This window comes from Cheilinus undulatus, linkage group 6 (assembly GCF_018320785.1).
Source record: "Cheilinus undulatus linkage group 6, ASM1832078v1, whole genome shotgun sequence".
In the NCBI taxonomy this organism is placed as follows: domain Eukaryota; kingdom Metazoa; phylum Chordata; class Actinopteri; order Labriformes; family Labridae; genus Cheilinus; species Cheilinus undulatus.
The window spans coordinates 39,978,014-40,090,635 of NC_054870.1; the positions used below are offsets into that span (position 1 = coordinate 39,978,014).

At 38.8% G+C, this 112,622-nt stretch overlaps 6 protein-coding genes across 13 annotated transcripts; 3 read left to right on the forward strand and 3 right to left on the reverse strand.

Annotated features, from left to right (window-relative positions):
* The first annotated feature begins 1,775 nt into the window (after positions 1-1,775).
* Positions 1,776-15,872, forward strand: oga (O-GlcNAcase). 4 transcript variants are annotated; one of them, XM_041790362.1, is made up of 19 exons: positions 1,776-2,265; positions 2,956-3,007; positions 3,154-3,251; positions 3,399-3,529; positions 3,675-3,846; positions 3,949-4,047; positions 4,148-4,432; positions 4,534-4,692; positions 4,839-5,038; positions 5,220-5,498; positions 5,589-5,792; positions 6,241-6,415; positions 7,907-7,960; positions 9,371-9,456; positions 10,529-10,633; positions 10,968-11,059; positions 11,176-11,368; positions 11,461-11,620; positions 13,568-15,872. In XM_041790362.1, the coding sequence occupies exons 1-19, from the start codon at positions 2,100-2,102 to the stop codon at positions 13,702-13,704; spliced, it is 2,847 nt and encodes a 948-aa protein (XP_041646296.1). In that variant the 5' UTR covers positions 1,776-2,099; the 3' UTR covers positions 13,705-15,872. The 4 variants fall into 4 exon arrangements, with proteins under 4 accessions (XP_041646296.1, XP_041646297.1, XP_041646298.1 ...); XM_041790363.1 differs by having other exon boundaries at positions 5,220-5,483; XM_041790364.1 differs by lacking the exon at positions 7,907-7,960.
* A 1,790-nt stretch (positions 15,873-17,662) lies between these two features.
* On the forward strand, positions 17,663-24,815 carry npm3 (nucleophosmin/nucleoplasmin, 3). The gene is made up of 6 exons (XM_041788934.1): positions 17,663-17,832; positions 18,008-18,093; positions 20,513-20,587; positions 21,028-21,072; positions 21,868-21,961; positions 24,192-24,815. The coding sequence occupies exons 1-6, from the start codon at positions 17,760-17,762 to the stop codon at positions 24,308-24,310; spliced, it is 492 nt and encodes a 163-aa protein (XP_041644868.1). The 5' UTR covers positions 17,663-17,759; the 3' UTR covers positions 24,311-24,815.
* Positions 24,816-46,129: 21,314 nt separating this feature from the next.
* On the reverse strand, positions 46,130-68,424 carry LOC121511021 (E3 ubiquitin-protein ligase TRIM8-like). 3 transcript variants are annotated; one of them, XM_041789495.1, is made up of 7 exons: positions 68,168-68,424; positions 65,088-65,686; positions 54,016-54,111; positions 52,986-53,219; positions 52,792-52,823; positions 50,426-50,541; positions 46,130-50,339 (listed from the first exon to the last, which is right to left on the reverse strand). In XM_041789495.1, exons 2-7 carry the CDS (start codon positions 65,655-65,657, stop codon positions 49,678-49,680), a joined length of 1,710 nt encoding a protein of 569 aa, XP_041645429.1. In that variant the 5' UTR covers positions 65,658-65,686; positions 68,168-68,424; the 3' UTR covers positions 46,130-49,677. The 3 variants fall into 3 exon arrangements, with proteins under 3 accessions (XP_041645429.1, XP_041645430.1, XP_041645428.1); XM_041789496.1 differs by having other exon boundaries at positions 65,088-65,682; positions 68,164-68,424; XM_041789494.1 differs by having other exon boundaries at positions 68,164-68,424.
* Positions 68,425-70,079: 1,655 nt separating this feature from the next.
* Positions 70,080-84,339, reverse strand: sufu (suppressor of fused homolog (Drosophila)). Of its 2 annotated transcripts, none has more exons than XM_041789754.1 (12): positions 84,000-84,339; positions 83,479-83,613; positions 82,293-82,429; positions 80,726-80,868; positions 80,166-80,251; positions 79,094-79,166; positions 78,605-78,758; positions 78,341-78,443; positions 74,970-75,104; positions 72,270-72,408; positions 72,113-72,181; positions 70,080-72,023 (listed from the first exon to the last, which is right to left on the reverse strand). In XM_041789754.1, exons 1-12 carry the CDS (start codon positions 84,146-84,148, stop codon positions 71,934-71,936), a joined length of 1,413 nt encoding a protein of 470 aa, XP_041645688.1. In that variant the 5' UTR covers positions 84,149-84,339; the 3' UTR covers positions 70,080-71,933. The 2 variants fall into 2 exon arrangements, with proteins under 2 accessions (XP_041645688.1, XP_041645687.1); XM_041789753.1 differs by having other exon boundaries at positions 78,605-78,761.
* An 11,757-nt stretch (positions 84,340-96,096) lies between these two features.
* mettl18 (methyltransferase like 18) lies at positions 96,097-102,575 on the reverse strand. Its single transcript, XM_041789793.1, has 2 exons — positions 102,229-102,575; positions 96,097-97,278 (listed from the first exon to the last, which is right to left on the reverse strand). Exons 1-2 carry the CDS (start codon positions 102,331-102,333, stop codon positions 96,319-96,321), a joined length of 1,065 nt encoding a protein of 354 aa, XP_041645727.1. The 5' UTR covers positions 102,334-102,575; the 3' UTR covers positions 96,097-96,318.
* Positions 102,576-102,689: 114 nt separating this feature from the next.
* Positions 102,690-111,318, forward strand: zdhhc16a (zinc finger DHHC-type palmitoyltransferase 16a). Of its 2 annotated transcripts, XM_041788812.1 has the most exons (11): positions 102,690-102,828; positions 103,789-104,046; positions 104,127-104,321; positions 104,417-104,505; positions 106,551-106,579; positions 106,677-106,810; positions 107,005-107,088; positions 107,198-107,283; positions 110,240-110,363; positions 110,535-110,605; positions 110,714-111,318. In XM_041788812.1, exons 2-11 carry the CDS (start codon positions 103,813-103,815, stop codon positions 110,814-110,816), a joined length of 1,149 nt encoding a protein of 382 aa, XP_041644746.1. In that variant the 5' UTR covers positions 102,690-102,828; positions 103,789-103,812; the 3' UTR covers positions 110,817-111,318. The 2 variants fall into 2 exon arrangements, with proteins under 2 accessions (XP_041644746.1, XP_041644747.1); XM_041788813.1 differs by lacking the exon at positions 107,005-107,088.
* The last annotated feature ends 1,304 nt before the right edge of the window (positions 111,319-112,622 follow it).

Genomic DNA, 112,622 nt, shown 5'->3' on the forward strand with positions numbered 1-112,622 from the left:
TGTTAAAGTTTATTTTCCCTCCTGTGATTTACTTCTAAAAGCTAAACTTTTATAAATTCTAGATTAATCTCAGACAGTGAAATATTCCAAGATTTTTTGTTTTAATCTTGATGCCTACAGCTCACAAAAAATTTAATATCCACTATCTCAAAATATTTGAATATTGTGGATATTTGATTTGCAAGTGTTTCTTGCACCTTTATTCTCTCACTCTGGTTTAGTACACAACCACAATTATGGGGAAGACTGCTGACATGACTATTGTCCAGAAGGCAGTCATTGACACACTCCATAAGGGGCGTAAGCCACAGGAGGTCACTGCTGAAGGGCAGGCTGTTCTGAGTGCTGTAACAAAGCAAATTCATGCAACGTTAACAGGAAGAGAAAAGTGAGAAGGGGCACAAGCAACAGGGATGAGCTCAGCCTTCAGAGGGTTATATGGACTTCGGGGAGTTTCACAAAGAGCTGGAGTCAGTGAACCAAGAGCCACCACACTGTCATGTCCAGAAAATGGACTACAAGTGTTGCGTTCTTAGTGTCAAGCCATTTCTGAACCACAGACACCAGACTCAACAATACAGACAAGCTAAAAGCTGCTATCAGAGCAACCTGGGCTTCATAACACCCCAGCAGTGCCACAGACTGGTTGGCTCCATGCCACCTCGCATAGATGCAGTAATTTGTGGAAAAGGAGCCCCAACCAAGTACTGAGAGCAGCATGATTTTCCAGAAGGTCAACATGTCTGTGTTATAAATCCTTTGTTTGGACTGGTGTTTGGTGACAATGTTATATTTTGAGAATAGATAATGAGTGATGCCTCCTGGATGGTAAAATCAAATTTGGCTTATTTGTGTCAGGGCACTAGAGGGGATTTGTTAGAAAAAACATGTTGCAGCAGGGAAGAGCACCGGTGACCCATATATTATTTTCAAGGCTCATTTCCATAACACCATGTAAGTACATGCAAAATACTGTACTTGGCAAAGTGCACGCATAGGATGAATCTCTGTTTTAATCCATTAAAGCTCTAATTTGCTCGTGTATAAAGTCACAATGCTGTGTAACAGGATTATCAAATAAAGGAATAAGGCCACTTTTCAAGTGTAGTGTTATATAAATGATGCACACTTCATGGAGTTGGTGTAAGAAGGTTTAGGTTAGGAAATAACTTAGAGTATATCATGTGGATGTGGAACAAAGCTTGTGTGTTTTGCTGACACTAGAAACACTGGCTCAGGTCAAATCAGATGAGAGTAAGTACCTCCTATCTGAATGTAGAGTTGGAGCCCAGCTGCATTCCAAATATGGAGCAGATTCTCAAGATATCAAAAAGCCGTAGAGATATTCAACACCACCATTATTGAATAGCAGTTTCATGTGTTATTTAAGTTGCTGGGGTTTGACAAATGGAATTGTGCCTAAAGCTACATGCCCTTTTCTTGCGCATGTGGAAAGACTTCCAGTTCTCCTGAAAACTACTGTTTCATTTCACCAAGTTGTCTATCTGTGAAACTTTTTATAGTTGGGATGCAATTTCTATTTTTTACTTCAGTGTTTTATCTTAGTAAACGTACCGCACATAAAGGCCGTTAAATGTTTACCAAAATGAAGAAAATGCTTCGTGTAATCAATATTGCGTTGATGATTGGAGTTGCGCAGTAAAAAGAAATCGTCTATCTCTTAGGCATTTTGACATCTTTGCTGTGTTTTGTCACGCAGATCTAGCTTTGACTGGTTTTATCTGGTCCCATGAGCATGCGCATTTGGTGTAAACAGGAAGAACCGACTAAAAGTAGGGCGAAAAATGATCAGACAAAACGGAACGAACGTTTGCGATTTTCTTTTAAAAATCTCAGCTTAGATGTTGCCAGATACCACCTAATACCCATTTTGGTTACACCTGGTAGAAGCAGGTGCCTAATTTTTGACAGCGTTGATAGACTCGCTAATAGCTTAAGCAGGCTACCGTCCGTCTGTGACGGTTGGTTTCCTCCGTTTTTGCTTGACGAATTTGTCCGTTTGAATTCATTTTGCAGCGGCTCGGTACTCTTTTTGTGTTTACATTTGTTGACGTAAAAACAGAGAGAAATCTCGAAGAATGGTTCAAAAGGATAAGACGCTGGAGACTCCTCCAGTGGACGGAGTGCCGAGCCCCAGCCCAGTCTCCGGAGAGGCTTGTGCCGAGGCCCCTGGCCCAACTGAAGAGTCTGGCATCGTAGTCCAAGCCACGGGCCACCGAAAATTCATAAGTGGGGTCGTTGAAGGTAATACTGATCGTTTGACAGTACATTAAAATATTTTTCACCACATTTATCTTTTTTTAACCGCAACTGGGTCACGGAAAATACCGCAGCAATCCAGTCTTTCGGGTATAAGTCTGCTATCAATGCGAAATCAATCCTATGACTGGTTTCAAACAGGGTAGCAGTAATCAGAAATACAGTGTAAGTTGACGTTAAAAGTGGTGGTAAAGATTACGAAGTAATCTCGAAAAATATTAATGGAAATTGTACACCAGTACTGTCAGACGACGATCGATGTCATTCTTTCATTTATAAGCAAGATGGACTGATGTATATGGCAGTAAAATGGTGACATATGACTCATTTTGACTGGTCAAGTTAGGTTTGCCTTTGTCTGTGTTGTATTATACATTTGGAGTGACTGAAAGGTTGATGATTAATATTGCATTGGCCTCTTGGAAATTAACCCATGTTGGCAATGTTAGATGCTATTTGACAGAGTAAATTTAAATGATTGATTGGATATCAGGAAGGAAAAGAGCTAGCACATCTAATAGCATTTCTGGCCAAGCCCACACCTGAGGAAAATCTCCTGTGCTCAAGCAGCTCTGTGTACAAAGGGAGTGTTGTTGATCATTAGCACTGCACACGTCATGGAAACTAAAGGTTTTTTTGTTTTGTTTTGTTTTGTTTTTGTTTTTGCCGATGCAGGTTTTTATGGGCGACCATGGACAATGGAGCAGAGGAAGGAGTTATTCAGAAGGTAGGATAGGCTACATGAAATATTTAAGAAAACATGGTAACTAAATAACATTATTGCAACACATCTTGATGTTATGCTTCATTTGTATGATGTTAAATCATGACAATTTGGTCTTGTACTAGTTTTTATTATGTTTAATTATACAGGCAGCAGAAATGGGGTTTGAATACATACCTTTATGCACCCAAAGACGACTACAAGCACAGAATGTTCTGGAGAGAGCTGTACTCAGTGGAGGAAGCAGGTGACAATACAGATCTGAGTCTCTGTGACATGTTATGGGCAAAAAATAGATCAAATGCCTGTTTGTAATGTACATTTCTGATGGCTAAGATTATCAAATAAAAGCACAAGTGATCATTCAGTGATAGATTTCTCCTTTTTTTTCTAGAGCAACTGATGGCATTAATTAGCGCTGCCAAGGAGCATGGAATAGAGTTTATTTATGCCATTTCACCAGGGCTGGATATCACTTTCTCCAACCAGAAAGAGGTTTCTGCTCTCAAGAGGAAACTTGATCAGGTATTGCAACACTTTGTGTTACACTGGTCCATATTCCTTTAAATCTCTTGATAAATATATTCAACATTTTGTACATCTTTTGCTTTGTGTTATTCTGAATGGATTATTTTCTATTTTATTCACTATCCTTTCCTCACGCCATCAGGTTACTCACTTTGGCTGCAAATCATTTGCCTTACTTTTTGACGATATTGACCACAACATGTGCCCAGCAGACAAAGAGGTTTTCAGCTCATTTGCACATGCTCAGGTTTCAATTACAAATGAAATCTACCAGTACTTAGGAGAGCCAGAAACCTTCCTCTTTTGTCCCACAGGTACCTATTTTTCTTGCCTGAAATATTTTCATATATTTTATGTGTTTTATTTTTTTTTTATTTCAATAAACCTTTGGTTTATTTCCTTTCCTTACAACCCAGAGTACTGTGGAACATTCTGTTACCCAAATGTTGCTCAGTCCCCCTACCTCCACACAGTTGGAGAGAAGCTACTGCCTAGCATTGACGTGCTATGGACAGGTACGTCTGACATATTTCCCTATCAGCCGTTCCACTTTTAACCATACATGTCAGAGCAGAAGATAAATGAATACATTTGACTATGTTTTCTTATCTGCAGGACCAAAGGTGGTGTCCAAAGATATTTCAGTGGAGTCTATTGAGGAGGTTTCGAAAATCCTCAGGCGCGCCCCTGTGATTTGGGACAACATTCACGCTAATGATTATGACCAAAAGAGGCTTTTCCTAGGTCCTTACAAAGGCCGCTCCACAGAGCTCATCCCTAGACTGAAGGGAGTACTAACAAACCCCAACTGTGAGTTTGAGTCCAACTTCGTAGCAATCCACACTTTGGCCACGTGGTACAAGTCTAACATGAATGGGGTGCGCAAGGATGTAGTCATGAGTAAGTATGACCCACAACTTTCCTGACATGTATTTATTATTTTACTGTATGAGTTTATTTGTTTCTTGCCCTCTATAATATTTGTTGTCTGTGTTAAACAGCTGATGGTGAGGACAGCACAGTGTCCATCCAGATCAAATTAGAAAACGAGGGCAGTGATGAAGAGCTGGAGACAGACATGCTCTACAGTCCACAGCTCGCTCTTAAACTGGCTCTCTCAGAGTGGCTTGGGGAATTTTGTGTTCCTCATCAATACAACAGTAAGAGCTGCCTCACTATTATTTCATACTTCTTTGCTAAAGGTTTTCTAGCAGTAATTCTGTGCTCATAATTAGCATTGTTAAACTTTAAAGATAATTGCCTAATTGAGGATCATAATGAAGTGAGGCTCATCTCTGTCTTCTAGGCCGACAGGTGCCTCAGAGCGGTGCCAAAAGCACAGCCATCGATGTGTCATCTATGGCCGCTCCCTCTCTCTGCTCTTCCACAACAGTCACGACTGTGTTCCAGCAGCCTATCATGTCCCCCGCCATGCCGCCTCTTTGTCTGGATCCACTCTCACCACTCTCTCACCCCATGGCAAAAAGACCTCAGGAGGTAGAGGAGGTGAGGCTAAAAATAACTACAGCCCCTCAAGCACTCTCATGATTCTTTTTCTTTCTAGCCACGTCCTTGCCTTCATTTGATTTGTTATAAAACAGAAAAATATATATTTGAAGTTTGTTAGATGAAAGAAACCCCCTTTATTTAGTTCTACAAGAAGTAATGTCTTTACTGCTCCGTCCAGGTGGAGGTAGAGAAGAAAGATTCAGATGAGGAGCCCATGGAGATGGTGGTTGAGAAGATGGTAGATGAGCCTGAGCCGGAAGCAGAAGCTGACCCAGAGGAGAAGCAAGCTGGTCCTATCATAGCTGACAAAATGGCTGAGGACCTGAAGCCCATGGATACAGACAAGGAGAGTCTGGCAGAGTCAAAATCCCCAGAAGAGTCAATCCAGGAAGATTCTGGGAGTGATATCGCCCCCATGCAAACAGATGATCAGCTCAAGCAGGTGCTGCAAACATTTGTGAGTTTTTTCCCCTTAATATCAGAAATAAAAGCAAACATTAATCATCATTGCCTACAAAGTCTGGTCATTGCTAATTTATATCCTCAGGATGTGTTTGTGCCTGGGCCCAATGAGAAGCCTCTGTTCACAGCAGAGCCCCTCACTCTGGAGGACCTGAGCCTGCTGGCTGAGCTTTTCTACCTCCCTTATGAACATGGAAACAAGGCCGTGCAGATGTTGAGGGAGTTCAACTGGCTAAGAGCCAACAGCAGCGTCGTCAGTGTCAACTGCAAGAGAAAGGAAACTGAAAAGGTGGGCTGAATGATAAAAATAGATGTGTGAGAACTACAGGAAAGCAGTTTATCTGTGAAAACTAGATATTGATTAAACCGTTTTGGTTGTGAAAGTGTTGGTTGTTGAACACAAAATGGTGGCTGTGCATTACCTTGGCTGTCCACTGGGTGGTGTGGTTTTGGTAGGAAATGGGATGCACTTGCACCAAAGAGATTTAATCTAACTACACCTTTGAGTCATTGAGTCATTTGCTTTTTTAATGAAGACTCTTTGACTTTCCACAGAAAAGGTGTGATACTATAAGGAAGTTATCATAACTTACTGTGGAAATCTATTAAAAAGAAAGATTGCTGATTTTCTAAGTCATATGTTTTCATAAAAACGTCTGCTGTTAAAAAGTGAGTCTAAGAATCTGCATGATTCTGTTTTTATTTGCCCTCTTTTCTCTTCCCGGTTTTGCCCACAGGTAGAAGAATGGCATTCAAGGGCAGAGAAGTTTGAGGAGATGTGCTGCTCAGTCATCCAGATGTTCACGCGACTTTCCAATTCAGCCAACCGCACCATCCTCTACGACCTTTACCCTTACATCTGGGACATCAAGAGCATCATTTCTATGGTCAAGTCTTTTGTCCAGTGGCTCGGTATGTATGAGTGAAACCACAAGGCACCCATTCTCTGGGAGCAATAGCGTAGCAATAGTTTTTCCAAATTCTAGTTAGTCTCAAATAAGTTACTTTCACTCACAAATCACTCAGTCAACTTAAAATAATGTTAAGACATTTACACTTATTGATTAATTTTTGCTGCATGGATTATGCGGTTGCTTTGATCTTTAAATAGGCATATTATTTTTGTTTTACATAACTTTTACAAGTTGTCAGCTGGAGTTGTCTAACTGCTAAAAGAGCAACATGGCTTAAGATACCTTGGCCATCACCTGTAAACAGGTTGAAAACATCTACTGATTGTAGTTGATGAAAAGATCAGCTGTGCACAGATCAGACCAAAAGCATCACATCTAAGCAGTTAGTGTCCATATTCTTTGCTCTTGTGTCAAACATGTTAAATGTCTCTCTTTTTTAAATCGGACTCATTGCCGCTTGCACTGCTAGCATCCTACTGATAGATCCTCTAACAAGCTTCTCCATCTTGGTGATATCTAAACTGGGTCTCTGTGGAAACTCCCAGCAGGGTTACTGCTGCTTGCTGTGTATCCAGTAACATCACTGCTGCATTCCCACACAGACACACTTGCTTCCATCTCTCTGTCTGTGGGGATGGGAGCCAGGGGGAAGTCCCCATCCCCTGCGCCACCCCTCCTCCATGCCCTAGCGCGCACGCGAGCTTGGAGAGCAAGTTGACTGACTGCCTGTGGAAGGCCATTCTGGTGCATAAATTGAGCGAAATATATTGAATTAATTTCATCTGTATTTTGAAGTGTTGTATCTTGCTTCACGGAGTAATCTCCTAAAATGAGGCAGATTTGGTTGGCAGATTTTAGCCATTAGATATTTGCTCAATCTGTATCAGGGTGTGATCCACTGTCTTGTAAAAGAGAAGACATGCTGTCTCTCTCCTCTCTCTGTCTCTCTCTGGCTCTCTCACTCCCTCACCCTCACACTTTCTCTCCTTCTTTCAGATGGTCCACTGTGATGCAGTTTGAGTAACATTCAGCCTTGTGGTGATATGTACCTCTTTTTGGAGTGTCTTTTTTATATATGTAGAAAAGCACCAGCATGGCCTGTAGGTTGCCCCCCTGTAACCCAGTTTCATTCACAGGTTTCTGTCCCGTGCGGCTTTATGGTAAAGCTGAGAAGCCTGGCCCACAGTACACAGCAGGCAGCAACCCCACACTGGCAAAACCACATCAAAAATCCACACTCATGGTCTTATTCACCCATAAAGAACAAAAAAATCACTGTTACATCTCCAGCAACGTTGAGAAAATGTTATTCCTTGTAAAGAAAAGCCTCATGGCTGACTTCTGTTGTTGGATTTCTAAATCAGTCCCCGTATTTCCCCTGAATATGGAAGCTGTGCAGCCGGCACTTAGTCACAACCTCCCTGGTTATTGTACTGAGAACACCTACTAATAACTATTTTCTACTGTTTTCTCCCTTCACTATGTACAGATGGAAGAATCCACAGTACAAGTTTCTACTGCTATTGGATCGACAGTGGCCGATGTATGCACAGTGCTGGCGTTGTCTCTTTCTGTTTCATGTTTCATATGGATTTACGTAATTTTTTTCTTAAACTAGATTTATTTATGTAAAAGATTTATTTGGAGGAAAGGAAGCAGTCCTTCGGATGAAGTCACATTTCGCGCAGCGATTTAGCTTTGAATCCTAAAGTGTTAACTCCCCAATTTTTCTCTTTGGCAGCATCTCTCTAACTTGTTTTTTTGTTTCTGTCAGTAGGCTTATAGAAATGACTCACAACAGCCTGATGCACCTACTCAAGGGGATTTATACTTGGCTTTAAAATGTAACCAGATCATGTGTTCTGTTCATGTGCTCACAGATGCATATGCTAGACCCTGAAGAAACAAGAGTTTCATGCTTTCAGCATACCCATTAAAGCAATGCAGTCTCATGTGGAAGTAATCCACTAACTTTTTGTGGGTTTGGGATTTTTGATTTTGGTAAGCAGCAAGTTCAGAGTTCCTTCCCGTGGGTGCATCTGTGTGCTATGTCGTGTCATCTCGTCAGAGGAATTGTTTTAGGTGTCAAGATGAGGCTCAAATGTAAAGCAGTGTTAGGTGTCCTTCCCGCGCGCTGCGTTTGTCTGGTCACATGACAGGGCTTCTCATCAACCACGGTCAGACTTGGTTAGCATCAGCTCTGGTTTTCTAACGGCCCTGTGTGCCTGGATATAAATACTTAATGTGTGCTGTTCTGCGGTGTATTTTATCTATGGTCCGTCTGTTGCAGCTTTTAAAGCTAGTATGCCGAGAGGCCCTTTAACTCAGGGGACATTCATAAAACCTTGTTCTGTCGTCCTGGTTTGATGACACATGCTTCTGCATCATGTGACGAGGCAGATAAGAAGAGAATGTGACTTCAGACGGGGTGCTACGATTGGTGGGGTGACAGCAGCTGAAGCTTACGTCTGTAGCCTTTAGACAGTATAGGTTTTGTTTTGGGTGGTCAGTCTAATATTGCTGAAGCTGTCAGCTTTTTACATGACTGTTGTCCTTGCTGAGACACTGAGGGGGCAGAACTAGACCGAATTCTGTTCTTTCTTCTGTTTATGATGGTGTGCGTAACACTGCATTAATGCACTAATTTCTTTACATAATGTAGAGCACTTTGACATCATATTGACACAATTTGATATGTTTTATGATCGGACTCAATTTGTCCTTGCACACAAGTAAGCTTTAGTTGCTTGAGCCCCATTTTATCATAAAAATATTTCCTCCAAATGTAACATATTCATCAGAACTAGGTCCTTTATGTTTAATATTTAAAACAGAACTAAATTAATTATATGAGATACATATGACCCCTTCCTCCTCACCCTCCACTCCTTTCATCTGTGTCAGAGAGCCCCATCCTGTAGTAACGATGTCCACTTGGCTCTGCTCCTAACAGGGTGTCGTAGTCAGTCCTCAGCACAATTCCTTAGAGGAGACCAAGAGCCCTGGGCCTTTAGGGGAGGTCTAGCAGGAGAGTTCCAGGTATCTAATGCACCGAATTTCTGGAAATCAAATGAAAAAAAAAAAGAGTGTTGTTAGCAAAGAAGACAATGGATTGGAATACATGCGTAGGTATAAAGGGCTTTGGTCTGTCAAAGGTGAGCTGATTGTTATGGGTTGGGCTTCGTAACATCCCGGTTCCATCCCCTCCACTTGTATTCCAAAGAAGTTCATGTCCCTGTATTACTTAGGGATTTTATTAGTTCAAGGGAGGGGAACAGGTGACCTTCAACCTAAATCACCAAAGAGGTTGCAGCCAGTGTTTGGCATGGCATTTTGTGAGCGCCTTAATTTGAATTTCTTTCAGCAGCTGACCAAGGAGATGCTGCTTTTCCCTAGCGCACGCAGCGCAAGCGAGCACGGCTAGGTTTTATTTTCATGACGACTCATTTCTTTGCAGGGAAGTACAGCGCACAAATTACCAAGCCAGCTCTTTGCAAGCGCGCGCGCAAGCACTGCAGCGCCGGCGAGAACGCAAGCATGAATGCAATGGGAAAACTCCATGATAAAACACACCTGTTCTATCTAAATTGGTGGCTCCACACAAGGAAGGAGACTCATGAAGCCAAATGACATGTGATTGACTGTCTGACTTTATTTTGCAGGTTTGGTTTTGTCCTGGAGTTCTCTCTGTCTCTGCGCCAGCATCATTATTTTTCTCAACAGGAGGTTCCTGCGCAGCGAAACATTGTGATGTCTTTGAAAAGGGAAAGGAGCATCTCCTTCAGCCAGTAAAACCTTAGTCAGACCAAAATACAACCCTTGTTTATTTTACCTGAAAAGCAAATATGTTTCTTGCGCTATGCTCCTTTAGCAAAAAAAAGAAAAAAAAAGTTAAAGCTGTGATGTTTGCTCATGTTGCCCACTGTCAGATCAGCAAGAACTGCCAGTTTATATGTTATAGTTTGTTTCAGTATTTAAATTAGAGCATTTTGCTCTTTTCTGCCATTTCTTTTGGTTTGATAGTGGTCCAGCTGTAGTAAATACACAGAGGCAGTCAGCCAAAGCAGCCTTGTCTCAGTGAAACTGAACTTTTTTCTTCTGATACCCACAGAGATTGTTGCCAATAGATGGGGCAAACGATCTTTTCTACCAGCCTCCACCTTCAATGCCAACTTCCAAAATCTATTCCATAAGGCCATACTTTCCCAAAGATGAGGTAAGATTATATTTCTGTGTTTAGCCACAAGTTTTACTAACCATTTTTCCCAAATCTTAAAAATTTTAGTAACAGTTCACATACATTCATACTGTAATTTCCAATCAAATGTGATAAATGTTTGGTTTCAGAAATAATGATGGCCATTTTCTTGTAACCGCAGCAGATCTGTTTAGCACTTGTTGTGCAGATTTGAAAATCAGATTTGAAAAATTCTTGAGGCATGTCAGAGTTTTGGGTCATTTTAAGACTTTAAAATCCATAGTTAAAGGTTGTTATCAGTCTTTTGTTCAGGATGTCATAATAACAGATATTTCCCTTTGCTTATTTGCAGTCTGCAGTTTATAAAATCTGTAGGGAAATGTACTGTGAAGGACTGGGGGATTCCCCTTTCTCTGATGACGATCCTGACCTCATAGGAGACAGGTAACACACAGATGTAGTTATTTTTAAAAATATTCCCAGAGGAAGGCTTTGGCAGCAGTGTTTTACTAGTCAAAGCAAACCACCGTGCTGACAGAATCCTCACTGTTTGTTCACAGGTTAGTAGGTGGACTCCTGACGCTGAGCTCAGACTACGGCTTTGTGCTGGAGGATGATGAAGGGATCTGCGGTTATGCTCTTGGTACAGTGGACGTCAAGCCCTTCATCAAGAAATGCAAGTTGAGCTGGATTCCTTTCATGCAGGAGAAATACCACAAACCTGACTGCCAGAAGGACCTCACAGAGGCTGAGGTAAGATATTAATCCAAATCTCTGTCTTCACTATCTATAATTGAGCCTCCTAGTCCCGTATCTTAAACCATCTCTCTGTGTGGCCCTTGTAGAAAATGATGCTGAGTTTCCACGAAGAAGAGGAAGGTCTCCCAGACTCCTTCCTCTCCAACTTCCCCTCTCTCATCAAAGTCGACATTCACGGCAAGGTCACTGATCCCAGTGTGGCCAAAAGCATGATGGGATGTCTTCTATCTTCTCTTAAGGCCAACGGTAGGTGAAAGCCAGCCTAATTTTTGTTCTGTTTGTACCAACTAAACACAGAAATATCCTATTAATTGTCAAGTTGCTTACTCACTCTTGTGTCTGCTAGTTTTGTGTGCTTTTGCAGATCTTATAGTGGCATTAATGCTAATTTCATTACAAGTTAAAAACTTTCTCACATGGGTGTTTAATAAATGATTTTTTAAATCAGAAAGCAAACTATTTCAGCTCCCTTATCCTGATGTCGTGTTAAATAAGAGATGAAAACGTCAAACACACCTCCGAGTTATGGACAAATATAGTTTATTACTAACGTGGTCAAGTGTGACCCTTTAAGAATAAGACTGGTGTAAGAACACTTTGTCTTTATATTGTCCTCTGCCTTAAATCTCCAGCAAACAAAATTACAATATTAGTCTGTAAGTTAGCATTGTTGCACATCTCTGTCCGCACTATCTTTGGAGCACTTTTAGTCTAATCCAATCCACTTTCTCATTGATAGATTGATTCAATCGACAAAACCCAAGCCATTATTGCTTCTCTGTAATCCATTCCCCTTCTTCATCGAGAGAATCCGAAAAACTCCCAAGAGCTTTCACATTGAGGCAATGCAAGGGAGAAAGATGGAAAGAGGATAAAAAGAAAAAAAAGAAGAGAACAGATAATGTTATTACCTCCGCCAAGGAGGTTATGTGATCAGCAGGGTTTGTTTGTTTGTCAATTTGTTTGTTTGTTTGTTAGCAACATAACTTAAAAAGTTACGGACAGATTTTGATGAAATTTTCAGGAAATGGCATAAGGAAGAACTGATTAGATTTTGGGAGTGATCCGGATCACCATCTGGATCTAGGAATTTTTCAAAGGACTCTGTACTATTGAGAGATAGGGCTAATGGTGGAGGTTTGCGCTCTCCCGAGTGCTTTTCTAGTTTTCACATATGTAGCTTACAGCATAATTACTTTCAGTATTACTTTCAGGAAAATCGGAACCATTAGGAAATTCAATTTCCCTGCCAGTGTGAGGCAGTATGTAACCCCTGGGACTGATGCACTATATGGACAAAAGTGTTTGGCCAACTGACTGTTACACCAACAGGAACTGTAATGATATTGTATTCAAATATATGTTCTTAAATATGGTGTTGGCACCCCTTCTGCCGCTATAACAGCCCTGACACCAGACAGATAAGCGTGATTCTTCACTTCACAGAGCATGTTTCCACTGCTCCACAGTCCCGTGTTAGTATGTCTACACCACTCCATCCCACGCTTGGCACTGGACTTTGTGATGTGAGGCTTGCATGCAGCTGCTCAGCCATGGAAACCCATTCCACCCACAGCACAGTTTTTGTGCTTACATTAATGGTAGTGGAGGTTCAGAACTCTTCACCAATGGAATCAGCAGAGCGTTGGCGACTTTTACACACCACGCGTCTTAGCGGTTGTCGGCCCCACCCTGTGATTTTATGTGGTCCTCCACTTCATGGCTGAGTTGCTGTTGTTCCTAAACACTTAATAACATCACTTACTGTTGACTGTGGAAAATCCAATAGGGATGAAGTTTCACAAACCATCTTATTGCAAAGGTTTCATCTGTCACAGTACTAGACTTGAAGTCACTGAGCTCTTCAGAACGACACATTTAGTGTCATAAATGTTTGCAGATGGAGACTGCATGGCTAGGTTCTTGATTTTATACACCTGTGGCAGCAGGTCTGATTGAAACACTTGAATAAAATAATTCATGTGTGGTCAAATACTTTTATCCAGGGTTAGGGTACCTTAATACATTTTTTTAACTGTTTATCCCCCTTACCTGATCATAATGAATACGTTTGAGTAAACATAGATGTGTAAATAAATGATGAATAAAGATGACACAGGTTAAGACCTTATTTGGGCACTGAGTTGTGTAAACATATCCCACTAAATTTATTTGCTCTTGTCTCCCTTCCAGGCTCTCGTGGTGCGTTCTGTAAGGTCCGTCAGACTGACAAGAGAATGTTGGACTTCTATAGTAAACTGGGATGCTTTGAAGTGGCCAAAATGGAGGGCTTTCCCAAAGATGTCATCATTATGGGACGCAGCCTATGAAGAAACGCCCTGTTACAAAAACAGAGAAAACGAGTCGACGTGGCTTAAACATGTTTGCTACCTTCATGAGAAAAACCTTTGTGATGATTTTATACCACACTACCATCTGGGCAACCCCTGGAAACCTCTTTTTAGGATTTGTGTACAGAAGCACAGCAAGCGCACACCCAGATTTCCCGGGCTGCCCTTAGATGTTATGGCTCTGTTTGATTCAGCAGATGTGAAGCTAATAGGCTGAGGAGGGATCAGATGGTTGGAGCTGGAAGAGGAGCATTGATTTCTGGGGTCCCACTGCTCATATACCTCCAGGAGGCAAGACCTGATAACTCCATAAGCCCGTTTCTGATTGAATCCAGTAGCTATTACTCAGAAAATGCCTGCATGCCCTAACGTGAAGTGTCTGTATCTGAAATGGAGCAAGAGCTGTGAAATGAGGGCGACCTGTATCTCAGGTAGTGTATGACTACCCCTACGTCCTGCTTTCCCAGCTGTGACACCGCAGCTGTGGACAGAAATAGGACACCTTTAACAGGACGTGAAGTGCTACGTCAGAGTTTGCCTTTCATCATCACACTAGGGTTTTTCTCTTCAATAGACTTTAAGAAAGCGGCCTTTTCAGCGGCATGTTTCTAACTAAAGTGGTGAGTCTGTAGACATGAAGGGTGGAAAAATGTAGCTCTTGGGGCTGGTGAGACTCTATTACACCAGAAAAGGAGAGTTTGTTGAGACTTTAAAAGACTCAACCAGGAGGTCTTCTTAATTTCCATTCAAATAGAAATAGACATTTGGAAAGCAATAGAGAAGCTTCCACAAGTTTACAAACATTGTTCTCAGCCTGTTTTTGCTCAATGCTTCGCTTGTGGCCATTTTTTCCTTTTTTATATTCCAGCAATTTGTTTTTTCTTTTTTCTTATTCCCTCTTTTTAAGCTACTGCCTTTTGGTTCATTGCCTTTGGATTTAGATTTATATATCAGTCCCCAGTGTCTTCGGACTTTGTAACTTAAGTCCGTCAGATAAAGCTTGAGGTTAATTTTGGATGTTGGCCTTTTTGTTACTCAAATTCCAGAGATGTAGCCTGATATTGACTGTCACGTCTTCTTTCAGATCCCAACAGCAGCACTGAAAATCTTTAGTAGATCATCACAGTCATCCAAAGCTCACTGGTGATATAGATGGGTAAAAATGATTATAATGACACGCAAAGCATCTGAAAAGCTGCTCTGATTTTTCTAAACCAATGATTTCTTAACCTGGCTGAGCCCTAATCTCAGCCCTTATCTAAACATGTTCCATGCTAAAAAAATATTTTTGCTTGCTATTGTTAACAGAAAATCATCCAATTACATTTGTAGTCTTGCTTCCTTCCTTGCGTTGTGTACTGTTAAACGAATGTCTTTGCAGTTGAGCCTTGGTGAAGAGCATTTCAGAGGTTAAATTCTGTCACCAAAGTGGTACTGACTCCCACGTTTGTTGTTGTTGGGGGCTCTGAGCAACAATTCTTCTGCCTTTTCCCATCTGTCCATTGAATGTTTCATATTCTGATGCATTTCCCATTTGTTTTTGTACATGTGTAATTACTTAAAAATAAGTGTTTTGTTGGTTAAATGAGGATCAACAGTTGCTTTTCAGTAGCTGCCTGCCAATGTGATGTTTTGATACTGTGTACATTCACAATGTGCATGAGGTGTATTGGATTTGCCGTGGCGGTCATTAGAATAACCTCATCTTTGTGCTGCATAGAGAAAGAAGCATGCCTCTCACCTCTACGAGCACAATACTGTAGTACGCTGACAGTCTGTAAACACTGTCAATCATAAAGTGTTATTATTATTATTTTGTATATCCTTTTCAAACTGTGGCGAGTGTCCTTGAAGGAAAAGAAACACGGTGGATCCTGCCTGGCTGTGTTTCAGCACAGAGTGAATCTCATCTGACAGGCTGCAGGATCTTCATGCTCGTTTAAATGGTTCATTTTTCAGTTTGTCGAAGCTCAAGCTTTCTCCTCTGCCAACCGGCTTTGACAGAAACGGGTTGTGAGGGAGAGAAAGGGCTCCAATTGTATATTTTGGTTATCAGAGTTAAGGGGAGGGGTTGTCAAAAATGGACTGTTTCACCAATGTAAAATTTGTATGTAAGATACATAATATTAAAAATAAATAAACATTGATAAGTTACCTTGTTTTGTCATCTTTGCTGCTCTTTGAGCCAGCATATGTCCATGTTTTCATAAATAAAAATGAATTTGAAATACACACAAGATATTTTTACCATATTGAAAGTGCTATGAAAAAGTATTTGCAACATTTGATTGTTTCAGATCATCAAACAGATGTTAAAATTAGACAGATAACCTGAGTAAATACACAATCCTGTTTTAAAATGAAGATTTAATTTTCTAAGGGAAAAGCATCCAAACCTACCTGGCCCTATGTGAAAAAGTAAATGTAATAAAGTAATGCAAATAAGTGCATGAATATTCACCTTACAAGTCAATGTTAAGTAGATATACCTTTAGCTGCAATCACAGAACTGAGTCTGTGTGGATACGTCTCAATCAGGCTTGCACAACTGGACACTGCAATTTTATTCTTCTTTAACAAACTGCTCAAGCTCTGTCAGGTTGCATGGGTATTGGGTGTGAACAGCTCTTTTCAAGTCCAGCCACAAATTCTCTATTAGATTGAGGTCTGGGTTTTGACTCGGCCAGAACATTCACCTTGTTGACTTCAAACCATTTCTGTGTAGCTTTTGCTGTATACTTCAGGTTATTGTCTTGCTGGTAAATAAATCTTCTCCCAAGCCATAGTTCTCTTGCAGACTGAGCAAGAATGTCCACCAGGATTTTCCAATCCCCACAGTGTGATTGTGTGGAGATTTGACTGGTGAAAAACCCCATGGCAACAGTTGTTGCATGCAGTCTCTCCCATCGCAGCTGCTGGAGCTTGTAACTCCTTCAGGGTAGTCATAGGTGTCTTGGTGGCCTCTCTCACTAGTCTCCTTCTTGCACGGTCACTCAGTTTATAAGGATGGCCTTATCTAGGCAGATCTACACATGTGCCGTATTCCTTCCCTTTCTTGATGATGGATTTAACTGAACACTGGGGGATGTTCAGTGCCATGGATTTTTTTGTATCTATCCTCTGACTTATACTTTTCAATAACCTTTTCTAACAACCTTTTGGGTTGTTCCTATGGCTTTATGGTGTACTGGTAGCCAGGAATACTGATTAACCAGTGACTGGACCTTTCAGAGGTTTCTTCATACTACAATCACTTGAAACACATTCACTGCACTCAGGTGGTCCCACCTGAGTGCAGTGAATGTGTCTAATTGTGAGACTAGTAGCACCAACTGGCTGGACCTCTGCTGAATAAGGTCAGTCACTTTGAAAGGGGTGAATATTTATCTTACATAACATATTTTTGTTTAATTGACATTGCTTTGTAGGAATCTGTTTTCACTTTGACATTAGAGAGTTATTTTTGTTGTTTTTTTCGTCAAAAAAGCAAAATTATATTGACCATGAATGATGTATATAATCAATAAAAGTGTAAAAAAATCCAAGAAGGTGTATATTTTTATAGGCACTGTATGTTATTAGCTTCCTTCTGTGTGACAGAACTCTCACATGAAGATACAAGGGGAGACGTGTTCAGAATAGGCCTAAATTATGTAGACTTATGGGATTACCTGTCTACATCAGTATCGTCATTGATTCTTTTTAGAGCGATTTTGAGGGATAAAAACGATACTTAAAAACATTTATCTTGCAATGATCACACGCATCCGATTTTGTTCAAAGCTTGAAGGAATATTAAGAGAAATGTGAATAGGGAAGAATAGCTGGAACAGACTTTCTTTCATAAAAATCTAGGTTTAAAAAACATTACTGGTCTGTGGGAGGAAACAGAAAAAAAACATCACCAAGCAACCGTCGCACAGTGATGACGCATCAGGTATGCTCATAGTTCGCGACGCGCTTGTTATTTTTTGCAGTGGGTTCATTAAGCTTCGGAGTTTGACAATTAAAGCTGAATTTAACCCGTCGGCAAAATGTCTTTCAACGACGATGACACCTCTGACACGGGAATGACTGGTCAATCAAAGCTGGAGAGCTTCCTGTTCAGTAAGAAGCCTTTAAACCCGTTTTAGAGTCCAGCTCTGAGGGCTCACACGTGGGTCTGATCTGTGATTAACCCACGGAGAGCATGCTTTATATTTCTGAAATCAACCTGCTCTTTTTAACTGCGCTCTAACATTGATTAAAACTTTAGCTAAAAATTGTTCTGGTGTGTTTTTAGGTCAGGAGCTGTCGTCGAAAGTCCCTTTCTTCACTTTCCAGGGAGATGAGGATGAGGAGCTGGAGCACTTCCTTGAACTCAGAACAGTATGTACAGTTACAGCTCAGTTTGTTTGATGACACTCGGTGGACTTGAAAGTCTTTACCAAGCACAGTCTAACGCAGGGCTTACTGAAAAGTTTGAATCAGAGCTGTCAGCCATTGTTCATCACAGCCTCACGCACGAGCCTTTCCCCCAGGACAACCTAAAACCAGAGGTGGAAGTAGTACAGGACTTTTGTACTCAGGTAAAGGCACATTTACCTTAGGTAAAATTAACTTAAGTTGGAATAAAAGTACCGGGCAATAAATCTGTTTAAACATAACTAAAAAGAATTTAATTTAAAATTTACTTAAAGAACTAGAGAGTTGTAAAGTGAAATATAATCGCTCCTCATTTATAATGAAATGAGAAAATGGATCTCCTACTGGGCTATTTAGGTAAAGTAAAAACTTTAATGTAAAGTCCAGCTGTGTTGGGATGTGGTGTGGAATCATCATCATCATATGCGCAGGAACTTTACGGCCAGTTTCATGCCATCAACAGACATCTGGAACCACCTCTTAGTGTTTATCCTTTTTTTACTCAGTACTTAATGCTTTGTTAAAATGTAATAAAGTTCAATACCTAAGTAAAAGTACTGATTTTGAAATGTACTAAAGGGGCATAGATGGTCTTGTAATTATGCCACACCAGTTTGTCTCTGTCAGCCCTGCAATTGACTGGTGACCAGTCCAGGGTGTACTCCACCCAGAGGTGTCAAGTAACTAAGTACAAACAGTTTGTTACCTTACTTAAGTAGACATTTTGGGTATTTATACTTTAATGGAGTAATTGTTTTTCAGCCTACTTTTTACTTCTACTCCTTACATTTTCAAGCAATTATCTGTACTTTCTACTCGTTACATTTTAAAAATGGCCTCGTTACTCCTACTTCATTTCAGCTTCATTCCATCATTGTAAAAAAATAAACACGAATAAAGAACCCAAAAACGTATACAGATAAATCGCGCCATCTGGATAGAGTGAATTTAATTTTGGTTGGATGAGAAGTATAAACATAATACCATTCTGATACCCTATTGGTTTGTACGCGAACCATCCCACCTGCACACATGACAAATGACAAATCACGTCACACTCCAGCAAGGAAATAGCAGATGTATGTAGGCTAGTACGAAGATGTCTGTGGCAGAGACTCGAGAGAGCTGGAGTGAAATGTCCCAACCAAGCACCAGCGAGGAGGTTGGTAGTACACATATATGGTTCTTGAATGTATTTGCATTGTACTAAAATGCATTCATTTTCAATGGGCATAAATGCGGCTGAAACAGGTACATCCCAAATTTTTCAACGTTAACATTTTAATATAACATTATAGTCATTATGGCCCTTAGAAAAATGTTTTTTTTGGGTCGGTGGGGTAGTGCACTATAGGCCCCTGTGGTGTGGCGTAAACTTTTCTCCTTAATGGCCTTTTTTTCCCCCCACATTACTTTTACTTTTATACTTGAAGTAGTTTTGAAACCAGTACTTTTACACTTTTACTTGAGTAAAAAGCTTAAGTTGATACTTCAACTTCTACAAAAGTCTTTTTAAACCCTAGTATCTATACTTCTACCTGAGTAATGAATGTGAATACTTTTGACACCTCTGACTCCACCTCCCACACAATGACAGCTGGGATAGGCTCTAGACCCTAAATGGGATAAGCAGTGTAGAAAATGGATGGATGGATCAATGGGAGACAGGCCTTTCATTATTTTTAGATAAAGCTTGTTTACAACCCCCAAGAGGGGTAAGTCTGTTAGGTTTCAAATTTACACCAGAAAGAATCTTTAAGGCTTTATAAATGAGGATATCTATTACTAAATAATAATGAAAAAAATGTATTTGATCTTTCTTTGTTAAACAGCATTTGAAGTAAACTTAGAGAGACGCCTGCTAATATAATCAATGATGAGTCTGTAATGGAGCAGTGTAAACACATCAGAATGTCTACATGTTTATAGTAGTGCTGCACAATCTAATTGCAATTGTAATGTCAGTTTGTGTGGTTACATAAAAGGCTGGCATTATTTTTGAATTAGTTAGTACTTGAAAGTTTTACAATGATGCCTGTAGAAAAGCCCGTTAGTTTACCATACTGACACTGCGATTGCAATTTGTAAGAGTACCTTTGTTTTCTAAAAAGGAAAAACTTTAAGTTTGGACCAATCCAAGACCTTATGATTATCTGTGGGGTTTTTTTTGTTTTGTTTTCCTTTTTTTACTTTACTGTACCTGCAATTTTGTTTTATCTAAAAAGTATAAATAACCGTAAACAGTTTCAAACAAAAGGAAAAACTTTAAATTTTCGGAAAATATGAAATTGTTTTGAAACCAGTCCCGTAAAAACGTAAGGTTTTGTGTTTTCAGCTACTTAAGCAGACCGGTCACTTATTTAATTGTTTGCGATTCCTGCAGATTTGCCTGGGAGAGGGTGCCAAAGAGGAGAATAACGTGGTGGAAGTTACAGCCATGAACCACCAAGGAAAGAACATTTCAGTGCCCATTGCTTATTAAAGGAAGACTTTGTATAAAAACAGTGGAGCTCAAATGTGGGGCAATATTTTCAAAAAACAGACTACATAGCTACTATTTAGTTGCTTTGTAAGTTTTAGATTAAGCCATTAACCTTTGCTAGAGTCCAGTCACCCAGAGGCACCAATACTGGTACTTTACTGTACCTGCAATTTTGTTTTATCTAAAAAGTATAAATAAACAGTTTCAAACAAAAGGAAAAACTTTAAATTTTCGGAAAATATGAAATTGTTTTGAAACCAGTCCCGTAAAAACGTAAGGTTTTGTGTTTTCAGCTACTTAAGCAGACCGGTCACTTATTTAATTGTTTGCGATTCCTGCAGATTTGCCTGGGAGAGGGTGCCAAAGAGGAGAATAACGTGGTGGAAGTTACAGCCATGAACCACCAAGGAAAGAACATTTCAGTGCCCATTGCCAACCTTCACATCAGCTGTCTGCCCATGGTACACTGTTAATTTCTCTCTGAATGCAGGTTAATGTAGCACTTATGATAGAGATGTAACCAGTACAGTAGATGTATCTGCAAAATATGAGGTGAGTGTCTGTCACAGCTGCACAGACACAGGCAGTAAGCCTAGGGCGGTACTCCTCTGTAAAAAGAGCCGCTCTTTGTGATGAAAGTCTAAGTTCTTAGAATTGGTACATTTTCTGCGAATTTCCCCTTAAATTCAAGTCTAGATTCTTGTAAAGATAAAAGTTACTCACAAAGCATCTTAGCCCTAAGGAGAGGGTAAGTGAGAAGGAGGAGTGGGAAGAATGAAGAATGTTCTTATTGATTCGTAGTCGGGCTGATCAGACAAAACTTATTCATGCAGACATTTTAGTCCATTTTGGACTTCCCTCTGTATAAAGTGAGAGATGCATGGTGAGTCCCTCTAGATGTGGTTTACTCCACAGGTGCATCTCATCTCTGATTAAAGCCTCTTCACTGCCTATAGAACCATTAATGTGGTGCAGGCAGGCAGGTGTTCTCAAACATTTTGTAGGCTGTATAATTTAATCTATGGTGTACAATTTATTTAACAGAGGTTCTAATTTTTTAAAATATGTTCATGATAACACAATTTCTGACTAGATTGTATGATCAAAGATAGAATATGTAGAATTTTTTGCACTGAAATATCTATAATAATTGAAAAAGTGACCATTTCTATGTTATATTTTTGCTGAGGTCTTAGAGAATCTCAAATATTTCCAAATCTTTTCAAAGCCAAAGAAATTCTGAATTTTCCCCTCAGGTGAGTCTGGGAGAATTTGAGCTGAAAGCCCCAGTGACTTTCCGGCTCAAGGCCGGGACCGGCCCAGTAACTGTCAACGGGCTACATCTCATAGGTAAGAGCAGTCTAAGCCTACTAATAAGAAATTAATATGCATCGTAAATGAAAATGATAGTAATCATAATAGTTTGTTGTGTTTGGAGCAAAGATGTAAAAATAAGAGATGAAGCTGTTATTGAAACACCAGTAGTATCGCCATGGAGGTGAAGATTTCTCTTCTGTCTGATCAACAACAAACCAACAACAAGCAGAAATTACATCAGCAGTAAAACACCCACATACACAGGTCAGATGAGCCCTAATCTGGGTTTAAAATCTTCCAAACTAGAACAGTGCTCTAGTTTCAGAGTATGAAGCTCAGAGAGAAGGGTGTCTAGTTATGAACTGCAATGATGGAAATATTTTTGCTCTAAGCCAAGAGCCTCTCAAACATTTGTAAAATCTGGATTTTTTTTTTCCATTTTACAAACTGAAGCCCTAACTGCGCAGGATTAGTATTACTAATAGACCTCTAGTGATTTGTAATAACCACATGGGACGTCAGTGTTCTTCATCCTGCAGGCAGCAACAATGTATGTAATCTTGCAGAATACAAAATTCTGTCCTTTATCTGGTCAGAAGAAAACGAGGCTGCGTAGGGGAAAGTTTTGGCAAACGTTATTAATAATGCTTTTTCGTTTTATTAATTTCAGTTTGTTTGAAATGATTTTAATGTACTTTACGTAATTTAAACTCCACTGTCCAAGCATACATGTGCACGCACCACTGCACTGTTAATATGCACAGCGCTTCTGCTCTTCCTTCTACAGCCTCTGTGTCCTTTAAAAGTGCCTTGCTTTTATGTTAGTATTTAGCTGTTCATGTCACGTAATGCAGTTTATTTGGTAAAATGTTGCTCAACATTTAGTGATTAGGCTGCCACAGCTGATCTGCGAAAGGAGGGTTGTTGTGCATGTATGACGATCCCAAAAATACCAGAATAGTTCAGATTAACATCAACAGAACCAACCAGAATCAAAACTGTTAAAAATGCCAGAAGAGCTTCATATTTGATACGTGACATCTTATTCTCTCAAACATTTATAGGAGGGATTTAGAAGTGCTTGACTTCTTCTCTGTCTGATCAGCAGCAGATGCAAACAGGTGACAGACGTGACTTCAATGTCTAATAGAGGAGTTGAGGGAGATTGTTCACTAGTTTATTGGACATGAACAGTTTGCAAATGATCTAAGAAAAGTAAAAAAACACATTTATATGTGTAAATATATGTGGAGGGAAAAATACAAATTTAGTACCTCTGTTGGAAACTTTGATTAACAGGCTATGTAAAGGACGCATAAAGATGTCACCTGCAGATCACAATGTGCACAACTTTGCATTTTTTGTAGGAACTTTAGAAATAAAAAAATACCTTGTGCATTTTTATTGCTGCTATCAAGGAGCATCTCCATGTTTTTCTTTAGAAAGGTCTGTAAAGTCGAGTACATTACAGACTTTGCTTACCCTGTGCAAATGCACCGTCAGAAACAGTGACATCAGGAGATAATTCATAAATTCTCAGGTAATACTAATCCCATGCAAACAGTGCTTTAGTGTCAATGGGTTTCATTTAATGTGCTTGTGTGGTGGGTGGATTATGCATCCCATCTGACAGCTTTGGTTAGTTTTGGTCCTCGGTTTTTGCAACCTAAACACTTCTCTCGAAGGGAAAACTATGCTTATTAAAGGAAGACTTTGTATAAAAACAGTGGAGCTCAAATGTGGGGCAATATTTTCAAAAAACAGACTACATAGCTGCTATTTAGTTGCTTTGTGAGTTTTAGATTAAGCCATTAACCTTTGCTAGAGTCCAGTCACCCAGAGGCACCAATACTGGCTACAAACACTGAACAAATAAATTCATGAGGTTTAGAAATATACACTTTTTATTCTTTAAAATTTGACCCCACCACATAAAACTGTAATGTATCACTGGGCAATGAAATTCACATTTCTTCCTTCAAAAAGCCCAGGACCTTTGCCCCTTTAATATATTTTCAATTTTAACTTTTAAAAGTCAATTTTAAGTTATTCTTAAAAAACTGTGAAATGCAAATGTATCCAAATGGTAGAAACGGCAGCATGATCGGGATTAGCCTCCTTTTGCTTTCTTCAGCGGCTGTTTCTGTCTGTGCTGGAGGCCAGTCTGGAGGTCAGATTAAATAAAACCTTTCTGGCCTTTGTGAACAAATTCAATCCAAAGATTGAGATTGTGATTTTCACATCGTCTTCTGTTCTCGTGCAGCCTCACAGGTCGGAGAGTCTGACCTCTCCGAGGAGGATGAAGATGATTTTGATGAGGAGGAAGAGGACGACGAGGAGATCACCCCCATTAAACCAGCGAAGAAGAAACTGAAGCAGTAGGTGGAGAGGTCGCTGATGGCTTTTGGAGCAGCCTCAGTGGCGTTCTTTGAGAATTGAGGTTTTTGTACCGGATGGACACATGTTCTTCTAAAGCTGTCACTGCTTCACTCGTCAGTTTCTCACTGTTCTCTGCAGTTTATTTCACTGCAGCTTGGACTTTCACTTTAAGAGCTGTTTTTGCTTTTAGCGCGGATCAGCCTTTTATACTGTATCAGATACAGTCAAAACTTCCATGGATTTATCGCATCAGTGATGGGAAATGTGTCGTTTACTTCAGGATTCTTGAATTTTTTGACTATGATATAAACAAAACCAGTTGTGTGTTTGGGTACGTTATGTGTGTGTTGAATGAATGAAGCAGATTTAAACACATTTACGCAGCTAATTCAAGATACTTGGTTCCGTTTAAGAATCAAACTTTCACTTGTATGTAGTTCCAAAATACCGTTTTCTATGTGATATGTCTAAAATGTGAAGATTTTGTAATTAAAGCTGAACACATCAAGAAAAACACTTGTGAGAAATGTAATTTTGTAACCTGACACGCGTGTGAAACACATCCATCTGGTAAACCTCTGATAGCGTTTGTGAAAGGGCAGAGCCTTCGAAGGGTGATTGGATGAAAGTTCTGAAGTACCGAGGAATGAACTCCATATAAAACAGCATAACATGAACCATGGTGACTAAAGACATATCAGTACTCATTTTACAATAGAAAACAACTCAGTGCCGTTCTTTGTTCTTCTTTTAACAAAGAAATGTCATCAAGTTCTGATAAAACTGGCGCTAAAGCAGCATCCATCTCTTCCGCCATAACTGCACCAGCTTCTTGTTGCTGCTTACTGACGCCATGACTCCACCGCGCCTGAAAGTGCTGCCCCTCAACTCTGATTGGTCCTGTCACTTTCTAACCGGGCCCAAACGGTTCAGACGGGATCTTTGCAAGATGGATTCACCAGTGACAAACATGGAAACAGGCGGATCCATTTGCTTTGCAAGGTTACTAATTTCAGCCTTTTATATTAAATTATATGGAGTTATGCACACCTGAAATAGGAAAACTGCCTTATTTGAAGGACTAACAGCACTGATAGCAGTTTCTTAAATCAGAGATCAGCAGCAGAATGCAAACAAAACACAAATATCAATTAATTCAAGAGAATGCTGTCCAACATTTTCCATTATTTTACTCCCTCTTGTATGAAAACGATATTAAAAAAAAAAAGATTAAATCTTCATAAATTTAATGATTGATGTTGTGAAAAAGTACCTACCTAGGACAATGGATAAAATTGGGAAATGGGATGAGAGTGGGAAGGAGGGGGACATGTGGGAGAGGTGCTGCAGACGAGACTTAACCACTAAGCCATCAGCGTTCCATGCCTACACTTTCCAAAGTTTTATTTTCGGAGGGTTTTTTTTTTTGCCTTTATTTTGATGGGACAGTGGTTAGATTGGGAAAACAGGAAAGATAGTGGGGAGTGACCCATAGAAAATGAGCTACAGGTCAGTTTTAAAGTTGTTCGGATCCTGTCTTTCATCAGGCCAATCCATCTTGCAAAGCTACAGTCTAAAATGTGCAATAGACAGATTAATCGGCGTGGTTTTAAGAGAACTAAGCAGTAGCTAGGGACATGGTTTAGTTGTACTGCAAGCTGGTAAACAATGACTGCTACCAGAACAACTGTGACAGCAGTTTTATCCAGAGGTGGAAAAATACATGACTGTTGTATTACTGTTTAAAATTACTGGTCTAAAATATTCATTTCAAAGTTATCTGTAAATACTCAGCTGCTACACAGGAGTTGTACAGTAAAACATGACCTTTTGTTTGAAAAGCACAAGAGAATAGATCTCCCACCAGGTTGTTCAGGTAAAGACACACCTGTGTATATGCCTTGTGTCCTTTAGGAGCACCTGAAGTCACAAGTGGGTTCTCTAACTCAGTGGATAATTTCACTCATGGTGCAAATGTATCTCACATCAAAAACAACAATCCACCAGAAACATGAGCATCCCATCAGGAATTGCTGTTTAACAGGCAACATCCAAACACGTTTTGTTGGCATCATGGGGAAATCCTCCCAAACACCCCCCCAATGGCAGTTGGCAGAGCTTAGGTCAGCTGAATCTCAAATAATTCCAACACCGAAGACCATTTCACTCAGGAAAGAGCTCAAATCAACTCTGAAATGTTAAACCCTGAGGTATCAACACTCAGGTTTTTGCTGTGTACAACAGTGGCTTTGGATTGATGTAATTATTCTCTCTCTATGTGCTACTTTGTGGTCAGCAGAGATGAAAGAAGTACAAGAGTATAGTACTCAAGTAAGAGTACAGTTACTCTGGTTAAAGCTTTCTTTAGAAGTGAAAGTACTGATTTCAACACCAACAATAGACATTCTTTCAGAAGTAGAATCAGTTACAGCAGTATGGAGGGAGACGTGTTTGCTTTACAGACAATATAATCTCAACATACATATGCATCATAATCCCATCTGCACCCATCCTGGCATATCATTATCTTTACAAGAAGGCTTTAACAGTAAGTCACTGTAGTGGGATGTAATGTGTTCATGTGTACCTGTCAGAGCTATCAGTCTCATTAGGACCCATTGTTAAAGAGGAAACACTGCACTACAGCCACCTGCATGAAATCCTACCTGTCCTGTCTCTGCATAAAGAAGAGTAGCATGACTGTGATAAAGCAGGACAGAAGCCTGCGGAGAAAAATGCTGAATAAACCACACAAGTCCGTATGAGGGTAACAGCACCAGTATTTCTGTCACATCAGCCAAGTCATGCCAGGTGCTGCCATGGTAACATGAGAAATGAACACCTGTGTGATGTCTGTAACAGCTTTCTGTCAGCAAAGAGAAAAGATGGAGGGGGAAACAGAAAGAATGTTGAATGTCTTTGCTATCCAGGATCGGCTAAGTGTTAGTCTACATCGGTGATTTTTAACCTTTTTTTTGCCCAAGGCATACCTACAATCAAGCCAAAATTTCAAGGCACACCAAACCCATCTAGATAAAAAAACCTCTTACATGTTAAGATAAATTTAGCAGTCAAGCACTGCCATTTAGTTGACATTGCTGAACTCACGCAAGCCCTCCTCAGCTGATGGCTACACTATGTTGCTTTTTACAACCCTCCTCCACCCCAGCTCCTCCTCCATTCTGCCTCTGACTTTATCAATGTCATTGTGTTGTCACTGATGCCTTCTCTACTCTGGCCTTTTTGCTACTTTTCTCTCTGCCCTAGGCTTTCCTTGTAGGTACAGGAAAGGCAAGAACGTGCAGTGTGCCTGTTTGCTGCTTTCCATGTAGACATGTGGAAGACCAGGGGGAATCCCAGAACAGTCATATGATTAGCAGCAATGAGTGCAAATTTATAACTGCAAATAAAGAAAACCTATTTAGTAAAAAACTATTTATGACCACATTGATCAGGCTTTCTAACAGTCCAATTTTGAGTTTGTCCGCACATCACGTCCTGAGAAATTGGAAAAAGCCCTTATCCTAATTTTGAGAAATCTGATTTTGCTACCTGAAGAACTTCAAAAGTGGCACATAGACACCTTATCCCATGCTCCATCTTTCTTTCTTTGATTTAACCTGTGCTTTGTGCCTTTTTTGGAGGGATAGTGCGGTTGACATGCTGGAAAGGAGCCATGGGTAGGGTTCAAATCCAGGTTGAAAACTCAGTGTATTATGTCTTTCTAAAAAAGTGATTGGTTAAAATCAGGCATGGGCCCATAAATCTAGTAAATGGGTTGGGACTGGCGGCTTGGCTCTTCTTGATTTGACTTGGCAGCGTGTCAGGGGATTCGTTTTTCCACCATAACAGAGCTACGTGTTTGAGGGCGGGTCTAGAGCTGATGACATGGTGTTTTGGGTCGATGACGTTAAATAGCTGCTCTTCAGTAATCATTGTTTTGTTCAAGAGCTGTCTATTGTTTCTTCTTCAAAGTTTCCTCTTCTTCTTCTTCTACTGGTAATGTGGCAAGTAAATCAAAGTTTGGTGCTACTTAAACACAACTGCAAGGTGTCCCAGAATGATTACGAACTGCTGTGACACCACCATGGTGGGCTTGGAGGCCATGCTGGCATGCTTTGGTCCTGCCACAGAGCAGGACCATTCTGGGACATTCAACATAGCCCAGTGCGGCCAAACTGGTGATGGAAAAGTTAATCAGCATGGCTTGGTTTGGATCAACCTAAGGTGGAAAAATGTGCATGGGCTTGGGTAGGGTCAGGCTGGATTTTTTGGGGCCAAACTAAGCTCCTATAGAGATGATAAGCAGATTTTCCATTTTAATAAGTTGTGAGTTGCTTTCCTGAGATATCGACCAAATCAACAAAAAAAACTACAACTAAAAAATAACTCAGAATCTTGAGAAAACGAACAAAATACACTTGGTATCTTAGGAAAACTTAGTGGAATAAATGGACTAAGAGCTTTCTGTGGATTTGTTGATACAATGTTTATTCATGTGAAAATTTCTGGAAGCTTCATTCTTTGCTCTGACTCAGTCACAAAGCTTTCTAGTCTGGAAATGTGAAAAGGACTGTCAGGGACACTGTTCCTGCAGAATCTGCTGCAGGAGACTTTGAGTCTGGGGAGCTGGTCTCTTTTAATCTTCAAAAGCAGATTGAAGTTGTTGGAGGAAGATGCATCAGGTTGTAAATGTTTAAAGATTTTCTGTAAAGAATGTTTTTATGTTTTATGTCTACTGTTAAATGAAGCTTAGTGGAAGTTCAAGCAGGAAGACTGTTTCATTTCCATTCATCCTTTGATTTATTATCATTCATTCACACGTCTCTATTTTCCTGCTCTGGTAATCAGCTGGTATGAGTGTCTACTCACTTAAGCTCTAAACCAAACCCACTCTGCCACTACCTCCCTCGATCCAATCCTCCTGCTGCTGTCATATTTTAAAATCTGCTCTCCTCTCTTCTGCTGCTGCAACCCTCCTCCACCCCAGCTACCTCCATCACATCTCATCTGTACCCAGGTCCAGGTTTTCCACTCCACATTCCTTTCAAGCTCCTCAGAAGTCGCACCTCACCATCAGTGTCTGAACTCTGGGGGCGTATCCTATCCTGCTGTCAGCCTCACTACCTCTTCAGGTACATGAAGACATCATGATGGAGTCTATTCACCCAAGACATTTCTCATTTCCAAACCAGTAAAATAGCGTAATATTCACTTGTATTAAGTCTCTCCTGATTGAAATGTGCTACTGCCTGTCGTGGCCTTGACACACTTGATCTCAGAGAGGTTTTCCTGGTAAGATAAATTCAAATATTTGAAATATTCCTTTAATTCATTTTGATCAGCTTCAGTCTGATTACTTTGCAACATCTGGGCCCATGCTCTTAGCCTTGATTGTCCCAGGTGTTTGCTCTCTCTCTCTCTCTCTCTCTCTCTCTCTCTCTCTCTCTCTTTTTGTCGATGTAAGAAACAAGAAAAGAAATAACCTCAGCTGACATGACAGTGTCTGCTGGAGATTTAGCCAGTATAATAATTAATTACACATCACCAGAGTGAGAAAAAACCCTCAGCAGGTCATGTGACAGATCAAATCAATGTGCAACAACCCTTCTGCTAGTTAATGTCACCTTGACTCAGAGCAGGTGCTGCTTCTTCTTATTTTCTGACTCATAAACCACATCCGACCAGTGAACGCTGAGTGGGAGTTTTGTGAACCTTTACAGCAGTTTTATTGGGTATAAGGGTTTTATGGTGCAGCATCCGTGTGCTGCATTAAATCCTCACCTCTGAGTAGAGGTTAAAGCAGTGTCCAGGGGAGCGCCTCTAGAAGCATAAGTAGTGACAGTTTACCAGATATCAGTTGAGTATGTTCAGAGAAATTTACTGGAAAAGAGATATCACTAAAAGCCAAATATTATGTTAATGCTAACCTACAGAAAATACAATCATTCATCACCTTTCTTTAAGCATTGCATGTACTTTAGCTCAACATTTGAGTCCTTTTTCACTCAGACCAATCAGCCAAAACATTATGACCACACACATGGCTGGCTACACACTTTGTTCATATCGTAACTGTTTTTAAAAACCTGGAAGACCATCGACATAAGTGAAATTTCAGCAGATATTTATCATCAAAATCTTCTGAAAGTGTCACCAAACAGCAAGAAGGTTATTAGTTTGAATTGCGATCAGACAGGGCCTTTTCTGTGTTTGAGTGTTCTTCTCAGACTGTAGATTCTCTCCAGTCCAACGCCATGGTCTTTAGGCTGATTGGTGGATCTCAATTTCCCGTAGGTGTTTGTGTGACTGCTTCTTTTTGTCTTTATATTACAGCTCTGTTATTGACTGACGACCGGACCAGTCAAGGGTGTACCCCTGCTCTCCCTCAGCCTGGAATGGTTCCAGCCTCCGTGACCCTGAATGAGGTAAGTGGTTCAGATAATGGATAGATGGACGGATCGGAAAAGTTCAGCTGCCGTCTAACATAGCCCACCCACTAATAACACTCACTAAGAAGAGTTAACTGGTGTTTTCACTTTACCTTTTACTGTTCATAGTTTTATAGCTGGTCTGTTCATGGACTTAAATACTCACTTCCATTTAAAGTGCTAGAATTTTCTAGAGCTTCTTTTCCAGGCATTAAAGGGTTTCTCCAGCTCTGTTTTTCCTCTCTTTCAAGGTCACAGACCCCATAAAGACGAGGTTAAACTAGACTACTCATTTGGAAAAAGATACATTTATACTCCACCAATCAGAAAAGTTTATTGCTGCAAGACAGAACCGCTGTACTTCCCCCAAAGCAAGGATCTTTTCGGAGTAAAATAAAGATTCAGGGACTTCACTTAGGAAGCACACCGTCTTCTTTTAGAAGTCTCTGGGGAAAGTTTTAGCTTTGGAAACTCAGAAATATAGACTGATTTATCTTTTGTCTCCTTGTACTTTTGGAAGCAGTCATCAATCCACCTGTTTTTATTTTTCTTTATTTTGATGATAATAATAACCTTTATTTTTTTAGCACTCTCCAGAAAAAATATAAAGTGCTTTACAAGGATAGCAGTAACATAACTGGAATAGAACTATTGCCTGGCAGTTACATGCCTCCATGAGGTTTTCAGTTTCTGGACAGTTAAGAACACTGCTCGGTCAAAAGGAGGGACTGGGGTACTTTGTAAAAACTTGAGGGGGATCTGGCTGCAGATGACACATCTCAGATGCCCCCACTTGCAGACCACTACTGTGAGGCGTTTACTGTGTCAAAACAGAGGGTACATTATCGGTTGGTACGCTTTTAATTAAACTTTATTCATAAAAAAAGAAGTCTGGCAGTTATATTTATGAAATAATAACACTGCAAACATTTCATGAATAAAACAGTAAATAAGTCAGCCAATGCAGCTAAAGGCGATTTACTTTAGCTAAAGCTAACTTTGCCTCCCCAGCTACACAGTTAACATCATTATATAAGCCAATGAAGCTATAGGCTTTTAGCTTTAGCTAAAGCTAAAAATGCTAAATCAGGCTTCTGTTCTCATAACTACTTCTAAAACGGGTCTAGCTTTAGCAAACATAGCATAGGCTAATGTAGTTTTTTTTACTTTATCTTTTGCTCAGTCAGGTATGAAGTTATGTTACCTATGTAGCTAACATAACCAAAGTAGCTTATGTAGCAAATGTAGCTATATTAGCTTAACATTGCACTGTATGAGCTCATTAGATGCATATCTACTCTACTTATGTTGTCTAAAAAGCTAACAAACTTAACCAGCATTTGCCTTTGTTGTGTAGCTACATTACCTACGTACTGTGGCTACATTGCCTACAGAGCTTACGTAGTTCACATACTTTCATTAGCTTTAGATTAAGCTTTGTAACTACGTTGTCTACATAGCTACTGTAGCTTTGTTATCTCTAGATTTAGCTATGTTAGCTATGTAACTACACTATTTATCTAGCTAATGTAGCTTTGTTAGCTATGGCCCTAGCTACATTAGCAGGGTTGGAGTGTTTTAATGGAGGACTTTTCTCTGTAATCAGACTATTAATTCAGCTTATAAGTGTTTTGCAATCAGGTTTTGCAGGTCAGGTTTTTGACTTTTGTGCTTTGCTACCCTTACCCATACCTCAAGTTTACCACAAGTTTATATAGTTTTATTTAGAACGTCTTAGCATGTATTCCTGTCCCAACAGAGGAGGCATCACACAGTAGTGGACATGTAATAAAACCTTAAGTGAAGGAAAACTTAAGAAACACAACACATTTTGAGAGATCAAATTAATTTATAAGAACAGCTTGAGAAAACTCAACCATTCATGAACTGAACAGAATGAAAGCACAGTTGCCAAAGGTGAATCTTAAGAAGATATTTAGCAAATCATTTCAGTAGGAAAAGGGATGGCTTCACAACCTTCATACCTTAGGAGAGGCCTTTAAACTGATGATTTGTTGAATTATTAGAGATGAGCAAACGGTACATGGATCAGAGATGTAAACAAATAATTGACAGGGTTTTGATACAAATTGGAGAGTGCCACAAAGTGCAATGAGAGTGATTAAGTTTAACTTCAACAGAATCAAAGTTCAGCTTTGCTCAAGGTTTGCGAATCATAAATGGGGCTGAGTCACGTATTTATTGTTCATAAAGTAACATAAAAACTGCTGTCATGAGGGGAATACACCAGACAAAACGCAGCATTGTTACAACAGGTCAGCTAGAAGGGAAGGCAGGGGACAGCTGTGACGAGAGATAACTGTAAAAAGTCTTCTTCTTTCCTCTTCTGAATCCTCTCTTATTGATTGCCCCGCAACCACATAGCAGAAGAGAGACAGGCCCACCTACTCAGGGTCACTGTTTTTAGGGCATAATGATGGAGTGTTGCCATTAAAGAAAAGACCTTTAAAGGCCTGAGGAGTCAAGCAGACAATAACTGACTCAACTCTAAGATGCAGCGTTGCTTGCAGATGTATATCACCACTTGCCTGTCACTCTCTATCCCACTGGCACTTTCTGGTGAGCAGGGTGGGGCAGGAATGTTGAGGAGGACGGCCGTGAGAGGGAAGACAGGTGTGTGTTCAAAGAGAGTAATTGTTTTGGTCTAATTGTCTGCTCTGAAATTTGTCTTGTTCATATTAGTAACTCAGATAAATGTGTTCTAACAGCCCCCAGTCTCCCCTATTGTCCTTAAAACAGCATCATTAAGCTCAAGCACTAAATAACAGCCCTGTGCAGAGTGGATTGTATTTCTCACCTGAAATAACTTGCATTCATTGAGGTTCATAGTTCGTCAGAGGATCACACAGTCGCTTGGTTTCTCCGTGTAGAACAGCTGCTCTTCAGTGGTGCCGGGTGATAAACACACATTCTCGTTAACAACATAGCACAGCTCAAAACACTTCCTCTTCATAGCGAGCCACTGATTCCTTCTGCATATGTACCGTGGTTGTCAGGGGTGTGTTTTCAGTCTGTCTGCACCTGTCCTGCAGTTTTCTGACTGGGTGCAGGGCGGCATCAGGTGCTGGGACAGTTAAACTATGAGCAATATTAAAATAAGTTATTCAACACACACAACAGTCCAGGTTCATTGTTAGGTCTATAAGAGGCTAAACTACAGACAGCTTTATGTCTTTACTTCAACTGAGGACCAGAATAAGGGAAACATTTAAATGATGGCCCTACATAAAGATATATCTTCTATCTTCATTAATAAAATATTGTTGTAAATAAATTGTATTAATAAATATTATTATTCAGCTTCCCCTTCATTCTCTCTTTGAAGCCTCACCCATCATTGTCCACTCTGTCGTGTCCCAACACAGACTAGCTGACTTCTTTTTAGAGTGGACTAATGCAGTACTGCAGTATGCTAACCTGACATGCCAGATAGATAGTCTCACATATCCAAGCCATGGAAAATATTTCACATCAAGTACTGTGCAGAACTTTTAGGTATTGCTAGCTACACAGCTAACATCATTATGTAAGCCAATGAAGCTATAGGCTATTAGTTTAGCTAAAGCTAACTTAGTTTTGCTAGCGACGCAGTTAACGTCATCATGTAAGCCAATGAAGCTGTAGACTTTTAGCTTTAGTTAAAGCTAACTTAGCTTCACTAGCTACACAATTGATGTCATTACATAAAGCCAATGAAGCTATAACTATTAGCTTTAGCTAAAAATAACAATGCTAAATCAGACTTCTGTTTTCACAGCTTCTTCTAGCTTTAGCAAACATAGCATAGGCTAATGTAGCTTTGTTAACTTTATCTTTAGCTCATTTAGGCATGTAGTTATGTTACCTTTGTCGCTTAGATAACTCAAGTAACTGATTAAGCTATATTAGCTTAGCATTGCACTATATGATCTCATTATATACATAGCTACACTATGTTGTCTACAATGCTAATGAACTTCATTAGCGTTAGCTGTTATGTAGCTACATTACCTACATGCTGTGGTTACGTTACCTTCAGAGCTTACTTAGCTAACCTAGCTTAATTACCTTTGTAGCTTATGTAGCTTTGTTAGCTCTAGATTTAGCTATGTTAACTTTGTAGCTACACTATTTATGTAGTTAACATGGCTTTGTTAGCTATGGCCTTAGCTACATTAGCAGTGTTGGAATGTTGGAGGACAAGACTTTTTCCTGTAAGCAGACTAAGCTTAACCAAATGTTAGAGCCAGAAACGACAGCTGAAATAATGTGTAGATGCAACAAGTAAGCCGTCCGTGGGTACCACTGAGCGGGATGTCCTTGCATATGACCTGTGACATGGGAAATTAATCTGTTGAAAAATTTAACAAAGTCCCACCTTGGGTAGAGTAAGGGGTAGATGTTGCAATGATGCAAAGCATGGATGGAAAGAGATGCCGTTGAGCTTGACCTTGGCTGCTGAGTGGCACACGTGTGTCAACATGTATCAAGCTTGACTCTGGCTGCTCCTCCAGTCCTGGGTTGTAGCACATCGGGATCTGTGATGAATCCTTAGCGCCTTACAGGCATCAAACTATGCACATGACTGTATATCTGGTTAAAATCACATACATGATATTTAGGAAGGACAGGATCTTTAAAAACATCTTGGAGGGTGATTGGGCGAATATTCTGTCTGTCACATACAATACGGGCCAATCGGAGCAAGAAAAAACATGCCATGGTTTGCTCATCTGTCAATAAAAACCAGATGTGCAGTTCTGATAAAACTGCTGTTATAGCTTCACCCACATCAGCCTTTTCACCAACAGCCATTGTTTAAAGGGCTTTCAGTTGCTTCAACTAAACCATGCTTGTAGCTACTGCCTCCTTCAAAGACACTGATTGGGCCGTGTATTCTTTGGCCTGAACGAGTGCATCAGACTGAAAGTTTGCAGGATGGATCTGACTGGTGACTGACATAGAATAAGGCTGATTCATTGGCGGTGCACAGCGATTAGTACATTGGTAAAAAGCTACTGTTTTTATTTTTTAGGCTGATGTTTTTATTCTAATTAGGTTAAATTAAATCTCCTAAATTGGTGCAATTATCCTTTAGATTTACATGAATACTAAAAGTATATTTGAGAGGCTGTGATATTTCTATTTCAGTCTATTTTTTATCAGCATATTTTTAAAGTCAATTTTAAATTGATTCAAAGGTGAGATTATTTCCCACAGTATGACTATTTGTTCCAGTAAAGATGACTGTGGAAAGTACAGTTTTTTTAAACACGCTTCTAAACAGAAAGAAAAATCACTAAACTGGAATGAGGACTAGCAGGGGTTTTCCTTTGCCTGTGTGCTGTAAACAGTTGTTCGGAGATTTTAAACTGCCAAGACTACACTTCTTTGAGGTCTGTTTCAGTTTCACTTTTGCTTTTTTTCTCAGTTGTACTCTTTGAGCCTTTGGAGAATGAGGTGGTATAGAAAAAAATTCCCTGACTGTGATGCTGATGGCCGAGCTAGTGGCTAGGTCACAGCTCATGTACCGAGGTTGTAGTCTGCTGAGCAAATCCAGCCAGGGCATATCTCTGTAAAACTAAATAAAACTAAAACAGGGAAAGCACTGACCAGACTTCACCATGCAGTATTTTTTTATCAGGGCATAGTGTATATAATTTACTTCAAATTTAAACTTATAAATGTATATATAGAGCCATTTTATAAGTTCTCCCTGAAACTCCAGTCTGTCACTCCTGTGTAGTCAGAAGCATCTGGAGCTTGTCACTTCTTATTTTCATAAGAAGACTGTCAGAGCTACTGGTTCAGTCTGGAGGGACATGGGTTGGGTACCAGAGGGTCCCTGGTTCAAATCCTGGATGGGCTCAGTTTGGAATTAGACCTTGAAGTTGGAGAGATGCCAGTTAAGCTTCCAAGCACTGCTGAGGTGCCTTGGAGCAAACTCCACCCCCAACTGCTAGTCTAGGGTGCTTTCTCATGTGTCACATCACTCATCTCTCTATTTGTTCACATCCATAGAATCTGGTGTTTTACAGAGTTTTTATGTCAGCCTGTGTGTAGGGGGAGCATATTCCATCACAAATAGCAAGAAGTACTGGAATTATTATTATGAGATACTAATCTAATCATTTTGAGACCAGGGTGTGCATTTTGAATCTGAGTAAGATGCCAAAAGTGAATAAAACAGCAAAAAAATAGAGTTGGATTTTCCAAAACGTCCCTGAAGAGGACCCCTGCCCCCAGCAGAAACATTCAAACCCTTCAAAAAGCCCCCTAAAATGTCTTGATATCAAGCAAAGTCAGATAGATCCCCATTGACATACTAAAACATTAAATAAGTGGATGATAAAATGGCATGCAAATTTGTGGCAGAAGAGCAGGCATTGCCCCAGTGAGGTTGATGCTACAATTGTTTTAATTCAGTTTTTCTCTTATTAATATGCATTCAGTATCCAAACATAACGAAGAGAAACAGAGTTTTTTTTAAATTTATCAAAAAGAAATAAACAAATATCACATTGACATGCATGTTAAGGCCCTTTACTTAGCACTTCGCTTAAGCACCTTTAGCAGCATTTACAGCCTGAAGTCTTTCTGAGTGTGATGCAACAAGCTTAGCACACCTGGATTGGGGGATTTTCTGCCAATCTTCTTTGCAAATCCTCTCAAGCTCAGTCAGGTTGGATGGGGACCGTCTGTGGATGCCATTTTCCACTGCCTTTGCTCTGGCTGGGCCCCTCTAGGGCCCTAAGCCACCCCTGTGTTGTCCTAGCCGTGTGCTTAGGGTCGTTGTCGTGTTGGAAGATGAATCTTCAGCCCAGTCTGAGGTCCTGAGTGCTGCTGAACAGGTTTCATGAGGATATGTCTGTATTTTTCTCCATTCAGCTCTCCCTTAACCCTTGCTAATCCCCCAGTCCCTGCTGCTGAAAAACACCCCCACAGCATGATGCTGCCCCCACCATGATTCACTGTTGAGATGGTTTTGGGAACATGATGGGTGGACTTAACATTCAGAATTCAGGCCAAACAGTTCAGTCTTGGTTTCATCAGACTAGATAATCTTGTTTCTCGCAGTCTAAGAATCCTTCAGGTACTTTTTTACAAACTCCAAGCGGGCTTTCATGTGTTTTGTATTGAGGAGAGGTTTTCCATCCAGCCACACTGCCATAAACCTCCAGATCAGTGGAGGGCTGCAGTGATGTTTGTCCCTCTGGAACTTTGTTTCATCTCCACGCAGGATCTCTGGTACAAGTATTCTAACCCTTTGCAGCAACACCTGAAACTTTGCTAAGGTCCTCCCATTTCTCTGGATGTTTGCTGAGATGTTTTCTACACCTTGATCGGAGTCCACCTGTGGTAAATTAAATTGAGTGGACATGATTTGGAAAGCCACACACCTCTCTTTAGAAGGCCTCGATAATTCTCAAATGGAAGAAGTTTGGCACAAACAGAACTCTTCCAAGAGCTGGTCGCCTGTACAAACTGAGCAATTTGGGGAGATTGTAAATCAGACTGTGAGAAACAAGATTCTCTGGTCTGAAGAAATCAAGAAGGAACTTTTTAGCCTCAATTCTAAATGCAATTTCTGGAGGAAACCCGTCAATGACTCTGCAATGACTCTAAGCACACAGTTAAGACAAGAATGGCTTAGGGAAACTCGCTGAATATCCTAGAGTGGCCCAGCTAGAGCCCTGACTTAAACCCTATCAAATATATATGGAGAGACCTGAAAATGGCTGTCCACCGATGGTCCAGCAACTGTCCCCATCCACCCTGACAGAGCCTGTGAGGAACTGCAAAGAAGAATGGCAGAAAATACCCCAATCCAGGTTTTCTGACTAGTTATCTGGCTTTGCTAGTTGAAAAAAGATGCATCAAAATACTTTTGCTTTTATCCAAATGAGGAAGGACCTACTGTTGGTCTTTGCCTTGGGCCTCAAAATTTTTAAAAACACCCCTGCTTATGACCACTCCAACAGCCCTCTCTCTACTATAATGGTTTCCTTACTATACATCGTTTTACCCAGCTGAAACTCAGCATACAACTGGATTATGTTTCATTGGTTTCCACAAGCTAAAATAAACCAGGAGATCAATAAACACTGGCCTTGGTTGTGTCTTTGATGTGTGACTGTGTGAGTGTGTGCACATGTCTCTCCTGGACCGGATTTTTGGCACAGATTTCAAAGGCTTTATCAGATGAAGGTTAGCATTCTGCTTGAGTGATAAACAGCCGTTCTGTATGCATTATGCTGTATATGATCCTGTCAATGTGTAAGTGTGTGTATTCAGACCTACAGCACTAAAATCCACATATGTTTCACAGACCGTAATACTAATACTGCCATGTCAGCGCTGAACTGACAGGACAGTTATGTAAGCTATAAGCTGAGCAAATGTATCAGAACGACGTCAATAATATCCATCAAAAGCCCTGAGTTATAGTGGAAAACTCCACCATCAAATACTCTTCAGCTGGTATACATCATCAGTGAGAGACAGTCAACATACTCTAGGAGTCATAATGTGGTTTAATACACCTTTTTTCTTTGTGAATGGAGAGTTAACGTGGACCAAAGTCAACAATTTTTTTCAAAGTTGTTTTTTTCTCTTAACCATTTCAATAAAACGTGAGAAAAAATATTGGCATACTTCTGCTTATATTGCATTTTGTGAGGTCACCTGGACTTTAATCTTTATTTTAGCTTGGAGTGATGCCTTTTTGACCCACCACCTTACTTTTACTGTATGGTAATTTGATGCCCCATGGGAGCATATCATTGTAAGGCAGTAGTTGAAATTATTTTCTGACAAACCCCACTCTGCATTCTATGTTTACCGCCAGGCTCTGTTTCTACTATCTCAGTCTTTGGTCAGGTTCGAAATAAAAACGTCCCCCTTGTCCCTTTGCATCCCAGACATGAAGTTGTATCATAAAGTTTCTTTCTGATATGTTTTATTTCTGTTGAGACAAAAAAGTCTAAAAGAAACTCAAAACCCAAAACAGTTTTGTTTCAGGCCGTTCATGTCTGACGGCCACTCTCACAGACCGTTCATCTGAGATGCATTTTTTCCACAGAAATGCCATAAACTGATGGTTAAACCTTTTTCCATTTTTTAAATTCTACTTTATTCAAAATCAAAGCCTGGCAGCTACACTCATGAAATAACCACATTGCAAACATTACAGCAATTTAATAAGATGAATAGAGAAAAAGGATTAAATCTGTATAGACCTGTTTTGGAAGTTGTTACACAAATTGTAGCTCACTTTAGCTCTGTTGCTTTAGCTAAATCTAACATAGCTCAGCTAGCTACGTAATTAACGTTATGTCGTAAGCCAATGTAGCTATGCTAGCTTTAGCAATGAGAGCATTAGAAAATGTCGCTAAAGCCAATTTAGCTATGTAGATAACATAGCTTACATAACTGCTTTGTGCACTAGCTTTAGCTACTTAGCTATGTTATCTATGTAGCTTATGCAGCTAACACCGCTATGTAAGCTATGCTTGCTATGTTAGAATGTTTTCATTGAGGACAAACATTTTTCCTGTAATCAGACGGTTTACTGCACTTTATTAAACTTGCTTTAATAGGGTTTTTCAGGTCAAATATTTAACTTCTTAATCTCAATTAATCAAGTTACATTTTTTTTTAAATCGCATGATTCATTGTCCCTTTCAGCACATCAGCCTCTTCCTGCAGCCTCCGTGGTGCTAAATAAGTCCACCACTACTCCTTGATGTCTCATTTCAGTCACCTGCACTATGTGTTATTAAACATTTTACTTTATATTATTCCCATATTTCCTTCAAAATAACAAGTTCCTTTTTCTCTGGTCAAAAACCTTGGGCCTATCTATATAAAAGGTCTGTATTCAAACAGGAAGTCAACTACCCTTAGTTCAAAACTGTAGAAAAATCCAAAATGACACAAAAACAGGTCTAAGAGTGTGATTAATAGCAATTAACTCCAGAAATCTTGAGATTGATTGCAGTTTAAAAATGTAATCTTTTGACAGCCCTCCTCCTAAATTTAGCTATCCTAATCTTACCTTAACCCTTACAATACTTAAACGGAAGATTAATTTTATTTTGAAAGTCTTGGCCTGTATTTCTGTCCTGAGATATACGGCGTCTCAGATGTACGGTCTGTGAGAGTGGCTGCCAGGAATATGCAGCAAGACCCCTCTCCAAAATATGAGCTTTGTTTAATGTGCAAAAACATGAGAAAATGTTAAATTAAAAGCACACCTTAATAATAAAGTGAAATACAATGGCTGATTTTGGATTTAATGTGGAATCATGTGTAGCAAAATTCAAACTATGACACAGCTTTTCCTCTCTAAAGGGAGCTACTGTATATCTGCACAACTCAAATTGAGATCGACAAAAATCAAATCAAAATAGTTTATGTAGAGGGCTCAGTCATGTAGACATCTAGATTTTCTTCTTCTATGGTGTTCTGTTACAGTTTGTACGTCTTATCTTCCTGTCTGCCTGATGGTGGTTGGTTGTTGTAAATTACCTTCAACTTTCCATGCTGTCATGTCAGTTTTCATGCCACATATTTCTCTCTCTGTAGAAAAAAAAATCTAGAATAAGTTTTGAAAAATATGACTGATGCTTGGCGGGAAACACTGTCTGTGTGAAGAAAACTGAGAAACAGTGCCCACTGTAACTCCAACAGAACCTCCAGCCAGTGGCTAAAGCACACAAACAACAGCTGCACAACAGCTGCCAGCTCTCCATGCATAAGACAGAGAGAGAAAGAGAGAGAGAACGGCCCATGTCCTGTTGCAGGGAGGGCGTGTTGCACTCGTATATATACAGCTCCATCACACCTGCCACAACAGAGCACAGCTGTCGAGTGCATCACCCTTTACCCTATATGTAACCTCATTTCGCACTACTTTCACACATACACGAGGAAACACAGTAACTGACAGGCTGTGCGCTGACACCTTAGGCACACAGTCGTCCTGCAGCAGGGCTGGACTTGCACTAAACCTGCACACGAGGGACCACAGACCACAAACAGATACACAGCCTTTTTACTCGCACTGTCTCAGCCAATAAAGAGATCTATAAATGATGATGCTGTGAGATTGTATAACCATCTAAACATTTTGTCTGGGTGACATGCTATGAAAGTGGGTAACACAGCTGTTTTACGTGGGTTGGGATTTTGTGCCTGGAGAAAAATGACTGTAGCTAGGGACATCTAAATGGACATATATAACATGGACAAAGGTATTTTGCCACACCTGTTAATTATTGGAATCAAGTGTTTAAATCACTTGATTCAGTTTAAATCATATTGTATCACCTAGCCATGCAGTCTCCATTGCAAACGTTTGTGATATAGATGGGTTGTATTGAAGAGCTCAGTGACTTCAAGCGTGGTACTGTGATGGATACCACCTTTGCAACAAGACAGTTCATTAAATTTCATCCCTGCTGGATATTCCACAGTCAACTGTAAGTGACATTATTAGAATGTGGAAGCATTTAGGAACATCAGCCACAAAGCAGAAGACCACGCAAAATCAAAGAGCGGGGTCAACGACTGCTCAGGCCCATAGCTGAAGCACTTCCACTGCCATGAATGTAAGCACAGAGGGCACTCTGTGGAATAGGTTACAAACACGAACGCCTGCCAGACCACAAACAACAACGGCACATTCAAGCTAGTTAAATCACTTTTCTTCCTCATTCTGATTCTCGGTTTGACCTTCATGAGATTGTCTTGGCCATGACTACATCTGATTGTCAGTCTGGTTTTAGGAAAAAGCACAATACTCCAACAGCTGCTTTAAAAGTCATTAGTGATTTCACTGAGTCCTTGGACAATAAGGAACACTGTGCTGCTCTTTTTATTGACTTGCCGGAGGCCTTTAATGCTGTGTACCATGTCATTATAAAAGACATAATGTTCTCAATGCAAAAGTTCGTGTATATGCAGATGACACTGTCATTTATTGCTCCACTCCTACACAGCATCTGCTGCTTACAAGAGGCCTTTTTCTCTACAAGAAGCTCTGCATGAGTTAAAATTGGTTCTGAGTCCTGACAAAACCAAACATGTTTTCAAACTCAAAGAAAAGGTCGCTGAATCTTCCTACTATTTCTACATCTCAGGATGATGTGATTGAGTCTGTGCTGTCTTATAAATTCCTACACCTCTGATTACAGTAATGTTTTATAGTGTGCATGCATGCTTCAGTGTCTTAAATCTCTAGCCACTGTATACCACTGGGCGCTGAGGTTTATAATAAACTCTAAGTCTTTAACTCATTGTACTCTGCATGATCAAGTTGGTTGGCCTTCATTGACCATTGTAGACAAAGTCACTGACATATCCTTATCCTGCTTCCATCATACTTGTGTGATTTTAAGCTATAGTCTACACTGAGACTTAGTCACAAAATTTACTTAAATGATCTGTTCCCAAAGTCTGACTGGAAATGGGTTAAAGGAGCTTCAGGTACGCTGCTCCTGCAGCCTGGAATCTGCGACAGGAGACCTTTTGTCTTGAGGAGCTGGTCACTCTAAATCTTTCTTAAGAAAGATTGAGGGCATTGGAGGAAGATGCATTGGGTTCTAGATGTTTTGACAGATGACTTTCTGTTCTGTGACTCAGGATTTTATTTTTCTGTGATTTAAGTGCTCCTTTTTTATGTCTGTCTTTGTTGCCTGTCTTGGCGAGGACACTATTGTGAGATTCCTTATCTCAACGAGGCTTTCCTGGATAAATACTGATGAGAATTGTGAAAATTTAAGTTTTTCCCAAGTTTTTCCCAAGTGCTGTTTCACAGCTTTTCCAAACATCCTAGTTTTATTTCGGACGCTTACATTATTTCACTTTGCACACAGAGACAAAATAATATGACAAAAACCCAAAACTGTCTGGGTCTAGATTATTAGCCCCCTGATGCTAATAGTCAGCTGTGTCTGCTTTTTGTTGAATAACAGCCTGCAGATCTGTGTTATAGTTTTCAACAGTCTCAGACACGTCTTCTGAGGAATCCCAGCCCATTCTTCTTTGGCCAATCTCTAAAGCTCCTCCAAATTTGATGATCTTCTGCCATGGATTTTGGTCTTCAGTTCATCCCATAGATTTTTAATGAGATTCAAGTCAGGGCTCTGTGCAGGTCAGCCAGTGATGCTTACTTTGGTCTTGTGGAGGTAGTTCTTCACCAAGAGCCACGTATGTTTGGGGTCATTGTCATATTGGAAGACAAAGCAATGATCAAGACCCAGTTTTACTACTGACTGTTTTTGATGATTTCTTTCAAAATTTTCACATATCCGTTTTCTTCATGATTCCTTCTACCTTTATGAGATTCCCATTCCCAGATGCACTTAAGTGTCCCCACAGCATAATATTCCCACTGTCATGTTTCACTGTGAGGACCGTGTTCTTTGGGTTATACACTCTTCTTTCTCCAAACATAGGCAAAGTCTTTATGGCCAAAGAGCTCTGGTTTGGTCTCATCTGTCCAAAGGACAGAAAAAAACCCTTTATATGTCTTCCTGCTTTGTGAGCATCAACAATTCTTTTTCACAAGTTTAAACTGATTTATTTTGTTTTTGACATGTTTTCTCAGTGGCAGCTCAAACCCTAACTGAAGTTTTATAGTGTGTAAATTGGGGGGGGGTGAAAATTTTGTTTTTGTGTGCAAAGTAAAATAATGAAAGCATCCAAAATAAAACTAGGATCTTTGGAAAAGCTGTGTTTAAATAAAACCTTGCTCTGTTTAACAGCACTTGGGAAATACTGAAATTTTAATAGAAAGGCTAATAATTCTGTCCTCCTCTGTCCATTTACATGAATAAAATAATGCCTAAAGGATTGATTGCTGCCATGTGATTGGCTGATGAGATATTTACATTAATAAGCAGACAGAAGGGTATACCTAATAAAGTGATCGGTGATTGGTATATCTCAACAATGTGTGCCACAATCTCTGTCCTTTGTCTTCACGTATGGCCAAGAAGAAAAACAAAATATGCAAATAAGCAGTTTTGTATGTTGATGTGTATATTCAGATTAATTCATATGCTGTAGTTTCATTTAATCTGTTTTTCCCCTTTTTAAATGAATAAAATTGAACATAAATGAGCACAGACACTGACCACAACATTTTTATAATTTTAGAAAACTTGCTGATCATGCAAGTCCCTTACTTTTTAGTTTTAAATGTTTAAAATGACTTGGTTTATAATGAAAAACATGCAGCTATATTTGCAATCATTCATATGGATTAAATTAATGGTATGGCCTCCTTCAGGATATCTGCTGCATGTTTTATTAATAACACACACAGAAGGAACCAGGCTCAAGGGGAATGCTAATAGGCTTACACACACACACAATAAATGTCAGATTCATGCCACACTGTAACTAAACCTCCGCTCCTCCTCCTCCTCTGCCTCGTGTTCGATGCTAAAGGAGGCCGGCTCCTTTGAAAAGGATATCAGAAATTTCAGTGTCACCCTCTTGAATTTGAATTAAAATTTAAAAAAGCCTGCATGAGGGGACAGAACAGGAGGGCAGAACATTTTATAACCCATAAATAAATAAGTGATGTGCCTCTCCTGCCTCACCCTCTCTAACCATTCCCCTCCCTCTCCGCCCTTCTATCCGCCCCTCCGTCTATCTCACCGTCTCGCTGGGGGGGAGGGGAGCGATGAAAGGAGTATGAGTGACAGATAAGTAGATGACTCTGCTGTCCCAGCCCTCATTAAAACTCTGCGCTTATATCATCCGCTGCTCTCACCCTCCTCCTCTTCCTCCTCTGCATCCAGCCCCCGCAAATGATACCCCGAGAGAGGAAGAGAGGGAGGTGCTGCTCATCAGTTATTCCTGTTCTCTGACCTAACTCGACAACAAGCTCCAATAATGAGACAAAGAGGCATGAGACGGAGGTTTTGCCCGAGACCAGGATGTTGACAAGGAAGTGAACTGTCCTAAATTGGCAGATAATAAGGCCTGCTGTGGGCCCGTCTGCAGCGAATCATCGTCCAAACCTCCTCCACTCTGCTTGGAGATTCCTCTGAATACTGTAGATCTTAAACATGTGGTCACGCAGGGCGTTCTTTTTCCATTTACAAGCTTTAACCTATGAATAGACTGTGGGTGAGTCGCACTGCAATAATGGCTTTTCTCTCTTCACTGGAAGCTCTGACATTTCATTGTAACCCTGTGAGTCAAACTGTAAAACCTCTAAACCTAAACAAATCACACATTGTGCCTTTTGGTACGCACAGACCACAGCTATAATCAAACATGGAAAAACAAATGTGTAATCCACTTTAAAGATGCCAAAATCATGGATAAAAAACCAAAAGATCACATAAAATCTGATAAAACACAACAAAAAAGGTAAATTAATATGCGTTTTATTCATTATTTTTCCACTGGTTTTGGTTTATTCATAATCTTGTATAAAAATTCATGAAAAACCTGACAAACATTTGTAGTCCAGTGTTTTTTCTAAAGCCACGTGGACTTTTGGAGTGCATGGAGAGGCTCCCTGCATGCTTTCAGCTGCAAACAGGGAAGAAAAAAATCAAGAGCTAGGAACTTGCAAGTATACAAGAGAGAGTTAACAGTCGTTTTAGGCACTGAAAGTCTCTGGAGTCCCACGCCAGGACTCAGTTCTTTAGTTCTCTGCTTGAATGGATTTAAGACTATATGATTCACATTAGCACTTCCAGTTGATTTGAAAATAAAAGAAATTAGAGCATTACTTCTGTCACTGTGATTCAGGAGGTAAACAGAGCGTGGTTTCCTAAATCTGGGTCAGATAAATGTCAAATTAACATTAATATGAAGGCTAGAGAACAATAGACTGTATAATAAGATGGACAGAGTAACAGCCTCCTGGAAGTGAAGCCAAAATATTTAGAGCTCCCACTGCTCACTGCCTGAAGTTTAGATCATGTAGTAATAATAATATCCCGTTAGGACCATGAACTAAGACATTGTGAAGTCCCCCTCCCATAAAAAAACGCAACTGGATCACCAATGTGGAGGGACGTGCCCTCATTTCCAATCATGTTTACATATTCCCAAGGGTAGAGAGCAACATAACAAATTTACTCAAATTACTGTAATTGAGTGGCTTTTCTGGGTTGTACTTTTTTTTATTAGTTTTTAAAATCTTAAATCTTAATTCAACTTTTACTTAATTAAATTCTGGGGGAAGTATTGTACTTCACTACATTCTAAAAGCATCAACTATTAAGTAAAAATTTACTCTAACAGCCAAAAGAAGGAGGTCTAAGCCTTCTGTTAATGACATGAAACTGGCCTATAGTTTGGTTTTGATTACGCATGATGGTCAGTAGTACATAATGAGATATTGATTTTACATTTCACTCCAAAACAGCTGTTAGATTTTTTTTCTTTGGGTTAAGTCATTCCTTATAATAACCAACCTGGCTGGAGATTCTTATTATCTTCTTGTTGTTGCACATTAAGGAGACAGCATATTTTATTGTATAAACCCCTTAGGTAGCCAACAGTAACTAGCAGTACTCAGAACTTTTGAGTAAAGTTTAAATGGTCTACCTTACTTTAACTTGAGTAGATTTACAGACCAGTACTTTTACCTTTACTGAAGTCACTTTAAACAAAGTAACTATACATTTAATGGAATACAACAGTTTTGTACTTTTTTCATCTCTGCCTGTACCAGAGTGTAACTGTCTTTGTTTGTTCTATTCTCAAATGTTGTGTTTGTTTTTTAATGTTTTTTTTTCTGATACCGCTTAAATTGATCATTTTTATACAGTTCCAGTGCCTGAATCAATACTTTTATTTTTAAAAAAGTGTGTTGAAAGTCAGCGGACGAATAAAAGTTGTCTGAGTATCTTAAAATGATATGCAGAAATATCTTTATACCAGTTGAACATTGGATAAGAAAAGGAACTTCACATATAAATCACACAAATTCCAGTGTATTTCTTGCCTTTCATTTGGGGTAGCAGAGGGTCGCACTGGGGTGGCAGGTATCCAAATGAAGTATCGATATCTGTTGTAATTTGGTCTGGGAGGTATTGGATATGTTGGTACCAGATTTTAATACTCATCCCTAATGATTTGTGGATAAAAATATCATGATTTTATTGGTTTATGCAGTTTATTACCATTTTGTAGTTGCGTATACGAGCTATAATATCGGTGAGGGAACTGCTGTATTATGTAATACGTTACAACTGTCAAGCATTTACATTTTAATCATGATTAATCTCAGAATTTCTGCCGTTAGTCATAATTAATCTCATCTTTTTGTTGCATATTGATATTCCACTGATGCAGCTAAAACCGTTTTTGTTTCATTTTGGAATTTTGTACTGTCTTAAACTAAGGCTGCCTTTATTTTGAAAGGCAAGAACTTAGGGAAGAGCAAAAATTATAAAATGAGCTCAAAACTTGTCATGGATTTAAAAGGAAATAAGTAAACAGTAAAAAGTTAAATATTTGATAACACAGATGACTTCTGACTTGTCCACTGAGCTTTCTGAGTTTAACGGTGAAATGAGACATTAAGGGGCAATGTTCTTCTTACTTTACTTCACTGTGGCCTCACAAAGATGCAGCAGTGACTTAACTAAACTGTCTCAAATCAAACACTTCTGTAACTACACTGCATTACAGTACACTTAAAACAGTTCAAAAACGGTTCAAAGCAGTTACAGCTACTGTCTCAGTCCCACACTGCTGATTTGCACTAGAAGGAAGTGATGATGGTTAACAGCTTCTGTTTTCTTCTTCTGCTTCCTTTTAAAAAGTAGATGCATAATAGACAATAAGCAGCTAGAATCAAAATCTAACGTATATATTCACTCACTATTAATTCCATGTCACTTGTATGTTATGTTAACATTATTTGCTTCATTGTAAAAAACATCATGCCTTTAATATTTTTTTTTTGATTGATTTGCATAGCTTGATTGAATGTGCTGCAATTGCTAATGACACGATAGCTAGTACGCGTATGCTAACATTAGCTAGCGCGCTAGCATACTAACAGTACAACACCTGCTATATCACCGATATGAAAAGAGGGTGCGAAGTGTCCATCAATCAATTCTTGGACATTTTTGAGTGCATCAGAGTATACCTTGCACACATATGCACTCAAAGTATTTAGCATTTTGTACAGACGTATGCGATTTTGAACACACTGAAAGTGCCCTGAAAGGGACAATTAAGCATGGGATTAAAAGAAACGGAATGCACTAATTATGGGCCTTATTTTAGCGTAGTTAATTCATTAAAGCTTGCAGCCCTAATTACAACTCTCAAGCATGAGGGCCCCAGTTATTACATGCGCTGAAGCGTCATTGTTTACTTTAATAGCTGGGGCTTGGATTGAACGATCATGTCAAATACACACCCAAAGAAATATTTGTCAAATCCAAGCTCTGTTGAAAAATGTGGCTCCATACACCACTGTCAACTAGACTGAGTGAATAAAGGAGGAACGGCAAGAAAAAATATAACTAAAACTGACAATACAGTCATTCAGCTTTTCATAACTATGAGCGTCTACTCCAAACGGACACAACAGTTTGTTCTGCTGGCTTGAATCAACTAGAGGGATCTTGGAAGTTCTAACAGTTACGTTTAATGTGTGCTGCATTTAGCAAAATCGGCATGGTGCCAGTTCTGCAACTCCCTTTGAGCACATTTCTTAGCTTAAATCTACTTCCCCAGCAAAATATTGTCATCTCCTGTCACTGTGATATTTGGCTTCACTATGTTCAACGGAAGGAAGCGGAGACAAGCTGTCCATATTAATATACAGTCAAAAGCCAGAACCAACTACAAATCTCTGACCAACATGGAGAGAAACAAAAAGTAACAATGAAAATCCTAATGCGTATTCTGATTAAATGATGCAGAACAAATGCCGATTCTTTGTTACTTGGTCCCGTAATGCTTGTTTGAAGACTGGCCGTACAGCCCGTAGAAGTCAGGGTGCCGGGCTGTCTGTGAGGCCTCCATCAGCCCCCTCATTGGAAAATGCTGCAGGGACTGACTTGTAGGAAGAGATGCATGTGGGGTAAACTCCTGAGAGGTCATAGAAGGGAAGGAGTCTGACACCGGGTACGGAGGCCGTGCACGAGCTGCTGTGGGGGCCCTGGAGCAGCAGCAGTTATTCAGAGTGCACATGAGTACTTTCCTGCCTTCGTACATGGCTTGTTGTGAGGCACCTCCGCTGGGGAAATGTGAGGGGGAGAATATGGTCCCTGAGTGGTGGCTAGAGCTGGAGCCTAAACCCACCATGTGATGGGCTGAAGTGTCAAGGAGTCTGCTGTGTCCGGGGCCAGCGTGAGGATTCTGGGAGAGTCCATCAGAGGAATACATGGACGGCGCCCGATGGCTCTGCTCAGCCAGGAAGGGCTTCTTACTGCTGTAGAGCAAAGGTGGGGGATCCTGGGGGGTGGAGTTTGTTGTGTTACTCTCCAGGAAAGCCATGCTGTATTTTCTCTTCTGCAGTCCTGAACTCGTCTCTGTATGGGAGACGGCAGAGCTGCTGTGAGATGGGACTACCTCAAGAATGGATGCCTCATTGAACGGCTCTGAAGAGAGAAAGACACCATAGTGTATTTAGACAATACTAAAAAGCAATTTTCTTCATTTTTACCTATTCATGTTGTTTTCTTACCTTCTAAGACTTTACGAAGGTTTTTTTCCCTTGTTGAGAGTTCAGACAGTAAATGATGAGAGTTGAGTTGGCCCACTCTGAGTGGTGGGATGGCACTAGTCAGGTGTGAATTTGACCTACAAGAAGACACATACAGATCAAATACTCTTTCAAGATTCAACAAGCTTTTTGCACCCTTGGCTAAGACACAAATCTGCTTTAAAGATCTCTAACTGACAAAAAGCCTTTGCTTATCAACTGCTGTATTGCAACATGCCAACTCATTCATTCTTCCTTCTCTCCTCTGGTTTTTATTTATGTTCTCCAGCAAGCACTCTAATGGACTTAAATAAAATTCCACCACGAGTCTCTGTTGTTGGAGTCGGAAGATGCTGATTCATTTGTAGAGCTTTGCATTTTGTGGAAAATTTGCTCAAGTTGAGGGAATTTAGGCCCTTGGATGCGCACAACTCAACACAGATCCAGCCTGGTGCAGTGATCCTGACAGAACAGTATAGGTTTTTTGCAGATGACATCTCGCAGCAGCAGAGAACGCCCCCTGGGGAGCAAGAAGTGATGCTGGCATAGAGAAACACTGCTGAAAAGACCGTGTTTTAAATGGTTTACAACTATGTCAGGCATCCAAAATGCAAAAATATAAACATTTTTCATTATTAAGCTACTTTTGTGTCCCCAAAATCAGTGAAATATTTAGGCAAAAATAAAAACAAAAGGTAAAACATATGCAAGAATATATTTTAAATTTATCTGGGAAAACTTCCATGGAAAGCGTTAGGGAAGAGCAGGACTCTCCAAAAAATTCTCAGAAGGTGATTGGAGGAATGTTCCTGCTGTCATATTCATGACGGGCAAACCAGAGCAGCAACATCCGCGCTAATAGCTAGCCCAGCAGCAGCCACTGGATACAGCAGCAAACCCCCACCTGCAATGATCGCAAAGCCGTGCTGAAGCAGACCAGGAGAAGAGTGAAAACATTGTTTCTGTCATGAAAAGCTTTCAGTATTTCTCTATGCCCTTGTTTTAAGAAAGAAATGTCGCCCAGTTCTGACTACGGCTACGGCTACGTCCAAGCTAATCACTCCACTAGCAACCACTGTACACAACCACTCACACAACTAATCCAATCACAAACTCATGCCGAAGCAGGTTGGCAGAACAGCGAAAAACATCTTTAACATCATGAAAAGCTCTTGGTGTTGTTTTTATTCTGTATTTCATGCAGAAACGTAGTGAAGTTCTTGTAAAACTGATGCTATGCTAAAGCTACATCGGAGGTCAGCACCACAAGGAGGCAGCCAATGCAAACGGCTCTGAATACAACTAAACCCCGCATCGTTCTTCTCAACTGACGCTGATTGTTCTGAACAATGTTTGGTTCAATACCAATGTTGTGGATTGGAGCCTTTCAAGATGGGTTTGGTATGTGGAAATGTTCTGATATTAATTGCAGCGTAAATCCATTTAGAACTGTTAAGGACAAATTTTCCTCAGTTCCCATTTATTCCTGAAGACTGTCCCCCACTTCCTGACTCCCAATGGATATTTGGGCTCTCGTGATCGTAAACCACCTACGCAAACCAAGCCTAATGCAGCTTGGACTTGACTGATAGCTGACACTTGTTTGATTGACAGGTTGACCTCAGCTCCATTGGTGGTTATTTATCTTTTATAAACTGTCATAAGAGAAAAAACTGTGTGTATCATGTGTTGACATTTATAATTCTTTGATTCATTATTTTGACTTGTTGTGATTCCTTTTGTTTTATTACATTTGTTTGAGTTTAATACTTCTGCATCTTTTATGCTGTTTCTTAGTTATGGGGAGTGACTTAAAAGTGACAAATACACTGCATTTGCCTAGGTTTCCCCCTGGCTGGCAGACCATAAATAAAACTAAACTAAAACCAAAGTCTTAGCCACCAGCACTGTCACAGTACACCTTTTTTATGTAAAAGCAGAGTACAATGCTATTACTTGGGCATAAACATCTTGAAAAGCAATAAATGAATAAATAGTGACATAAAAACCGTTCTTTCTTTTAGAAGTGTTTGAAAACACAAAGGTTTTCTTGCCTGCTCATCTCTGGTTTAAAAAAAAGTGCAGACTTGCACAGATAAAGGAAACTAAACGGTTTCCAAGTGAAGAATCTTCTTGAAAAGAAGAACAGGTAAGATTTTTTAAGACTTTATAGTATACTAAAATATTATAGTAGTACCTCTAATGCATATGCAGTTATTGTTGGTCCAATAGGAAACTTCAAACTTGATGTTTAGCCTGTAAAAATTTAGGCCCTTAAGTATTTACACATATTTTTGATCCAGTGGTCTAACAGTTTAGAGCATTAGAAGGGAAGCAAGGATGCTTACCTGTCCATCAGCAGCTGGTAAGGTTTTGTATTCTGGGAAACATAAAAAGACACAAAAATCATTCAGACAGCGTAAAGGGATCAATGTTTGTTCTAAAATAGCCCTGTGTTTGATACTTGTTTTCAGTGAATATGTGATTTGTGCACCTGAATAGGTGTGAGTGCATGTGGTAGGGGAATTTCAAGATTTTGTACCTTCATGAAGTTGACATTGTCCGCTCTTTGGAATAACATTTGTACTGAGCTCAGGAGTTTTTCCGCTTCCTGGCGCTTCTCGTTGAGCTGCAAGACCTGCTGGGAATTTTTCCTCACGTATGCGGTGAAAGTGCTCTCCAGCATCTGCACCGTTTCAGCCTGATTCGCTTCCAGCAATGCATGCATCCTCTGATACTGAGCTCTCACACGCTCCTTCAGTTCAGACACCGCATCCTGTGGAGCGAGAAGAAGATAGGTTCATTTAAAAACATGCTCAGACACACACTCTCTGAGTTTTAAATGCATTTACACTAAAATTATTTGGGCACAGTACCCATTCAGCATGTCTGTATGTATTAACTTACAATTGTACAGCACTACTCAGTATGTGAAAATAGCTTTAAAATGTTCTTAGCAGCTCTGGAGGAAGTTTTGTCACACACAAGAAAATGTATGCAAGAGCAAGGATTTCTAATAGAGTAAAGTTTGACTTCTCTACTTTGAATACGTCTTCTGTGCTGCCACAAAGTGCAATATTAAACTGCTGGAGTTCCAGTTTTAACAAACAACTTTGCTATTTTAAATAACTTTGTGCATTTATTAGCATAAGCATTTCATCTGCATAAATTACCATTAACACCTTCCAGCAGAAAACAGATAAAAACCTGGGATAAAATATGCTGCAATACACAATAATGAATTGGTGTGTTCAGTTATGCATATTGAAGCACATTTTTCTTTCTTTACTTTGTGTATTCAAAGCTTTTTATATTCTGAGGTAAAGCAGGAAAGCCATTTGTAAATTGCATTTTCCAGGCTAATGCACTAGCCATTCAAACCTAGAGCTAAATGATATTTTCTTTTCATTTTCCAACAGTGAACAAAGGTGCAGCGACATTTCATTACAGCACAGTGGAGACTAAATTACAGCACAAAACCCCACACGATGACAAAGAACTGAGGGACAAGTGCTGATAATGTTCTGAATTGTGTTTGTGTTAACTCACACAATGTGTGTGTCGTACTGTACCTTCATGAGCGTCTTATCTGACTCCAGCTTGGTGAGCTGCTCATCGATGTTCTGAACACGGCCCTCCAGTCTGTCCTGCTGCCTCATTAGCATGGCCTGTGGAGAGATGACATATTGAGAGATGGATTAGACAGATGAACCTCAACAAGATACACTGAAAATAGAAATAATAAACACGCACATGCAGTCTGTCTTGATATTCAGGCCTCCACTGTGACCTCAGCAAACCTGGGTGCTATTCATTAGTCACTAAGACAACCTCCTCCACAATCCTGATGAGACGCAGGAAACAACAGCTGCCAGCAACAACCACATGCATTTATCCATTATGGCAAACATGACTGCACAAATCTATCTCTGATTGTTTCTAAGTTTATCAGGGACTCTGCTACATCAAGTAAAGTCCATTGTTGGGGCCAGCCTACTTCCTCTGCAGGCTGAATCAGAGAGCAAAAAGAGCCGCTGAACACAATCCTTCTCCATTTACTGCAGGAGACGGAAATCAATCTGCAGTCACAGGCTGACAGCTAACTAGGAGCAGGGGAGGGCAGGTAGGCTTTTTAATGAACTGTTTCTGCATGGGAAAGGCACCGTGCCCAAATAAGAGAACCGGCTGTCATGGCAACAAAGCCTTGTGTATGTATTTATATGTGAGAGCTAATGTGTATGTGAGGGAGCAAAAAGTGTGGAGGGAGGGAGTGAGTCTCACTACCCCTCTCTGCTTTCTCATTTTGCCACATGCATCACTCCTATTGTTTGCATTGGCCTCTGTGTCAGTGACAGATTGTCACGTCTGTGTGCACAACGCCGGGGTCTGCTCGCTCCCTCCGCATGAGTGTGCATGGGAGAAAAAGGGAACGGCAGGAAAGGCAAAGTGCTGTGGGGGCTCTGCTTGCACATGCCAAGAACGGACAGAAAGGAAGTGGACAAAAAGAGAGTGAAACCAACAGAGGAAAAGTTTGAAGCAAAAAAAAAAAAAAAAACAGAAAAAAGAAAAGAGGGAGATAGGGAGAAAGAGGACATTCCTGTGGTCTCTAGTGAGTGAGTTTCAGGGTAGCTACATTGTGGTATCACAGCAACAGGCCTCTTCAGCTGCTTACAACACTCATGGAGTCTTGTGTTGAACAACTGGCCGGCCACTAAACTACCCCACAATGAACACTTTCAAGAGTGCATTTTGTTCCTGTAACAAAACAGCAAAAAAGGGCGTCGAATGATGGAAAATACAGGGCCCATAAAAACTACATCAACTTTTGCTTTTATGAATATTAATAATGGACAAAGATTTAAGAGTTAGGCAATGAAAGCAGAAGCTAGGGAATGGCAACAAGATAAATTAAGCTTTTAAGCCATTAAAGCAGCATAAATTGATTCTTTTCGCCACTTAGAAACAGAAAAAAAACAAAATGGCACACCCAGCAGAACAGGTTCAACTCTAAAATCTGTTTGGAGTCATGTTTCTGGATAATTAAAGCTTTTGTCTAGCTGTCTGCTGCAGCAGATATTGTTAAAGGAGTGAAGTGGCGGCTAAACTAGTTCTGCACAGTTAACCGCACTGTCATAGTCACTGCAATTCAAACATGTAAAAAATACACTGCAAAAGAATCATCTGAAGTTGATGTTAAGAAAAAATGTATTAAGCTTAATTAGCCATGTATTTACATCCATCATTATAAAAATGGTCCTACAGATGGAACTCAGGCTAAATGGGTCACGCAGACACACCAGTTAGCCAATCAGTTGAAGGCCTACCCAGCTGCTCAAGGTATCCAACCTCAGATTAACTGGTGGTGGCTAATGCTAGCTTGGAAGATAGCTGAGGATAAGAAGTTAAAGGGAAATGTGGTTTGCACAGCTTCCATGATGAACATCCGTTCTTGACCTGAATAACAAGTGTGCAGAGGTCATGAGAAAAGCAGAAAGGCTGAGGAGTTTAAGTTGTAATACATGCTGAGTATAGGTTCACCAAAATTTTTAGCACATTGCAGATTTCTCTCATATCATGAAGGCTTAAATGAAGTCAAACCAATGATAATGACAATACTGCAGCAGTGTAACGGAATTCATTTCTTACTTGTACTTTAAAGATAATCAGTGAAACAACTGATGGCACTTTGGAGTAATGCTGTGACAAGCACTTCCTTGTTTCTATCACATGCTCAAACAAGTCATAAGGACAAGGGTGTACAAGGGAGTTGCACATAATGGCCAAAATACTTCTGATAAAAGATTCTTTATTGCAACATAGCATGCCAAGTTTTGCTTAGTACGCTCATAATATGGTCGCATGGAAAACTCCAAATGTCGACAGCAAGAATGTGGATGTACGATGTGTTTGGGAAAGTCTATACCTCCCCTCTGTTGCTAATGCTAGTATTAGAATGATCAGTTAATGTTCTTGTTCCCACAAATACCAAACACATATATTACATCTATTATCAGTATTATAAATGCTGAAGTGAATCTAAGCAATGCTCAACTACTACTACTATGATTACCAATATGAGGCCTCTCCATTTCATTATCATCTCAGTTTCTAATGCTAATATGAGAATGTCAAGTCTCCTGGCAAACATGGTTATCTCTGTTATTTCTTCTGTTTTTATTATTTCTGACTTTGTAGCTATAGATGAAAATAAGATCGAGATAGATTTATGGTCAGGACAGCCAAATATCTATCTTATTCATTCTTTTTGCTGTGTCTCTGCTCATCTTTCTTGTTCTATCCACTTTCACCAGGCCCAGCTTCAGCAGAGGGCTGTTAAACATGAGTCAGGTTTTTACTTGAGATTTCTGCCCATTTTCTTTGCCACTTTAATTTAGCAATATTCATGGTGTTATATAATAAAACATACAGTACAGTCTAGGCTTGCCTTTTATCTTGCAATAACATTGGTTATGAATTGGCATTACACCAGTAAAGGCTGATTGATTGATAGTTTGCCAATAATAGTGAAGGGAAGGTGGCCTGCAAAGGCTGGAAATAAGACACTCAAATCACTCATAGATTTTACCAGCCCTGGAAGATATACACAGGCTGACGTTTTAGTCAACTCACTAATGGTGCTTTTCCACTACACAGTTCCAGCCCCACTTGACTTGACTCGACTCTACTCTACTCAGCTCTACTCGGTTTGGGTACCTTTTCCACCAGCCCTGGTACCTGTTGTCATTTTCTAAAAATGGCGGGTTTGATTCCTGTGTCGGGCGTCGCGCTCATGACTCTTCGGTGACGACATTCTCTGACCAATCAGTGGCCGGCAGTCAGTTGACGTCACCTTTTAGTATCGGCTCAGCTCACTGGGAACCAGAGCAGAGCAGGTACTAAAAAAATAGTATCTGGTACAAGGTACCGCGCCCGTGCAAATGCAACACAAACCGAGTAGAGTCGAGTCAAGTTGAGTAGAGTAGGGCTAAGACGGGCCGTTGGAAAAGGGCCATAACTATTGCAGATGTTACAGGCATGTTAAAAGCAGAAAATATGTGCAGTGTATAATAACTATTCATTTTTTTTAAAGAGTATTCTCTTCTCTGTTTGTGATGAGACTTAGCAGATTTAGTTTCAGTCTTTGGAGGGTTCCTTTATCCAGACCTCCATTTTTTTATCCCATTTGGGCATTTTTATATGATTGTAACCATATATAATAGTGTGTTAATGCTGTTTTTGCAAATAAAGAACTACCATAAAATCCGTAACATAAACCACCCTGGTATATAAGCTGCAATTTGTTTTTTGGAAATCTCCCAAGGGGAGAAAAGCTTTAAACCGTCTTCCTGGGTGAAAATTTTTATTTTGTCCAGCGTAGTTTCTGTACAACTGTTTTGTCCTAGATGAGACAAACTTGCAACCCCTGATGGTGCTAGTTGTTGCTCTGCCCTTTCACTTGTCCCTTCTAAAGGGTGTTTTCAGTATAACTAGCACTCAAAATCACTTAATGGTAGTCCCTGTTTCCTTAAAATGCACGGTTATGACGAAACAAGGGCCAGGGCTGTTAAAAGATGGTACCAATCTCTGCCAGAGTGGCCTGTGTCATTAAGTATTCCAGCATGTGAGCAGTGAAGCTGAAGTTGCCAACTGCATTACACAATGAATGGAGTGAATTTATTAACTGCACTAGGTCTCATGCAGCATGTGACGGTGCGAATTGCACGCACTTGGGACATTGCACAATGACATTGCATGTCTTAGCACTTCATACAAGTATATATACTAGTGCTGCATGATTCGGCAATAATGTGGACTGTAGTTTACTGGACAATATTGCGATTGCAATTACGATACAGTAATACATAAATGATATCATGAGTCTTACTTGCTTGGCTATCGAGGAAAATACAGAGAATAATGATAATTATGATGTGTGTATTTCTCAGCTCAAACATATACTAAGTAGCTTAAAAGATACAAAACATGAAGTTTTTACAGTACTGCTTTCAAAATAACTTAAAATTTTCCAAAAATAAAAGGTTTTCCTTTTTAGAAAGTCAAGGTATTTCTACAAAGTGGAATAGTGGCACCATGTTAAACTTAAATGCCTTTCTGTAGGCTTTTTTTTGTAAACCTTTCAAGTAGTACTTAATACAAAAAAATCCTACCCTATCCTTTCATATTCTCTCATATAGGACTGACTTAAAGTCAACAGAGTTGGGGTGCTTGTGGCCTAGCAGTTAGTTTATGATTCCTGCACAGAGGACCAGGTTCCAATCTGGCCTGTGGCTCCCTTACTGCATTCCCCTGAGTTTTGACTCTATACACTATCCTGCCCATCAATGAAAGGCATAAAAGACAAAAAATAAATCTTAATGGAAAAAAACATCAACAAAATGGTCCTTAATTATCTTCTTAGAGCACATCCTACACCATTACCTCCGCTACACATCTTGATTACACTTGTAGTTTAAGCTACACAGTCTTCTCCAAACAATCTGATATGAACATTGGAAGGGATTCTTCCCTTTACTGAGTTAGCTTAGTCTAGAATCAAATGAACAGTGCAGGAAAAACTACAGACAGCACACTTGTATGTTATAGGACTGTGTGTTGGAGCTGTGTGGTTGCAAAAACCTTCTGTATGACTGCTGTAGTGACAAAAGACTGTTGGTTTATTGCTATTGTGATTGGTGCATGAACTGCTTTATGCTGACTGTTTTTCTGTGCCTGTCTACCTTCATGGCTCTCTCATTTTCTCTGTTTTCCTCTCATTCCCCTTTTGTCCTGTTATGTGCTTGAAATAGCATAAAGGGACAGGAGGGAACAGTCTGGTTGCAGATCTCTCTGCAGCAGCGTGAAAGCCTACCTTTATCAAGATTAAACCCCGCCAATGATCACTTTCCCCACTGTCCTATTTAGGCATCCAGACACCCGCGGGTTGCCAGGAAGCTCATGTTTAAATGAGGAGCCTCGGGCTCAATGAACAGAGAGCCTCTTTCACAATCAACTGACAACTATTCCCCACGACTGATGTCAATGGACTGCCCTCAGCATTCTGGGAGAACTGACTCACTGAAGCCCAGATACAAGAAACTGCAAACGGCTGAGCCTCCATAACGATGGTTTCCTGCTGAGATGCCTGAGAAAACCAAGGTGAGGTTGTGTGGGAGGGCTCCTCCTCCTCCTCCTGTCCCAGGGACCACATTACTATTATATTACCCTTCCTTTCTCGTCTTGAAATTACCAGCACGCCTGCAAAAGGTTACTGCAAAAGTCTCCTTGGAGGGCCAAAGATAACTAAAAGATATGAACATAGCTGCATTGGTTTTTCCCTCTTTGTTTATCCCAAAAGCAACAAAAGTGCTGCCAGGGGAATTTAAAAATCCTTTACCAAAATAGACCGCAGCTCTGTCAAAAAGAATGACCTCTCAGTAAGTAAAGCTGAGGAGCCGCTATAGCCTTGAATTAGAAGTTTTGGCTATTGCTACTTTTTCAACATCACAGTGCACAGTATTGTACGTCTAAAGGCTCAGGCATGGAGAGTGTTAATCTGAGAGAAGCCAGGACCTCTGACTCCTGGATAACTCCATTTACCCTGTGAACATACAGCTGTGAAAAAAGAAAGATGGCTGGGTGTGTGCAGCTGTGGAAAAGGCTGAACAGACATCTTTTGTCCCAATAATAGCTCTGAACCAGACCAACAGTTTGCAATGAATACTTCAACTGATTTGGAAGTTTGCGATCTACCCCCGTGAAAGGAAATGCATCTGTGACTTTTACAACTGGAATTATACGATAAGCTGAACTATCAACAAGGCACAACATGGCAGATGCTAAACCTAATGTGATTCTTACCCCTGCCCTTTTACAGAGAGAGAAGAAATGTGTATAAGGCAGTGTGGGCAGCTGTTTTTAACAGTTTGCCACTTATATTAGACTTGTGAAAAAAGAGGGAACTGTGATGAAGCATAAACTGAGGGAAAAGTCAACAGTGAACACAACCATGACATGCTAGTTCAGCCCTTCAAAGACTAGATTAGTGTTCACTTTTTCACAGACAGGAAAATATAATAGAGTTATATCGTTAAATGTCTCTTTGTTTTATTAAACAAATCTATCTATGGTTGTTATAGTTAATATTTGACTAAAATGTTGTTCAAACACTAGATTGTACCAGGGTTGAAGATGTCTCTTAAATTTCTTCTTCTGCAGTACTTTGGTCTTTTGTGTGATTCCACTAAAGAAGGGTTAGATGTCATTCCTTTCTGCAAATTCAACATCCTTATCTGTCCCTGTATCTTTCCTGAAATGACACTTAAAATGATTGCTTTAAGAAGGACTGCTCTCAACTTAAAATTGCAGTAAATTTCACTAACATTTGTATATTTTCTTTATTTGTCTAGGAAATGGACTACATACTAGAATTTACACAGAGAGTCTGTTATATTGTGCATATGATAATAAATCTCTGTTAAACATTAAGTGATACCACTGTCACCTCTTCCCTCTTTAATCACCATAACACAAAAATTCATTACTTTATACTTAGCCTGCTTCCTTATACTAGACAGTAGCTAAATTGAAGCTAAATTACATAAGATGTCATGCCTTATGTGTAAGAGGGACACAGTGGATGTCTCTCTTCCATGCATAGTTGGTGAAAAAAAAAAAAAGATAAAATGGTTAGCCAAATATACTTGTGTGGCTGTAAATATACCTGGGTGACACGCCCAAGTATTTGCAAAAAGTGGAAAACTGTGACTTTAAAATATTATTCAACACCCCTTCACTTTTACTTTAAAAGCCTGGTGCCTTATGTTGGAGAAAATGTGGAAATCATAATGCGAATCATTACCATGTATTCTGGGGCTGCAATGTCATCAAGTACTATTGGAAAAGAATACATAATGCTCTACAAGACATTTTTAAATGTGAAGTTACCTTTGACTGTAAGACCTTGTATCTTGGATGCATACCTTAGGACTGGCAGAAAAAAGGTAAAAACCTACTGAACATTCAGCTGGTGGCTGCCAAAAAGACTCACTAGGAAGTGGCTATCACAGGAAAGGCCAACTCTTAACACCTGGATGGAAATTACAATGGAAATTCACAAAATGGAAAGAATAACTGCATTTGTCAATCATAAACTTGAACAGTTCACTTCATTTTGGGAAAAATGGATTAACTACGCATCCCCTTGCAGGCCTGATTTTAATTTCAGAAAGTGATAGCTGTTGTGCATACATGATCACTCCCTATCTGTTAACCTCTTGTGGTTGCCTTTATTTATTTTGTTTTATGGCCGATTAGCCAATGCTTTATGTAAAAGTTTTTTTCTTCTTCCTCTTTTAAGTCTTACATAAATAACTCTGAGACTTGTGGCAGACATGTATGTTGGATATACAACTGAATAAGACACAGTTTGTCGTAATGTTTTACCAACTCTCAATAAAAAGATAATTACAAAAAAAAATGGTGCCTTGCTTGAATGTAGGCTTATAGTATCTGTTTTCATCATGTACATCAAGGCTGAAAAATAACTTACTCTTCTTCCTGCCAGAGTGGCTGGTGGATTAAAAAATTTCTACCAGTCACTCACATTTTTTACCAGCCACTTTATTTTAATGAGCAGCATAAGGTAGTGAGGTATAGAATAATCATCTAGCCTTAAGTATTGAAGTTACAGGCTGTTCAATAAAAGGAACATACTTCAACTATCAAAGAAAATACTGGTAAGCTCTCTGCCTTGTTCATAAACAGAAAACAAGTGTTTTATTATTATTATTATTATTATCATTATTATGTTGAGGCTGGTCAGTCTCCATTACAGACAGATCCTGACATGAAGATTTAACTGCAACTAAACCTAAGAGGCAGGATAATCAATTTATGGTCATTAGATTATATTTTGTTCCTGTTTGCTTCTGCACATGTCAAAGCACTTTGAAAATCCTTGTTTATAAATGTGCTGTACAAATAAATCCATATTAGATGAGTTATCACAATCAGGAAGGTTATGCTGGAAAGTGTGTGTGTTATTTTTGTGGTCACAAAACAGTGCTATTTCAACATGTCCTATGTTTAAAGACAACAGGATGTTTTTAGAACTACTCAGACCTGTAAAAGACAAGGTCAGCAAAAGAATAGATACGCCATTTTCTCAGGACTCACCAAAAAATAACAGAAATTAAAAGATTCTCACAGTAATGTTTACTATAGGTAGAATTTCAGTAGGAATAAGCAGAAAGTTCAGCTGTTTACAGTCACAAAAAGACCCTGTTACTTTTATTTACCTGCCCCAGTGACTGGTAGGTTAAGCAAATTCACCTGACACCACTCAAAAACGCCCATATTTGGCTGGTGGCAGGTGCCCATTTCCCACCCTCATGCGTGTTTTTGGTAGTTCCACATGCATGCAAAGATAAATTCATGCCCCTGCATGCAAAGGTAAACAAAGTATTTTCCATAAAATTCTTATTTAACATATACCACAAACCTTATTCCTTATTTTTTGTGTATTTATAATGTTACCGTAATCACACTTTCCCCTTCAAATTTAGTTTAAATGCAGCTGAAGAACTTTCTAGCTAATCTCTACAATCTCTTTAAAAAACAGTGTCTTATTTCCTAATGAAGAACCCATGATGTTTAATATACTAAAATAAGATGTATAATATAGGGATGCATGATAATATTGCCATATCAGTACCAGCAGATATTAGCTTAGAAAATCAATTAATTGCTTTGGCAGATATGAACATTTCTGCTGATATTACCACTAATACACCAACTGTAAATACTGGCTTGAACCACTATAAATATCAACCATACGTGCAAATATGTTTGTGAGTTTCATGCAGGCCCAACAAACCTATGTCAGCTGAAGTCTTCCTCTTTCTTCATTCTCATTTCTTAAGCTTTTAAGTCTGTTCTAGGACTGAAGTTTGAGGCAGAAACTTCAATTCTATTTCCCTGGTATCATTATCGGCTATAATTAATTTGTACATATTGTCATGAATTGAATTTAGCACATCCCTAATATAAGACTAAGTGAGAATAAAACTAATCTTGCAGATTATTGAATCTATATTCTTCTCTGGAAGCTTCATCTACCTCAAGGTTCAACTAAAATCACTCTCCTATTCCTGTTAAAGTCTGAAATACAACATGAAGATTTACTGTCTGTAACACCTTGATTAATCACATTTTCTTCTCATAAACAATTTGTAAACTCATAAATAAACCCAAAACAGGATTGCTGGTGTTCATGCCCTCATTAAAACTACCCCTCAGTGTGTATTCCTCCCTTCGTTTTGACAACTTGAAAACTTCACTAGAAACACTTTCCTGCTCCCGGACATGACTGTAATCCAACTTTGTTAAACGTTTCAGACTCACAAAGCAGCACAGTTCATTCTAAGAAAAACAATATCTATCTGTTTATCGGACCGAAAAGCATTTCTGTGTGTTTTTCCCCATGAACAACTCTTGATACTGATCTTGCCAGTTACAGCTGCTGCTGCATATTTTTAAACTACAGTCCTACTTTCTTTTCAGCCTTTGTCCATCTTGAACATCCACTAGAATCATCTTTTTACTGCTGGAAATGACTAAAATGTAACAAAATAAATCACCTACTTCACCAATCATATTTTGGTTCCCCAAAAATAGCATGTCAACCAATTTATGAGCCTAAAAAATATTGAATTTCTTACTGAAACAGCTCCTGAAACTGATCTAGCTACTGGATCTATATCCTTCCATTCCTTTTAAGCTTAGTCACCTGGAAACTTTTACTAGAAACTTTTTTTCACTCCTGGTAATTGTTGTAATATGACATTATAAACTTTGTAGCCTGTGAACACCTTAAAAATCCCCACAATTCCTTTTCAAAACAGATTTGTCATTTATGAGCAAAACAAAGAGAATAACCAGTTTTCATTTCCTTATAAACAATCCCTGAAACTGATCAGGCTAGCTAAGATAAACAAACTGCTGCTTCTTTCCTCATTCAGAGCTTTGGTTTCCTGATGATTTCTCTATAAATCACCTCTAGGCAATGGCTGAAATGCTACTTTATGAAGTTGTTGGCATGCAAACAACTCCACAAATCATCTCCCTCCCCTTTTGAAAAACGGTATGCCCACCCTAAAAGCTTTGCCAGCGTGCATTTCCTCACGAACAACTCCTGAAAGTGATCACTCTAGCTAAGATAAACACACTACATGAGGATCCACCCCCTCTGCACAGGGGTCATCGTTTCCGGTGGTTGCAGATTGCATCACAGCACTTACCCGGGGGCACAGGGCGGCTAATGTGAAGGCGTGGCTGTGAGGAACGGCTGGTTTGATCAAGGTTAAAAGCAGTTTGTGACGTATATCTGCATGTGTGTGCATGCATGTGTGTGCGCTATTATCTACCCTGAGGGGTGGCTTTCACCTGTCCGGTCCATTCACATCAGATAAAGGAAGAAAGAAAGAGAGGAGGCCTTTATAGACTGCTGAACAGAGAAAAGTGTTTACTTAAAAAAACCCAGGAAGAAAGTGAATCCTTTAAACATTTTGACAGTCACCTGCCTGCCAGCTAATAGTTGGAAGTGAATGTGTGAGTAGGAGAGAATGTGTGGGTGTGATTTATGTACCTGCATTTGTATGCGCTGAGTGTCCACATCGCAGACTGTGTGTCTTTGGTTAGTGCAGTGAGAGATGCAGCAGAACGGACACAGAGCCACCTGCTCCTCCTCACAGTGGAGCAGCCTGTACTCCTCATGACTGGGACATGTCCAAGCGCTCAGCTCCTCAGCGTCTACTAACAGGTGTCCCGGGGCGGCGCACGGCTGCTGCAGGTGAGTCTGGATGTGAGTTTGGCAGCAGGGCTCTTTACAGCGCAGACAGACCTTCCTCACAGGAAGCGGTGGGCCTCGTCTGCAGAGGACACAGTGCAGCACTGCAGGGACTTTTTCAGTGTTCAACGCATTAAACCGCTTCACTATGTTGGCCAGCTTAAAGTTCTTCTCCAGCGCTGGTTTCTGGTCGTATTCATGGTTGCATTCAGGGCAGCGGACCCCGGCAGTGTCTTTGGCCCAAGCCTCAGAGATGCAACCCTTGCAGAAGTTATGCTTGCATGGCAGCTGGATGGGTTCTTCAAAAACATTCAGGCAGATGGGACACAGTAGCTCCTCTTCGAAACAGTTTTTCCAATTTTCATCCATGACTACAGCTGGATCCAAACTGATACTGCCTGATCAATAAAAGCAAAAGTAGGAATTATTTTTAAAGAACATGTTTTGAAATAAACACCCAAATAACACTGAGAGATTTTGGTCAAACAAACTAAAAAGAAAATGTTTTGAGGTCAGAGTTATAAAGAACTACTTTACAGTAGAACATGAGCGTCAGCAGCCTGACTTGAAAAGAAACAGGATTACATTAATCAAAAGTCAGAGTAACACTGAGATTCAAAGTCTGCAAGGATATGAAAAAAATACCTTCAACAGTCTTTTGCTACTTTACTGTCCAAAATGTTGCAGAAATATTTGGGCCAAGCTAAACCACAGGTGGGAAACTCTTACAGAGCACAAGCTTATTAAATGTACTTTACAATAAGCAAAGGAATTAGCTGGGGGTGGATGACTGAAAAAGAAAGAGGTTGTTTTAATAAGAGTCAAAGCAAAACTGAGAGCTGTGCTCTGTACATGAAGGACTTTTTAAAGAAATTCCCTTTGGAAATCAAGCCTACAACCTCTTTATTTCTACGTAAAGTAGAACTGGTAAGAATGACACATAAAAACGTAGGGAAAACAACCTTGCAAATAGAGAAGATATTAATAAATGCTTATTAAGTGTACATTACAATAACACAGCTGACCTGAAAACAGGTCTGGGTGATATTGACACCCTGATATTGATTTTTAGCTAAATGGTGATAGAAGATATAGGCTAGCTAAGATTTTTTTTTTTTCTCAAAGAAATAAGTTATTATCACAACACCAGAATTATAAACTTTAATATCATTTGAGTAATGATCAAACAATGTTAAAACCTGTTTGATACCAGAGCAACACAAATAAAAGTCCTTTACTATACTATACTACTATTTTTTAGCTTTAATGAACAAAAACTGCACACAAACTCCTACACACTGTCAATATTTGCACAAAACCTTGGCAATATTTCCATGCCATGACTTGTAAAAATTTTCCATACTCTAAAATAGGATTAGGAATTCTGTTTTGATGCTCTGATATCAAACAAGTATCAATATCATTTGATTTTTACTTATAGCAACAAAATAGAACACAACACTATTTTTTGGCTTTAATGAACAAAAACTGTCCAAAATTTCCATTCTCCCAAATAACGTGTTACAAAATGATAAAATGTCCATTTTTTTTAATGATTTGTGGTATCAAAATGTACAGAAATGTAATGATCTTCATTCATTTTTTTAACCGAACGAAAGGCAGAGCACTGTTGTGATTGCATAAATAGGTTGGACACATTTAATAAAGTGGTTTCCATGCCAGTTCTACCCACTCTACCAGATATTGTTGATATACTTGACATTGGGAAGGAGTGTGCCTGCAATTTTTGATAATCAAAAACAAGAAATTGCACAGTATTGGGTGTCTAGGACTTCTGGTATTGTCGCTGTGATATCAAACACATTGTCAACACTACTGTGAGTTTGCCATTTTTCCATACTCTAAAATACCACGTGTTTCAAATAAATTGAATGATTATTGGTTTGAAAATGTACAGAAAAGTGATGATCTTCATTCACTTTTTGAACCAAAAGAGAGGCAGAGCACTGTTGAAATTGCACAGATAAGCTGGCAACATCTGGTAAAGTGTATGGAAATGGCAAGAGAGCCTCCTCCTTGCTAGTTCCACACAATTAAACAAATGTTATCATTGTATTTGTGCACTTGAAACAATGCTCTGCCTTACTTTTGGTTCAAAATAATCAAAGATCACTACATTTCTGTACATTTCAACCTAGGAAATGGGCCTTCACATGTTCTCCCACTAAAAGACATTTGTACAAACTATTTAGTAACTGTTTTATCATGGCTTTAGTCAATATGAGCCAGTTTTACCCAATAAACCAAATGTTTACCAAACATCAATATGATTTGGCTTTTCCTGACACTATAAATTCTGCTAAATGTGACAGTAGTTTTCCTATTCAGTCTAACACTAATTAACTTGTGGTCAATAAGAATTGCTGTTAGTACTCCTTACTTTAAACTATCTTTTAAACTGATCAATAGGTCTAACATCTATTTTTTCGTGTATATTGTCTTACCCTGTTTCTCGTATGAAAATACTTTGCTATTTCTTTCACACTCGGTATACTGCCCAGCCCAACACGAAAACTAAGATTAACTCCAGTCAAACCAAGTGCAACTACAGTAGAACTTCAACTTCACCCCATACTGGAGTGAAAATGAGCGATTCACAATGACTTTCCTGTGTTAGCTAGTGAATTAATGCTGGGTAATGCTGTACAATGCGATTCAGGCTGTGGCGTTTAAAAGCAAGTGACAACTTGCTTGAGAACAACACTGGAAACGGGACTAATGAAATGTCACACTGACTGAGCTACACTGATGATGTATTTTTAAACGAAGACACAACTGAACGCTGTTAAATTGGTGTTCAACTAATGAAACTGAATACAATAGGCGCATTCTTATAGTAAAAAAGCAACGTTACCAACTATTTATTTTCCATGTCGTCGGCGGACTCCGGTTCGCTTTAAAGCCGAGGAGCTTCACTTCCAGCCCGGGAGGAAATCCAGCTCGTCCGTTTAGATTTCAACTCTCAGTCCGACGTAACGTAACGGCTGAGCGCGTGGGCTTTTATCGCCGACTGTTCTCCAGCTGCTTTCTCCTTCCCGTCAACTCTTTGACTAATATTTAATGGTAAGTGCGGGTAGACTGTGACTCGTCGGTAGGGAGCTCAGTGCTTTCACACCGACAGCCCCCCTCCGACAACGTGACCCGTCATAGAGTTGATAAATAGACGGGGAGGAGCCGAGAAGAGGAGGAGGAGGAGGAAGGCCGGGGAGCAGGCCACAGCAAACTCTACCGGAGAGATTGTAAATGACCGGGAGACATTTGTGTGACCTGTCATCCTCTGCACCACTGGTTCTCATAAAGAGGAGTCCTGGCTGGCTGGGTAAGAGGCCCTCAGGGGCCCATGAGAGGGTTGGTACACAAGGAGAAACATTAAAACACTGAATCACACTGGAAAAATGTAAGACAGTGTGAATGCACGCCTTAAAATAATAAAAACTGTATTTTTTATTAACACATTTCATGCAAAGATACACTTGACAAAACCAGATGAGATGATAAAACACGCAGTAACAATAAAACATGACAGGAATAAACAAAAAGGAGCCATCAAGCTATATGGAATAAACACAATGCACACACAATATTAAATATTCATAACAGTTGATACTCAGCCTCCCTTAACAATGAAAACATTGGTTGCCAGTGCCTTTATGATAAAGTACCTGAGAGATGCAAATTCACCAACAACTTGGCAGACTGATTTTATGACATTCAACTGAAATAGTAAAAATCAATATTAAATACATTAAAGAATAAATAAGCATTGTATCATAAATCTGCCAGCAAGTATGAAAAAATAAGACAGACAGAAATGTCTTGATTTATATTCACAAGACAGATATAAGTAAAAATAAGGAATTTACATTCTAAAAAAGAGAATAAGATAATTAGGAATAAAAAACTGCAGTAAACTAAAACAGGGCATTCAGTACAAAACCATTTTTCCAATATTCTCTTCTTTTTGATAATATTTTGTATAAATATAAAATACATCAAAGAAAAAAAATCGTAAATATTGTAAAAACATGAATCTGCCTATTAGTATGCAAAAAATAAATACAAAATGTACCCAAGTTTTTTTTTCTTCTACAATACACTATTTTTGAATGTTCTTTGTATAAGTATATAAAATATCAGAATAAATTGTGAATAAACTTAATAAACTTATTTTTGTGAATAATGTTAATCATTCAGAAGTAATGAAAATTTTCAATTATAACAGTTCTTTTTCCAATTTAAATTCTCTTTCTTGTTGAATATATATTTTATTATATTTACACATACAAACATATATATATGTATGACATCCTAACCATTCCTTCTTTGTTGATTTTACATTTTCATAATTTCCATTCATATTTCTTAAATGTTCTGTTTGTATCTCTATAGAACAGTTTGATTTTTTCTTTACATTGAAGATGTTTAGCAACTAAGTTTGCCTTGCCATGCCTTTATGGCTTACATTGGATTCTTAGAATCAATAAAACATGCCTATGTAATTTATCAGGACTCATAACAATCATAATGATTTGCAAATTCATGAACACAGATTCCAGTGTATTTATCCTTACTGTACAGTAGACAGAGGTGCAACTGAGTCTTCTTGGATTAAAAACATCAACCACTAGTCACAGGTTCAGTGGTTTGAACACAGCTCTTTTCTTTTCACACATCAAGTATCCTTGAGCAAGAGACTGGTGAATGCAGCTATAGAGAAACAAGACATGAAATAAAATAAAATTCCATTGCAATTCTTGATTAGTTTTGCAGCTTTTATTTGTGTAAATACCTACACCTTTTAATGCACTTGGGATTACAATCAGCCAGTTCAGTCAATGAGATAGCATTACAAAAACATATAAAGAATGTCTAAACTTTACATTTCTCGCTCTGAATAAAAAAGACAAACAAAATAAGACACGTTGACATATGTATAAGAGTATACATTATTGTAAAAAGACACTGTTCTCTGTTTTGGTGTTAACGTGGAATGCAATAATGAAACCAGAGACAGACGATGAACACAGCAGCCTTGATATGAAGTGATACCTCATAACAATCGAAGAGCTGTAGGCAGCATTAAGGGTCAACAGAATATGTGGTCCTTTCCAATCCAAGGCACTGAGGAATTTTACTCCGATGCAATTTCAGGCAGGTCCTACTGATAAGGAAAAAATATTTGTGTGGCCACTGGAGACAACATTTGAGAGAAGACATGCCACAGTCTCCCCCTCTCAATGTTTAACAGATTTGATATATTTCAGAACTTTAAAACACAAATGATCGTGCATGAGAAATCTAAACAGTCACATTCAAAAACAATTACTCAAGAGAGGAGTCATGTTCTTGGCACATCAGATAGGAGGTGGTCACACCTGCAGTATTTTCCAGATAACTATAAAAACAGTTCAGATGCTTGTTTGGATGTCTCAGACAAGGGCAGTTCATCATCCTGTCATGCCATTATTACAGAACTATGACACATTTGTGAAGCAGACGGTTCAGGCAGCAGACTGTTGACAAGTAAAACTTTGGTATGACCACAAACATAAAAGAAAAATGTCCAGCATTTGTTAATAATAAACACAGGAGCTCCAGCTGTAAAAACACACCGACAAATAGGATAAAACTTTAGTTTTTGTCCTGTCTAAGGCCTGCGGAATAAATAGAACTGTTTATAGACACATCAACCCAGTTAGTGTTTGGATGCACTGTCATTTGTCTTAGTCAGTACGTTTACATGCACAGATAAGTCAAGCTGTGATTACAGCACCATTACGGAATTTAACTGGACTACAGTCCTCATCCCAGTTACATGGACAGTGAGAGAATTGATTTATCGAGGGTTTCCTCTGCTCAGTTATTCTGGCTCTTTTCCTGTTGACAAATACCAAGTGGTAAACTGTATGTTGAACAATGAAAACATGGACAAATTTTACAGTTCTGCACATACTGTACCTTTTCTATGCTTTATTTTTGGTATAGATGCAATGCACTCTAGCCCTTGAGCTATTGGCAATCTTCAAAGACAGAAAGAAGCCATTGTTCGCATTTGTGCTCGTCAAGTTCAAGCATGGCACTGAAATTTCCAGCCACATTATCTAGGTGTGTTAGCCCAACACTGAGAAGTTTCACTTAGCACAATATCAGCCAAACAAACATGCATTTTAAAAGTTCAGTTTTAGCCAGATTGACACAATAATTTGACTTTTTTTAACTGCATGTAAATGTACTGAGCCATGTGTATATTTTAGACCTCAGATCTTGGCAGTCCTAGCTAAAGGAATGACAACATCCCGTACTGCCCTACAGCTACTATGTCACCTATGATTGTTCTTAAAGGCTGACCATCTGGACAGGCTGGTTTTCAGGATGATTCAATATTTTCAAAAGCATTCAGACCTCAGGGAAAAGTTGTAAACGGTGGGGCTTGTCTGAGAATGCAGTAACAGTCAAAAGTGTTTAGATCATCTCTCATATCAGCTACAGGAGTGAAACAGTCTCTGGCCGTCCACTGCAGGAACAACATATCTCACAGCTCAGGGTCCTTGGAGGTCTCCTGTTCGGGATGGTCCACTCTGTAGTGTGTCTGCAGGCGTTTCCTGGTGATTAGGCGTCTCCATTTCATTGCAGTGGATTATCAAACACAGCGTCTGGTAGTACAGAGATCTTCAGCTTCTTCTCTGGCCAGCTGTACTCCTTTGGTAACTTTGTCTAAATCACAGAAACATATGTACAAAGTAAAACAGGAAGACAGCAGAATTTAATTCAAACACAAAGCTTAAATACAGCTCTTTTCTTACCTCCTCACGAGTGTTCAGTTCTTGTAAATCCCCGAGCATCTGCTCCACAAACTCCTCAGTCAACAATATCTGAAAGAGGAGAGCAGAAGGTCAAACAAGCAAGCAAGAGGCATTACATTAAAAATTTAGGTTTAAATCTGGGTCTGTGTATGTTTACCTGTAGCCAAGGGCCGTGTGCAGCATATGGATGCTCTTCAGTAGCAAAAGCTCCTTCGACTCCTGTAGACACAAAGGTAATGGCGGTGTCTCCATTGATACTTTTGTATGTGAAGTGTCTCCCATGAAGCAACCGGCCTCTGTCAAACAAACAAGTAAAATATAAACACAAGTGCAAGAGCATATAGTTTATTCCTAATAACATCGACTCTGAGCCAGTAACTGAACATCTGTCTTTCTACAAGACAATAAAAACAAACTTTTGAAACATTAAAATCAAGGTAGTAGTTCCCTTACATTTTTGATGAAGTTTACCTTTATATTTTAAAGAACTTTTTATTGCCCAATATGAGTGTGACAGCCAGCAAATATATATTAGCTCAACAAGTGGGTCGGGACTAAGGCAGGGCAGTTAATCAAAATTTAGATTAAATTGCAATATTCCTTCCTGCAATTTTTAAATCACAGAAGGTGCAATATTTCTTTGACAAGAAAGTGTTTCAAAATACCAGTTTAGCTTTTTGAAGCAGAGATGTTTGTGCTTTGAACATTCAAGTTTCATTCTTTTCTAGAATAGTTTGCAAAAATGACTTTCCATTTTTTGTATACATTTTTCTTATTGAAAATGAGAATGACATAAAAATTATAATTCCCTTCAGTACAACAGTTCATATTGAATATACAATCAGTCAAAATAATCGCAATATTATTTTCTTTAAAAATCTTACAATGCATAGAATTGCATAGTGGCGATTTTAGCCTCCTGGCTTGTGTGCTTCTAATGAGCTAGATCAACTTTGAAAATGGCTGAAACGGTTTGCTAACAGGTCATTATTAGGGTCAAATGCACATCCTTTTCATGTCTTTTCTTTCCAGTGTTCTAACTTTTATTCAGGTTCTGGCATGGCTGTACAATGTTCGTTTTAAGAAGGGGGGTTGTATTTAGGAACAGTCAATTTTTTGAAGGAATAAAGAAAAAAATATGCTTATTTGTTTTCTTTAAAGGCAATTTTAAGTTTTTTTGTTAGAATATTGTCGTTAACTTTTTAGGACGGGACATTTTTTGCTAACCTTCATGGGCTCCCAAATGTGGCAGGGCTCCAGAAAGCTTTCCCCTTTATCCCCCCTCTATTGGCGTCCATGGGTGACATTGAAGTTAGTCAATCATAGTGTAGTTACTTTGTTTCCTAAAATAAGTTGTTTTTTTGTTTTTGTTTAACCCTCAAAATTATGAAAGCAGTGTTAAATTCTGAAGCTTATCTTGATTAACAAAATGTGTAAATGTCAGACCTTTTCCCCCACAACACTTATTTTTTAGCAACAATCCAAAAATCCATAAAAAAATAGTGTGGAACTCATGCAATGTTAACTCCTGTGTTGTCAGTGTAGATTCTCATTCAGGTCATGGTTATCTCAAACTTTATTAAGGGGCCAAGTGGACTTGATTCAATCAAGTCCACTTGGCCCCTTAACAGTGATTTGGATAACTTCTGATTTGGCCAACAAAGTATGTAATCACTGACGCACTGAACTGCAATGGAACATTGATACAAAACGAATTTCAGTTCAGCTCACTTCTTCAAGAGAAACGACGCTAAACTTAGCTCTGGGTTGGTCTATCATTCTGAAATTCACCCTGATTTACAGTCTCTCCAAGATCACAATTTAGATTTTGAATGCATATTTAGGTGTAAACAGACCTTATGCAGGTGTCATAATTGGCATCTCTCCTACTCCCTGCTCTCACACAGGTTTCTTTGTCAGCTAACTCTGACCTTGATGTCTCCTCAATCGAAGACAACATGAAGCAGCTTTATTTTCATTGCCTTCCTGTGCAGACGAGTATTCTATATATAAAAAGAAGCACTTCCCATTAGACAGTAGTTACTTAGACGATGATTCTTCAGTAAAACTGATGCCCAAAATGGTTTTATCAGCCACAGACACACAAAAGAAAGCTTTACAATAATTTTTAAGATGTGTAAACTCCTTTCTCTTGATTTTGCTGTTTGTATTTTCTCTTTCTAGTCTCTATTCATCTCATTTGTGGTTTCATATGCACTCTCCTCAACTTTGAATATTAAATGTAAGCTGACTGACACTGATCATGTGTTAGCTAACAGATGATAGAGCAGCGTCACTGGATCCTAGGTTATCAGTATTTCACTTCAGCAAAGCATGACCTTTGTCCTTCTGTAGCCTCTTCCTGTTGTTTGACACATTTCTGGTAAGACAGGCGAAGAGTAAAGATTGGTCAACGATCGGGAATACAACAGAGAAAATCCAGAAAGTATGAAAAACACTGTTAAAAAAAAAAAAAAGAGAACCAAGGTCTATTTTCTTCCTTTAGTTTCAGGTGGCCATTCATGTCACAGGTTGCATTAATCTTTACTTTGAAGCCATTCTGTTCACTTATAAAAGCTCTGGGCCTCAAAACTGACTAGTTTTTTATTTCCTTCACACTTTGAAGTTTCATCAAAGTCAAAGTAGGAGGGGGAAAAATCAGAGTTTAGGTCTGACTTGTTGAAGCCCCTTTTAACTTCTAAGAATGGCGTCATCTGCATTTTTGCTCTGATGATTCATAAAGACAACCCACCACACCCATTCACCATGAATGTTTGGATTAATCTTTATCTGCCTGCCTTAGGGACATTCCTAACCGGGAAATATCATGTTGGGAGAGGTAAGAATGATACAGTACCGCAGGCAGAGGGGCAGCAGCGTGCCAGACTCCTGGTTAAATTTGAGATGGACGCTCTCTAGCTGTCGTGTTCGGACCAACTCATGAGGAACGATGGCTGCAGAGCTCTCACTCTCCAAACTGTCCTTACGACTCCTGAAAACAAAGAAGAAAGTAAAAAGAGAAAGGACTTAATTTTGAGTCCAAAAAGGCAATTTTGAAATTTAGAATAAATGGAGGCCCATCTGGTCTCCCTTCAGTCATATTTCTAATCAAAAACTGTGACAAGCAAAAGAGAGAGAGAGAGCACTGTTCAAACTGCACAAATATGACGATAAGATTTTTGTTCTAAAACGTTTCCACTATTGTTGTTCAACTTGGACAATGTTCAGATGTGCAGGTGGTCGCCTTGTGTTAATAAAAAATTGAAATTACAAAATATTGGTTACCTAGGACACCCAGACAGATCCTTTCTGATGTCACATTTTTACCTTACATATACTTACTGTTGTTATCTGTGCATCATTGCTAATCTAATTAACAAAAATTTGATTTAAAATGTTTGTTAGTGACAGTTTTTCGTGTAGGAAAGATGAAATGATGGCAGGTCAACGTTAGTTCTGTGATCATAAAAATTCACAGCATGGACAATACGGACGAGTTATCCTTCAAATAGAACTTCAGGTACTATAGTGGAAACATGTTGAAAATTAGCCCAGTCTGGTAGTAATGCTACCATCCCTGTATGTCAACAGAAGATCCCTGGAGGGAAAAAAAGATTTGGGTTGGGGAATTTTATAATGCCACTCTGATAAATGATAACACAAAGAAAGAGATCAAATGCCTTCAGGTAGGTGTCAGGATTCTTTGACGTCAGGTCAGAGTGTCAAATAACACTGAAGATGCAAGACAAATTCTGACATGCCAGTCTTGTTGAATCATGGGCTGTGTCCAAAATCACTCCCTATTTATTAGTACACTATATAGTGAATTTGCCATTTTGTAGTGGTGTCCGAATTCTGAGTGAGCGACATAAACAAAATATTATTTTTTTCCCAAAGATGATTACAGATGTGAGACAATAATTCTATGCAAACATTTTGGTAAACATACATTTAGTAACAGTTTCAAAGGTATATACAAAAAAATCTAACATTAAATTTAATGTGTTTAAACCTTATTCCAAGACTGTCTGCATACATTTTAAGACCCTTTTGCATCTACAGTTTCTAACCTATGACATTAGTGACACAGTTCCCTATACGCTTGGATCTGACTGTCACTACATGGAAAAAGCCAAAAGTATCTCTTATTGTAGTACACTGCACTGATTGAGCATTCTTAAAACATTTTTAGACTAGAACATGAGGAGGAAGACCTTGGTTTGATACTGTAAGGTGGCTGACAATGGAAAGTTTAATTATTTTTTTGGTTTAACAACCTAGAGTAGCTACACCACAGTTTGAAGAACACGTTTTGCACTTCAGTTGAAACTTAAAAGTAGAAGACTGATTATGATCATGTTACAGTTGCAGCTGATAAAGTATAGCTCACTATTGTTGAGTGATATCAGTTCTATTAATCTGGCAGATTTACAAAAGAACATCAAATGTGATTAAAACTAAATATAAATCAAAAGCAGAAAAACAAATTCCAACCTCGTTTGTTAAAAATCTCATTTAAAAAGGCAACAAAATTTAAGACTAAGACTTACATTTAAGACATTTTAATACTTTTCAAAAGCCTTCATTTTAAATAAATTGTTTTAGCAACTTTTAATACTTTTACGACCCCGCGGACACCCCGGTTTTGAGTGCAGATATTTTCGATCCCCTGCCACTGCCATGGATATCTATGAGCTGTTGTTGTAACATGTTTTAAAAGTGAGATGGCAGTGACATTACAGTTCAAAGCAGGAGTAGTGTCCAAATCTGTTTTTGTTTTGTGCTGTTGAGTCCACTATGTAGTCCACTATGGGCAACTTACAGTGAATAGTGAGTAGGGAATAAGTGTGTGATTCCAGATAAAGCCTTGGTCTTGGGGCAAACCGGACACATTAATGGTTATGTTACACTACAAGAGCGTTTGTTGTCCCTGATGTACACACTGACATTTTGAGGATGGTTGCGACGATGCAGCTTGGCCAAAATCTGTCCTTACAACTAGACTTAAGAGGGTAAAAATGACTGAAATATGTCTATAACTAAAATGTGCTACTGTCTAAAGACTAAAATTAAGACTAATTCTAAAATAGCGGCCAAAATTAACAATACTTTGTTTATATGTATGTCTTTATGTACAGACTACTCCAAATCTATTGCCCCTAAAGGGATTAAAGAAGTTCATTAAAGTGAAGTGAACTTCCATTAACACTGCCCATTTATTGCCATTGTATTAAAACATCAATATTATGAAAAAACAAGGGACTGGAGAGTTTCATGAAACTAGTAGTATTGGTAAAAAAAAAAAAAAAAAGAAAAAAAGAAAAAAAAAGATAGGTGCTCTTCGGCAAAGGTGTGAACAAATCAAGAAAAAATATTTTTTTAAAAACCAAGGCATTTGTCCATACAAAGAATAAAAGCCTTTATTAAATCCACATGTTCTTAAAGAAGAGCATGATTAAAATTAAATGCATTAAAGTCAATGCTTTAAACCATGCTCTACTTTAAGGACATGCCAGTTTAATAAAGGCCTTTATTTTTTGACAAATGTGATATTGTTTGATTTTTACTCAAATCGATTTTTTAAAGTTTATTTTTATGTAAGTAGTTGAACATGTGTGTAAATGAACTAATCAGTTTGTGATGGAATAATCATGGGTTTCTCCACAAGGAAGTGAAGATGTAGTAACTGAATTTTTTAAGGGCCGAGTCATGTCAAACAAGCCTTTTGACTCTAATTGTAACCCCCTGCATACATTTGTAGAAATTTAAATCAAAGAATGAAAATTAAAGTGAATTAAAGAAATCATGAGATGGCTGTATACTTTTTGTGATTTTATATTAACTAATAAAACCTGATAAAAGGAAAAAAACATTGAATTGCAAAGAAGAGGGAAAGTTATGTGGCTTTGAATGGCTATGATGAATGGCTATGTATGGGGTAACAAAATCATCTGTGGCAGGAATGTTAAGTTCTTTTGCCTTTTCCGTGAAAAATACCCAGATTTCCCAGCTCCTCTAAAGGATCCCTCACCTGACCCTGCAGAGGAAGAAAGGCTATTAGTTGGTGACACACCACTGTTTTAAGTTTGTGGTTAAGAAACAATGGTGATAGCAGTTCAGATGTCAGTGAGTCACTGCACATGTTGGAGGGAGTTGTCCTCGTGAAACCCCTCTGCTGAGGTGGAACTGTGTTCATGCGTGTGCGTTTGGTATGGGAGGAGCACTCACTGAGGTCTCTCATGGCTCTGTCTCTGGCTGTTGATGGGTGGTAGTGCTGCCTTGCTGTTAAACTCCAGTCCTTTTCTCAGCGTCTCCCTGATCTGCTCTGTGTCTGTCAACACACAGACAAAGATCAGCACGGAATTATCCCATCATGCACTGCTGACAGAAAAAAAAACAGAACTCCTCCATACAGATTGGTTTAGCGTTCTTGGATTTGCTCAGTCTTAATTTAAGGATCTGGTCTTTTCACTCCTTTGGGACTTGGCGTACCTTTGTCTGAGAGCCTCCGTGGCTGTGATCCGATGCAGATGGATCGGCTGTCCTCCTCATCCTCTGGCGGCCGACTCAGATCGTCCCACACACACTTGGCACTGACCCCACTCAGGTTGGAGCCCTCTGTCTCAATACCCTGGTCCACTCTCTCCTGCTTGGATGAGCAAGGAATATACGCAATCATTAACACTAGCCCACATAAAACTCACATATGGTTCACATTTCCAGATGTGAGAAGACGGTGCTTTAAGATTTATGAGCCAACAGAGGGCGCTTAGTTCTTTCTGAAATTTACAAATGGCCTTCTTTCATCTATTTATATCTTTATATATGGAAAATCACTTTGCCTTACCTTACTTAACTTTTTGGAGTTCAGCTGCATATTTTAGCCCTTTATCTATTTACTGAGCTTCATTACAGTCACAAGGAGTCACAATTTAGCATTGTACAGAAAGATAATGTGCTCAAAACTTAATAAAGCCTTACTTGTAGGTGTGGATCAATGTCAAAAATGGTCTCTCCTCGCCTCATGTCAGTGATAAGCCAGGGGCCACCCGCTCTGTACACAGGACAATCATCAACATTAGCTTCACACAGCGTTAAACTGAAGTTAAACACAAAGTTAATAGATAAATAAGTAACAACACCCATCACTGGCTGCTTCACAGTACATTTGTCTAGATGGGCTGAATGCATCTTATACCGCAATGGCATTTATTTGATTACATTTTCAGTTTCTGACTTATTTCATTAATATGAATGGAGGGGACATAAATACTTAGTTTTACCAGCTAATTAAGTCTGTTATCTATGGTTTATTCTTACTAATGAAAACAGGTTCAGGTGACCACTCAATTTCAATTTTTTGCACACAAATACAAAAAAACAAATCCGACTATAACTGTGGACATGTGGGTAATGAAGTTATCTTTTCCACTAAGATAAGATTAGATAAGATTAGATAAGCAAAACAAACAGACCAACCTCAACTTGAGTTTTTCCTTTTCATCCCTATTCCTTATACCTTAAAATTTGTTCAAAGGACTTAAGTTTTAAGTCTCAAAGATGGCTAGTTCATTTTTGTGGCATTGTAAAAGAATTACTTTGATTTCATTTAAACACTTTGTAAGGATTGGAAAAATAAATTTTACTTTGAAAGTAACTGCTCCATGAAAAAGTGTAACATACAGTATTATTCGGAGCTCTGCAGAGCTCAACATCTGTCAGCAGATTGCAATGTTGATATTTGTAGCTATTAAGGCTTGGTTTTACTGTTGCTTTTAACAAAATACAACTTTCACAAAATATATGTATAATATATAGATATTACTCCCATTTTTAAATTACTAAATGTCTGGTTTTGAAAAGTAATACATTAATTTTAAATTTTGTTTGTCTTGTGTCAAGTGTCACAATAATAGTAACAAAAGGTCATATATAGAATAGGAAATGGTGTGTACATTCCATTATAGGTTAAAATAAGCTTGGAAATATTGGAATATCCAATACTGACAAAAAAAAAAAAAAAAAAAATCACAACTCTCTAGTTTGAACTTACACTTTGACTCCACGCATCAGCTCTAAGATGCCTTGGCCGTTCCACTGTTGTGCCGCCTGTAGCTCTTCTGTACAAACACCTACAATCTGAGGGAGAGAGAACAGAGCATGAGGTGTACTTGTAATTCAGATCAGTTAGCTAGTATTTTTACTTTAATTGTATCAACTGACCTGCATTAAGAAGTTTCTAGATTTTTTTTGTAGTATGTCTCTTTGTATATAAATGACCATAATGTACAACCAGAGTTAAATTATTGTATGTTTCTACATATCTGACCAATAAAGCCTATTTTAATCCATATCTGAATGCTTTTTCTGACTGATTACGACTCCCTTTTTCATTTCCGATACTAAGGCCAAAATCCCTACGTGAAATTTCTTTTATTTACAAGTCTTACATAAAATTCCTCAAACAGATGTGGCATTATAGGGTTCTGTGTCCATATTCTACATGCAAATTACGCAACTCCCTGTAGATGTCTGTAATTAGAGGCAAAAGATCCAAAAAGCACTCGTTGTGAAACTGCTTATACTAAGCAAGTACTAAATATTTAGACTCACCTGCAGAAAGCTCACTGTGCCAAATGGAGTTTGAATTGGTTGCATTTGTGGGTCTTCTGTTAGCAACATATGCTGAATACGTGACTCACTGTTGTCGAGAGGACTGTGCCACGATACATGGTCACCACTACAAAATGTATTTTCTGTAAAAGAGAGAGAAAAAGACTTACTGAATCATGACAGATCATGAGTGTTAATCCACAAAGGGCATTTCCATTTACCAAAAGGATGCAGTCTCACTTTCCATTGTTTAGACAGTGTACGAATTCTGAAGAAAAGTTAAATAACAGGAAAAGAGGGAACACAATTGCCAAGAGAAAGAATTGGAAAGAAGTCAGGACCAAACTATGACAAATAGGACATAAATGCCACATTTCCATCTAAGGAATGTAGCTGCTTGGGAGGTTACATGTCCCAAGTCCAGATTCGAAGCAGGAGAAAAGCAGGGGGGAAGATGGCCAAGAATCAGCATTCACTTAGCTCAGGAGCCCGGCCCACCCACGCGCAAATTGACCCCAGCTGGATAGTAGAGAAGGGCTGTGTAGTGAAGAGGGGAGAAAAGCCTTCTTCTCTTTCCTCATGGCTTTTAAATACCCTCTCCCTTCTCAACCACACTTTGTTGTGCACTCAAAATACACGGCTGAATGGTTTAAGTGACTTAGCACCAAAGAATATACCCATTACACAAAGTATACATTAGCATAGTGCAACAACGCTCTTGTTTACTACTTTAATATGAATGTTTTCACAAATGGTAATGGGTAAGAAGGGGAAATTAGACTTCCTGTCAATGCCCAGAGCACCAACAAACACAAATAAGGCATGCTTAGCTAAAAAACTGCTCCCTGAAGCAACTTCTCTGTCATGCATGTTTAATAACTGGAAAGAACAAGCTTCTTTTACAAAGAAGACATTCTTCACTTTATAAACATCTCACAAGTTGGCATGGACACCGAAGCCAAAAAGAAATTTATCTCAGAAAAGCAGATGTAGATGGATCACCTACTACACTATTTATACTGCGTCTCTATGAAAAACAAAAATCTTGACTCTTAAAACTATTTTTTTCATGGTGACTGAAGTAAGACTCGGACAAAAGATGGTCTTCATAACTTAGTCTAACAATTATTTCTTGATTAATTTGATATTTCAGCTATATCATAAAAGTTTTAGAGTTCACAATAAGGTCACAAAACTGTCTGTTTAGTCTAGACAAATGCTAAAAATGAAACCAAACAACAAAGACTATTGGATGACAGATAAAATCTTATATATAGCATACATTCAGTTAAAAAGTCTGAAACACTTTTGGATATCAGAAAGTAAAATGAGATTAAAATGCTTTCCTGGTCACTGGACCACACATCCGAGTATGCACTCTGCAAATATTCCATTAACATCAAGGACACGGGGAAACTGTAAAACCGGCATTCACAACTCTTTAACATCATAATATGAGATGAATAGACTTTGGCCTTAAACAGGAGGTGTTTAATTATTTAGTCTTCTCAGTTCAAAGATGCTAAAAGCAAGTATCACCATTTCCCAAGAAATGGTTTTCACTTACCTGACTGGAAAACATAGCGAGCCAAGCCTTGCATGAGTTCAGCTGGCCAGGTTGGAGGTGCCGTCTCACCAACCTCTCTTTTAAGTCTAAAGGTGAGCTCAAAGCCAAAGCCACTGGGTCCATCAGGCCCTGTGAATCTGACACACACCAAGAGGGAAACCAGGTGGACAACAGTCAGAAGCTGTACTTCCTTTGTGACAAGCACGAGGGATGTGAAAATCACTACGCTTGACAAGATCAACAAGACTGTAGAATAACACAGGATAATTGGGTGCTATGTTGGTTAGTGGGTGGTCTGCTACTCAAGGGTTTTGTCAGGCAAATATTTCACCTACTCAGAAAGGTTTTGTTTGATCCTCACCAGGATTGTCAAAATCTTTGCAACACTGCATGTTTTAAAATGAGACAACAAATTTAAAGACAGAATTGCAACTAAACTCCCACATACTTTCAAAATTTCACAAAACACTAACAACATATCTGTACAAAAATTCAATCACAGCATAATTTTGAAAAGTATGCAGGGGTTTAATTGGAATTTGTAATAACTGAGAACAAAAATAACTACAATGACAATGAGTGTCTACCACTTCTATTTTTATTGCTATGCTATAAAAAGAAACCTCATTGTTTACATGTTTACTGATATAGAAGTTTAATCTTCTAATATGGAAAAACTAATCCACATATTTCCCTTGTGTTTTTCATTTAAAAAGCACATGAAGACTATAAAACAAATCTTAGAAACAGTACTCTGCCTAGCTAATTCTTATTCTAAGATTTTCTTGAGCTGTTTTTGGCTGTTATTCAGGAAATCAGGGAGAAAGTGGGGAATAACATAAAGGATAGCTAGTTGTCACAGGTTATATGTATATGTGCATGCATGTCTTTTTATTTGACATCTTATGTAAGACATGAAGTTTGATTGAGTTTAAGGTGTTTGATGTGATTTTGATTTGCATAATGTTTGTTAAATGGATGGCCATTTTGTTTCTCCTCTGAATGTATATATTTTATATACTTTCTGTAAGGAGGTGTGTTCAGTTTTAAACACGTTTTTTTGTTAAAGTTGCATTGTGTGTAGGTTTGTATGACCTTATGTGTGTTGGACCCCAGGAAGAATAGTCAATACTTGTGTTAGTGCTAAATGGGGACCCTGAGGAAGAAAGAATACTAGGATACTTACTCATGAACCCTATTGTCCCCATACAAGTCACTCAGTCCAAAGCTGACATAGTGCCAATGCTCTTGGATATCCTGGGCTGGACAGCCCATACTCCTATACATGCTGATATAGTCTAACGGGTCTGGTCCTCCTAACCTGTGAGACACACATAATGAAAATATCGACCTTAGCAAAAAAAAAAACACAATGCCTTTGTTGTCAGTAAACTGTATTTACATGCAGCACACCTGAGGACAGGTAGTGGTTTTAACTAGCATTCATATGGCGTGATACATTCATTAAGGTTTAATTTACTATGTGCATCACAAATAGCAGAATATTTGATACGTATTACATGAAATGATCATAACATAATAGCAATGAGTTATAGCAGGGCTTGGACATGAAGTTAGTTTAAGTGCTAGCTTAGCACCTTAGCTTACTGTGAACCAAACGTCTGGTCAACACTTCATAAACTATGTTAACATATATTCAGAGCACACAGATGTGCCAGGCCGACTTAAACATATGGGTAAACCTACCAGTATTTAACAATGGCTGTTACTTGAAGCGGGTTTGCCTGTTCGGGGTAAAGTCGCCGGCATTCCCCGTAGATAGCTTGCAGTCCGGGGGGAAACAGCGGCACCAGCCCGTGGGCTTGAGCACCACTGGTAGGCCGTACCTCATCCATGCGAAGGCCTCGAACAAATCCAGTTATAGTGGAAAAAACAACACCTGTGCAGTTATTTTCCTTTATCCACCCCAACTTCAATAAATACGAGAAAAATAATTCATTAAAGTTTTACTCTGTGGCGGTTAGCCAACGAAATTTAGGTGTAACTACAGCCGTTCTGCTATACTCAGCAGGGACACAGCCTGTTGCGCATCCTCCACAAAATACAACCGTCCCATTGGTTGAAGAGGTATGGTGACGTAATTACTGACACTTCTAATGGCCAATGAAGACTGAGAATTGAGGTTCGTTTTGCTTTGTAGACAACTATGATTGGCTACAATTCTGTCAATCAAACAGTAAAACGATGCCTTTTTCCGGGTTAGAGCTTCAAAGATTTTAAGGGGCCAAATGATGAATGTGAAAGCCAAATGGGTCTTTGAAGAAAAGTAACAAGTGGTTGAAGAAGTAATTAGTATATTTATTTATGTAAAAGTAGTGATATTATATCAACTTTTAAAATACGTCAGGGATTTATGCTTTTAAACACTAATAATGTCATAAAAGTCCAACAGTTACATCTAACTGTGTTTATTCATTCATTATCATTCAACCAAAATGGCTCCGGGAAGAATGTTCTACTTGTAGAAGTGGAGAAAGCACAAGATTGCTGTACTCAAATAAAAGGATAGTTATTTTGGTAAAAATTTACTGAAGTAGAAATAAACGTATAAATTGACTCAAGTAAAAAGTAATTAGTTTAAAGTTTATTTAAGGTACTGGCTGCTTTGGATACCAAGAGGTTGTACAGAAAAATAACCTTTCCCTGATGTGCAAATACAACAACAGAAAATTAATCTCAACCGGGTTGTTTAGGTATATCATAACTTCTGAACAAAGATAAATCGAACAGCTGTTTTTGGATTTAATTTGGTACCATTGTCACCTTAGTACACAAAGTAAGGAAATTTGTGTTTGTTTTTTTCTTTGTTCTAACATTGCTACTCGGCAATAAATCTTATACTGATGGAAAGCCTGTTTTTCCTCTTAAATGGTGCCACATTTGTAAGAAACGTGTTTGTAAGATGAGCAGCGGAGCTGAGTATGTGGGTTGCACCCATGAAAAATTTCTGAAATCTTCCCTGCCGATGCCCAACAGCTGTGCTGCATGCCATGATGTAAAGTCAAAACCAAACAACTGGCCTTTTTCTTGTTACTGGCAGAAGGCCTGAACCTCCTTCTGACTTTTAGTTGTTGATGTTTTTTAATATAGGGAAGTACAATTCTTCCTACAAAATAAGTAAAAGTAAAGTTACTGATTTCAAATTCTCTCAAAAAAGTGCAAGCACAGAACAAAGCCACTCAATTACAGAAATTTGAGGTAATGTATGATTTAATCACAGGGGAGTTTACCTTAACTACATTGTCCTTACATTATGATGTATTTTAAAAATACATCATATTTGTACAATGATAAAATATCACAATTTACAAAGTGAAATTTGAACAAATTATTATCAAATGTGGGGCTGTAGTAAAAAGATGCATTAAAGATAAAATAGCATGAAAACGACTTACATTTTTATTTTGGGGGGTTTTTGTGTACTGAAAGCATGAAAAGGAATACTTGCACAGTTGACTGAAAGTATATGTTTTATTAAAGAAAGGGCAGTTACTGTAAAGGGTCTTGCAGTCAGAGTTTATTCATAAAGTGAGCGTTATGAACATTTCTTGTTGAGTCAGAGTTCAGTTAAGATACACCCTCACTTTGAGGATGTTGCAACCAGGAAGTCACCATGACACCATCCTTATTTGTGGAGGATGTGGCCACTGGCCAGGAATCTAACAGTTTCAAAATGACTGTTCAGCCATCAGACACTGATCCTTGTACTCTTGATGGCCATGTACGTGTTTGATTAGAATAATTTCATAAGAACATTTAGCAAATATCTGTAGGAGAAAATAACTTAAGGTCCTTTTCATTCTAGTTACTTCTGCCTTGATAACTTTTTAGTATTATGCTTGTGCACATGACACATCTTACTGTTTTCCTAAAATGAGAGCAAGCAGAGTACTCCACTTTATTCAAAGTTTTTTATTCAGAAATAAAACATACATGATACATTTGACTGTACAGTTTGAGGGGAAATTAAATATTGAGGAACAAGTTGATGTTGAACAATGTATCAGATAAGCGATAGAAGTTGCATTTAATCTCTGTCATCACACTGATGACTGTGGTGTTTTGTTAGCCACTTGTTTCATGTGAAAAAAAGATAGTGTGCCTTTCTGTCAGGCATTAGAAGGCCTGCTATTCTTCATTTTATACAGATAAACATGCAATAAACATAACACCACGCCTTACAGGTGCAGTTATACAAAATCACTGTTATAAAATGTTGTGTATCTCCACAATATAGCATGTAGGCCTTACAAAAGTAAACACAAGACTGAAGGACTGTGAACAAGACAATGAAGCCAGGAGCTTTAGGGCTCCTCCAGGATGGTAAAAAAACATAAAGTCACTACTTCAGACCCTCCTGTTATATTTTTAAGTCTATTATACAGTATGTGTGTAAATCTCTCATCCATGTTGGTCCATTAAACACACTGTTGTTTAAAAAAGAACTGCTTTAAACCAGAACTGGTGCACTAACAATGACTGAAGCTTCCAAAAGTCCATCTAACTTCATGCTATTCCTTCAGTGGATGAAGCAGGAAATGTTGTTAGATTCCCATGATACTATAATTAAAAAGGATGTTGGCTGTCACATGTAACTTTGTTGTTTAATCTAGCTAACTGCCATCAGCATGGCTGCAGATTTTATGGAGCTAGAGCTGAGATAAGAAGATAAGAAAAAAAGGTCATATGCTGTATAAAGCAGGGGTTCTCAACTCTCAACAAAGAAATGTGTACAAATGAATGATACTGTGTCCGGATTTAGAAAGGTGGAGTACCACAGGGATCAGTTATTCATACTGTAAATCAATTATATCTACAATGTTGTCGATTTTTTTTAAAGATATGTATTATTTGCAGATGATACAAAAATATTTTGCTCTGATAAGAATTCAAAAGAATTTTTGTGTGGTGTAGAAAGGTAGAAGAAAAACCTCAAAACTTGATATAATGTCAATAAATTATCTCTGAATATTAAGAAAGTTAATTTATGTTTTTTAATCCAAAGGAAACTGATGGTAACATTAGATTCAAAATTTGTCATGTTGACAATGAATGAGTTTTTGAGACCATATTCTTCGGGGCTGTGATTGATCATAAGATAACATGCAAAAAAAAACACTGAATACATTAAAGGAGAAAATTTCACATTCAACAACTTTTCTGTATGGATCCAGAAAAATATTAAATCATAAGGCTTTAAATTCAATCTATTACTCACTAAAAGCTCCTCATAGAGATTCTTGTGTGTAATAATAGGGATCAAGATTTAAAACAACCAGAAATTCAATAATAAAACCGCAAAAATGAGCCATACACATCATCAGTAAAGCTGAGTATTACACTCACACAGATCCCCTTTTCTAAATCCCCATGTAATGAAATTTTATGACTCGTATTACTACAAAATAATGCAAATAATGTTCAAAGCAAAATGAAACACACACCCCCTGACTCTGTAAAAAAGCACTTTTTAGTTCAGGAGAGCTGATATAATTCGAGTTTCTTTGTAAATTTAATTGACAAAAAGCCACAAAAGGTACAAAAAGGAGACATGGTTCTATTGCTGGTGTTTAATTAATTCTTTAATGATGCCAATATACACTTAAAAACATGAAATTCACTTTTGTTTTTTAAAGACGATGGTTTGTAAAGCTGTTTTTAAGCACAGAAGTGTGATTGATTCCTCTGTTACTTTCTCTTTGGAGTTCTGGAAGTTGGTAGCTTAATATGATAAGAATACAGGATAGGCCTTTATAAGCAGTTTGCTTCTGCTAACCCAATGCATGACTGCTGGCTTTGTTAAAAATGTCTAAACTGTGTAAAATGTGTGAAATTTGTGTTATGACTGAATTAAACTGCCAAAGAAATGTAGCCTTGGTTGTTGCAGTAATTTTAAATGTGAAATAAAATGTAAATAGTAATCATTAAGTGAAATGACAAGACCTGATTTATTTTCATGAATAAATTATGGTGTTGGAAGATTTTACTTATCTCTCAGTGTTGTACTTACTTTTTGGACATGTATGCAGACATGTATGTTTTATATGTAAGCAAGGCCTAAAAGGGTCAAACTGGGGGGGACCATAGTTGTGAGGAAAAATCACGATCCATACAAAAGTTCATGTGTGTTAATATCTTATATTTAACCTGAATAATAACCAGTATCAAAGCAACAAAAATGTATTTTATTTATAATCTATTTATGCTGTACTACAGTATAGCCCTTATTCAAAATGTAAACCTCTTTTCTTCAAACCAAATGAACTCTTAGGCAAGTTACCTCAGACTTTATGGCTGAGCTGATGTGCAAAAATGTCAGGATGCCAAGAATAAAGTAGAAGGAATTGAATAACTGTGGGGAAAAATAATTTAATAATCCAGAAGGGGGCTAAATATGACAAAATCAGGCAAAAATTGGCAGAAAAAGTGGTGAAAAGTAGTTAGACTGGAAAAAAGTGGTTAAAAATGGCAAAAATGAGATAACAGTGGCAAAAATGAAAAAGTGTTTAGAAAGTGACAACAGTGGGCCACAGAGGGAAAAATATACAAAAAGGTGCAAAAATTGGCATCTAAAGCCGTGAAAAAGGGCTAAAAAGTAGCACAGATAGGTTAGGTTTAGGTAAGTGCCAGAAATTGGTTAGAAAAGGTAAAAATGGGCCAAAAGTTTGAAAAAAATGTAAAAATGGGCAGAAACGATGATGAATAGAAGACTAAAAGTGGCATGAATAAGTAAGTTGAACATTACAATGCAATGGTTGTTTACACCCTTTTCAGCTCAACATAAGATGACTGTTAGCCAAGCGCTGGCCCAACTCATTCGCATTGATATCATTAATAAATCAGAACTGGGGAGTGCCCACTTGCTGTTTTTTCGAGGGCACAACCAATTCTTTTGGCTGGCTTGTATGTGGAGTGATCTTTCTGAGATATCTGCCAAATATCAATAAAAGGAAAAGAAAGAAAAGGGAAAAGAACTCATAAATTACAACAGAAATGTATTCAGGTTGATTTTCTTTATTAATAATAATAGAAATTATTTGATATCCACTTTGGTACATTTTGAACATTCATTGAGAAACATGTTAATGTCAGTAGAATATTACATTGATTGAAATTAGCCTCTAATATGCCATTTGTAGAGCTATAACACACGCAAATATACAGTGGTAAGAATTCATGATTAAAAACTGAGACAATGGAATAAAAGTATTGATACTTTCTTTTTTTTTTAAAGATTTGTTTTCGTGCCTTTATTAGCTAGAGGAGGACAGTGGATAGACTTGGAAACAGGGATGAGAGTGGGGGAGAGACATGCAGCGGGGGGCCTCAGGCCAGATTCGAACCCGGGCTGCCCGCGTACATGGTGCGCGCCTTAGCCACGCAACTACCAGCGTGCCCCAAGTATTAATACTTTCTTTGGGTGCATTTTCAGCTCTGAGGTGCTGTGTAGTGGTACCATACCAAAAGAACTGAGCCCATAGACGACACCTGAGGACACCACCATCTATGGAATTCAGTTCTCATAGTAGAGCACTTAAACAAGAAGCCTCTTAATACTTGGAGGGTTAAAAATCTGCCACAACTCTTACTTTATTACTAATATTCAGTTCATTCCTATTAACAGCTTACACACTGACTGACTGAATGACGGATTGATATTTATCTTTACATAAATAAAATCAAAGATAAACCAGTGAAAACAGCAATGTGTGATAATAAAATGAACCTAAGCAAACATTTCAGCAAACACATTCAACACAAAGCAAACATGACTTGTTTAAAAAAAGGAGTAAATGAGGTTTACACTTATTTAATCATATAATTCATTAACTTTATAACAACCATAATACACATCTTAATTCACATTGGTGCGAATAGGTGTTCAAATTCCGTTCAAGTTTTTTTTGTCAGTTGTTTTTACAACCACTCTTTTGTGAAGCACTTTAAACAACAATTTAATCTGTATGGAAGATGCTACAGCATATAGATGAAGTTTAACTTACTGACTGGCTTATCGAGAGAAAAATGAACACAGATCATAAGCAGCTTCTACAATCTCTTCTCTTCCTCGCACCTGTTGGAAAGGCTATTCTTATACAGTTTCTCACACAGAATTTGCTCAGTCTAAGTTAATATTTTTCAAACCATCCCATAGATTTATCCTGTGAAATTACCCTGCCTTGTTGTTCACAGTTTCTTAAGGTTAACAGTTTAAAACTTTTAACTTTCTGTATAAACTAGATAACACAGCAATAAAGGCACCTAGAATTGAGGGAGCTGTATAAAAACTTGTCAGATTATAAAATAAAAACCTGTTTAGGAGTATATCGAGGTTTAATCATCAATGATCATCCCTGTTTCTCAGGAAAAGTTAACACTGAGTTTGTTTTCTTAACGATCCCACAAATACACCCTCTAAACTTACCAGTCTTTGTTGGTCAAACAAGGAGTTTCTTAAGGTTAAGGTTTCCCCTATCAGTTGAAAACTTTAAACTTTCTGTATAAACTAGATAACACCACTAAAAGGCACCTAAAACTGATGGAGTTGTATGAAAACTTGTCAGATTATAAAATAAGAACCTGTTGAGGAGCATATCAAGGTTTAATCATCAATGATCATCCCTGTTTCTCAGGAAAAGTTAACACTGAGTTTGTTTTCTTAACAGTCCAACAAATACACCTCTTAAACTTACCAGTCTTTGTTGGTCAAACAAGCAGTTTCTTAAGGTTAAGATTTCCCCTTAAGTTTTAATCATCCATCAGCTGAAAGCCGTTCTAGCGATCTATCTTAACTGAAAAAAAAACAAAATAAAGCCATCTACAACCAATGGAACCAAATGATAACTTCTCAAATCATGAAATAAGAAAATGTAAAGAAAAAAAGAGGTTTAGTCATCAATGAATATCCCCATTTCTCAGGAAAAGCTGAGTCTGAGTTCGTTTTCACAACTGTCTCATAAATACAGACCTCAAACTTACCAGTATTTGCTGGTCGAGCGCACAGTTTCTTAAGGTTTCTCAAGTTATACTCCCCATATCTGCCAGAAAAACATTACAAATTTGTATATTTCCTGACTAAAACCACAACAAATCCATCAACAACCAATGGATCTAAATGCAAACCTCTCAAATTATGAGATAAAAGCATGTTGAGAGGCACGTTGAGGTTTAGTCACTAATGACCAGCTCTATTTCTCAGGAAAAGCACCGTGATGATGAGCGATAACATCACCCCTCCTTCTTCTATTGAAACATCACGCAAGAGGCCGTTACAATTGCAAATAAATCGATCTGTAGTGATCAATCATGGCTGGCATTTGAGTCATACAGTAGTTACAGATTTAATCTTAAGTGTATTTTGCTGTGAAAGGTTTGGAGAAATGTCCTGTTTTCTGAGCTCTAAAATGGACTTAAACGCCTGATTAGATCCACTCAAAGTCTTCTGGAGACTAAATAACCCTCTAAACTTTGTTGTTCCTGGAAATGCTTCATAACCACTGAAATGAAACTGAATCAGATCATTGTGATATCCCTCTGGTCAAGGGATGAAATGACTCATCATTTATGGCTGAACACTCCCTGAGCAGGAAAAGAACTTTGGGACACTCAGATAACTAGCTGGTTGATGTATCTTTGAACCGACCATGATAAGTTGGTTATTAACCTACTGGATCGCTCAGAAAGATGGAGGCCAATATTGACAGCGATGGCAGGGTTGAGATAAATCCTCAATGTTATCTCTGTCACTGTGGTTTAGACAGCATGAGTGTACATTCTTTTAGGAGACGTGTAATTCAGCACAATGAACTTCTGGTGGAAGGCCACACCTGACCGTGTTCAGGAAACTCCTATCTCTCCGGCAGTTTGACTGGGAAACAACCGGTTCTGCTGCCTATTTCACCACACAAGCAATGTCCTACTGAGGCTGTCTGAGCTACAGTTGAAAGATAGCATTATAATCTAGGCACATTATCACAGTATGACAGCATTAATACTACCCTTTAGAAAATGTGGAAGTTGGCATTTCTTTGTAAGAGCTTTTTTTAAAATGTCACAACTTAAAACATGATGTCTTGTTATGAAAACACAAATATTAGTGGACTATTTTGGATAGTTTCTTACCTTTATACTTACCCCAGTCATTCATTGAGAGTCTCTATCCTTCTCTTTGACACGGCAGAAGTATAACTCCTCATGAAGGCCCTCCAGGTCTGTTGTTTTAAGTTTTAAATTAAGTAGCAAAAAGCAGCAAAAGACAGAGCAATCAGGAAGCCATCCCTCCTCAGTTCACCTGCGTTTTCAGCTCACTCTCCCATGTCCTCCAAGTCCCAAGAAGGGATACGGCATACTGTGTGACATTCAGAGCAAAGAACCTTAAATACCACCACCTTTCACATCACCCATCAGTCTCCCTCCCTCCCTCCCACCCTCCTGCTCTATCTGTTTCTCATACACTCCCTCCGTTCGGTAAGCCTGACAGTCACTTCCCAGTAAGAAGGAAACAGTGGGAGTGAACAGCACGCCCCCTCACAGTGAATCAACACATAATAGTTTCTGAGGAAAACCATCTGACTTGCCCTGCCCCCTGTTCCCATAAAGTAAGCAGGGGAAAGGCTGCGTCTGCTTGAGGAACCAGGAATTCCCCCACAGGCCGTGAACAGCTGTCGAGATGAGAGAATGATGACGAGGCCGACACAGGCCTGGGGATGGATGCAAACAGAAACTGTGCTTGGTGTTTAGGCAGTCTTTAACACACTACAGTATTTTTACACAATCAGAAACTGGAAACTCTGTCCAAACACTGTGGGTGTCGAAATGCACAGGCATGTTTGACAGCAGGTTTCCTAGTAGTTATTTATCTTTCTTAATATCAGCTCAGCAGTGTATACATGAGTCATGTTCAGGAGATCGATTCATGTAGATGTTTGAGTGTGAGGTCAGACGGGTGTATTCAATAGAAAAGTCATCCTAAAATAGCTTTATTTGCTCTCTGGTCATAGTCAAACATTACTTATGGTGGTGAGGCGTTCAATAAGATAAACATGACAACGCAAGGTCAAGGGAGGTTAAAAACATCTTTTGTTGTTTGTTTTTTAAAGCCATGGGCATTCAAGAAGTTTCTTTGTAAAGTTGCCTTGTTAAAAAAACACCCGATTTCCTCATTTGTTCACCTTCATATACGAGAAACCAGTCTGGACTTCTTCAGAAAAAGCCCAGTCAGATTAAGTTGACAGATTTCCTTGATCTGGACAAAAAGGGGGAATCCACATGGTGTTGGAAAAAAACTACCACACAGTTCCCCTCTTGTTCTTGGATGCGCATTTGCACATATTTCCTGGATGTATGTGCTCAAAATGTGTCATGACTTTGTTTTGCAATGGAGCACACCCAGATCATGTGAAACTGAAGGTAAAATCCAAAGTTAGAGACCTTACAGAGTCCCACCACTGATGTGCAGCAACTCTAGAATCCACTTTCAGACTCCATCCTTGGGCTGGTGGGATAAGTTGCAATTGACATTTTGCGCCGGACTTCAGAAACAAGCCTGGCTTTCATGCTGCTGTTTGAACACTGGGGAAATCACTCGCAAAGGTCACTGAGCCCATTTCCTTTCTTTCCTCCACATGCATCTAAAGACCTGTAACAGCCCCTTTCAACTGCACTTCACTTACTGGCAGACATATTCACATTTCTATATATAGGAAGTGAAAGGTGTAGGTAACCAAAGAGCAAATAGGACATGAGACAGCATATTTTATTACAGCTTTTTCCTGTTTTCCTAGTCTTAAATCAACTACACATGGAACCTTCATGTAGTATATAAAAGATATTTAATCAAATTACACTTGGCAGTATTCACCTATTTTACCACAGCATCCTAGACAATAATTGCTCAAAGCTGCACATAATAACTGCCTGTTTTCTCTAAGATGGAAATCTGGAATGTTGTTATAATACTGCACTGCTGTGTTCCAGGTTAGTTAATTCTATGAACATGAAAGTCTGACAAACTGTTTTCATTTCTGTCACTTTCTGAACGATGATTATCAAAAGTAACTGTATTATACATAAAAAACATCACAATCTTACTAAGACTGACAACTGTTAGACAACAGCAGATGAAACATATACTCCTATAGTATTTCCTTTCCTTGAAAATTCCAAGCTAACTAGCCTGGATGTACTCCTTTTCCATAGTCTAGCATTTTGTCATGCTAACTTATTAGAAAAATTCAAGGAGTCTGAAAAATTGCTGCCAGTTCACCACTTTCTGTGAGACCACTGTATAAAATAAACAGTGATAAGGGGAAACTGGTTAACATTTTTAGATGAAATACTCAAATGCGGAAACACAGAAAGGCGAATCCACCTGCTTTGCAAGGTTACTGAAGTATCTGACTGAACTATGATAAAACACATCAGTGCTGCTGTTATTTCTGACATTTGCACCAAACTGATAAAAATATGCATTTGATGGTTTTTAATTAGCTCAGACATCTGCTTTGAATTTTTTTTTTTCTGAAAAGGCATAGCTTATGTGATGTAGAAAGGTCACAAACTTTATATAAAAGGTAGAGTGTTACTGCCTCTAGCCAGCTTTACCATTCAGAGACCACTCCAGTCCTCTCCTGTACCTGCGCTGCCTCGGCTCTGAAAGCTCCGGATTTAATACTAACATTAGTATTAACATTAGCTAGAATGCTAACAGTAACATATCCGCTACATCATGGTGTTTGTTGAGAGCGTTAAGTGTTCATCGTTCCTCACTCAGTTCTTAGATAGTTGTGAGCACATTTTCCTATTCTTCTCTGTGTGAATGCACATTATGCACTGATACACTAAAAATATCTAGTATTAATGGTGCATTCCATTTAATCTCTGAACTCTGAAATTCCAAGATGCCAGTCAGATACGTCATCAAAAATGCACCCTGACTTAGAAACTTGGAGAAGCTCTGGTACCTTGAGTTACCAAGTCATAGCAAGAGGAACACGTTCAACTTGGGTGAGATATCATCCCAAGACACCTGAGGTCCAAGTCAACTGGAACGCAGCATTAGTACAGAAGAATGTGAATTGTTACACACCTGCCAAGACAGTAAAGATATACATTTCTAGCTAACTAGCTTAGCTTCACCTTTCATATCATCCACTTTTTCTTTACCCATTAGCATAGCCTGATTAGTTGGCAAGCTAACCATGTTTGTAAATTATGTAAATACAGGAAATCTTGTTAGAATTCCACAACTTTATGTCATCTCTAAATAAAAAGACGAGTGAAATATTGATGAAAAAAATTAAGTAGAACTTCCTTCAAAAAATGAAAGCTAATGTGCTAACCCCAGTCAACAGTAAAGCCCTATTCACCTGTGCACAAAACTCCACAAAACTTCTGAGAGTTTACTGAATTTTTATGGGTCAGCAAAATGTGTGAATACAAACAGCCAAAATATTTCACCCAGAACTTTTCCAGACAGCCCTCGTTGTATTTCCCCCCTCTGCTTAACCTCTCTTGCTTGACAGGAAAAACCTCCTGCTGTAAGGGACAAGGATGAAAAAGCAACTCAAGAAATTTCTAGGGGCAGTTTCTGAAATGTTCTATAAATTTCCTGGATAGCATGTGTGAAAAAAGCCTTAGTTGGCTAAGTTTTTTGAGCCTTTCCAAATGTTTTGAGTAACACTTTCAAACTTTAATGTGAGGACCTGTTGACCTTGACACAGCCCCCTGTCCCGTGGGTTTTTTTTAGGTCACAAAGTAGTGAAATAACAGACCAGACTCCTTTTCTCCATTTAATGTTTTGTTATGGAACACAGTAGTACATTATAACAGCATATGAGAATCCCAAGCTTGTTAAATTGTCCTTGTTTTTAGTGCAGTATGTCAGTTTATCAATTGATTGAGATTAATGTAAAATCAGAGTTAAGGCTCGTGGTTGTGCCCAAATACTAGCCAGTTAAACTGATTCTGAGCAGGGGAAAAAGGCTCCTGTGTGATTTTAGTACATTCAATTGTCCTTTGCCTTTTTGAGGCGTAGCACTACGACATGCCTCTGAAGTCCTTCTTCGCCATCCCACACATGATCCAAAGAGAAAATACCCCTCTGCTCCACAAACTTCTCAAACAGGTGAAGTCCACCACCCACACCAAAGTAGTGTGATTTAGTGGCGAGGTAGATCAACCCGTCTGGAGCAAGCAGTTTGTAGAGGGTCTCGTGTAGCGCAGGGTAGTAAGCCGTGTTGTAGATCGTCTCTGAGGTGAATATAATGTCATATTTGGGTTGTGTGTCTTCCCTTTGAACCAAAGAAAGAAATGTGCTCCAGTCACCAGAGAAAAAACGACACTTGGAGAGAAGTGCGTGCTGGGAAAGGTCTATGGCTCTTTTCTTTGGTGGTGAGACGCCATCTTCTGACTCGTCTTTCTCCTTTTTACAACCCTTTCCTCCCTTTGTTTTCCCCTTACCACTCCCTTCTTTGTCCTCTTCACTGTCTTCTTCATCCTCATCTTGGCAGTTTAGCATTACATTTGGCACTGTGAGCTGTTCAATAACCGTACTGTTATAATCTTGGAAGTGGACCTGCCTGGCTCCTCTTTTAAGAGCCAATATCCCTAACAGCCCCGCGCCACAGCCCAAATCCAAAACCGCCTTCCCTCCAAAGGTCTCTCCGTCTTTCTCAATCAGTTCCAGGAGGTCGTACGTGCACTCCCACACCTTCAGCCCTCCCTCGTAGACGCCAGAGATGAGATCAGACTTCTGCTCAGCGGTGCGAGACAGGATATTCTCCCCATCCTCTCTCTCTGCCGCCGTCTTTTCAAACACTGTCTCGTTTAAAAACTGTAGAGCAGGAAGAGTCCCTATAGTGACTGTTTCAGCAACAGCATCCATGAGAAGGAACTGCAGGGTAGATGTTGGAAGGTGCTCTTTCGCCTCTTTTAAAAGCGCTGCTGCTCTGGTATTGTCCTCAATCTGAAAAACACAGAGTAGTATTTATATGGTAAAGAAGAGGACCATTTCCTTGAACTAGGCGTGATGGATGTAGTAAGACTTTACAAATAAAGATTAAAATCAAAAGAATGTGGAAAATATAACTTAAAAATTTAAAAATGAGAGCATTGCATCATGTACCCAAAATACTGATATGTATAATTTAAGGGCTTGAAGCACTTTTAACAGCAGATACAAATCACTGACACATTGAGGCAGTGGAGCAAGAGTTAACAAGTTTCAGCAAGCATATTTTAAATATACCAGAGCTTGTTTTAATTTCCTATGAACTATGGATATCAATATGCTATAAATGTGTCATATTTATATTAGTGCTGCGCCACATCATACTAGCCGTGATTACACCAACGTAAATTTTTACATGTTAGAAAAGGGTTGTATTGCGGTATCAATGAAGTAGCCCAGGGCCTGAAATCAAAAGCCGCCAAATGCCAACTGTGGGTAGATCTTCCATTTGATGAGTAATTTTCAGGGGAATATGCGCCAGATAGCAGCCTACGTCCTACCAAAAAAAAAAAACAAAGTAGCTACCTCATTAGTGTGGGGGTAGTTTGGTAACAGATCAGATCTCTTACAAATTATGATACTGCAGTTGTCATAGTGTGGAAATGAATTAATACTGCAAATGAGGTACACTGTAGCACTGAACAGTAAAAGGTTGTTAAAAAACTGAGTAGTGTTTGCTCTGTTTTCCTGAGTTGATCACATTTATTGTTTTCAGTACAGTACACAATCACTTAAAGTATTTTTGTCATAGCACTCAGTTATTTGACATCATCCATTAATCTGAAGAGTTTTCCCAGAATGCCCTTGGGTATTAGACACTTTTGCACCATGAGTGAAGTTACCCCCTCAGTTAGCTTCAGACTTCCCTCTCCCTGGCCACTTCATCCAGCTCTTCCCGGCCAGCTGAGAGACATAGTCTCTCTAGCGTGTCCTGGGTCTTCCCTGGGGCCTCCTCCCAGTGGGACCTGCCCGGAACACCTCACCAGGGAGGCGTCCAGGAGGCAATCAAAGATCTGGCTCCTCTCAACGCGAAGGAGCAGCGGCTCTACTCCGAGTCTCTTCCGGATGGCCGAGCTTCTCACCCTATCTCCAAGGGAGAGCCCAGACACCCTGCGGAGGAAACTCATTTCAGCTGCCTGTATCTGTGATCTCGTTCTTTCGGTCACAACCCACAGCTCGTGACCATAGGTGAGGGTAGGAACGTAGATCGACTGGTAAATCGAGAGCTTTGCCTTTCGACTCAGCCCCTTCTTCACCACAACAGACCGATGCAGAGACCGCATCACTGCCGACGCCGCACCAATCAACCTGTCCATCTCCCGCTCCATTTTTCCCTCACTTGTGAACAAGACCCCGAGATACTTGAACTCCTCCACTTGGGGCAGGATCTCATTCCCAACCTGGAGAAGGCATTCCACCCTTTTCCGACTGAGGACCATGGCCTCAGATTTGAAGGTGCTGATTCTCATCCCAGCCGCTTCATACACTTCTCATGATACCAATAATAAAATCTGAGTAGTTATTGAAATAAAACTTCTTTTGAATTTAATAGCTTTTCTTCACATTCTAAAGTTTTCAGAAACAGAAACTCTGTGGTGTTTTGAGATTTTAATGAATTTGATGAAACACTATGAATTTGCTATAAATAGTTTAAAAAAAAATCTATACATATCTTTCTGTTTTTGGTTTTCATTACTTTATAAGGAAACTATTAACACCCACATTTCTTTCTTGCATATGTATTCATCACTTCCCTAATGCCTGTACCTCTGTAAAACCTGATGTACTTTAATAAACTGAGGTCATGAATCAGCCTTGTGATTTACAGTGTGACTGACACACTTTAAAAAGAACTGAGCATGTCATCACACCCACGGGAGCACATCACTTTAAAAAATGAATGCTTGGCAAGTTTTTCACATGCCTTACAGCTTTGGTGTCTGACTCAACAACAACAACTCCTACAGGCTACTATCAGTATGAACTTGTATCACTTCCGTTGACTTTTTATTGACATACTTCCACCCTGTGATGTCAGGGATAATAGGCTAGAAGACTGAGAACCTACGCTCTCTAGTGGATGCTCAGCCATCCTACTTTCAGTTTTATTGTGATGGAACCCCATCCACAGTGGAAATGACACTGATTATTATTTTGCATTTAAGTGCATAGTGTATTTGTTTTCAGTGTCAGTGATTTTCCCCATGCTTCATTTCATGGGAGTCTTAAAAGTTTCAAACTTTTCTGTCAGCTGCAGTAGAACAAAGGTCTGTGAGTATCTTTCACACTTTATATGATTACTGAACACCTCTCCATTGTTCACCTTTAATAATCTGCTGCTCTCCTCTGATGTGGATCTATTGTGTCTGTTTCTATCTGGCATAGGGCTGCTCAACTGTGGCAAAAAAACCCCACAAACATCTGACTGATATTGAGATCATAATTATTTACCTGATTAAATAATAGTGATTTAAAAACATCTGCACCACATGCATTATCAAACGTTAACTCTTCACTCTTCATTCTGAACACCTTGAAAAACAAGCATTAAATTAAAACAAATGAATAGAAAAGTATTATTACAAGAAGAATATCTTACCATCATAGATTTAAACTTAATCAACTAACTTATGTTTTTGAGGTGGCGGGGATGCTCTTGTCAAATGACAACAATAGGCACTGAAGGATTTACTACACGACAAATCCTATGAACAAAAAGGAAAATGCAACACTATAATAATAATTAAATCATAATCATTTTTGGGAAATGGTAAATCATAAATGGCCTTGAGCTTGTTTGGTGCCTTTCAAGCTATCTGACAATTTAAAGTGCTATCAACATCACAGGTCCTGTGATTCACACCCATTTACTCCATATTCACACACTGATGGAAAAAGCTGTATTGTTGACTGCCTATCTTTACTAATTATATTGTTTTCAAGATCTTGGGAAGCAAAAGTAATAACCAAAATTGAACTGAATAAATTAATTAGACAAGTGAAATATGTGTTCAGCACTAATCACAGAATCATAGTTTTATAATTATGTGCAAATGTGCCCCCTTGTGTTCTGTAAATTTGCTACCTTGTGTTTCACTGACATAAATCTACACAAGCAAGTCAGAGACAATCTTTGAAAAATCTGACAAAGTATTTTCTATTCCATCCTGTTCTGTCTTTTGGAAAGGCATAATTCAAAGCTTTGATTGCTTTTTATTAGGTTGCAGATTACACTCACTGTCCACTTTGTTAGGTACACCTGTTCAATTGCTTGTTAACACAAATAGCTTGTCATCCAATCACATGGCAGCAACTCAATACATTTTGGCATGTAGACGCAGTCAAGACGGCTTGCTGAAGTTCAAACCAAGCAACAGAATGGGGAAGAAAGGGGATTTAAGTGACTTTGAATGTGGCATGGTTGTTGGTGCCAGACAGGCTGGTCTGAGTATTTACAGATAAAGGTCTGAAAAAGGGAACATATTCCGTGAGTAGAGGTTGTGTGGAGGAGGTCAGAGGAGAATGGGCAGACTGGTTTTCGATGATAGAACGGCAACAGTAATTCAAATAACCACTCATTACAACCAAGGTATGCAGAATACCATCTCTGAACACACGTCACCTTAAACCTTAAAGCAGATAGGCTACAGCAGCAGAAGATCACGCTGGGTGTCACTCCTGACAGCTGAGAACAGGAAACTGAGGCTACAATTTGCACTGGCTCAGCAAAATTAGATAATTGAAGATTGGAAATACGTTGCCTGGTCTGATGATTCTCGATTTCAGCTGCAACGTTCAGATGGTATGCTCAAAAATTGGCATAAACAACATCAAAGCATAGATCATCCTGCCTTGTATGAGTGGTTCAGGTTGGTGTTGGTGGTGTAATGGAGTGGGGGATATTTTCTTGGCACACTTTTGGCCCCTTAGTACCAATCGAGCATTGTTAAAAGGCTGCAGCCCACCTGTGTATTGTTGCCGACCATGTACATCCCTTTATGACCACAGTGTACCTATCTTCTGATGGCTACTTCCAGCAGGATGATGCACCATGTCCCAAAGCTCAAATCATCTCAAACTGGTTTCTTGAACATGACAGTGAGTTCACTGTACCCACTGGCCTCCACAGTCATCAGATCTGAATCCTATAGGGATGTGGTGGAACAGGAGATCCTCATCATGGATGTGCATCTGACAGATATGCAGCAACTGTGTGATGCTATCGCATCAACATGGACCAACATCTCTTAAGAATGTTTTCAACACTTTGTTTAACTATGCCTCGAAGAATTGAGGTAGTTCTTGAAGGAAAAAGGGAGTCCAACCCCTTACTAGCAAGGTGTACCAAAGAAAAGTGGCTGGTGAGTATATTTCAGAATGCAACCCAAATTTGCGAGTATGGATAAATTTATTCTTTTAGTTTGAAACACACAGAATAGTAAGATAAAAAACTAGATACAGGGAAAATTGCACATTGTGTTTACATGTGATGTACAAGCAATATTAACAAAATAAAACAATTTTGCCTTTCAAAATGGTTGAACACTGGCCAGTAAAATAAAATCCCCGACTTATTCATGTGATTTTATCTGTTGTTTCCAAATGTTTATTTACATTTAATCTGCATAATAACGCTATCACTAATAACAAAATGACATCCATGGTTGAAGATAAAAGACTTTTGAAGCGTAACCTTTCACACAGTCTGATATTAATCAGTTTTTCTCCTTTGCTTTGGTTTATGTGGAACTACTGTCATATTTTCATATGTTACAGTCTTCTAAATGAGAATGCATTGTCGACCTTTAACAACACAAGTCATTTCAGCAGGTTGATAACAAGTGATTTTCCCTGGTAGGAAAAAAAACACTGACAGTTTCAAGGGACTTCGCATATGTAACTTACAGGTTTAGCTGCATTGTCTTTCTTCTCGTTTTGCAAAATACTTTCATCCCCCTCCTCTCGTTTTGTTGTTTGACCGGGAACATCGAAGTTGAAACAAAAAGACATGATAACTGACACACAGTTAGCTACAGGCTAGAAGTCTCTCTCTATTTACTGCAAACTCCACATGGTGAACAAACTAGCATGCAAGTGTAGCTTAGCAGACCCGCTGCAGGGAGAAACTCCAACTCCCAGAATTCTGCATCCGCTATAATCGGCTGCTAGGCAGCTATAAATCTGTACTTCAATCCTTTTACGTTCCAGCTAAGACCCACTTTAGATTAAATATGGGATTTTTTTTTTTTTTGGACATAAAACATTTTTTTGAGAACCATTAGACGTTATATTTACTTCCTGACTCGTACTACCAAGATTCTTTGCGTCGTCACTCAAGCGCATGCGCGCTAACTCCGGATCAGGATTCAGATCTGTAAACTGTCATAGGAGGTCCCTGATCCTGCTCTTCTCCGCTGATGTGGAGCGATATACCAGTTTATGCTTTCCTTTTGATCATGTCGACGACGGGGACTCTTTCGGCAGTTTGCTCACCCTCATAGAACAGTGAGTATACATTTAAAATGCATAAAATATTTTGCATGTCACAACGTTGGACTCAGCATCGGTTATTTGAATAGGAAAACAATGCATGACATTCAAACAATAGAGATTTGGGAGCGTTTGTGTTCTGACAGACAGCTCACAGCGATGTGTACAGCGGAGAAATTAGCTGCTAGATGGGTCCAGAGGCGACATACTGTCAATAGGCCACGTTAAAGTCTTTGAACTGATGGAGGGAAATGTTAGAGAATGAATTTAGCCTGACTTCAGACTCACCTGCAGAGCCTCCACCCAGACTCCACCCTGACAGGAATGCAGCAATGCAAGGGCCAGCTTTTGGCATAAGTCATAACCAGCCAGTCCCTTTGTCCAAAACAATCTTTTGGTTAGCTTAATTTCTGTTTTACTCCAATGTGGATGCTCTGTTTTGTTCACCAACACCTTTGAATTGTTGCTGTACCTGGAGGGGAAGTTGTAAGTGCTTCAGCAGCTATTTAAGAGGCCAACATTCAAAGTTGGCTGGCTCCCAAACACATCGTTTGGTAAGTATGATCTGGATCAGGGCTGAACAATAAGATGATGGACAGAAAACTAATTGGTAGATCTACAGATATAACTTTAACAGTACTTTTCAATCATAGAAGCTAAGCAATATGTACAACAGGTTTTTGCACTGCTTATGAAAGAATAGTAATAACTAATCAGTGAAACTTCTGATGTCAAAATGAGTTATTTTCAATCTTTCTTGTAACAATCTGTTTATTTAAACTGATGTAGTGTCGGTAATGTTTTAATGGTTTCACACTTCATGTTTCCTCCTTTTTATCAACTATGCAGCACTTTGGTTAACATCAGTGCTGTATAAATAACATGGATAGAAAATACAATACTAAAACACTTGCATGTTTAAGTTGCTACCGCTGCAAGATTTAACTGTTGATTTGTTTCTTTATTTCCTCAAAGGTACGTGCATTTTACAGATGCAGGATGCGGTGGTGTCCCAGCTCACTGCTTCACTTGCTGCGCTGTGTGCGGCTGCGATCGTGTACCAGGAGAGGAAGAACCAGAGTGCCTCTTTGGATTAGGGAAATATGGGCTTACATGAAGCTGCTGGTGCGGTCACTGTACTTCAACACCCTGACAGACTCTGATGTTGTTTTTGACTCAGTCTTTGAGCCGGTGTTTTGGACGGTGGATTATGTCACCCGCTGGTTTGGCACAGTGAGTAGTGTGTTTTATGGCCTTTTATCCTGTTTATCTGAGACAGATTTTTACTGATTTACCCTGTCTGTCTCTTCTAGGTGTTTGTCTGTCTGGTGGTGATGCTGACCAGCTCCATTGTAGTGATAGCATATGTTGTTCTGCTCCCTCTGGTACTCAACACATACACCCCTCCATGGATTGCTTGGCATGTCTGTTTTGGACACTGGATCATCATCATGATTGCTTTTCATTACTTCAAGGCTGCCAAGACACCCCCTGGTTACCTCCCTTCTGTAAGACTCCACCTTAGAAACACAAACACAAGTATTTTTGCTAATTAGTTTATGTTTCCTAGTTTATTGCATCAAAAATATTCTCTTTCAACCAGGAAAAAAATGACAGTCCATTTGTGGCAGTCTGCAAAAAATGCATCATGCCTAAACCAGCAAGGACACACCACTGTGGCATCTGTAACAGGTGAGTATGAGTCATTATTTGACTGTTTCTTTTCTACTGATGACTTATTTGTCTTCTTCTGCTGACTGAATCATCTTGACCATCAGTCTGTTTTTTTTAGTAGCTGAAGACATTGGCTGTTTAAAGGGATTTTTTGGGCTAACAGGGGACACAACTTTACACTCAAATTGGTGGCAGATCAAGAGTCATGACTAAAAAAAGATATTTAGATAAAGATAAATATGAAGGTCACAATATGCAGCTAGGAATGTTCCTACAAAAATGATATTGATCGCAGTTTTACATAGCTGTCCTTCACAGCATGAAGGACAGTCTGATTGCTATGCTTGGTGACCATGTGCAACTAAAAAATGAAGACAGGTCATGATCAGAGTTTGTAAGGCCAATGGTAATGACCTCATCTCTGCTATTATGATGTTTGACACATTCTTGTGCTTTAATAATCCCGAGCCAATCCTCAGTGATCCTTCACAGTCTTTACTGAGCGTGGCCAGAACAAGTTATCAGGGTAAAGGAGGAATTGTGCAAAAGAAAATAAGAACAAGTTAAAAAATCTGTTGTTCTTTCTTGTAAAAAGGCTGTTAAAAGCAGCCTAATAGTACATAAATGGATGGCAAATAAACATGACTGGATTCGATCGGAAAATCTTTATTGTCCCCAAGGGGATTTAGTTTGCAACAGAAGTCCAGACAGGCTATGCACATCCTAAAAACGGCACAATACATGAATAAAATACACAGCTCCTATGGATACTGTTGTGATAGATGAGATTTAAGAATATTTTGGGTCAGGGGCATGTGCAAAGGTAACTTTTGTGCTGTATGTTAAAATATGGATGTAGAGATGATTTATTGGGCATCATAGTTTACAACATTTTTTAATGATTATTTTAGGTTTTACTTATTTATTTTTCCCCATATAAGGGTACACATGTGGGCATATATGAGAGAAAAAGGTTATTTAAATTGCTCTCCAAGGTGAGTGTTTTCCAGCATAACTGAGCACGTGTGCATTTCAGAATTTTTGATACTTATGATTAGGGCTATGATAATTAATCACATTAATCACGATTAACCCAGATCCACAATTAGTGCATTAATCATTTAAAATCAGGATAAATTGCATGCTTTATTGTCCATCTGAGCAGACTTTGGTTAAGCATCATCTCCCGTAGCTACAGTGGAGTAAAATAAGTCCACCACTGCCCCTTAAAGTCTCATTTCACTTTGAAAAACTCATACACAGCTTAGTGAACAAGTCAGAAGTCGTCTGCACATTGTGTTATAAAACATTTTTCTTTTTACTGTACCCTTATTTCCTTTTCAGTCCATAACAAGTTACTTTTCCTTGGTTATGTTCATTTTTTAATCTACCTATAAAAACAGGTCTGTGTCCACACTGGAAGTCAACTGCCTTTATTTTAAGACCATCTTGAAACCAAAACTACGCAGAAACATTTTTATTTACAAAGTAGTTAGATATTGAAATGTGATTAAAAAAAGAGTGTGATCAGTGATGATTTACTACAGAAATCTTGAGCTTAATTTCAATTAAAAATTTTAATCTTTTGACAACCCTACTTGTGATACTTTTTGTATAGAGTTTGAAACCATGAGTTTTCAAGTGATACAGTCTCCAATATTTCAATGATTGAGATTATTGATTAACTTCAGATGTCAAGTTATATTTTTAACAAATGGCTGCCACTAGGAAAAGAGAGAATGGCCTGTGCACAAATATGCGGGTTACATTTTGGGACCGAACAGTTTTCGTTGTATTTGTGAAATTTTTGGTAATTAAAACTAATAAATAACCCAATTGGATGCATAGATTTGTATTTTGCTGTTGAGTTATCGAAACAGACATTGATACCATTTGATTTTTACTAGAATTGTATCCATCATAAATTGTTTCCTTCTGCATTACTTCCTCATGTTAGTATCTGAGTTTACCTCAACCTTTGGTGCTATAGCTTGAAGTTAAGGCTGGAAGACATTGCAGAGATGTGTGTACATGTATCTTATAACCGTCTTTGTCCGTTAAAGGTGCATCCTGAAAATGGACCATCACTGCCGTATCCTTTTGGAAAACATATCAGTCATGATCTTTTGAGTCTTAAATCAAAGGATGTTGCTCCAAAGAGGTTATTTTCCTTAATGATAGCACCTCAGCCTGGTTGAATAACTGTGTGGGCCACTTTAACCACCGTTACTTCTTCTCCTTCTGCTTCTTCATGACCTTGGGCTGTGTCTACTGCAGCATCAGTGGCAGAAATCTGTTCCTTGATGCATACAATGCTCTTGAGGTAAGATGCTCACACACTTCACTTTTTATATGAATAGCCTGCTTTGCATTTTGTCCTTGAAGGCTTGTAAGGTTTTGGTACTTTTCCTCCTTGTTTGGTGTCTTCTTTTTAAGGGGCTTAAACTGTTTCTGTACTGATGCGGCCTTCTTTCTGTTTTTAAATCTTGGGACTGGGATTGCGGGCTGTGTCATTAGCGATTTAAGCATTTGGACTTGGAAAAGCCGGGGGTACCAGTAACAGGGATGGGACAAATTATAGGGCTTCTGCCCCCTGGCCAGGTATGCTCTCTTCAGCACGTATGCTATAATATTGATTAAAAATAACTTGTTTGCTTTTATTTTTCAAAGTTATGTAAGCTATGTTTGTGTACTTTTTTCTCTCCTCAAGACCAACTTCCTGACACCAGCACCTCCATACACCTTTAAGGATAAGATGATTCATAAGTGCATCATCTACATGTGGGTGCTTACCAGGTAAAACATGCACTTGTTGTTGCTACTTACTACACAAGAAATAATGCCTCCTGCTTTTATCTAATAATGATAAAACATTTTTTTAAACCTTGGTATCATGATCATGTGCAATATATTAGCACACTTGCACTTTAGCACTACAGTACTTTATCGTCTGCCTTATGCACTTTAACTGCAATGGTCAATTTATTTCCTAAGCTAAGTATTGTTTTATTTGGGTCTTTGTATTTTATTGTAATGTCTATGTTGTCTGATTTTGCTGTTGTCTGATTCTTATGAAGATTTTTAATGGACTCTGTGTTGTACATACCATCAACCTGCCGGGGACTACAGATGGAAATTAGCCTATGGCTACAATCTGGCACATTTACATGTTTATGTCCATTAATGTGCATTGTCCCAGGTTACAAATAAATAAATAAATAAAATAATATATATAATAATAAAATAATATATATAATAAGCCATATTTTCACAATCAGTGCATCTCCAGTGAAGTCAAAACTCACATTTGATAGTCAAATTCAATATTAGAGAGGAAAACATTTGGTGACGTGTTTTTGGTACCTTATCATGCCAGAGGGAACACACATTATATTAATTAAAAATGTTAACTACACATTAAAGATCTTGTTTAGTAAAAAAAAAAATGCATCAAAATGTAGAGATATAATATTAAAGCGTTGTGATTTTTTGGGGGTATATTTTCAACCACTATACATATGATATGCATTAAATAAGTTAAAATACAATCTTGCATTTGCTTCAGCTCTCTGAACAGCAACAAGTGTATCAGCTTGAAGCTTGGCAACATGATTCTGCCTGATGACAGAAATGGAATCTGGCCAGTCCATCGGCTTTCCAAGGCCAGGTTACAGGGAGAAGTGAACTTCAAATATTGATGTTAATAAAAGGCTATTTCAGGGCTGCACATTGGGATCAGTGCTGATGCCTCACAGCAGGACAGTTCCTGGTTCAAACCTCTGTTGTACAGGACCTTTCTGTGTGAGGTTTGTATATGTTCTCCCCCATGAATGTGTGGGTTTACTTCGGGTACTCAGGTTTCCCTCAAAGTTCAAAAACATGCTTGTTAGGTCATTAGTGACTCTAAATTATCTGTACTATGAGTGTCCATGGTTGTTTGTCTTTTTATGTCAGCCCTGTGATTAACTGACAAATCATTGTAGGATATATCCTGCTTTTTGCATGACTCCAAACGGTACAAGTGGTGTAGAGGATGGATGGGTGGATGGATGGATGGATGGATGGATAATAGTCTATGGACTAAAGTAGCCTAATTTATGCCGTTAATGTTAGAATGCACATGTCTGGTAGAAAACTATAAAGTGTAAGGTCAAAAACCCACAGACCTGAGCACTTTCTGGACTTAAAGGCTTTACACACCCTTTCAAAAGAAAATGTAAGTGCATTTTTTTCATAATCTGATCAAAAAAATGAAGCCTCACTAGGACTGGGCAATCAGTTGAAATTTAGATTAAATCACAATATGACCTGCTGCAGTTTTTCAGATTGTAGAAGTGCATAAGTTCTGTGTCAAAATACCAGCTTAAAACTTTTTTTGCAGCAGAGGTGTTGTGTCTGACATATGCAATTAATCAAGTGCCATTTTCAATCAAATGAGAATGACATAAAAATGACTATTCCCTTCAATACAGCAATTCAAAATTTGCATCAAATTTTCAATTCTAGTCAAAGTAATCACAATCACATATTTTTCAAAATTGCCCTTGTTTAATCTGATATTGTGTTGTTTATGATATAGTTATTTATTGCCTAGTTTGTTTAAAAATACACAGGATGAGGAATTTTAAAAAATAATAAGATCTCATATTAAACCGCAATCATAATTTTGGGAGCTAAATTATATTCAGTCCTAAGCCTCATGCACATAAACCTTGCCCAATGAGTCTAATGAGTTTAATATGACAGTATGAGACAAATGGTCTTGTGCTTCGAAGGCAAAAACCAGTGATGTTGATTTTGTGGTTTCTTTCACTCCTTGAAAAAAGAAAACACCAGGTCCATCCATCCTAAAAGAGCCCTTTATATGGATTATTTGAACAAGCTTGTGCATCACAGCATTGTACCGAATTGAAGAGAGAGAGAAAGAGACAGAGAGTGCATCTTCAGTCTTTCTTATTACATGTCAGTATGTTCCATGGGTAAAATCCACAGAAGCGACGCTTGAAAGTGAATTTCAGCGCCCATTAATCACCACTTTATATGACTTGAATGGGTGTAAAAAAATGTAGAATATCGAACCAGTTCCCAAAAAATTAACAAATTAGTCAGTGTGGAAATATGATTAACACAGCATAAGATTGTATTTCTTTTTAATGTGCTGTGATTTTGTATTAAAAAAAATGCTAAATATGCAAAAGCCTACAAAGAAATGAGGGACTGGAGAGACTGAGGCACTTTTTTGTTGGGGAAAAAAACAATTAGTTTTGGTGTCCATGTAGGTTCTCATTCATCCAGACCATGCTATTGGAAAACCATGAATTTTGAAAACGCTATAAGGCAGTCACTTTGTAAACAATTAAGATCCTGTTTTTTTCATGGTTTGAAGACCTTAAAAACAAACTTGAAGCTCCCATCTTTCATCATGAAGTCAAAAAACTGTTTAAGTTTTTGAAGCAGTTCCAGGATGATGTCAAATCTCAGACAAAAGTATTTGACCTCAATAAAAACATTTACAAGCTTCCTTATGTTTAAGCACAACTCCCACAGGCACTCTAAGTGAATTAGCATGTCTTTTCTCTGACTGTTGGTACAAAGCAATGACATACATTTATTTGTTTCATACCAACTGTGGACACAGTGTGCCTTGGACTACACCAGTATTGACTGTCAGTATGTGCTGCAGAACTGAGACCTGCTTTCGACTTTTATTATCTCATCAGCGGATCAAATAAAATGTGTTTTGCTCCACCAGCACAGTGGGGGTGGCCCTGGGAGCTCTGACCATTTGGCATGCAGTCCTCATATCCAGAGGAGAGACCAGCATAGAGAGGCACATTAACGGCAAAGAGGCAAAGAGAATGGCAAAACAAGGAAGGGTGAGATTGTCTAATTCATCTGTCAAATAAATTCAGGGTTGTGGTAAAGTATGAGAGATGAAAGAGTCACAAAGCATTTATTAATATGAATGTGTTCTTCGGGTTGAAGAGGCTGTGATTTTTTATTATGCCTTTAACTGCCCTTTTCTTTTTCTTTAACTGCTCTGGCAGGTGTACAGAAACCCTTTTAACTACGGCAGGCTGAATAACTGGAAAGTCTTCTTGGGGATAGAGAAAAGGAGGTGTGTCTCCCTCATGTCTGTAACAATTATCTGTGCAGATAATCATAAATCATATATGAACAGTGCTTCCTTGTACATCTTCTAACCTCTGTTTTGTTTTGTCTCCAGTCACTGGGTGACGCGGGTTCTCCTCCCCTCCGCACACGCCCCACATGGCGATGGTCTGACGTGGGAGGTCTTCCAGCTTAAAAAGGACTTAATACCAGTATGACAGACTCTACTTAGGCACCCTTGTGGCCTAAATTCTGCAGTTTTTGCTGTGTTAACACAGCTCTGGTCATTTGATCAGGTTGGTTTAAAGGGATCCCTGCATGGTGGCTCTGTTCAACTCAAACATGGAGTCATGTCAACCTTGAATACCTCAGATATCTTGCTTTGGCGTTGCACATGGTTTGATGGTCTACATTTTTCACCAGTGACAAGGCAATTTGTCACTGACTGCTCGTTCTCTACAAACTGGTCCCAGTTGACTCAGAGCATTGCACTGGGATGGGTTTGATATTTCTCAAAGCGAGATATGCACACGGACATATCATCGACTAAAATCTTTCTGCTGAGTTTAACTTATAAGGGAAAAACAAGAATAATCACTCCAACATTTAGGACACTTCTGACACTTTGATCTCCTTGTTCAATGTTCATACTCTTTTAATAGTCCAACATTATCACCTGAAAACAACTTCAGAGGGAAACTGCTGTACTATGAAAATGTGTTATTTATCTGATATTTTTGTACTTGTTAAGTTAATAAATCTTTTTAAATTGCTTTATTTAAAAAAACGTGGCTGCAGTGAGAATTACTTCCAAAAATGTACCCACATATAACTCGCACTTTGGATTGAACTGCTCTCAAAAAGGCTGCTTACCATTACTGTTTAATATATGTTGTGTCCATTGACTGCCCCTTACGGTATTAATTTGTTCTGCAGCAGGATCACTAAATTATAGCGTGCAGACGAACTCCAGCCGAGTATTACATCACTGTGTTGCTCCTGCAGGCAGACTGTTAGTGGTGGAGGATTAATTGGGAGCTTAGAGGAGATTGATATAAAAGCATTACATCAGAATCAGGCAGACATAGTAGTGGAGACGCATTCAGATGAAAACAAATGCAGATCCATGCAAAATCTTCCTGACACATTACTTGTTCATAGATTTGATCTTTTGCTATAAATGCATAGTGGCATTGTCAGTCAAAGGGTGAATGTGAGAGAAAGAGTTTAACAGATAAGGGCAGCAGAGATTAGGGGATGATAGCTGATTTTAGCCTGTTTTAAACTCTCGTTCACCCTGTCACAGCTCATCACTCCCTCCCTCCCTCTGCAACAGCGCACATGCAGACACCTATACACAGACCCAGACATGTAAGTATTTAATCCTCCAGGGGGTGTCAGTGTTCAACATGTCATGATTGGTATGAAGCTGTAGGGTTATCTTTGAGGTTAATTCTAAGAAGAAAAAAATCTGCAGGTTTAAACAACTTCACACCCATAAAGTTTATACTAAAGGTGATCATTGATTTCAATAGCAGGTAAAACACGTCATATTAATACTTAGGGAACGCTAAGACAATTAAATCAATCATTTAATTAATTATAAAGGGTACACCTTATCTTTGCCAGGCACTTGTCTTCAAGGTGTAATACAGTCCTGTTTATCTGATAATCTAATTCTTTTTTAATATAAAAATGCATAGACATCCTTACAGTCTTAATTTTGGCAGCTATTTTGATTTGTACTAATATATTAATCTTGTTTCAGTCTCCTTGACAAAAACTAAACTTATTTTTAATCAGTGTTTTTGTCATCATACAGTGCATTTAAAAATTATTTAGACCCCTTCACTTTTTTCAATTGAATTATGTTGCAGCCTCATACTACAGTCGACAAAGGTAATTTTTATGCTCATTAATCTACATGAAGTAGCCTACCCCATCATGGCAGGGTATGAGAATAAAAATTAAGTTTTCTAACTGTAGCATCCAACTTTAAAATAGTAAAATTGGTAAAGATTGAT

Coding starts and splice junctions, on each gene's coding strand:
- mettl18 (XM_041789793.1), bottom strand. CDS start 102,333: ATGTCTTTTTGTTTCAACTTCGATGTTCCCGGTCAAACAACAAAACGA. Junction 97,279..102,228: donor AAGACAATGCAGCTAAACCT/GTAAGTTACATA, acceptor TGTGTTTTTCAG/ATTGAGGACAATACCAGAGC.
- oga (XM_041790362.1), top strand. CDS start 2,100: ATGGTTCAAAAGGATAAGACGCTGGAGACTCCTCCAGTGGACGGAGTG. Junction 3,252..3,398: donor GTACTCAGTGGAGGAAGCAG/GTGACAATACAG, acceptor TTTTTTTTCTAG/AGCAACTGATGGCATTAATT. Junction 11,369..11,460: donor AGGACCTCACAGAGGCTGAG/GTAAGATATTAA, acceptor TGGCCCTTGTAG/AAAATGATGCTGAGTTTCCA.
- LOC121511021 (XM_041789495.1), bottom strand. CDS start 65,657: ATGGATGAAAATTGGAAAAACTGTTTCGAAGAGGAGCTACTGTGTCCC. Junction 50,542..52,791: donor TACCAGCTGCTGATGGACAG/GTAAGCATCCTT, acceptor GTCTTCTTGTAG/GTCAAATTCACACCTGACTA. Junction 50,340..50,425: donor CCTTCGTAAAGTCTTAGAAG/GTAAGAAAACAA, acceptor TTCTCTCTTCAG/AGCCGTTCAATGAGGCATCC.
- zdhhc16a (XM_041788812.1), top strand. CDS start 103,813: ATGCGGTGGTGTCCCAGCTCACTGCTTCACTTGCTGCGCTGTGTGCGG. Junction 106,580..106,676: donor GAAAATGGACCATCACTGCC/GTATCCTTTTGG, acceptor ATAGCACCTCAG/CCTGGTTGAATAACTGTGTG. Junction 107,284..110,239: donor TACATGTGGGTGCTTACCAG/GTAAAACATGCA, acceptor TTGCTCCACCAG/CACAGTGGGGGTGGCCCTGG.
- npm3 (XM_041788934.1), top strand. CDS start 17,760: ATGTCTTTCAACGACGATGACACCTCTGACACGGGAATGACTGGTCAA. Junction 18,094..20,512: donor ACTTCCTTGAACTCAGAACA/GTATGTACAGTT, acceptor CGATTCCTGCAG/ATTTGCCTGGGAGAGGGTGC. Junction 20,588..21,027: donor TGAACCACCAAGGAAAGAAC/ATTTCAGTGCCC, acceptor CAAGGAAAGAAC/ATTTCAGTGCCCATTGCCAA.
- sufu (XM_041789753.1), bottom strand. CDS start 84,148: ATGGATGAGGTACGGCCTACCAGTGGTGCTCAAGCCCACGGGCTGGTG. Junction 83,614..83,999: donor ACAGCCATTGTTAAATACTG/GTAGGTTTACCC, acceptor TGTGTCTCACAG/GTTAGGAGGACCAGACCCGT. Junction 78,444..78,604: donor ACGGAGGCTCTCAGACAAAG/GTACGCCAAGTC, acceptor GTGTGTTGACAG/ACACAGAGCAGATCAGGGAG.